The sequence below is a fragment of the Halichoerus grypus genome, chromosome 6, assembly GCF_964656455.1.
Source record: "Halichoerus grypus chromosome 6, mHalGry1.hap1.1, whole genome shotgun sequence".
Classification (NCBI taxonomy): Eukaryota; Metazoa; Chordata; class Mammalia; order Carnivora; family Phocidae; genus Halichoerus; species Halichoerus grypus.
The window spans coordinates 51,561,971-51,683,866 of record NC_135717.1 but is presented as its reverse complement, the minus strand read 5'-3'; the positions used below and the strand labels follow the sequence as shown (position 1 = coordinate 51,683,866).

The window sequence follows — 121,896 nt, the reverse complement described above, 5'->3', positions numbered from 1 at the left end:
TTTAAAAAGTTGACTTGGTTTCGCAATCGGAAGAAATGACAAGACTAGGCAACTTTTTAAACCAGTGATTACATTCAGTAATTCAGGGAGGTCATTCCATTTTAATTTTTTTTTAAATTTGTTTGCTACGACAGGGTACGAGAAAAACCTTTCTTTTCTTCACTCTGGGTTGTTTTTATGTCGAACAACTAAAAAAGTGCTTCTGGAAATTCCCCCACGGGACTTTCGTAGTCTTTCTAGGGCACTCTTTAAATCTAGACTCATTCCTAACCAACTTCTACTTTTCCCACCAGCCATATTCTTTAGCTTCTCCAGTTTTCAACTTCGTAAATCTTCAACCTCACCCCTCAAATTAGCCCAATCAAACTTTCCCTTCTTAGACCTCGCCCTTACGTTCGCTCCAGGAAACTCCCCTGATAATCACGTGACCAAACTTGTCCTTAACGGCGCTCCGTAATTCTCCTACTGTTCCACCGCCCTTCCTTACCTCCTGTTAGCTCCGCCCCACCCCATTCTAGCTCCCCCCTCCAATTCCCCCAAGTGCCTGCGCCTGCGCATCTCCAATTCAGGCGCTTTCCCTTTCCTGGCGACCAATCCACTTCCTGCCTTCGGTCCTTGGAACACTCCTCCCCTCTGCTGGGGACCTGACTTGAGGTACTGGTTGTGGCTGCCCCATTCATTGCCTGTCTGAAAAACTCGCTCTTCTCATCTGGTGGACAATTTGAGCCAGCCTGTATGTGTGTCGCACCTGTCTGCGCCTTTGCTCGCGATCCGTCACTCCATGGTTAAGCTAAGGGCATCGATATGCCGGGGGAAGGGAGACCCGGACAGTTTTCGATCAGGCATACGTCCGAACAGCTTTTTCCTTTCCTCCTCCCTCCGCCCCGCCCCCACGGGCAGCCCGGCCGCGCTGGTGAGTGGCGGGCGGGAGGGCCGGCGGGCGGAGGGAGGAGGGAGAGCTGAGGGAAGGCGGGCCCTCGGCTGCGAGATAGGTGGGGGGAGGGGAGGGGAGAGCCCGAGCGCTGGAGTTGGTGCTGGGAAACCCGGGGCTAATGTTGACAACAGGCTCGAGGTGAGTCCCGGGGAACCTCCTTCCCCTCCGCTCCAACGATCGGGAGGGAGCGGGGCTGGGGGGCACCGGCCTGGACTCCTACTCCCCGAGGGACCCAAGAGCCGACTCCGCACCCCAGCGCTCCGGGGGCGGCGAGCAGTAGACGGACCGCAGCTCCGGCGTCGTCCTCCTCAGACCCCTCTCCCGGAGGCTCCCATCAACGCGGGCGCCCCCGGCCCGAGGCACACCTGAGGGGCGGTCGAGCGGGTGTCTGCCCCACATGCCCGGGCTGGGCCTCGGGGCTGAAGGCGGGCAGCCTGCTGTGGCGGGGTGAAGGTGTTTGGGGGTGTGGAGTAGAGCGAGGGGAGGTTGGGGAAAGCTCTTCGGGAGCCGGGAGGAAAGCGAGGGCGAGGAAGTGGGGAGGGTGCGTGTGTGGGAGGATGTGGAGTAGGGAGACCAGCCGGAGAGTCTCGGTCTCGGGTGGTGAGGGAGTGTGGGGTGAGAAGTTAGGGTTGGGGCAAGGATGGTCCGCGAAGGTGACCGAGGGTACCCGTAGGAAGGGGAGTTGTGGCGGGGAAGCGTGTGGGGTATGGGAATGTGCAGCAGGAGCAGGGGTTTGTGGGAGATGTGTGTGGAGGGGAAGGGGTTTCGGTGTTTGGGAATGGTGGGCAGGGCTTATTTGGTTTACTTCTTTTTAGTCACACAGGCTGAGGGTTCTTCGCTCTGCCTTCATCCCAGGGCTCCTAGTATTTACTCTCGTTGGTACTTTTGAACTGAGGAGATCATCACAGGGTATTTGGTCGTCAGGTTGGCCCGGCAGAGCCAGCTTACGGGTTTGGGGGTACACACTGAACCGGACCATCAGCTCTCCTGCTTTTTTAGAACCTGTATGTAATGATGCATCAGACCAAAGTAAAACTATCACTCACCCTTATCATTTATCGTAGTTTTTAGGTGTTTATAAAAATTGTACGACTCATCAAGAAAACCAGTTTTGAACTCTGGTGAAATTTGTAAAAACTTTGCATGAGTCCTTGATATTAAGGACTTTTTATAAAGCCACAGACTGGGAGATAAAGCCCCTGTATGGTTCTGCCCTTAGGACATTTTGAATAACACAGAATTAAAAGGTAAAACAGCATTGTCTTCCTCTGGAGTATTTTCAGAGCATTCTGATTGTGATTTCATACATTGTCCATATGGTACTTTGCTAAAGGACTATCTTTAAAAGGGAAACACCCTTACTCTGCACTCTGTCCTCTGGTACACTCTATTGGTACCTGTTTTGCTAATAAAGTAGTTTAACTTTCTTTTGGACATTCAGAGTATATTTAGAAAACCAAATAAAATATACAGCCCAAGGGCCAGGGCACTACTTGGGAAGCTAGGAGGGTGGTTTTAAAACGGCTTCCTTTTAAGGATTGGCTGTAATTGTATTCAGTAATTTGTAAGAACTAATGATATTCCAATAAAAAGATCACTAATATTTATCTTGATTATTTTGAGATGAAATCTATTTAAAATTTTAGTTTTTACTTGAAAAAGTTTTTGAAATAGTTCAGATAAAATATTTGGCTGTTTATTAAAGCATGGACTATCAAAATATTTTAAAGAAATTTTAGCATTTCACTAAATACAGTTTAATTGACAGTACAAATGCATATGGATCCAAATTAGGTTGTTTGTATATTTTGTTTGGCTTTTAAAATCTTTTTTTTTTTTAAGATTTTATTTATTTATTTGAGAGAGAGAATGAGAGACAGAGAGCATGAGAGGGAGGAGGGTCAGAGGGAGAAGCAGACTCCCTGCGGAGCAGGGAGCCTGATGCGGGATTCAATCCCGGTACTCCAGGATCATGACCTGAGCCGAAGGCAGTCGCTTAACCAACTGAGCCACCCAGGCGCCCTGGCTTTTAAAAATCTTAAGTCAGGGTATATAGTGGAGAAGAGAAGTGGACAGTGAACCTTGACCCAGCCATTAAACTAGTGTAATTGGGCAGGTCACTCCTCTGCTGCCCTGTCATTGTAAAAATTGAGAATTGGAGTAAAGTCTAGTAGTCCTAATTCTAAAAAAACTCATCTTCCAATGAACTTTTCAGTGTTCTGTGTGAAAGAATAAACATTTATTGAATGCCTTCTTGATACTACCTTCTATGTTAGTAGATTAAGAATTCTGTAGGAGAGGTAGCAGTACCTCCATTTTATCAATGAATAGACTCAGAAGTTAAGTTGCCCAGTTCCCATAGCTAGCAGGTTGCAGAGTTGGGATGCCAACGACTTCAAAGCCTATATTGTTTTCACATGTTGCATTGCTGGTCTTTAAATGAGCCTTTACATATCTCATATTTTTTGTTCCCTGAAATTTAGATTGAAGTGTACTTTGGGTATGTTTTTAATACAAGGATGAAGTGATTCAAAGACTATATCAGTACCAAGATTTAAGGGTCTTATTGAGAATCTGTTTTTTTATGTTTTAGAGCAGGATCAATTCATGAGTGCCTACTACAGTTTGATATAGTAGGCACTTAAACATTTATTGAATAAATGAATGTAGAGTCACAAAAGTTTAGGAGACTCTGTTAAGCTGATCCTTTATGAATTTGTAAGATTCCAAGTGAATTTAATGTTTTAATAGAACTTAAAATTAGCTTCATAAATGAGACATTACTTGTAAGTTTTTAGGCCATTCTTCTTATTGTCTGTAGTTCCTTGTATCATTGAAGTGTCGCTTGTTGATAAACTTCACTTCAGAAAATACCAGCTCTCTATATAAAGAGTATTATTTTTTTGTGCATAATGACAAATATCCCTAAGTAAGATTGTATTGTTACGTTAGGAATTATCTTATCCCTGTATGTTTTAGCTAGTGTCTGCCAAAAGTTAAAAAAGTGATATAAAAACTGCTTAGCCATTATCAGGAACTCTTTCTATTCAGATACGGAATTCTATGATTTGTCAGTATCTATGATGAAGTCTTCCACCTCACAGTTTGGTACTCTCAAGGTTCTTAATAACTTTAGTTGAGAGTATGGGTTCAAATTCCAGCTCTGTCACCAGCTGTGGAGGCCTTGGTCAAGTTACTTGGTCAAGTCTCAGTTTACTCATTTATAAAATAGGGAAAATAATACCCATCTCATAAAGATTTTAGTATTAGATGAGATAATGTATGTAAGATGTTTACTGTGGGGCCAGTGAGTGGTAGCTATGAGGATTTTCTTTTAAAAGTTTGCTTGCTTTAGGGCATGGTTTTTTCACATTAAAGTTGGGTATTTGAAGCTGCTACGCTTCCCAGATAACATAAATGTTAACACTGCCTTGCCATGCAAATAAGTAGTTATGCCCTTTCATGTTTTAATGATTGATTAAACAGGATTAGCAGCTTTTTTTCTTGAGTTCCACCATTGAGGTTAACTGAAGCCTTTGGGTGTCATTGTTAAAATAAATGCGTAGATTGTAGGGGTGCCTGGGTGGCTCAGTCGGTTAAGTGGTTAAGTGTCTGCCTTCTTAAGTGTCCGCCTTCGGCTCAGGTCTTGATCCCAGGGTCCTGGGATAAAGCCCTGCAACGGGCTCCCTGCTCAGCGGGAAGCCTGCTTCTCCCTCTCCTCCCTGCTCATTCTCTCTCTCTCTCTCTCTCTCTCTCTCTCTCGCTATCTTTGTCTTTCTCTCTTAAATAAATAAATAAAATCTTAAAAAAAAATAAAATAAATGCATAGAATGTGAACCTGGAGGAGAATCAGAGTAAAAGAGAAAAGGAGAAAGGAAGAGGTGGTTGAGAAGATAGAGTGTTGCTTGTGCCTCCAAAAATTACTTAAAGTGCTTCTATTGGCCTAGGTTTTCTTTCTGTGATAACATTTTATTGGAGTGCTGACATAAATGCATTGTGTTTATAAAATATTTATTATTGCAAATGTTTTGTTTGCTACTCTAGTTTTTATTGCTGTAACTTAAAATCTATATTTGAAAATTATTAAGAATACTGTGTATATTTTTAGCTTTTAATAACAAAATTAGGAAGTTTAAATAATTTAATTCTGTATTTCTTAAATAGAAAGTATTTTGATTTTCTCATATACAACTTTCAGATGATTTAGGACTTAAAACATGAAGCACTGCCCATAAAAGAAATTCTATTAGAACACTAGTTCTAAGAGAGTTTTATTTTTAGGAAAGAAAAAATGCTGAATTTTGCTGGGAAATACAGTTTTTTGTTCCACAGTTTATTTCCAATTAACTGTATAGAGCCTGTACTATAGACCAGTGTTATCCAGTAGAACTTTCTGTGATAATTAAAATATTCTCTATCTGCACTGTCTGTTGTGGTAGCCACTAGTCTTTTGGAATTGAGCACTTGAAATATGGGTAGTGACTGAAGAACAAAATTTCAAACTCTTTTTAATTAATTTTCATTTAAGTAGCCTCATGTGGCTAGTGCAGTGTTTTTCAGCTGGTGGTAATTTTGTCCTCAAGCAGCATTTGGCAATGTCTGGAGTAGTTTTTGGTTGTCAAAACTGGGGAGATACTGCTGGCACCTCCTTAATAGAGAAGGCAGGGATGCTGTTAAACGTATAATGCACAAAATAGTGTTACTACCCCCCCCAAAACCCCCAAAGAATTATCTTGCCCGAAATAGTAATAGTGCAAGGCTGAGAAGTCCTGAGCTGGTTGCTACTGTATTGGCAAATATAGACAGAATATACAAATTTTGTAATCATCATTATGTTTATTTATAGATTAATTTTGACTAATACTAATGAAAAGATTAAAAATCTAGTATAGTTTGAGATAGTTGATGGTTTCTGTATTCGCAAGTTTGATAAGGTTAGAATGATAATGTGAAATCCATCTTCTGTTGTCTATTTTGTTAGTTCATTTATAGGAGGCAAGAGCTCGTTTATGTTCCAACTTAAAAACTTCTGTTCCATGTTGTGTGAAATATGTCACCAGCATCTCCTAACGGATGTGAAATGTTGGGATTAAAACCGATTGAAAATATTCTCAGATACATACTGAAGTATTTATGATTGAATGTTACATTTTGTAGTTGATAATGGTTGAATTTGGGCAGTGAGTATATGGAGGTGGTTATATTGTGCTCTCTACTTTTGTTTATGTTTCAGTTTTTCCTTAGTGAAAAGTAAAAAAGTACTTAGGTGAGGCATAACTAATAATGATAGAATGTGGAATGTGACCAAGAAATTATTTTATCACAGAAATAGTGTTTATTTTGCATGCATTTAATCTTCCACAACAATTGCATTAATATGTTCTGTTTAAAAAACAGTGTCACATTACTAAAAGTCACTGCATTTACAATACTGCAAAGAATACTGACATTCTTTTACTCTTACAGATTGTTCTGGGTAACATAATGCCAGCTGAGCGTAAAAAGCCAGCAAGTATGGAAGAAAAAGAAACTTTACTAAACAACAAGGAAAAAGACTGCGGTGAAAGGCGGCCAGTGAGCAGCAGGGAGAAACCAAAAGATGAGATCAAGCTTACTGCCAAGAAGGAGGTTATTAAGGTCCCTGAAGATAAAAAGAAGAAACTGGAAGAAGATAAGAGAAAAAAAGAAGACAAGGAACGAAAGAAAAAAGAAGAAGAAAAGGTGAAGGCAGAGGAAGAATTAAAGAAAAAAGAGGAAGAAGAAAAAAAGAAACATGAGGAGGAAGAGAAAAAGAAGCAAGAAGAGCAGGCAAAACGTCAGCAAGAAGAAGAAGCTGCCCAGTTGAAGTAAGAACATTTATTTTATTATTGATGTGAAGGAATGGGAAGATTGTAATGTTAGGAAAGCAATGATTATTTGGAATCAGACCTCTGGGGTGCACTTCAACGAGAGTATCTTCAGTTACTCGTTCTGTTACATTTTCAGTGACTAGAGGCATGCTTATGATGCTTTAATTACTCATTTTAAATAATTGTAATTAAATTCATAAATAAATAATAAAGTTATCTTTAATACGTATTTTTTTAGGTGTAGGGTAATCTGGATTGTTTTTGATTTTTTTAAAAAGCTTTTTTTTTTTCATGGTGTCGGTCTTAAGTTGAAAGTCTTTAGTTCTTAATGGCTGTTATTTGCTGAATTCTTATTATGTGCTAGGCAATACAAAACGTATCAGCACATATCCTAAAGGCAGTCCTAATAATCCTCATTTGACAGATTAATAAAATGAAGTTTGAAGAGGTTACAATAAACAGTGGAGTGGCTGGGTTTTTTGAACCTAGCCAACTTTAAAAATTTGTCCTTAAAAAGAATTCCATAATGCCTCCCATTCTTATTTTCATCTAAATCTATTTTTAGGGGTGCCTGGGTGGCTCAGTCGGTTAAGCGTCTGCATTTGGCTCAGGTCATGGTCCCAGGGTCCTGGGATCGAGCCCCATGTCTGGCTTCCTGCTCAGCAGGGTGTCTGCTTCTCCCTCTGTTCCTCCCCCTGTTCATGCTTGTGATCATGCACAGGCGTGTGCCCTCTCTCTTTCTGAAATAAAATCTTTAATTTTTTTTTTTTTTTTTTTAAGATTTTATTTATTTATTTGAGAGAGAGAATGAGAGACAGAGAGCACGAGAGGGAAGAGGGTCAGAGGGAGAAGCAGACCCCCCGCTGAGCAGGGAGCCCGATGTGGGACTCGATCCCGGGACTCCAGGATCATGACCTGAGCCGAAGGCAGTCGCTTAACCAACTGAGCCACCCAGGCGCCCTGAAATAAAATCTTTAAAAAAGAAAGAACATAAATATATTTTTAACCTTGTAAATCTATATAAGTAGTATAATGACTTGGCGAAAAACAAGGTAGTCCTCAGGAAATCTACTAGGATGTAGCACGAGTGACAACTGTTGAGTAGCATGGGCTCTTCTCTCCATATATGTGTGATTTAAAAAACTTTGCAAACATGAATTTTCATGGATCTCTAGAACAGCTCAAGCACCTACTCTCCTACCAAAGTTCTTTAGCCCTTCTATTTTTAGAGAGGTACCGGAGCCTTAGGTATGGAAGGCAATAGTAGAGGCCAGTTTGGGAATATTCAGAGCCATACTCTTGAGAGTTTCTTGCTTATATTTTACTTTCTAAAAAAATTCACAAGGAGCTGTGGACCACACAGAAGGAGGCAGGTACAAAGTGAGATTGCTGTTAAATGTGAATGTAAAAAGAACACTGGATTTTAAGACTTATGAAAAAAAGAACGTAATGTATTTCACTGATTATTTTATATTAATTACATGTTGAAATTAAACTTTTAAATTTATTGTGCTAAAAATGTATTCAAATTAATTTTAAAATATTCACAAGGATATTCAATTTCACTGTTACTTTTGTTCCTCCCTCTACCCTAGTACAGAAAGAACAAAAAAAAAAACCAAACCACAAACAAACAAACAAAAACCCAAACCATCAGACTCCCAACTTATTGGGAAAAATTCAAACATAATGCAAAAAACAGAAAAGAATAACGAACCAGTCCTTCCAAGCCCCCCACCGCCCTATCTACCCCACTTTTTTCCCCTGGAGTACTTTAAAGCCTCATTATTTCAATGGTAAATATTTCATTTATGTATCTTAAACTGTTTTTATTGCAGATGAAAATGGACTTATTTAATGCATATACATAATGAGTTATTCTTTCTTAAAGTGTGCTCTCACTGCTAATCCTTTATTTGTGTGTGGCTGGGAGACTTCCAAGGGATATTCACATGTCCGTGTTCCCTGTTAACTTATTATGGCTTTTAGTTGAAAAATCATAGAAGGGTAGCTCAGGGATGGTTATCTCTGAAAGATGAAAATCTGCTTTTTAGAAATTTATATTTTAAAGTTACGTATTTTGGTATCTCAGAAGCCTCAAAGTCAAGATTGTCCCTACCTTCCTGCTCCTGCTCAAGTTATTTTACTACTTTTGCAATTTAAACATGTTCCATCTTTTTTTTTTTAAAGTTCAGCCCCCCAGAATACATTTATTTATTTATTTATTTAGTTAGTTAGTTAGTTAGTTAGTTAGTTAACCCTTATTTTTGTACATATATAAGTTTTTCTTTCTTTAAAATTTTGGGAGGCACTTTCTTCATGTTTCATCTTTTAATTTTTTTTTTTTTTCAGGGTAAACTGTTAGCCTTTTATTAAAGGAGTTTTATCTTACAGTTATCTTCTAGTTCCTTTTCAGATTTTCTTAATTACACTTGAATTTTAAGACCCAAACTGAGAAAGGTACTTTATTAGAGGTTTGGTTAAACCTGAAGTATGGAAAAGTTGTACTTAAATAGCAAAACATTTTTAATGCATTCTTTTTATAAACATTGTTCTTTAAAGTATTCTTTGTGGACATTTTTTTTTTTTTCTATATTCTCAATGCTTTTATCTGTTTTAGGTCTTATATCCTTCCCAGGCATATTATTTTATATTTTTCATATTACGCATTATGTGTTTAATCCATTTACTTTTGCAGCTTTATTGAGGTAGAATTGACAAAAGTGTTTTATTCATTTAGTTTGCTAGTTGACAGAATGATTTTTGCTCTAGTTATTCAGAATCATCCACTCTGCCACATTTGGTATTTTCAGTATACCGGGTTTTCATTATCTTAAGTCATTAATAAAATGTCTTTAGAAGTTGGAAAAGGGGTGCCTGGCTGGCTCGGTCGGTATAGCGTGCAACTTTTCATCTCAGGGTTGTGAGTTCGAGTCCCATCTGGGTGCAGAGATCGCTTAAAAACAAAATCTTAAAGTAAGGGTACCTGGATGGCTCAGTCGGTTAAGTGTCTGACTCTTGATCAGGTCTTGATCACAGGTCATGAGTTGAAAAAAATATTTAAAAAAAAGTAGGAAAAGGTTTTTTGCTTGTTTCATTTCTTTGGGATGCTGATGCTTATATGATTATGTTTTCATTGTCTTTCTTATGAAATTTGACAGTGATTCTTCAAAATATACAAGGTATTTTATTTACTTGTTTGTTTTTTATATAGAGAGAAAGAGGAATCCCTTCAGCTTCATCAGGAAGCCTGGGAACGACATCAGTTAAGGAAGGAACTTCGTAGCAAAAACCAAAATGCTCCAGACAGCCGGCCAGAGGAAAATTTCTTTAGCCGCCTAGACTCAAGTTTGAAGAAAAATACTGCTTTTGTCAAGAAACTAAAAACTATTACAGAACAACAGAGAGACTCCTTGTCCCATGATTTTAATGGCCTAAATTTAAGCAAATACATTGCAGAAGCTGTAGCTTCTATTGTGGAAGCAAAGCTAAAAATATCTGATGTGAACTGTGCTGTGCACTTGTGCTCTCTCTTTCACCAGCGTTATGCGGACTTTGCTCCATCACTTCTTCAGGTTTGGAAAAAACATTTTGAAGCGAGGAAAGAAGAGAAAACCCCTAACATTACCAAGTTAAGAACTGATTTGCGTTTCATTGCAGAATTGACAATAGTTGGGATTTTCACTGACAAGGAAGGTCTTTCCTTAATCTATGAACAGCTAAAAAATATTATTAATGCTGATCGGGAATCCCATACTCATGTTTCCGTGGTGATTAGTTTTTGTCGACATTGCGGAGATGATATTGCTGGACTTGTGCCACGGAAAGTGAAGAGTGCTGCAGAGAAGTTTAATTTGAGTTTTCCTCCTAGTGAGATAATTAGTCCAGAGAAACAACAACCTTTCCAGAATCTTTTAAAAGAATACTTTACATCTTTGACCAAACACCTGAAAAGGGACCACAGGGAGCTTCAGAATACTGAGAGACAAAACAGGTGATTTTCAAATATTTCTCAGAATTGAGAATTTATTTTGGAGCTCATACTTAAAAATTTTTAAAGTCTTCATGCCACTGAAAGAACTTAAGGAAAAGGGCTCATTGCAGGTGATTTCTTAACATTTCCAGGAGAATTTCAAAGTACCAGTCTAAGTACTCATGTTTAAATGGGAGTCTATGATAGATTTTGTTTCTGAATTTAAAAGACAACTGGCAAGTATATGGTGATTTTTACTTTGTGGATGTGTTTTCTTCCTGTGATTTAAAAAACTCCGTAATGTTGAGGGATAAATTTTCTTTTTCTGTCACTTTAACTTACCTGCTATTATTTTTGTGTGTTTTGTTGTGCCCACTCTATAACAGGTTTGCTTTCATTGTTTTGTATCTTAATTTATTGATGTCACTGTTGATACTTGTTCTTCTTAGAAAATGAGTCATTATCAGTGGTGTTTTAGATCAGAAATGAGGAAAATAGTGCAACAAATTAGATGTGAAAAAAATTTCTTAAATGCTACTGTGTAAAGTGCATTAACAGGAGTCTTTCTCCTGGGACCATCCATTTAAAGTTTCAAGGAATAATGTGGAATAATGTATGTGCCTGTGGTAATTAGTGAAGGTATCTGATTGAGGGGCCACCTTTGATTGTTCCAAGATACTGCTGTGTAGCCTGTGTACCTAGGAGGCATCAACAAGTTAGAAGTTGATGTAGTTGGTGGGCAGTAGGTCAACTTTTATGGAGGGTGGATTTGGAGGAGGGCTGAGGGAGTACAGAAAGGAGGCAGCAGCAGTAGCGTTTGGCTGAGTACCTTGCACCTCTTTAAAATGCATGGTTAAGAGTCTGAAATTGCTGTTTTTCAAGAATTATGGGAGGGTATGGATTTCCATAAACCTGTTGGTTTAATCAGAAGGTGATTGACTTAACTAGAAGCGAAGACTGTAGCAGTGTGGTTAGCTTTATGTCAGGATAGGTCCACAGACTTTATGACTAAACCATGATGGTTGAGGGTCACTGAAGACGTGAGAGTTGAAGATGGCAGTGGTGTTCCTCAGGGTTTCTTTTTTTATTTTTGAAAACAAAGATCTTTGTGGTTTTGAATAGTGAGGACTGTTTTAAACTTTGAATAGGCAACTTCAGGGTGTATTTATATAGTCAATAATGAGTTTAAGCAGAAAACAGTGGCCCTCTATTAATAATTCTCACATATTTAAGGTTTCATAATTACGACTTACATAGTGTTTTGTCATTTTCCTAGTCTTTTTCTTTTTCCCATATGTTCTACTTAATACCTCACGGCTGATTTTGTAGTATGCTTTGATTACTTTTTATCAGTTACTTTAGGGGTTTTGTGTGTGTTTACTTCTGATTGGCCTCACAGAAGCTTAGAGGGTAGAGTCTACAATGACTTAATCCGATCCCCTTTCCAGTGCAGGAGTCCATTTTACAGATTATCTGACAGATAAAGTATTCTTTCTTTGAAAGTGCCCTTCCAATGTTGGCACACCTACTTACTAGGAATTCAAGCTGAAATTTAACTCCCCATAAAATGGTTCCCTTCGATTTACATTTTTCTGGTACCAATGGAATAAAGCTGCTTAAAGTGGGGGGTCCATGAACTGTTTACCTATTCATAATGAATTAAGTATAGGAACAGACTAAGCATTTAGACATCTTTTATAGCAATTTTCTATAGTCCTGGTATTGTTACTGTGTTTTATAAAAGTGTTTGCAGTGATTAGGAAAAAAAAATAATTCCTTTACCACAGATAGTTTGAGAAACACTGACATGGGACATGTCTCCTCTTTCATACCCATGATAATATCTCAAATATTTGCAAACTGCCAGGATGTTTCCTTTTCATCTTCTCAAGGCTAAACACCTCCTGTTCCTTCAGTTTGTTCCATGATTTCCACGTGACTATCCTTAGGACATTCGTTTTGGATGCATTTTTTCCTGCCTGTAACCTCAAATTCCATTACTTTTTATAGCTGCCTTGTCGTTCTTTTGACTGTGAGCTTATATATACCTAAAGATTAATTTCTCAAATGAACTGCTGCCAAACCAGTTCTTCACCTTGAACTAGTGGAAATCATCTCTTAAACCTGAATGCAGACTTACCTCTTTTAACTTTATTTAGATGTTTTTGGCATATTACTTTATCCTAATGATAATTTTGAACATTGATTATGTTATTATCTGCTGTATGTATCATTATGTACTTATCTGCTGGTCACATTCAGTTTTGATAAGCAGACCTGTTCTTTAATATTATTCAAGTCACCATGAAAATTTTGAATGGGATGTAGTGTTAAGAGCATGGTTTTGTGGCCTTTACCTAGAAACTTTTACTCATTTAAATACAGAGCTGTTGGGGCGCCTGGGTGGCTTCAGTCGTTAAGCGTCTGCCTTTGGCTCAGGTCATGGTCCCAGGGTCCTGGGATGAGCCCTACGTCAGGCTCCCTGCTCAGCGGGAAGCCTGCTTCCCCCTCTCCCACTCCCCCTGCTTGTGCTCCCTCTCTCGCTGTGTCTCTCTCTGTCAAATAAATAAATAAAATCTTAAAAAAAAAAAAAAATCCAGAACTGTTAACCTGTGGTTATTAGAGGAGGTTATTTACCTAGTATAAATTGATCTTAGCATTGTAGCAGTCATTTTATCATGGGATATTGTCTACACCGATGTAATAATTTGGGAGATGGGAAAATTTTTTTTTTTTTTAAGATTTTATTCATTTATTTGAGAGAGAGAGAGTGAGAGCACAAGTCAGGAGACGGAGAGGGAGAAGCAGGCTCTCTGCTGAGCAGGGAGCCTAATGCAGGGCTCGATCCCAGGACCCTGGGATCATGACCTGAGCCGAAGGCAGCCGCTTAACTGACTGAGCCACTCAGGCGCCCTGGGAGATGGGAAAATCTTAATCACAATATAGAAAATAATTGGCATATGGCTTAATAAATAACGCATACCTTAGGATAGCTTCAAATTGAGCAGCCTCTATAGTGTAGATTTGAATACCTGACTGACCAAGAAGACATGAGGATTAGTGCAGAGTCCCTTGGCCTGGTATTAGTACATTACAATGTACTGTTAAAATGACCAGTTGCCCAAAGTTTACCCCTCCCAGTCATTATCCAGTAGGTGTTTTGAGATTATTCTGCATCATGGGAATAATTGTGGACAATAGTTTTTCCCAGTAAGGTTTCTCTTAGGCAGGGAAATGCTGGAAATCTAAGTGCCAAGCTAGCAGATATTTAAGACTCATGTAGTTAAATTACTTTAAGCCTTTATACAATATCTTAATAATGACAGTTTAAAAAAAAAACCCAAATACATTATATTTTCAGTCTATGAATCCTAAATGCTTTGGGTCATTTTAATTAGCTTGGGAGATGGCACTATTCATAGAGGTTGTGAAGTCTTCGTCTATACTCATTAAAGTCTATACTTAAGATTTCTTTCAACCAATTTATAAAAATAGAATAATAAAATCTCTGGTATTTTCTAAAAGACACTAATGAATGAATGAAGACAGTGACTGCATAACACTTGTTGAGTCTTAGTTAGCTGTTCTTTTCTCATGTTACCTGGGCTGATACTACAGGTATTCTAATACTAGCTATCTATAACTAGTTCTGTTTCAAAGCCCCTGAGAGAGTTATAATTATAATGAATTCTTATAAATTTGACCTTATAAGCTTTTTGTACGTCAAAGAATTTTTAAAATATATTTTGGTTAAGTGATTGATCCTGGGGAGTTATAATTAATATTTAAACATTTGAAAATAACCAGTAACATCGTCCAGTTTAGAGTTAATAGCTTTACTTGGTAGGTTTTGCTTTTTATAATGTTCAGTGGTCTTACTTTATACTTAAAATGCTTTGTGCTGTGAGATATTTTTCTCAGTGAGGTAATATGACCTATTTTTTGGCATTTAATAAGAATTGAAGAAATGATTTAATTTTTATTAGATATAATTTAATTATATAACAGTTTGTTTCTTGCAGTAGTGAAATCATGAATTCATATATTAAGTCAATTCTTACTTGAATAATTTTGAAGTGTCTTCATTCCTTTCTTTCTCCCTAACTGGTGGGAATGGTGGTAAAAGTTTCTTTTTTCAGTACTGGTGAATTAGGACCTTATGATTGCATGTTTAGACAGCACTAAGTGATTTGATTGAAAGTATAGAAAAAAAATACAAGCAGAATGTAGGCTTTCCCTGTTTATAAAATCAGAGATTTCTTTCATTACTGCAAATTCATGAGATATTACTTTGCCATTGTTGAAATTTAAAAGCACATTAATGTAAAATTAAGTAGTGTTGCTTTTACCTTCCACTTCCCTTCCAGGTAAGTTGTACCTTGCCTTTACAGGTGGAATGTTTGATAAATTGTATAGTATTTAAGCACTATTAAGATGTTCTGTCACTGTACTTTAGACTCAACGAGGCTTTAACAATTTTGTAAGTACTCTAAAATTGTTCCATCTTTCCTGAAATTATCTCTCATTCAATGACTTTGACAGTTATTTAATAAATATTTGATTGAGTACAGTTATGGTTACTATGCTGTAGTGTGTTTTCACACAAGATTATAAGACATCCATAACCAAATTCTAAAATGAAACCAAAAGAAAATTTAATTCGCTTGAAAATTTGACAAATTGCTAAAAGAGATAAAAAGTAAAACCTAGTAGTTTTTCATGGGTCTGCTTCATGATTATTTTTTCAAGATTTTGGCCATGTGTTCTATGTTATTTTGCGTGACTGTATAAGGTCAAAGCTAAGATAGATTCTGTGTTCTTGCCAAAATTTTTTTTCTTTTTAATTTGGCTAATAGAAGATCAAATAATATTTGGCATTGAAGTTCTTGCCTTTTTTACAGTAGGCTGTGGCATGTTTTTTTCCTCATTAAAATAACTTGTACATTGATCAGGTGCATCAAATGTATGATCTTAATTGATCCTCATAGTACCCTTGAAAGAAATACCTCTGTTTTGAAGGTGATCAGATCTAGGGATTAAAGAGCTTGCCCATTGTGTCTTATATAGCAAGTGACAGATCCAGTTCTTTCATACCTCTTCATACTGTATTTTTCACAATGTCCGTATTACTCATCTTCCATCTGCATTTAGTATTTGTACTTGATTTTAAGGTGTGTAGTAAATACAGTAGCCACTTAGTGCTTACCAAGTCAGATGCAAACAGAAGGACCCGAAAGAATATAAAATAAACACCCCAGTGTGAGAAGGCTTGCCTTTGATATATGTATTTGAGAGACATTCTAATTTCAGTATAAGGTACCAAGTGGATAATTTTAATTTGGGAGGCAGTATAGTCCACTAGTTGTGAGCATAGACTCTGGAGCCAGGCTACTTGGGTTCAAATCTTAAATCTGTTATTTACTCAGTTCTGTGATTCTTGGCAAGTTATCTCATATCTCTGTGCTTCAGTTTTCTCTTCTGTAAAATGGAGTAACAGTAGCACTCTACCTCTGAGATAAATGTGAACGATGCAGTGAATTCACGTGTAAAAGCACTTTTAAAAACAGTATCTGGCTCATTGTAAGTAGTAAATGTGAGTTTATTATTTGTACTATATTTCCTGCTTAATCCTTCAGAAAGACTTGATGAGAATTTCTCCTGTGCCTTTTCATGGTTTTGAAAATGTGTATTTTTAAAATAATGCGAAATAACAGTAAATAATATACAAAATAAAAGAGCAAGAGTGTCAAGCAATAAGACAAATTGAAAAAAGGGAAAGAAAACAAAAATATGTCTTTTAATACTAGAATTTTTTGAGCATTTATGACTTTTCTTATGAGATAGAATGCTCGATTCAAGAATAGACTATTTGATATTTTCTGTCAGTTTTACAATATTGAATCAGTAATATAAAAAACACTAGAAATCAAAGATGGATATACCTTAGGATTGCTTCCAGACAGTGATAGCTCATCATCCGGTGAAGGAGGTCTACTATCTTGTATTTTTATTATAATGAATAAGATTTGGAATTAACTTTGTTTTCGTTGCTTTTTATATCTCTAAAATGCTGCCAGTAACTCCCTCTTTTACAGTGATGTCATGAGAGGGAATGTACTCATTTATAATACATTTAACAATGATACTGATTCAGTGAACTCTAATTATGACAGGGATTGGCAAACTATGGCCCACAGGCCAGATAGACCCACCACTATTTTTTATACAGCTGGTGAGCTAAGAATAAGAATGGTTTTAACTTTTTTGGATGGTTGGAAAAAAATCAGAAGAGTAATATTTTGTGAAATACTAAAATTATATGAGTTCAAATTTCAGTATCCATAAATAAAGTTTTATTGGAACATAGTCATGCTCATTTGTTTATGTATTATCTGTGGCTGCTTTTGTGCCATATCAGCAGAGTTGAGTAGTTGCAACAAAGAACGTATGGTCTGCAAAGCCTAAAATACTTACATATGGCCCCTTTGCAGAAATAATTTGCTAACCTCTAATTTATGACCGTCTCAAAAAGAATGGCTTCTATTCAATTTTCTGAATATATGGGCTTCTGAAGAGATTGTAATTAAAATGATACGTGATAAATCATATATTCAACTTGATTTTGCATAGTGATATATTCCCATGGAATTCTCATAAGAAATTTTGGTGAGATTTACACCGAATAGAATAGGTACTTGGGTCAAATGTGCTGCAATAATGTTTAGTTCCCTCATACAGGTCTTCTAAAAAAGTTAAACTGAAAATCTTTTCCAGTGGGCTTCATAAACCTAAAAAACTGCCATATATAGTACAGTCATTAAAAAATGTTTCATTTTAATTTGATGAGCACCTCTAAATGACTCTAGGGATTTTGAATGTTCGGGTGCCTATGATGCATTTATTTCTCTGCTTGAAATCTGTGTTCTTACTAGGTCCTGTGTGTTTAGTCTGATGTTTAGTAAATATATTAAATAAAGTCAAGGAAAATGTGTAGAACTGTATAAGTTTTGTGTATGACAGAACTCTTCCAGTGCCATTTCATTGGTATCTTGTGCTGCTTGCTAAGTTTTTAGTGTAAGATATGATTAGAAAATAAATCTACCAAAATCTAAGCTTTTGTCCTGAGGACTGTTCTCACTAGGTAGTAACCTAAGCACATGTAAGTTAAGCAGTCAAGTAAATTAGTACTGTTAAAAAATTTGATCATGGGATTGAGATTTGGGGGGAGTGTGAGGAGTTACTTCTGGAGCTTCAGAGTTTTAAATTTGTTCTAGGATGACTGGAAAGGAACTGGAATGCATACAAAGGGAACTGTCATAGAATTAAATCACTTTTAACTGATTGAATGCAAAGTCACAGGCCAATGTTTGAAAATGAGATTGATATTGGAAAAAAGAGTGTTCCTTTTTTGTTGTGATAAAATAGTCATCATTTTGTTACTGCTTATATATCATAAATTATTAATGTTGTATAACCTAAAAACTGCATATATGTTCTTCAGATTACTAGAATGTCAGAACTGTTAGAGAAAGTTCCAGGTTCTGTTATTCTGAGATATTTTCCTGTTTCTTTTCAAGTACTGAAATAATTTTGCATCTTAATTGTCAGATGTTTTGAAATCTCTTTGGACTGTTATTATCACTCTGAACATAATCTGCTATAGAACAAACTCCTAAGTCTTTATTGACTTAACATTTTTTCTAATAATAACTGCAGAACATTTTAGAATAGTCTACTTTTGAGTATTTATTTAAACTATTTAATTTTAGTGTTTTTTATCTTCAAAAATGATATAACTTCTTTTTTTTTTTTTTAAAGATTTTATTTATTTATGAGAGAGAGAGAGCACAAGCAGGGGGAGTGGCAGGCAGAGGGGGAAGCAGGTTCCCCGCTGAGCAGGGATCCCGATGCGGGGCTGGATCACAGGACCCTGGGATCATGACCTGAGCCGAAGGCAGACGCTTAACTGACTGAGCCACCCAGGCGTCCCAAAAATGATATAACTTCTAATTAAAAGTTCTAACAAGCTCACTTATTCAAAATAATAGTCATTGCTTTCGTGAGTTGAGTATTTTTGAATGTTTTGGGTTTAGAATTCATTCACAAAATTTACTGAAAGACTTTTTTCCTGTAAAATTAGTTTGAAATAAATGGTTAAAGAGAGAAACTATTCTTGTTCGTAGAATGATACTAATGTACTTTTATATTGTAAGAAAATGAGTGAAAAATTTTCATTTTAGATCCCTAATAGGCTGGATTTGAAAAAAGAAGATTGGATTTAGTGAATAGTATCCTATGCTTTGATCTACCTTGAGCTTATAATGGGAGCTGATATTCCTAACTTAGAAAATGTTGGCTGGAATGTTACAGCATTTAAACAAAAGTTTATGTGGGTAGGAATTGGGTAAGATAGGAAAGTTTGGAAATTGTTCCAGCTAAGCTGGGATGAATAAGTTTAGGCATGGTTTTTCACTTTATTTTCTGTAACTCTTAATAAGATAACATCACCAAAAAACACCTCATTTTCTTCCTTGTTCATAAGAAAACTCAAATGACAAGTAATAAAAAACTTTTAAATATTTTGAAAATGACTTAATTTTTAATTTACAGTTGGCTTTTTGAAACCTGTATTGTATTTGCATTAAGGTTTATAGATTTCACGTGTGCCACTACATACGTACTTAGTTATAAATAGATGCAGTTACAGACATCTCAACTATCTGTAGATATAGTAAGGTTTTTACTTCACTGTACATTTTGAAATTTTTCAGTAGTTCTGCATTTCTAATTATGGGTGGCTTATTGGTGACCTATTTGTAGAATAGAAGACTAGTTGTATTCTCTGCTCCTGAGATGGCCTGGACTTGCTTACGTGTGTTGCTCAATTAATATTTGTTAAATAGATAAATATCCAGTACTGGTACAGTAAACTGAGAATTGGCTGTTTGGAAGATGTGAGCTTTTTCAAAAAATCTTGATTAAAATCATTGTAAAAGTTTAAAAGTTTAAGGATACTGATTTTTATAACCTGTTGTTTTTGAATAGTAAGTTTTTTAGGTATGTTAAGTATTTTTGATTAACTGTCTGAAGGGAGTATTTTTAACAAAATACTTTAAAAATTTTTATTTAGTGGCATTGTTAAATTTTACATTTCTGCAGGCATAGTTAATCACAATATTCTTTGATGAATTAATGTTGAAATTTAATTGCTTAGGTGAATTTGATTATACCAGTTTTAATTTTCAGATACATCTTGAAAATGTTAATAAAAAATTGAAGAAAATCGTGCAAAAAGCTTATGTGATAAAATAAAATTTTATGGAACATTCCCAGTGTAACAGTACATGAACACATGTATTTTGATGAGATTATCAGATTATTTCATCATTTGTTTATAGGCGTATTCTCCATTCTAAAGGGGAGCTAAGTGAAGATAGACATAAACAGTATGAGGAATTTGCTATGTCATATCAGAAGCTGCTGGCAAATTCTCAGTCCTTAGCAGACCTCTTGGATGAAAATATGCCAGATCTTCCTCAAGACAAACCAACACCAGAAGGTAAGATAGCCCTAAAAACATAGAGATTTTTCAATAAGCACTATCACTTATCTTTACTTTGTCAGATATGTATTATTGAAAATTAAGTTTTAAACATGCCTTTAAGGGGTTTTAAATGAAGAAGTAGTATTAAGCACTATCACTTATCTTTACTTTGTCAGGTGTATATTATTGAAAATTTAAGTTTTAAACATGCCTTTAAAGTGTTTTAAATGAAGAAGTAGTATTAAGACCTAATAAGAACTTCGAAAAGCTAGTATTTGAAATACTCCTATGAATGGAAAAGGCTTTGCACTTAGAGAACAGTAATTAACTCATGTGATCTTAAGATGCAGTCCTTCAGGTTCTTTTATATTAGGTATCTTTGAATTATATCCAACAGGGGCCTTTTTTTTTTTTTTTTAAGATTTTATTTATTAGAGCAAGCACAATGGGGGGCGGGCAGGGAGGAACAGAGCAGGAGGGAGAGGGAGGAAAGAATCTAAGAATCTCAAGCAGACTCTGTGCTGAGCGTGGAGCCGGTCACTGAGCTAGATCCCATAACCCTGAGATCATGACCTGAGCCGAAACCAAGAGTCGGACACTTAACCAACCGAGCCACCCAAGTGCTTCCAAACAGGGGCCTGTCTTAAACCATACTTGGGGTTATAAAAAGATTCACTTTATTTCTCATAAGGTGGATTGGATCTTTGGGATTCTAATATTTTTATATGCTTATTTTTAATCTTTTTGTTTTGAATGATACGATATCCTAAATTGTTATTTAGAACTAAAACTTACCTTGCAGTTTTGTGAGATAAATTGTTTATCATTCTGTGAGATGAGTTGTTTTCCATACTATTTCAAAGATGTTTTAAAGTTCCGTTTTGATTGTCCTTAAGTTGGTAGGGCTCCTAATACATTAATCTGTCACACCAACTACTTTATATAATAATTTATGTTAGTAGATGTGTTAATGTGTTATTAATCTTCAAGCTATCTGGCAATCCTGTTTACTTAAAAATTTTAAGAGTAAAGTATTTGTAAGGTATCCTTTTATAATACAAGAAGATATTTTGTATTTTACATCTCAGTAAGAAACACGTATTGTATAGTGTAAGTGCGTTTATTTTATTTATATATAATCATGTATATAATTCCTCCTAATTTTTATATCCCTTCATCAGTGAACCTCAGACTTTTTGGTTTTTTAAAAGAAGTTCCACTGTAGAATTTGTGTTTGTTTTAATCTGGCAGGTTTCTTGAACATTTTCAGTATATTATATTTTAGAACTAAAATCTTTGATACTGTTTAGCATTGATTTGGTATTATTTCTACTGAAATTTAAGGTAGTCTTCTTTTAATGGTAAATGACTTGAAAAGTATTTGTAGGCATTTTCCAGAGATAATAGGTCAACATAAAATTCTGTCATTTTTAAAAGATATTTTCACCAGGTATAGAATTTTAGGGTGACATTTTTTTCTTTCAATACTTTTTTTTACATATGGTATATTTTTCCTCTGCTTGCTTTAAAATTTCTTAATTTTGATGTGGCTTGGTGTGGTTTTTCTTTGGTGTTTGGGTTCATTGGACTTCCTGAATCTTTGAGTTTATAATTTTTGTCAAATTTGGAAAATCTTGACTCTTGTTTCTTCAAATGTATTTTCTATTACTCTTCTACCTGCTATGGAGATTTAATTATAACTATGTTAGGTGGTATGAAGTTGTCCTTTTTATTCTTTAATACTTTTTTCTCTGTGTTTTGTATTGGATAGTTTCTACTGCCGTATCTTCAAATTCACTAGTCTTTCCTTTTACCAGTGTATAATATACTATTAATCTTTTTTTAAAGATTTATTTATTTTAGAGAGAGAAAGCACAAACAGGAGGGACAGGGAGGGAGAGGGGGAGAGAATCTCAAGCAGACTCTGCGCTGATCACAGAGCCTGACGTGGTGCTTGATCTCACAACCCTGAAATCATGACCCGAGCTGAAACCAAGAGTCCGATGATCAACTGACTGCACCACCCAGGCACCCCTATATTATTAATATTATATAGAAATGTAATTTTTATCTCTCAAAGCTGGTTTTATTTTCCATGGTCTCAAACATGCTTAGTCTATCTCCTAGTTTGTTGAGTATATGAAATATAGTTAGAATATCTGTTTTAATGTCCTTGTCTACTAATTTTATCATGTATGTCATTTCTGCATTTTTTTTTTTAAGATTTTATTTATTTGACAGAGAGAGACACAGTGAGAGAGGGAGCACAAGCAGAGGGAGTGGGAGAGGGAGAAGCAGGCCTCCCGCAGAGCAGGGAGCCTGATGCGAGGCTTGATCCCAGGACCCTGGGATCATGACCTGAGCCAGGCATCCCTTCTGCATTGGTTTTAATTGATTAAGTAATTGATCTCCTCTACAGCTCTTGTATTTTTTTCTACTTTTTGCATGTTTCATCATGTTTAAATTGGAAAACTGCTGGATAGTTTTGTATTCTTAGAAACATCATTGACCTTAATTCTGGGACACAGTTAAGCTACTTGGAAACAGTTTTATCCTTTTCAGGTTGGCTTTGTTAGGTGGGATCAGACCAGCCTTTAGTCTAGGGCTAATTTTCCCTATTACAGAAGCAATATCCTTCTGTACTCCCCTGATTTCCCATGAATTGGAAGATTCATGAGTAGTTATTTTCCCAGTCTCAACTAGTTCCCTTACACATAGGCGCTGATCAGTGTTCCGCTGAACATTCAGGGGGAGTTCTCTGCTGATCTTTAAGGTCTGTTTCTGTGCTTTTTCCTCTCTGGTACTCTGTCCTGCACTATCTAGCCACGTGGTCTAGAATCTTTCCCACACTCTCAGCTTCTGTCGTTCTCGTCTCACAGAGACTGCTTGGGTCTGCTTCACTTCCCCCTTAACTTGGCTGTAGCCTGGAAAATCTATCAGGCAATAAGCTAGAGCAGTTAATTGTAGGGCTCAGGTTTTTTGTTTCTTGTCTCTAGGGATCAGTTTCCTGTGCTATCTGATGTTGTGTTCAAAAACTCATATATATTGTTTGCCTGTTTTTTTTAGTTGTTTTAGGTCACTGGTACCTCATCTTGGCCTGAAGAGGCCGAAACTTTTAAATGATCAGAATATTTGTTCCTGCCGTGCTGAAATGAGATCATATTATATATACTATTCTGCAACTACTCTTTTTTTTACATTTTATTTTTATTTTTTATTTTTTAAGTTTTTATTTAAATTCCAGTCAGTTAACATACAGTGTAATATTAGTTTCAGGTGTACAGTATAGTGATTCAACACTTCCATAGGGTATATGCATTTTAAGTTTAAATATATAAAGTTAAATATGCTTCTAAAGAAATTTATATGCCACTAGCTATGTGAGAACGAGTGTTTTCTTAACGTTCTTACTGTATTGTAGTTCTTGATTTTTATCTTCTGAGGTTGAGCATCTTTTCTTTAAGTTTATTGGCTGTTTTATATATATATATGTGTATGTATACATACACATACATACATATATATGTTTCTCTGTGACATACTGGTTTGAATACCCCTGCCTCTTCTTTTTTTTTTTTTTTTTAAAGATTTTTATTTATTTATTTATTTGACACACAGAGAGAGAGAGAGCGCACAAGTAGGGGGAACGGCAGGCAGAGGGAGAAGCAGGCTTCCCTCTGAGCAGAGAGCCTGATGTGGGGCTCGATCCCAGGAGCCTGGGATCATGACCCGAGCCGAAGGCAGATGTTTAACCGACTGAGCCACCCTGCCTCTTCTTTTTAATCAAATATTTATGTTTTTAATTGAATTATAAAAGCATTTTGCATATTAAAGAAATTATTCTTTGTCATATGCATTGCAAATAGTTTCCCATGATTATCTACTGCTTTTTGACTTTGTAGCATTTTTTTTGCTTCTCAGAAGTTGATTTTTTCACAATTTATAATTACTGTGCAAATACATTTTTCATATATGTAAAATATTCATGCATATTACAGAGTAGAAAGTGAAAGTCTCCTATCTTATGCATTCCATTTTCCAAGCTATCCATGGTTAAGAGTTTGATATGAATCTGTCCAGACTTTTTAGTACAAAATATATATGTAAAATATATAATCAGATATTGATACATAGCTTTATTGTTAATTTATGTAATGTTATTTTGTATTAACTTTTCTCTTTCAATAACATATTTTTGAGAAATTACTGAGTTCAGATAGATATGCTTCATTCTTTTAGTATCTGATTAATATTATGGAGTGTATAAATGCAGTTTGTCAGCTCTTATTGGTAGATATTTAGATTCTGTTCAGTTTTGCTCTGTTACAAACAGTGCTACGGCAAATATCCTTGTAAATCTTACTTCACATGTTCTTTTATTTCTTTGGTATACATTCCTAAAAGGAATCTTGCAGGATCAAAGATTATACTTATTTTATTTTATTTTATTTTTTATTTTTTAAAAGATTTTATTTATTTATTTGAGAGAGAGAATGAGATAGAGTATGAGAGGGGGGAGGGTCAGAGGGAGAAGCAGACTCCCCGCTGAGCAGGGAGCCCAATGCGGGACTTGATCCCAGGACTCCAGGATCATGACCTGAGCTGAAGGCAGTCACTTAACCAACTGAGCCACCCAGGCGCCCGATTATACTTATTTTAAATATTGATAGATACTGGGACGCCTGGGTGGCTCAGACGGTTAAGCGCCTGCCTTCAGCTCCGGTCATGATCCCAGAGTCTGGGATCAAGCCCCATGTCGGGCTCTCTGCTCAGAGGGGAGCCTGCTTCTCCATCTCCTTCTGCCTGCCGCTCTCCTTGCTTGTGCTCTTTCTCTGTCAAATGAGTAAATAAAATGTTAAAAATAAAATAAAATAAATATTGATAGATACTGACAGATGACATCTCCTTAATGCTGTATTAATTTATATTCTAGATATGAGATTGCTTACTTCCCTATGGTCTTGTCAACATTTGCTGATATCCATCTTTTAAACATAATCTAGCATGTCGAAGTGATAAATGTTAAGTTTTGTTTAACATTATCCTTATTAGTATTGAGGTTAAGGTTCTTTTTTTTTTTTTTAAGATTTTATTTATTTATTTGACAGAGAGAGACACAGCGAGAGAGGGAACACAAGCAGGGGGAGTGGGAGAGGGAGAAGCAGGCTCTCCGCAGAGCAGGGGGCCTGATGCGGGGCTCGATCCCAGTTAAGGTTCTTTTTATATGATCTTTTACTTACTTCTTCAGAGGCTTTATCCATTTTTCTATTGGGATTTTGGTCTTTGGTTGTAGGGCTCTTTATATTATGAATACTAATTTCTTTGTATGAATATTGCCAGTATTGTCTTCTAGTTTGTCCTTGCTTTTGTTTATATTTTTCATTACACAAGTGTTACACTTTTTCAGTCTTTTCTTTTACAGTATATGGGTTTAGTGTCCTGTGTTTAAATGTATTTGCTGTAAGGCATATAAGGAGTGTGCTAGGGAGCCAGTGTTCTGTTGTTTTTGCTTTTGTTTTTGCTCTTGGTTTTGTTTTTCCTATGAAATGAATCATTTTCTTATGGTTATTTTTAATCTACGTGATCATTCTCCTACTTACAATTCTAGTTAGGAGAGAAGCACAGTGAGAATAGATAAATTCATGAGTGACCTCATGATCATGAAGTTGGATATTAATTTTACTCTTCTGAGTTTAAGAATTTATAGTTGTATGTAAAGGGTAGACTGTGTGTATGTGCATGCACATGTGCAAATATGTGCATGGTTTTCTGCCTTCTACTGAAATATCTTTATATTTCTTTGTCTTTCCTTTCGTTCTTTTCCATTTATTTATCACTTGACCATTTATAGCAACCCGCCTTATACCACGGATTATACCAAAAGGAGGGATGCTTCTTAATTAAAAGTTTATGGTTTACTTCTGGGGCACCTGACTGGTGCAGTTGGCAGACCATGTGATCTTTTTTTTTTTTGAGAGAGAGAGGGAAAGAAAATGCGTGCATGTGTGCACACATGAGGTGGGGGTGGGGATGTGGGGGGAGGGGCAGAGGCAGAGGGAGAAGCAGACTCCCTGCTGAGCAGGGAGCCCAACTTAGGCCTCGATCCCAGGACCCTGGGATCATGACCTGAGCCGAAGGCAGATCCTTAACCGACTGAGCCACCCAGGCACCCCAGAGAGCATGTGACTCTCGATCTCAGGGTTGTGAGTTCGAACCCCGTATTGGGTGCAGAGATTGCTTAAAAAAAAAAAATCTTAAAATTTTTTTGGTATACTTGTGAAGATAATTGTGATATAAGTGGTACAGAGGGTTGGGAGTCAAAAAAAATGCTTTATGGGAGATGTGGATGTTTTAGGAATGGCCAGGCTTATATATTTCTTATATAAGAGAAAAAACATCTTTCTCATATGCTGTCCTCTAGTCTGTCCTGATTTGATGTTCAAGATGATTGCATAAACAATCCAGAGAGTTTGTTGATTAAAGAAGCTTCTATTAATTGAAACACTCAAGATTCATCAGTTGTCAAATTGAAAGTATAAAATATCTTGTTATGTGGTTTTGCATACTACACCTGAAATGGTTTTAATTCCCTCTGGCTTGTTTTATTGTAGAGCATGGGCCTGGAATTGATATCTTTACACCTGGTAAGCCTGGAGAATATGACTTGGAAGGTGGTATATGGGAAGATGAAGATGCTCGGAATTTTTATGAGAACCTCATTGATTTGAAAGCTTTTGTTCCAGCCATCTTGTTTAAAGATAACGAGAAAAGTTGTCAGAATAAAGATTCCAACAAAGATGATTCCAAAGGTAAATTCTAGAGGATAAATTTTTACATTAAGTGCTATAAAAATTAGTTTCAAAATAGTATTTGTAAAAGTATTTTTTTAGTTACTAGTTTTGCAGTATGAACATTGAGTCATTAGATTAAATGGAATGGAGCATGAAAGAGTGATAAATGACATACTTTCAACAGTGCCATAATTTGAAAATGTTTGTTTATAATGTAATGAATTCATGTGAGATCTTGGTAAGATCTGAAATGCTCCCAGTTGGATTGTTAGGAAAAGTGTTAGTTCTGTAGTGCAGTGTAGATATCCCTAGCTCTTTGTGCGGGAGAGTTGATTTAGAGAAATCACAAGCTCTGAGATCATTGACGTAGTGGGAGGTCCTGAATGCCAGTCACACCATGTTCTATAAAGGGAATTCTGCCAAACCGTAGAGATGAGGGGAGCTGGGAGGGAACGGTGGCAGGGATTTGAACAGATAGCAGATAATTTTTTTTTTTAATGTATTTTTGTATTCTGATATATATATTAGGGAACTCATGTAAAAAAAAATAGTAATTTTTATTTAATAATCACTTCATGCCAAACATCGTTTTAGTACTTTATAAGTAAAAAATTTTTAATTCTCATAACCCTGTGAGGCACAGCTACTGTTGTTGTCCCTGTTTTCAGATGAGGAAACTGGCACAAAGGGGTTGCGTAACTATCCAGAGTTAAGTAACTTACACAGCTAGTAAGTGGTGGATCTGAAATTTCAGCCTCGTTAATGAATGACTTGGGCCCTAAATTTCTGTGTTACACTGCTTTTTGAGTTATGTTAAGATTAGTAATTTACATACCGTACAGTAAAACTAGAAAGTAATATTCTTTGCTTTTGATGTACAAATATTATAACACATACTTCTAAAACATTCCATCAGTCCTGTACCCATTAAGCGTTTCTCTCCATTCCTCCCTTCCTCTAGCCCCTGGCAAATACCAATTTGCATTTTGTGTCTATGGATTTATCTATTTTTAGTGTTTCATATAATTGGAGTCACACAACGTATCATCTTTTGTGTCTAACTTCTTTTATTTAGCATCATGTTTTGGAGGTACATCACATTGTGCATTTGTCAGTACTCCATTCCTATTTATGGTTGAATTATACTTCATTTTGTGTGTGTATCACAAATTGTTTTTCCATTTATCCATCAGTGGACTTTTGAGCTGTTTCCACATTTTGGCTACTGTCAATACTATAAATAGCGCTGCTATGAATATGTACTTACCTGAGTCTCGATTTCCAATTTGTTGAGTATACACCTAGGAATTGCAGGGTTATGTGGTAATTGTTTTATTTTTTTATTTTTTTAAGTTTTATTTTTTTAATTGAAGTATGGTTGACACTAGTTTCAGGTGTACACCATTGTGATTAGACAGTTCTGTATGTTGTATAGTGCTCACCACTGTAAGTATAGTTACCATCTGTCACCATACAAAGTTATTATAATAACTACTGAATGGGAGAAGATACTTGCAAATGATATATCTGATAAGGGGTTAATATACAAAATATATAAAGAACTCCTACAACTCAACACCAAAAAAACAAAGAATTTGATTAAAAAATGGGCAGAGGATCTGAATATATGTTTTTCTGAAGAAGACATACAGACCATGAACAGATAGCCAATAGACCATGAAAAGATGCTCAACACCACTACTCATCAAGGAAATGCAAATCAAAACCGCAGTGAGATATCACCTCCCACCAGTCTGAATCACTAGTATCAAAAAGACAAGAAATCACAGTTGTTGGTGAGGATATGGAGAAAAGGGAATCTTCATTATTGTTAGTGGGAATGTAAATTGGTACTACAAATAGAAAATAGTATGGAATTTTCTCAAAAAATTAAAAACAGAAATATCATACAATCCACTAATTCCACTGTTGGGTATTTACCCAAGGAAAACAACAGTAATTTGAAAGGATATATGCACCCCTCTGTTTATTGCAGCACTATTTACAGTAGCCAGAATGTGGAAGCAAACTAAGTGCCTGTTGATATATGTGAATGGATAAAGAGGATATGGCATATATATAAAATAAAGTGTTAGTCATAAGAAGGAATAAAATCTTGGGCACCTGGTGGCTCAGTCAGTTAAGTGTTTGCCTTCTGCTCAGGTCATGATCTCAGGGTCCTGGGATTGAGCCCCGCGTCAGGGTCCTGGGATCGAGCCCCGCGTGAGCAGGGAGCCCGCTTCTCCCTTTGCCCCTGCGTGCCCTGCCTCCCCTGGCCCCGCTTGTGTTCTTTCACTCACTGTCTCTCAAATAAAATAAAATAAAAAAGAATAAAATCTTGTTATTTGCAACAACTTGGATGTTGTTGGATGGACCTAGAGAACATTATGTTGAGTAAAATAAGTCTGACAAAGACAAGTACCGTATGACTTCACTTACATGTGGAATCTGAAAAACAAACAAATGAAAAGAAAAAACCAGAAGCAGATTTATTAATACACCCAAAAACTGGCGGTTGCCAGAGGGAAGGGGGTGCAGAGGGATGGATGAAATAGGTGAAGGGGATTAAGAGATACAAACTTCTATGTTTAACTTTTAGAACTCCCAAACTGTGTGTACAGTGGCTGAACTATTTTAACATTCCTACATTTCTCTATATCCTTACCAACACTTGTTATTATATGATTTTCTTTTTCCTACAGCTGTCCTAGTGGGTGTAAAGGTGGTATTGTGGTTTTGATTACATTTTCCTAATGACTAGTGATGTTGTATATCTTTTCATGTGGTTGTTGGCCATTTGCATATCTTTGCTGGGGAAAATGTCTTTTTAAGTCCTTTGTCTATTTTTTAATTAAGTCGTCTTTTTGTTGTAAGAATTTAAAATATTCTGGATATTAGACCCTTACCAGATTTGCAAATATTTTTCCCATTCTAAAGATTGTCTTTTTACTTTATTGATAATGTACTTTGACACACAGAAACTTTTTTTTTTAATACTACCTTCATTTTTTAGAGCTAAAGTTTTAGGTTCACAGCAAAATTAAGCTGAAAGAACACAGTTCTCATATTCCCAGTCCCTCCACACATGGACAGCATCCCTCACTGTCAACATTCCCACCACAGTGGTGCATGTGTTACAGGTAACATATGTAGTAACATATTATCACCCAAACACTAGAAGTTTTTAACTGAAAGTTTTTTTTTTTTTTAATATGTAATGTATTATTTGTTTCAGGGGTACAGGTCTGTGATTCATTAGTCTTATACAATTCACAGTGCTCACCATAGCACATACCCTCCCCAGTGTCCATCCACCCCATCCCTCCCACCCAGCAACCCTCAGTTTGTTTCCCGAGATTAAGAATCTCTTATGGTTTGTCTCTCTCTCTGATTTCGTCTTGTTTCATTTTTCCCTCCCTTCCCCTATGATCCTCTGTCTTGTTTCTCAAATTCCTCATATCAGTGAGATCATAGGATACTTGTCTTTCTCTGATTGACTTATAACTTAAAGTTTTTCTTTAAAGGATCAGTTTTGTTCTCTTTTTTCATATATAACATATATATTAAATGGGGGATAAGGTGGTGCTGAATACTAATTGAAAGAAGAATAATAAAACAATATCTTTTTATAACATTCTTCAGAATCTAAGTTAAAGTATACTGAACATGAAAATTAGGCTATTTTTTAAAATTTTATTTTTATTTAAGTTCAGTTAACATATAATGTATTATTGGTTTCAGAGGTAGAGGTCAGTGATCATCAGTCTTATGTAATACCCAGTGCTCATTACATTACGTGCCCTTCTTAATGCCCTCACCCAGTTACCCCATCCCCCCACCAGCAACCCTCTGTTTGTTTCCTATGCTTAAGAGTCTCTTATGGTTTGTCTCCCTCTCTGATTTCATCTTGTTTTGTTTTTTCCTCTCTTCCCCTATGATCCTCTGTTTTGTTTCTTAAATTCCACATATCGGTGAGATCATATGATACATGTCTTTCTCTGATTGACTTATTTTGCTTAGCATAACACCCTCTAGTTCCATCCATGTCGTTGCAAATGGCAAGATTTCTTTCTTTCTTTTTTTTTTGATGACTGAGTAGTATTCCAAAAATTAGGCTATTTTTGTGAAAATGATAGTTGAGGTCATCCTGTGGTGAGAACACCTTACAAGGACCCTTGTGGTACCATAAAGATAGAAAAACTTCTTGGTTAATCTCAAAGATGTCCTTACCTTAAGGTAAATTTTACTTTATATTTTATGGAGAGTAGTGTTGAAATATTTGAAATATTTCAGGAAATATAAGGAAAATATATATAAAATGCTCATTTTAGATACCTACTGCTCAGTTTTGTCAGTTAAAAGTTTTTCAGAAGGCATCTCCTCATAATTGAAGCCCTGAGGAGTAGTTTCTAAAACATTAGTTACCTCAATATTTCTTTCTGCCACGGTCTAGGTTTTTCATAGCATCATTCAAATTTGACTTACTTGAAGGGTTCTAATACTTGGTTTTCTTTGAGGTAGTACGTTTAGGGTCTCAACCTCTCGTGAGATTATGTACTGAGGGACATGGGCGAGACAAATATGAGCAAGTCTGTGGACTTACAGTCACATTAGTGGGGAGCAGCCAGGGCCTCAAAGAATTAGAATATGAAGGAGAGTAGGAGTGGGGCCATAGGAAAAGTACAAAGAAGTGTGGCAGTTAAGACAGTGGGGCCAGGGGCACCTAGGTGGCTCAGTCGGTTAAGCTTCTGACTCTTGATGTCAGGTCATGATCTCAGGGTTGTAAGATAGAGCCCTGCACATGGGACTCCGTGCTCAGAGGGGAGACAGCTTGGGATTCTCTCTGTTCCTCTCCCTTGCCCCCGCCCCCCAAACGTGCACATGTGTGCGTGCACTCTCTCAGATCTTTAAAAAAAAAAAAAAAAGACCATGGGGGCAGTAACCATGGTTGGAGATCAGATAAAACTCTGGAAGAAATGGACCTTTGTGACAGACTTTTTGAAGCTTGACTTGGATTTTGACAAGAGATACTGGGGTGAACCTTTCAAGTAGAGCAAATGGCATGAAAAAAAGACATAGAAGCTGGAAATTATCTAGTATGTTTGGAAAGGAAGTAAGGATCAAATAATTCATTTTGCCTTTTTAGAAGATGTAATAAATTAGGAGGGTAGTGAGAAATTGGTTTGGACTGTCTTGCTACCGACCGTGAATACCATTTATTTGAAGTTTAAATAACATAGATGCGTAGATGTGATTGATACACAGCTTTTTGTTACTCTGTTTTGTTACTTTCTGTTAAAGGTTACTCTGTCAGTGGTATATAGGATAAATTAGAAATATGGTGTGGACCAGCAGGTCTGTTTTAGTAATGTAAGAGATCAGTCATAGGAACAGTAATAAGAAAGAAGAGAAGGGGGGAGATATGGTCTTACATACAGAAATGTACCCAGGAATGAATAGATTAAATTTGGTGACTGACTAAGCAGTTGAACATATTAAAAGAAAGAAAATGCCATTTTATTTGGTAGAGGTATTCTGTGGATAAAAAATTACAGGACAGTTTTTACTAGTAACTGGCTTGAACTTAAGGCATCTCTCTTTGCCTTTCATTCTTACCAGTATGATGGAAATTAATCTTCCCAAACTGCACCACCCCTGAAATCACCTCAAACCACTAACTTAAATATCTCTGTCCTTTCACCGTACTTTCTCAGGTCCCCTCACTGCCCCTCTTCTGCCTCTTTTGAGACCTCTAGTCCCTTGCTTGGCTCCCTCAGTTTTTTTTTATTTTTAAATTTTTATTTATTTTTATTTTTTTTGGCCTTCCATTAGTCTCCACCTGCCTTCACTTACCTTCTTTTCTAGATTGCATGCTGGTATACATTTTTAATGTTTCTCTTACACATTCTTTCTCCTTTTGTCTTTCATTCATACATGCCTGTCAAGTTCAGCCCTGGATGAACTTAGTCATCTGCCATATTGGTTTCTGTATCCAAACTCTTGAGCTTTCCTAGAGATGATCAGTTAGATAGCTTGATAACTTGATAAATTCATGGTCACCAACCTCAACCAGGTTCTCAACACTGCATGGAAACTTGACAGCAGTTGACTCAATAACACATTTTCATTCTTTCTCTGGTTTTTGTTCTGCTTCCCTCTTTAGCAGAAGATGATGTGCGATATAGTACTTCGTAGAGAAGATGGAAGCCATTAGATAGAACTCCCTCCACAGTGTGCCCCTTCTGGTTTATAAGTCTACCTGTCTTAGGGCTTATAGAATTTTTCTTCCCTGGGTGATAAGGTGAAATTTTACACCTTCTATATAAGGCCAGTCCATCTTCTTGCTCTGATTCTTGTTTCCTTCTTTCTACAGAACCCTATTGCAATCCATTATCTCTTTTTGATCTCTTTGGTATTGAACTCTCTCTCTCCCTCCCTCTGTCTACTGGATCCTTAATCTCTATTCAAACATATTCTCATCTTTAAAAAACAAAACAGATCAAAACAAATTGTGAATACTCTGAAACCTCCTGGGCCTCCCATCCCTTGTCAGCTACTGTCCTAATCTCTTTTTTTATGTAGTCCTCTTGAAAGATGCTGATTGTTCACTTTCTTACTTCCTTATTAGTCTACTCCAATCTGGCTCCAGCCTCACCTCTACCCTGAAACTGTTTTTGCCAATATTACCCATCACCTTCATGTTGCTGTATCTCATGGGCAGTTTCCAGTCTCTGTCTCATTTGATCTCTCAAACCATTCAACACAGTTTAGTATTTCCCTTGTGGAGCATTTCCATTCCATGGCTTCTGTGACACTAAGCCTTCCTGTCTTCTCTGCTTATCTTCATCTTCCACTTTCATTTGGCCTTTTAAATGTCAGTGTTTTTCAGGGTCAGATAGAAGAGGAAGGAACAGTCACTGTAGTAATCAAGTCTAGTTAATTCAACCTTTTACATATATCTCAGATTGGTTTTGTCTTATTGCTACTATTCTAATCTAAGGTACTGTCGTCTCTTAACCTGGGCCACTGTGTATTACTTCCTCCCTGGCTGCCCTGGATTTGCTCTTGCTGCCTTCTATACATTCTAAAAAATTAATTTTACTCTCCTATCTTTTAATGGCTTTGCATTTATTTGGAATATAATGTAAACTTGTTAACATTGTCTCTTGGACCCTGCATAGTTTGGCTTAGGTCTTCCTCTCCAGTATCTGATACCACATTACCCTTACTTTTTTCTCCTTTTCAGTGTCTGCAACAGGCCAGTCCTCTTGCTTCATGGCCTTCCCTCATTGTGTTTTCTGCTTGGAATCCTCTCCTCACCATACCCCTCTGACTCCCTTGTGTATATTAATTTAATTTTTTTGGATAGATTGTACATTTCTTGAGAGCAGGAGCCACACTTTAAGCTTTTTGTGAATGTTCAGCAGCTTAGCATAGTTTTGAATACACAGTAGCCGATCAGTAAATGTTGATTTTTTGATAGTCAGACATCAGAGAATACTGGGGAGTGAGTGTATGCTCCATATGGGCAGGGGTTTTTGTCTGGTACAAAGTTGTATCCTTGTTGTTTAGAACAGTATTAGCATGTAGTAAGAATTTAAGTCTTAGTTGAATGGAAGGGTGAATGAATGAGAAAATTGTCTCCAATAGAGGCAGCAAAACCAGTCCATATGAGAGCTTTGATTCTTCCAAATATGGGATGGCGTCATGTATCAGTAAAACATTTCTGCTTTCAATGCAGAAATTATGAGGCTAGAGATTGTAAGAGATGAAGCTGAAAAATATAATTTCAGTTGACACCCTAAGTCTACCACTCTTTTAAGCATAAAGTCTTGAACTCAGGTTTTTTTGTTTTTTTATTTACGAAAATTTTCAAACACAAAAGTAAGGCTAATACAGTGAACTGGCAATTACCTGTCAGCAACAGTGATCAACATTATGACAATATTGTTGAAATTAGGTTTAGTTCCTCTTTTTTTTTATCCTTTCTGTTGAGCCTTATTACCAACTCCTGGCCATTTGTTTTGTTGCATTTTTTATTTATTTCCTGTAACCCCTGACATCTAAATTATAAGGATGTTTCCCTAATTGGTCTTTTTACATCTAGTCTTTTTTGATTTATCTTGTGTATTGTTGGTAAGTCAATTTTCACATCACCTCACATTTAAATGTTATCTCCTGCTCATGACCCAGCACAACTCATACTGTATAAAAGAGAAAGTCTGAACTTGTCGTCATGGAGTTTGAGACCCACCTTATTCTGAGTCCACTTTATCTGATCAGCTTTATTTTCCTCTCTTTACCACAGATCCTCATGCCATGTATGTCTCCATCCATCCATCCATCCCTCCATTCCTTCGGTTAATAGATGGCATATAGAATCGAAGAAGTTATGGTCTTTGTTCTCAATGAGTGTACTATTTTTATAAAATCTGAGTATATTAAATATATACTCAAGTTTATTGCCAGGTATATATGTAGATTCTAAGACAAATGATGCAGATTTTATGAATCCTTACCTATTTTTGTGGCAGGATTTCAGTATGACTTTTAATTCAGAGATACTGATTCTTTGTTTTCAAATAGAGACGAAAGAACCAAAGGATAATAAAGAGGTATCAAATCCTGAGGATTTAGAACTTGAGTTGGAGAACCTAGAAATTAATGATGATACCTTGGAGTTAGAGGGTGGAGATGAAGCAGAGGATCTCACAAAGAAACTTCTGGATGAGCAAGGTAAGTGTTATTTTGCTAATGATTTAATTTTTGATTAATTTTTATACACAGAGCTCTTGCTTTACTTTTTAATTCTCTATTTTCCTGTTGTTTCCAGGCCATCACTTTTTTGGAATTTGATTTAGAATAGAAACAGGATATGTCCCACGTAATGTGAATACATGTTTTAATGATCATCTAAATTCTCAATATCTTAATAGATATTTCTTCTGCTTCTTTACTTGCTAGTTTGTCATGAATTTAATTCATGGTATAATCTTTACAGTCTTAACATAAAAGTATTTGAAAGTTATTCTAAAATGGTTGAGAGATAAAAAGACAACTAGTAGATCAGTTTATTTGTTACAATTTTATTTGTCTTTATAATTGAGTAATGTTTTGTATTTAGTAATAAAAATGTTATATTGTTAATTATTCCCTACATACTTCCTATTAGGTTTCTTTATTAGTTAGGACTTTTTATTGAAGTACAATTAACATACAGTATGTTATATTAGCATCAGCTGTACAATATGATGATTCAGTGATTCTGTACATTACTCAGTGCTCATCATGATAAGTTTACTCTTAATCCCCTTTATCTATTTCATCTGCCTGCCCCACCTGCTTCCCCTCTGGCAACCACCAATTTGTTCTCTGTATTTCAGAGTCTTTTATGTTTGTCTCTTTCTTCTTTGTTCATTTGTTTGTTTCTTAAATTCCACATATGAGTGAAGTCCTTTGGTATTTGTTTTTCTCTGACTTACTTCACTTAACCTTATACTCTTTGTTGTTGCAAATGGCAAGATCTCATTCTTTTTATTGTCGAGTAATATTTCCATTTTATATATATCTGTATATACACCACATTTTCTTTATCCATTTATTAGCTGGGATTTTTTTATTAAAAGGATACCTTTTGTCAGTATTGCTTATTTCTCTGTTGTCTTCATTGTTTCCTACTGTCGGTTTTCTTTTCTCCATGTCATGAAGGGAGGGTGGGCATGGTTGAAGGCTGCCCTAGATCCTATCAGCTATTAACATCAAAGGAAAAGAGAGTCTGTCTCAGTGCTTGTACATAAGTATCATGGAAGGATTTGGCTAATCCTGTGTCATGGTTGCTTGTGGCTAAGAGGAAGGTGGTGTGCTGTGCTTTGGCTGTGCCCTTCCCTATCAGAATCCCATGGGTTGCCTTCAAAGGCAAGCAAGTGATGGGAGGGCTGTTACTACTTGAAGACATGGGGGAGGGATGCTCAGCAGATAAAAATAACAAATTTACTATAAAACTACATGCAATTTATGTTTAAGTTTTTGTGTCTAAGGCAAAAGTTTGCCTTTTCATATTCGATATCTGAAAGACTGTAGTGTCTTTGGGTTCTGATTCGAGATATACCCAAACTTTAGGGTAATAGCTCAAAAAAGGCTTCCATTTTTCCATAAGAAAAGCTGTAGATAATCTATTTGCCAAATAACTTATAATAGAATGTTTCTATTCTTGTCTCTGTGTATTGTCTCTATGTATTTTTTTTAACCTATTTAAAAATTAATTTTATATTAGAACAAGAGGATGAAGAAGCCAGCACTGGATCTCATCTCAAGCTCATAGTAGATGCTTTCCTCCAGCAGTTGCCCAACTGTGTCAACCGAGATCTGATAGACAAGGTATAATTGTCATGGTTTAACTTTATGCAAGCACATAGACCTTGTGGGATAGCTCTAATTAGGAATATTTGTGGGTTTTGGACTGTTTTAGCCATAGAATGAACTATTTCTTCAAGTGGAATCTTTTATGGGAATCCAAAATAAACATAGAAAATTGGAGCCAATTTGTAGATATTATCTTTGAGTGTGAAACTGTGTCTAGAATTGGCTTGACACTTCTCCCCTTCATATAGGGACCCCACTGTTTGGAACATACGGTTTTAGACCAGAAATTCTTAAAGTATGCTTTGTCAATTCCTGGGGTCTTCTGAGGCGTTTTCATGAGGTCTGTAAGGTTAAAATTCTTATCATACCAATATTAGGGTTCCCCCCCAAGCCACGCCTTTTCATTGTTTTTGACATTTGCAAAAGCAAGTGGCAATTTAGCATGAGTGGGTGCAAACTGTACTAGTAGCCTTTGTATTCTTCACTGCCATGCATTTGTAATTAAAAAGAGAGTGCTACTTTCATTTAAGAATCTCCTTGATGACTCTGTAAAAATTTGTGATTTTATTTCCTTTTAATCTTTGAATACACATCCTTTTAATCTGAAAAAATGGGGATTGCATATAAGGCACTTCCACTTTCTCAAGGTTGTCTTGCAAAAAACCACTTGTGTGATTGAGTTGCAAGCTGAACTAGTTGCTTTTTTCATAGAATACCATTTTTACTTGAACGAAGTGATGGGCAAACTGTGTTAACTCAGACTTGGGTATTTAGCAGATAGTTTTCCAACATGAACAAGGTGAGCCTGTCACTTCAAGGACAGCAATAAAGTATTTATTACCAATGAACGAATTGGGAGTTTTCAACAAAAGTTAGAATTTTGGAAAACTTGTATCTACCACCATAAGCTTGATTTGATACCTTCCCAATTCTTTTCTGAAGAGATTTTATCGATAGGACTTTTCTGATGAAATTTGCAATGATATTAAATAATGTAATTTTAAATACATAAAATTATGTGTGTGGAAGATCTGCATCGCTCAGTGAACCATTGTTCTAAGTGACTACGAGACAGTGTTCACAGAATCTTGCTTGGGTGTTAAAGATTCACTCAAAAATGCAAGTTAGACCAGTGGATTTTAATATAGCATGAAAAATTGATTTTGGTTCCACATTGCAGCTAACCATTAGGAAACTACCACTTGTCAAGTTTTGGGGTAGTATCAAAGAATATCTACAATTAGTGGAAAGTATATTAAAGTACATCTCCCTTTTCTAGCTATGTATATGTGAAGTTGGATTTTCTTCATTTACTTCATCCAAAAAACAAAACACATCATGACAGATTGAATGCTTGAGTAGATACGAAAATCTAGCTATTTTCTAAAAAAGTACCACTGTTGGCACTAAATTTTTTTTCTTGAAAAGTATGTAGTTATTTCCAAAAACAAATAACAACTAATAGATTTATTGGTATTTTTAAGTGAAATAATATTTTAAAAGTCTCTCAGTTTTAATTTCTAGTACAGTAAATGATGATAAATGTAACCCATGTAAACAAAGTTCTTTCAGGTCCTTAATTTTTGAGAGTATGAAGTAAAGGGCACTTGAGACCCAAAGTTTGGAAACTGTTGCTTTAAGCCATTTTTTTGTCAAAGTGTAATATAATCATATTTTTCCCCATAATGCTTTGACAGTCTCCTATAGAGAACTACAGTGGTTAGGTTATTTTTCAACTTTGAGCTCGTTTAGTTCTCCTTCAAATAATGTAGATGTATTTCAGTAACTATTCATGTAATCAAGTAGGCTCGAAACTGTTTCCAAATTGGCTTACTTCTTGGAGTGATTAGGTCAATGTACAGTTTTCAAAAACTTAGCAAGTTTGAAATATGATTGAATCTTTCCCCTGCCAGATTTTCATATATTCATTCATGAGACATAAACAGAGGATGACAGAGAGATACCTTGACACTTATGCTCCATCCCTGTACCCCATTTTGAGTACTAGCATGAAAATTGAAGGTGAGAAGGAACTTAGCCATTTTGTATATAGTAGCATTATTTTTCTGAGTCTGCATTGGAAGGTATCCTGTAGCGACCCGCTCAGTATTAAGAGCTCTTGCCAGTAATGACTGTATAGTAAATTCTGAGTTAGCCCTCTGAGGGTCACATGGGCCACTCTTCCCTGTTGGACTCCAGTGGGTTCCTCTGGGGAGTCAGCGTCCTTGTGAAAGGTATTTCTTCCATATACATTCACAAAGGTCCAAATGGCTTAAGAGGGAAAAGTAATTGGGAAACAGAAAAATCTAAGAATTCTTTGAATTCAATAATTATGTAACAATATAGAAACCAGAGTGAAAATTTTATTTAGGTAACTTCTGTGAGTAATGTCATTCATGGTAGTGTTTATTTGTTATTTTTTTAATGTTTATTTCTGCATACATTTGATGATCAGAAGAATTTATTTTTACTTAATAAAATAAGAAATGATTGTTGAACTGTCTTTCATTGACCTAAATTGTTTTGAAACAAGTTTTCATAATACTGCTTACTGAGTTGTCAATCAGCAATTGTTCCTCAGGCAAATAGATACCACCAGGGAGACTCCTTTTGCTTCCATTTCTCCCAAAAGGACAAGACTGGTTAAATCTAAGAATTAATATACATATGAAGCTTTTTTTCCTTTTAATTTTCTGAAATTTAGTAATTCTTACAGTTTTTCTACTCATCTTGTCTTTTATTTATTTATTCTATATACTTACTGAACCCCTACTGTGTGTTAGGCATTGACATGCTTTACGGACTCCTGATCCGTGGAGAGTTGTGAACATTGTAGGTTTTTTTTTCCACCTAAGTGGCTTTTGATTATTGTGAAGTGATTATTGCCTTCTCTGTCTTCATAAAATTTATTTAGGTAGAATATGCAAAGTACTTAGGTATTTCAAAGGATAGTGTTCTAAAGTAGTTACTGAAATACATTTTATTTTTTGTGTTTTCTAATTTACGGTGAGACATAAGCCATTATTGGCCATTTAAAATGTTTTTTAATATTTTCAAAAATGTTGGTTTGAGAGTTTGTGTGTGTGAACTTTTCTGGTATTACCTATTTTATTTTCTGAGTACATGACTTTGGGATTTCTATTTATTAGGTCCAGAATTTTTCAATGTTGCCTATGGGTGAATTGATCATAGGAAATTTATTGTATTTTCTCCTTTCTCATTGTTATTTTAATTAGCTATGATAAACTTTACCATTATAAAATGTAAGCTTTAATAACATTTATTATACTCTCTTTACAAGCAGAAGAAAATTTTAAATTGATTTTACTCTCTTGACTAATGTTGATGTAAAATTTTGATCTTGGTGAATACTTGCAATGTGAGTTAGTGTTCCAGGTTTGAATCTAATCAGTGTTAGCTGTGCCATTTCCTCAAAAGATTTAACGAAATGGGAGGTATTTCAGTACATTCTGTCTATAGCAAGAGTAGAAATCCTTAATAGATCTGGAAACTCTGGATCTTTTATGTGCATCTGATAATCAAGAGATTATCAGATTAAGGATTAGGATTAATGATAAAATAATCATTACATTACATGTGAACCTATGGAAGGATAATATTTGAAATCCTCAAAAGTATATTTAAAGGTAGTTTATTCCTTTTTAAAGTATAACTTACTTTTCTTAAACCAAATATACTGAAAATCTTTAACATTTTAAAGTATACATGCATATGTTTTAAAAATACCAGTTACTCATATTTTTGCTTTCCAGTGGCTTCCTAGAACACATACCTCTCAGCTTTTCTTTCACGCTTATATGTCAGACATAGTGATGAAATAAACACTTCTTTGTTACTACAGTATAGAATGGTAGGTTGCTACACTAGATAACAGTTGTGGGTATTTATTGCAGTCCTGTGATGTGGTTTCTTTAAGTTGTCAAATCTGATTGTTGACACTAAACTAAACCTTTTTAGTCAATGCTGAGGCACTTATTTTTACATGTTCCTGAGAATAATATATACCTTTCTCTCATTTCTAGTTTATCTTTGTTCTTTTTTGATTATCCTTATTAGCATTAATAATTTTCTTGGTTCCTGGCAAGAACTATTCTTGCTACTTTCTAATTCTGTCAGAATATTTTTCCAATATTAATGTTGGTTTACCTGACTTCATTGAGCTCAGAGGCATTAATTGCCATTTCATATAGTTATTTGCCAAACAATTCATGGCAGGTCTTCAGTCCACCCACTTGGCTTTCTGTTTCTAACTCTAGGTTGTAATTAAAAAGTTTATGAGACATGTATTTTGAGATCTAAAAGGAGAGAAGACTTTAAGCTTTCATGATCTTTTAGTTTGGCATATGCTTACAATACTAGTGTTCTAAAACCATTTTGAAGTGTTTAGGAACAAGTAGAAGTCCTTTGTAGCATGCATGGTTTCTGCTTTCATTAGCTAAATTTATATATATTTTTTTTTAAGGAAAAAAGTTTGCTTTTTTCTCCTTTAGGCAGCAATGGATTTTTGCATGAACATGAATACAAAAGCGAATAGGAAGAAGTTGGTACGGGCACTCTTTATAGTTCCCAGACAAAGGTAGGTACTAAAAAACAAAGTAATTTGTTAGTGTTTTTACTCTGTAGTGATGATTGTAAGATAAATGTTCTTGTTCAATTATCTCTTTAAAAATATCTCTCGTCAACAGACATTATTATTTGTAGCATATTTTCTAGAACTTGTTTCTCGATTTCTTTTCTTTTGTTCATTAGCTCTAGTGGAAATATTTCTTTTGATGCTTACCTAATTATTTGAAGAGAAAATGTTTGAGAATAATAGTAACTTAAGAATAGTAATAACTTAATCATTTCTAGAAGCAGTTGGTTTATACTTTTGCCCCTGAGGAGAAAAAAATAACAAAAGGTCTGTAAGTTTTTTGGAGAGTTTTTATTTTGTATAAAGATCAGACTAATTGAGTGTATCTAATTTTTACAGTTGTATTTAAATGAAAAGTTCCATGTTTTTGTGATTACGATAGTTTAGAATTGAAAGTTACATTAGTGATTATATTGCTAGTAATTCAAGAAGCATATTTAGTTGCATAATGCTTTTAGAGAATAATAATGTTGTAAATTACACTAAATTAATGGTCCTGAAATATGGAGGACCACTCAGACTATTGACCTTAGGAACCTGGAGGAGATGCCTTTCTGTTTATTCAACAATGAATAACTAAATAATTTTGTTAACTGTTACGATGATTATATACCACATAGCTAACGTAGATACTTTCCCCAGAAAGTAAGGGTTCTGAGGGATTTCACTAAAGGTTTCTTAAGCAAAGTTTTCATTTGGTCCATTCATTGGTAGAGGCCCATAATCTCTTGATGTAAGATTTTTCAGTGAAACCAAATCGCTACTTTTTTTTCTTTCATACTGGTTTTTGCCTCCTGCCAGCATCATTAATATGAGCATTTGATTTTTCATCTTAGTGGGGCAAGAGAGATGGAATGTATTAAGCATTATCTAGTTGAGAAAGTCATGTACATGAATATTTTTATAATACGCATTTCATCAAATCTAAGGTGCCGTCAGTTAGGTGCACCATTATTTTATGTAAAACTAAGAAAGAAAAAATATTGCCAGTTATTGTTAAGGCCTTAATTGTGAGACACAATCCACTTTCATGTATTTGTAAGTGGGAAAAAGTGTATGCCTCGAATTGATGAAAATTCAGATACTTTTCCCTCAGTATCTTGGACTGATTTTTTTCAGGTCATTCTTTTACACAATGGAATATTTATTTTCAGATTTCTTTTCAGCTTTTTATTTGAAGAAACAGGTATTAACAAGTATTTGAACTTAATATAACACAGAAAATCCAAAGTTAGCAAAAATAAAACACTTTGTTTACAATAGAAATCATGCAGTGATGTTTAAATAGTTTGCTTATAAAAGAGTATCATGTCTCCCTACATCCCTGTTCTGTTGTTCCACCACACCCTTCCCCTCCACCGCCCCCCCCTCAAAAACTACATATTATAATTTAGTCTTTGCTAGTTGTATCCTTTATAACTCAGTTTATCTGCTTAGCTCAGGAAATAGCTGCGAATTAGACGTACTTGGAATCTGCTAGAAATGTAGACTTAAGGGTAGTAGGAAGTGACAATTTATGGTTTGAGAGGAGAAGGAAAAAGTAAAGAGACAAGTACTTGAAGTGTATAGCATGCTAGAGCCATGAGGAAGAGACCTATATGTAGTCTTATATACCTGAAATGTATAAATTCAGTCATTTAGGGTTTTTTTATAATACACCTGAGTGATCAGGAAAGATTAAATTATGTTCTAAAATTTATTCATTTATTACTAGACTCTTGTATTCGCACAGCTTACAGTTTAGAAAGGAAGACAAAGACTTCTAACTGTAGTTACCAAGAAGAATCACAGCATGCTTTGAAGTATATAGCAAGTGGAATTGATTGATTTAGTCTGGAGAGTCCGAGAAGGCTGCCTGGAACAAGGGTCATTTAATGTGAGTCTTGAGAAAGGAATTAGGTAGGCTAGGGATGGCTGGGGAAAGGGAATGTAGAGAGAGCATTCTTCTGGAGGCAGCTGAGTGTGTGCAAAGAGCTAGAGACAGGAAAAGTGTTGAAAAACTGCGTTCTTGTTTCCCTGGACGTTGTCCTCTAGACTAAGCTGCAGGGAGGAGGCCATGTTTACTTCTTTATCTCATCGGACAGGTAGAAGGTGATAAAATTACGTAACATGGTATTTAATGCCTTTTCTTATCTAGCCCCCTTCCAGCTATAGTCAGAATTCTATCCACTCTTCCTCTTGCAAAATCCTGATTTCTTGAATACCCTTTGCGCTGTCTGCTTCCAAGCCTCTGTTTTCTAATCTGTCTGGGATATTCTTTATTTTTCCCCTGAAAATCCTGGCTCACCCTTTTAATCTTAGCCTAAGAGCTGTCTTCCCTGAACAGCCATCTTCATTTCCATTATGTACATATAGGTGCTCTTACAGCACTTTCAACATAACGTCTTCATACGAAGATTCAGGCACATATCCCAGTGTTCCTTTGCCACCTGTATCCCTACCACAAACTGTAAAAACTATAGGCTCTTTAAAAGGGAGTTCTTGGAGCACCTGGCTGGCTCAGTGAATAGAGCATGTGACTCTTGATCTTGGATTGTAAGTTCGAGCCCCACGTTAGGTGTAGAGATTACTTAAAAAATAAAAAAGAGAGTTCTGGATCTTTTCATTTTTTACATTTTCCACAGTAAGTATAGTTCTGGTAAGTGCTTGAAAATATTTGATGAATTAATGTTGGTCATATGCAAATCTAAAACATTTATAAGACTCAAAACCCAGAAGTATCAAACATTGTGTGCTGAAAAGTATCCTTTCCATCCTTTTCTCCTTATACCCAATTCCCACTTTTTCCATTTGGAAACCACTGTCTTGATTCTTGTATATCTTTCTAAGTTTCTTTTTGATGTACAAGAAAATGTATTTATAAATTTTTATATTTACTGTTTTTTATACAAGGGCAACTTACTGTACCTGTCATTCTGAACGTTACTGTTTTCATTAATAGTATATCTTGGAGAGCTTTCATATCAATATATAAAGATTTCCCTTGTTCTTTTAAAGCTGCAGTGTTTCTATTTATGGATGTACTATATTTAACCATTTTGGACATTCCAGTCTTTACCATTGCAGACAACGCTGTGTTTGTACTTCCCTTTTCTTTTTTTCTCCTCTTGAGCATGTCAGCTAGTAGTTTATCCGTTTTTGTTTTTCCTTTACCAAAAAACCAGCTTCCAAATTATAATTTATTCTACTGTTTTATAATTTTTTTACTCATCATTTTTCTCTTTTGATTTTTACCAATTTCTTCTATCTTGGTTTCTTTCATTCATTTAAAAAATTTTTTTATTTTTATGTTAATCACCATACATTACATCATTAGTTTTTGATGTAGTGTTCCATGATTCATTGTTTGTGCATAACACCCAGTGCTCCATGCAGAATGTGCCCTCTTAATACCCATCACCAGGCTAACCCATTCTCCCACCCCCCTCCCCTCTAGAACCCTCAGTTTGTTTTTCAGAGTCCATCGTCTCTCATGGTTCGTCTCCCCTTCTGATTTCCCCCCCTTCATTCTTCCCCTCCTGCTATCATCTTCTTCTTTTTTTTTTTTTTAACATATATTGTACTATTTGTTTCAGAGGTACAGATCTGTGATTCAAGAGTCTTGCACAATTCACAGCGCTCACCATACACATACCCTCTCCAATGTCTATCACCCAGCCACCCCATCCCTCCCACCCCCCCCCACTCCAGCAACCCTCAGTTTGTTTCCTGAGATTAAGAATTCCTCATATCAGTGAGGTCATATGATACATGTCTTTCTCTGATTGACTTATCTCGCTCAGCATAACACCCTCCAGTTCCATCCACGTCTTTGCAAATGGCAAGATCTCATTCCTTTTGATGGCTGCATAATATTCCATTGTATATATATACCACCTCTTCTTTATCCATTCATCTGTCAATGGACATCTTGGCTCTTTCCACAGTTTGGCTATTGTAGACATTGCTGCTATAAACTTTCTTTCATTCATTTTGTTACTTCTTTGGCATTTAACATATTTGTCTTCTGAGAATGGTCTTAGCTATATCTTGTAATTCCTACATGTAGTGATTTCTATTTTTATGTTTTTCAGAAAATCTCCAATTTTAGTTTATATTTCTGTTTTGTTCCCTAGGGAGGTATCTGAGAGAGGTTTGAAACTTCCAGGTAGTGAGACTTTTTTGTTTTGTTTTGTTGTCTGACTTGGTTAATAATTTGTATTTTTACTGCACTATGAATAGAAAATACAGTCTATTCTTTTTAGAATTTTTTGAAATTTTCCTTATGGCCTATTACATAGTCAGTTTTCGTGAACATTCCACAAGCATTTTTTTTAAAGATTTATTTATTGTAGAGAGAGAGCATGTGAGGGCGGGGCAGGGCAGAGGGGGAGAATCTTCAAGCAGACTCTTTGCTGAGCAGGGAGCCCGATGCGGGGCTCCGTCCCGTGACCCATGAGATCATGACCTGAGCCAAAACCAAGAGTCGGACACTTAACTGACTAAGCCACCCAGGCACCCCACACACAAGCATTTTTTTAAAAAAGGTTACATTCTTTGTTTTTATGGTAAGAGTTAAATGTATTGATCAGGGAAGTTTACAGTATTAAATAACTTTTATTAAGTTAGTCCATTTTTTTGACTTTTTTTTCTCTACCCAGGGGTTCTGGACTAAGAGAGGTGAATTAAAGACTACTGTTGATGTGTGTTATTTTCCTAATAACTACTATGATTTCAGCTTTTCGAATGTTATTGTTGTGTTATTTGGTATGAAGATAAAACTTACACCTCACTGTGGATTGAACCTATTATCACTATAAAGTGTCATTCTTTGTCTTAATGCTTTTTTGGCCTGATACTACTTTATCTGGTATTAAGATTACAATTTCTAATTTCTTTTTCTAGTATGCTTTTGACCTTCTATAGTCAGTCTTTCAGAATCAACTTTAGTTGAGTCTCTCGTATATTCTGGAATTGAATTTTACTTTGACATCTGTTCTGAAAATATGTTTCTTATCATTAAGTTAGGCTATTTACATTTTTTTTTTTTAATTTGAGAGAGAGCGTGAGCAGGGGTGGGGTAGGGGGAAGGGACAGAGGGTGAGGGAGAAGCAGACTCCCCACTGAGCAGGGAGCCCAATGTGGGACTCGATCCCAGGACCCTGGGATCATGGCCTGAGCCGAAGGCAGATGCTTAACTGACTGAGCTACCCAGGTGCCCTGTTTACATTTTTGATAAGACAGATATGATTGGTCCAAGTTCTGTTATATTACTTGTCTTTTTGGTTTAATTTTTAAAAAATCTTTTTTTTTTTTTAACAGTTTAAGATTTTATTTATTTATTTGACACAGAGAGAGAGAGTGAGAGCACAAGCAGGGGGAGTGGGAGAAGCAGTTTCCCTGCTGAGCAGGGAGCCCGATGTGAGGCTTGATCCCAGGACCCTGAGATCATGACCTGAGCCAAAGGCAGGCGCTTAACCCACTGAGCCACTCAGGTGCCCCTAAAAAGTCTTTCATTATGTAATCTGTATTGTTTTATTTGCCGTACATATGTGGGTATACGTATTTTCTGATTTGAGGAAGGTTTGTATTTTTATTTTAGTAGTTACCTTCATAATTGTAGGTTTACTTCATGGTCCTTTATTTAGACAATCTTTGTTGTTCCTACCACAGGTGATGATGAAATTAGCTTGTGTTCTCTTCCTTTCTTCTCCCTCTCCTTACCCACCTGGTATTGGTCTGTAATGTTATCTTCCTTAACATTTTCCTTTTTCAGTATTAAGTGTGCTTAGACTTGTGTCATTTGGTTTGTCAGCTTTCGGTGTTACTTCACTTGCAGTGCTACAGGCAGGCAGGCAGCAAACTTACCTGACTTCCCCTCTTCCTATCCATCCACCCTCCTCATGTTTTGTCTCCATGCTGGTAGCGCATCCTAATTTGTCACTCTAACCCCCTTGTTTGTTTTATGTTCTACAGTCTAAATACTCCATGCTCTCCACAGCCCTGTTTCTCTCGTTTCCTCACTTATCTCTTGGTTTGTTGAAGTTCATCTTCTTTTTTTTTTTTTTTTTTTTTTTAAAAGATTTTATTTATTTATTCATGAGAGACAGAGAGAGGGACAGAGGCAGAGGGAGAAGCAGGCTCCCCGCGGAGCAGGGAGCCCGATGCAGGACCCGATTCCAGGACCCTGGGATCACGACCCGAGCCGAAGGCAGACGCCTAACCGACTGAGCCACCCAGGCGTCCCTGAAGTTCATCTTCTAATAATTTTCTCAAGAAGAGTTCTTGGGAAAAAATATCCCTTGAGCTCTTGTACATTCAGAGTGATGTGTCTGTGGATTTGTTTCTTGAACGACAGCTTAGCTAGTTGTAGGATTCATGGCTCATACCTTTTCCCTTAAATACCTTATAGGTGTTACCCCAGCATCATCTGGCATTTGGTATTACTGTGGAGAAGCTGGAGGCTAGCCTACCTTTTTTCTTTTTCTCTTCTGTTAATTGACATGGTCATTCATATGGCTACCCAGGTAACTCTCCTAGTAAATCCAGTGGCTTTACTAGGATGGAGATGCCTTGGTGTTGTTGATCATTCTCCATGGGTCATTCCCCATGCCCTTTCAGTGTTCAAATTGAATACTTTAGGGAAGTTTTCTTGATTTTCATCTTTAAGTATATTTAGATAATTGTTCTGTTCTCTTGTTTTGGTTTTCTTTTTAAGGTACTTCAGTTATGCACATATTGAATCTCCTTTGCTTATTTCCAGCTACATCTTCTCACTAATCACTTTTTTCAGTGTCTTTTTTTATCCTCTGCCTCTTACTCAGCGTTCTCAAAGTGTGTTCTCTCCTGTGCTCCCTTCCTCATTTCTTTTAGGGTTCATTTAGTATTTTTTAAATCATGGCAAAATGTTTGGCCAGAATTTTCATATATTTCGTGGCAATATTTTTCTGGTAAAATTTGGTATGTTTTAAGGAATTTTTCCTTTTCTTCCTCTTCTTTCTTTCTCTATTTATTTTTATTTTTTTAAATGCCCAATGTGGGGCTTGAACTCATGACCCTGAGACCAAGAGTGATCTGAGCCACCCAGGCACAGCTCTCTATTTTTTAAATAAATTGTGGTTAATAATATTAATAAATAGATTTTGAAAATCTGCCCTGTTTGGATTCGCGCTCTGTTCACTTTTCACTTGTGGCTTCTGCTATAATTTACCTTGCATCGAATTTGGATTGATTTGGTAGCTCCATTCAAACCTTATGCAACATTCGAGTTTACTCTGAAAAATGAAGTTTACAAACTTCATCTTATATCATTGCCATAGATCCTGGCATGAGAGGACAGTGTGTGACCTCAGCTCGTTCCTAGGTACCTTGGACAAAAAGTGACACATCATTTTCACTCAGTCCAAAGCCTAAGAAGACAACAAGGATATTGGGAAAACGTAGAGAAGCACGTGGAGCACTCAGCTAGTCTTTGCTTTAGACACACTCATAGGGATTTGTTTGGGGTCATTAAATTTTTATTTCTCAGGGCGCCTGGGTGGCTCAGTTGTTAAGCGTCTGCCTTCCGCTCGGGTCATGATCCTGGGGTCTTGGGATTGAGCCCCACGTTGGGCTCCCTGCTCAGTGGGAAGCCTGCTTCTCCCTCTCCCTCTGCCTGCCGCTCCCCCTGCTTGTGCTCTCTGTATCTGTCAAATAAATAAATAGAATCTTTAAAAAAATTTTATTTCTCTAGTAAGTTATCTTACTGAAAACAATAAAAGATATTAAGTATGGTTTGGCTGATAGAGGGCAGTCTTTTCAGCAATGGAATTTACAAGTAGCATTGACTGTTAACTCTTTACTGCATTTCTGTATTTTATACGCATTTCAGATGAGCTGAATTATAGAAAAATATCTCATTTATATAGGAACAGATGTCTCATTTGTCTGCTTTTCTAGTGTAAATAGTACTCTCTAGTCTCTTCTAACGATTTCAGTGTTTAGCTAAAACTTTTTTTTTTATGTTCCTGAGTGACTTGGAAAGGCAAGGACTGTGTATTAGAGTCTCGGACTAGGTTGATGTTTCCTGGTTGACTGTATATTTTTATTGATTGGAAAAGCCTTTAATTTTGAAGGGCTTTTGTTGTTGTTGTTCTTAACCCCCAGGGCATCCTTCTACCTTACCTGCAATATTTGGCTTGTCCTAAGGATTATAGCTTGGTTCCTAGGGAGGCCGGAGTAAAAAGATAATAGTCAAGTGCCATTAAGTCTCCTCTCATTCTCTTTTTCATTCCCTTTCTTCCCTTTCTTCTCTCATGGACTCACAAACCCTTCTCCGATCTTTTATTCATTTTATTCATTCCATCTTGAATAAAAGAGATGAATGATCGCCTTCAAGGGGAGTGGGAGGAAGAGGGAACAAAGCAGGTTGGTTCTAGAGTGAGTATGCTAGAATATTCTTCTGGGTATGCAGTTATTAGAGCCCTCTGGACTTAGGGACAAGCTGGGACACTTTGGGAGAGAGGGGCAAGGAGATTCTTAACACCTTCTTGCTCTTGCTCTTATCTACCCTCAGTGTCTGCCCATGTAGACTATGTGGGACCCCTTTGGTAAGGTGCATCTTTCTTTTTGTGTGACATTTTCTCTTCCCCACCCTCCCCAAAGGACATGAATCCTTTTGAGCATCTGTATAGCCAGGATTCTTTACTATGGCCAGGATTCCCTCCTTCATCCAGCCCATCCTGCCTGCTGACCAAATAATGTGACCAAAATCAGAATGAATTATTTGTTGTTTGAGTGCCTGTGACTGTGAGGGCCCAAGGGTTTTATATATACAGTGGGCCCTTGAACAACATGGGGGCTAGGGACACCAACCTTCTGCACAAAAACTCAGGTGTAACTTTTGACTCCCGCAGAACTTAACTAAAAGCCTACTGTTGACCAGAAGGCTTACTGATAACATAAATAGTTTATTAACACATATTTTGTGTGTTACATGTGTTATATACTGTTTTCTTACAATAAAGTAAGGTAGAGAGAAGAAAATGTTATTAAAATCATAAGAAAGAGAAAAATAACATTTACAGTATTGTACTGTATTTATTGGGGGGGAAAATCCACATTTAAGTGGACCTGCACAGTTCAAACTTGTGTTCAGGGGTCAACAGTATACAGGTTTCTCCATCATCCAAAAGTACAGAGTATTCCTATGAAATCTTTTTAAAGCTGAAATGGTGTAAAGCAGTGATTACCATAAATTCCTATGGAAAAGTCTTTGAATGTGCCCAGACCCCCTTTCCCCCAAAGAAAAAACCTCTCTTAGGCTTTTCTGATACCTTGGGACACATCTTGGTAACAGAATCCAAAAATAAATCTAGGTAAGGCATGGATGCTCACAGACACAGTTGAAGGCTCTGGCGAGCTGATGCTGAGCTGTTGAGTGTAGTTTTTGGGGATGGAGCCACTCCGGCTGCTCCTGGTGTGCACCACTTCTGCAGCTGCCTTGCTGCAAAACCAGCGCTGAACACGAGATTTGCTTTTCACCTTTTTTATACAAGTGAAAAATCCTGTCTGGATTTCTTCCAGGTAGGAAAAACAGGTGCAACTGTAGGTCTTAAGCAAAAGCCAAGTGGTATAACATGAACTTTTAAAAGGCAAGGGATCCCTATATGTATATAACTCGTGTCTGGTAGAGAATTTGGCTGTCTTACCTAGTCTGTATATTTTGGTTCAGGAAGCACTAAACTAGATTAAGGTTCTTTATAGATCTTTTCTTAAAAAAAAAAAAGCTTTATTGAGATGTAATTCACATACTATACTATACAATTCACGCATTTGAAGTATACCATTCAGTGTTCTAAATATATGCAACCATCACTCTGATCAAATCCTTAAACATTTTTGCCCTGCCCAGAGACACCTTCTTTCTATTAGTAGTCAATTCCATACTTTCTCTGCCCACCTTTTCTCCTGCCCTAGGAAACCACTAACCTACTTTCAGTTGCTCTCGGTTTGCGTATTCTGAGTGTTTCGTATAAATAAAATCATACAATATGTGCTCTTTGTACCTAGCTTCTTTCACTTAATGTTTTCAAGATCCATTCATGTTGTAGCATGTATTAGAATTTCTTCCTTTTTAAGGCTGAATAATATTCCACACCCCATTTTGTTAACCATTTATCAGTTGATGGACAATAGAATTGTTTCCACTTTTTTAGCTACTAGAAGTAAAGCTTGAGTACAGGTTTTTGTGTGGGTGTGTTCTCTTCAGTATATGTCTGGGAGTGCAATTGCTGTGTCCTGTGGTAACTCTTTAACATTTTCAGTAATTGCCAAACTTTTTCACAGTGGCTGCACTATTTTATGTTCCCATCAGCAATATATGAGGGCTCCAATTTTGTCATATCCTGAAAACACTTGTTATTGTCCCTTTTTGCTTATAGCCATCTTAGTTGGAAGTGGTATCTTTCTGTGATTTTGATTTGCATTTTCCAAATGGCTGATGGTTTTAAGCATCTTTTTATGTGCTTATTGGTTGTTTGTATGTCTTCTTTGCAGAAATGTTTGTTTAAATCCTTTACCCCCTTTTTAATTATGTTATTTATTACTGAGTTGTAAGAGTTCTTTATATGTTCTTTGTATGTGTGTCTTATCAAATATAATTTGCAAACATCTCCCATTCTGTGAGTTGTCTTTTCACTTTCTTGGTATCATTTGTAGCATAAAAGTTTTAAAATTTGATGTCCATCTGTACAATTTTTTTTCATTTGTACATGTAGTTCTTAAAGGTTTGATCTGAAGGTGTTTTTACTTTTAGTGTGTTTTTCCTTCATTAAATAAATAGTTGGTTAAAAGAATGCTTAGAAGCCTGGCATTTTATCTCAGCCTATTGAAGGGCTCCACAGAAATAAAATCTACTAGAAATTCCCTTTGATATTTCATATCATTTTATAGTTAATTTGTAATATAACCATAACACTTATAATTGAAATTTCATATAAAGTGTTCTTATCTTAGATATACGTATGTATCCACCACTTAGATCAAGCTAGAGATTGGGCCTAGCATCTCAGAGGCCCCCTCCCCTAAACTAACTTTGAGTGTGAAGTACGTACCTAGAAATCTCTTAGTTCCTTGTTCTGGTACAGTCGAACCCAGTATTGGTTTTAATGACTTGGAAGCCATATGGATTGCTAAATTTTAACAGATGGATGATCAGAATTTCTTTAGATTTAGATTAATATAAACAAATTGTTCAGGGAATGAAGTGCTTCTGCTGATTCTTGAACAGCTTTTCCTTAGTCTTTGAAGCCTGTTAGCATGTTGTACCACTTGATGGCGTTGTTGCACTGGGAGTGGCAACATTGTGAAAAAGTCCCTAGGGCATTTGGTTGTCGATTTCAGAGTAACTGACTCCAGTCTTTTATTATGTTTCATATTTTTTGAATCATCATCTGCTTCTTTGTTTTAATGAAGAAAATCCTTTGTATTCTTTTAATTGAACAGTAGCAGTATTCTTTCACATTCCTTCTTTTTCTAGGCATTTTTGAACAAGATAAAATTAGTAACTTCCAACAATTAAATTCTTTAGATTTTAAAGAGAAAAAAAAGCTGGACGTTTCTTTTAGAAAGCTGATTGATTACGAGATAAAAACCTTTAAGAATTTCTTTTCTTCCCCCTCAGTAACAAAATGTGTGTTTCTGCATTCTTATTACTTGTGGTTTATGACTAGATGTTTACTAACTTGATGATCATTAACTGCTAGTAAGATACTTAAATGTGTAATTTAAGAGACCTTGAAAATGTAAGCAAGGTTTTATTGTTTAAGAAAAAATCATTCTTTTTTAAATGGTTCACTCATTAACTGTTAGTAAAAATAATCATCACTCTCGAGGACAAAAATTCAGTTTTCAAAGGGAGAGGATCTAAGTTTATTTTCTAGTTGACTTTCAGAAAAGTCTAAAAATACATATCTAGCTTAAATTTTAGTACAGAAATTTGCTCTTTAGTTTCATTAAAATGTTTTATTTTGTGGTTAATACCTTCAGTGTGATTCGCATAGCATTTAGTACTCCATTACCTTGTAGCCTTGCATTGTATAGAAGGGTAGAAAAGACAGAAAAGCATACTGAAGCAGGACTAACATTGAAGAAATATATAATTTATTACCTTATTTCCAACATATGGGGCTTTATTTTGCGAAGTAATGAATGAACAGTCACAGAGCTTGAAGATTTAAATAGGGCAGGGTGGCATTTACTATCAGCTGTCCTTTTAATTGTGAAAGGTATAATGGAAAAAGGGGAATTTTAGAAAAGTGTTAGTTTGAGAAGGATTTGGTGAGCTTTTTAGGAGTAGAGGATTCTGGGAAAACAGAATTTCTAATTTTACTTTCACATGGCCAATTCCCACAGAACAAAAACCAGGATTACTAACTATCTGGAAAGGCATAAAAGAGTTAAGATCTTCCAGGGAATCCTGAAACTATTTTTTAAAATCCCTTTGGAAGCTGAAAGCACTTACTGTTTGTTAGTTCACCGATAGCAGCCTGAATGGATAGCACAGACTGCTTTCCTTTAAAAAGGTTAGCTATTTCTACCTTTCTTTTGGGACTGGGGAAAAGCTTTGATATAGATTGAGCTGATTTTGTAGAAGAAGAAAAAAAATGAAATAAAGCATAAGTGACTTGTCCAAGAAAAGAAGAAAAAGGAAATGATACAGTTAGGTTAAAATTTTTGATGCTAAGTGGGTATAATCTCATTGTGTTGAAAAATACATTGAGAAAGACAACCAAAACTAAAATAATTTTAAAAACTCAAGAGCTGGTTCTTAAAATCCAATAGGGAAGCATTTAGAAAATATAAAGAAAAAGAACATTTAAAAGTTTAAGAAATGAATGGTGCCTGGGTGGCTCAGTTGGTTTGAGCGACTGCCTTCTGCTCAGGTCATGATCCTGGAGTCCCTGGATCGAGTCCCGCATTGGGCTCCCTGCTCGGCAGGGAGTCTGCTTCTCCCTCTGACCCTCCCTCTTCTCATGTGCTCTCTCTCTCAAAAAAAAAAAAAAAAAAAGTTTAAGAAATGAGCCAGATGATATGCTAGAAATATTTTTTAAAACACTTGAAAAATCTCAGTGAAACTCAATTTTCTGGGGAAAATTATACATTTCCAAATTATTTCAAGATAAAGTAGACCACTGAAGTTATCAGTTAATTTCATCTTAAATAGAGTAAGACTAGATAGCTTTATTGAGTTCTTTCAATCTTTTATGGAACAAGTGATTTTTCTGCTGTCTGGTTTGTTCCAGAGCATAGAAAAACAAACTTGCCATTTCATACTATGAATAGGCAGAGTCTAGTAAAGAAAGAGCAAGGAAGTTTGAAGGATTGACCAGTCTCACTTTTGAATGTCCATACAAAAATTCTAAGTAAAAAACTAACAAATCACATTTAATAGTATATTAAATGAAAATCCAGCAGGATCAGAGAATTGATCTTAGGATTAAAAAGATATTTTAAATAGGAAACATATATAAAATAAGAGATTATATTATTATCCTTTTAATTGCATAAAAATATTTGATAAGCTAGCTTTGATAAAATGTAAAACTTGAAGTTTAATATTATTTTTATAAAAATCAGATGGTACTTCCTTGGAGTGGTGAAGAATATTTTTGACTAAAAGCTAACAATAAACCTAGGGGCACCTGGGTGGCTCAGTTGGTTATAAGCATCCAACTCTTGGTCTCGGCTCAGGTCTCGATCTCAGAGTTGTGAGTTCGAGCCCCACATTGGTCTCTGCACTGGGCATGGAGCCTGCTTCAAAAAGGAAAATAATTAATAAATAAACCTAGTTATGGGATACCAGTAACATTTATTTATCTAACAAATGTTTACTGAGCACCTACTATGTTGTTGGCACTGTGTTGAGTACTAGTAAACTGTTTCCCATGGAGCTTACATTCTAGTGGGGAAGGGTGACAAGGTAATAAACAAAACAAGTAAGTAGATTATATAATATGTTAGAAGGTGATAAATGCTACTTTAAATATGCACGGTAGAGGATTAGGGGTGTGGGGCTGGGTGGATTTGTGGTTTCAGGGGAGTATTTGGAAGAAATCTAACTGAGGAGGTGTCAATTGGAAGTAAGACTTGGCCTTTGTGAGGGAGTAAGTGTAGATATTTGGGGAAAAGAAAAGCATCTTTCAGCTGAAAAAAAAGCCAGTGCAGAGACTCTGAGGTGAGCTTCCCAGCCATGGGAGGATTAGCCAGGGCAGCTGAGACTAGAGGTTACAGAAGTACTATTTGAGAGAGTTAGAACATGAGCCTCCTAACTCCTAACACATTCCTCTTTGTTGTCCTATGACCTCAGCTCTTGTATTCATTCAGTGTATTCTTCATTTTTCTGATCTGAAATTGTGGCAGTCGGGGGTGGTAGAACCTAGGCGTAGGTTTAAAGTAGTTTATTTGTATTTGGCAATTGGTTATGAACTGAAACAGGAAAAAGTATTTGTTGCTAAAGTGGGTTTGAAAAACAAACGAAAAACCTAATAATATATTCTAACTAAAATGTATTTCAATTGTAATATATTAAAATACAGTATTCAACCAAAGTTTAAAAATTTAGAAAGTAAATTTGCTATTAGTGTGAATCCATCTGTTATGCAAGAAAATTAAAGGTTTATTTGTCGTAGGCTTTTTTTTTTGACACTAATAGACATGAAGAAATTACAATGTATTTTTGAGAGTATCTCACAGAAACACTTCATTTTTGTAATATCAAGGAGTAATGTACCCCATATGTGCACATTTTCTGTATGACAGGAGCTTAACCTTCAGTTGATAAAACTTTAAATAATTTAAAGGAACATATAAAATAACATTTAACATTAAATGTCTTGATTTAGATCTTTACATAATTTGTTTGAGCTTTTTCATTGTTTCGGTAAAGAAAGATGTGATGCCTTTAATAAAACTTACTGAGTCACTACTACAAAGCCACTATTTTCCTGACTTCTCTCAGCATCTGTTCCATTATTTCTGAAATGGTGATTAAAATATCCACCTTATAGGATGGTAATTAGGATCAACAAGTTCAGTAAAGTATATTATTAGGTGCCTAGGACAGAGCCTGGCAAGTTAATAAGAACTAAATGATAATTTTTAAAAGAAATTATAATGGTCAAAGAGGAGTGCAAAGGTTTTCAGGCTCTTAGGTATGAATTTGAGTACTTCTCTCCACCTTCCAAATTTACCTCCATTCTTCCTTTCTTTGCTGTGTTTCTTCTTCCAGCTGAGCCTTAATCTGTCCATGCTGGGAGTTTCTAGATCTAATCCTAAACCTTGCATGGTGTGCATACTTTTTTTCTCTGATGGTGAAACCATTTTCATGTATTATTCTGTAGTGCTGTATTCAGGGATAACTATAGGGATATCCTGTAGGATTGTGTGTTTCTGTTCTCAGTGGCTGTAGACTGTGTAGTTTTTTGAGCTCTTGTGTTGAATTTTTATAGTTTTTAACTTCCTTTCTCACTGTTAGCTCCCTATAACTTGGTACTGTTATCGCAGCTGCTTTTGTTAATTCATCACTGCTGCTTACCTACAGCGTCTGCTGAGTGTTGCATCATTGAGTAATCGAATTTTATAAAATAATGGCTGTGGCAGGAATGGAAAGTAAATTTTAGCTTGTGTATTCATTCTGATTAGTAGTGGCTGCCTGGAGTGCTGGGTTAAGCAGGATTCTGGAGCTGCATTCAGGTTTGATGAGAAAGTGCTCTGATAATGAAAGGGGGTGGCGGCATGAATAACCACGTATTTGCCAGTTATTGTCTAGAGTAAGAGAGGATAGGCACTGTGGGCGAATCTGAGTAGGTTCTGTAATGAATAAGATGTAGAAGTGTGTGGGTTTGTGATAATATTTTGACTTCTTAGATGCCTTCTTGGTTATCAGTTACCCTTTCACTTTAGACATTAAAGTTCCCAAATAACTGATCCGTGGATAAATGAAGGAAATGGTTTAAAAGGATTCTGTTTTGCACTATTTAAGTTACCATTAAGTTTGTTTACTTAGTAATTATGTGATTAAAAATTCAGGCCATGTCAAAACTTAGTGCTTTCTGCGCTTGGTATTTCATATGTTATCAAAATTGTATACTCAGTGAAATTACAAATGTGCAGTAAATGCACTGAATAGAAAATACCAGATTATTAATAAGCTTTCACAAAGCAGGTTGAATTTCCATATGCTTCATTATGATGGCAATAAATAGGCACGTCTGTACGATTACTAGTTTTTATCATTTAATGTGTGAATATATCTGAGAAAGTTTAAATTTTAAGATGAATTGCTGCTGGTATGTCTTTCCTTTTACATATATCACATATAACTTTTGCAGGTTGGATTTGCTACCATTTTATGCAAGATTGGTTGCTACATTGCATCCCTGCATGTCTGATGTAGCAGAGGATCTTTGTTCCATGCTGAGGGGGGATTTCAGATTTCATGTATGTATTTAAGCATTTATTTTGTTATATATGTACACACACACATTTATATACTTACAAGTTGAGTGAGGATTCTTTAAGAATATGATTATTGTATTGATAAGCATATTTTTGAAATTTGATAGTGGTATAACAGTTCAGAATGTATGGACTTCTGAGTTGTTAAAATGTAAATTTTCTCAACAAAGCTTGAAATTGGTAAGTGATATATTCCAATTTGGAGATGAGCTGTTGCTGCTACCTTGTTTCCTACAGGTACTGCACTTTTTGCTTTTGTAAAGTAAAAACCATTCTCCAAGGTCAAGAGAGCCAGCAGGTCTCATTGGTGTTCTCAGAAGAAACATAGGATTGGCCATGCGAGTCAGGGCACAGTGCCTGGAAGATGCCTGTTGGGGTGTCGGGAGTCCAAATGTATGGGGCACACGAGGTTGCATAATTGATCTGATCAGTGAATGCTGTCATAGCCCATGTTTTTACTGATTCTTGCCTTAACAATCTTTACCTTGTATAGCGGTAAGTTCTTAAAGAGTACCCTGGTAAGTACCAGGGACCGGTTTCCAGACAGCTTCTCTCCCTTTCCAGTCCTAGGAGTCATAACAAATTGCCTGTTAGTGGTTCTTCACATCCATACTACCTACCCGTCACCTTGTGCAGGTGATATAAATACAGCCTTGAAAGGAGTAAAATGATTCCTTAAAAGTGACTGAAAGTGAATATTGGTGGACTGAAAAGACATGTTTTCTGTGTTTTAAAAGCAGTTTGGAAACACTGAGATCAAGAGAGTTAAATGGTTTTGTTTTTGTTCTCTTTTAAGAATTCCCAAAGCTTTAATAGGGTAATGTGCACTTTGAACCTGGGATGGGTCAAATATATAGTCACTCAAAGAACATACTTTGATAAATGCTGCCAGTTCAGGGGTTGATGCACCAAGAGTCATGATATTCTCATTGATTTATTTAATCCCATCATGCAAAACAAGAAACGTTTCCTGGCAGACAGTATGACTCTATTATATGAGTTATGCATATACCCCTCAACCAGATCCAAAAACAGCACACAGGTTGCTGGACCAAGCATCATTAGTGCTTTTTTTTGGTGAGAAATTTAAGATTAAGAGTATTCTATTCATGTATCTTTCGCCTCCCACATTTGATAACTGGGGTGGGAGTTGAGGGAATTGGCAGTTTTGTTCCTGATGTAATGCTTCATTACAACTCAAAGACTTAGCAGAATTCTAGGAGAATACTGTGGGAACCACTGCCTTCAGGGGAGAGAAGAAAGGATACTTGAAGTCATTGATCACTTCGGCCTCCTCCATGATCTATCTTTCCCCATCCCGACATCTGCAGACTTTGCCAGTGACTTGTTTTTTGTCTGTATATATGCTCAACACTTTCCCATCCTTAAGTGAAAATAAAATAATAGCAACAAGAAAATGTCTTTCAGCCTCACCCCCCATCCTCTTTCATTTGCTTCTTGTTCGAGTTTTTTTAGAGCATACTTGTCTCTTCTGCTTCTGACATTTACCCTTTGTTTTACCATCACAGCACCCTGGCAGAAACCACCAGTAGTATCCTCTTAATTGCTTTATGTTGGTTGATGTCCCTGCAGATTCTAAACTGCTGGACTCTTCTGCTTTTTTCTGTCATTCTGTCTCCTCCCACTTGCTAGCAGTGTTAACTCTGGTCGAGTTACTTAAGTGGGGATAATACTGGTATCTTTTCAAATGGGATTGTTCTTATGTATTAAACTAGATAATGGATATAAAGTTCATCACACAGTGCTCAGACATAGATATTATTATAATAATAATTATCCCTTCTCTCCCGCCACTCTCTCCTGGTTCTTACTTATGACTGCTATTCTCAATATCTTTTATCAATAGTAAAATATCTTTTACTTTTTTCCAACTGAGTCTGTATCTTTGCGTTCCCCATATTTTCTTCTTCACCCTCCTTTTTGACAGAACATACTTTACCTGGGCTTCAGTTGACTTTTCTCAGCAACCTCAATTACATGTCTCTTGCCAAAACCTCTCTCTTGGTGCTTAGAAAGTTCTCATGTAGTTCTAGCTAAATATGTCCAATAAAATAAACTCATGACTTCTCAAAAAACATCTTTGTCCTTCACTTCCTCATATCAACCTTTATTCTCTCTGTAAATTTGCAATATTTTTTCTCTAGTCCCTAAGAGAAATACTTCTGCTTTTGCTCTGCAGACATTCAGGAGCCAGCATTCACCAAATTCTGTTGGTACTGTCTTCTAAAACACTTCTTTAAATCTAGCATCTCCTCTTCATAGCTTGAATTATGAGAATAGCGTTTTACTCAGGCTTCCCTGTCTCTGTCTTCTAATTCCAACATATTGTTACAATCATACTTACCTTCTGCTAAGAACCTCACCTGAGAAATTAAACTGGTTAACAAAACTATATGAAATCTCATATAGTAGTCGCAGAAATTCTAGTTAAAACAACAGAGCTGCTAATTTGACCAACAGATTAGTAAAGATAATAGAAATGAGAAACCATCTGCACTTGAGGTCAGAATTTGGAGAAGGAGTTTGGTAATATGTTTCAAGATTCTTAGAGGCATTTATACGTTGGACAACTTTGAGAATCTGTCCTAAGTAAGTAATCCTATATACCCAAAAAAGCTTTATTCACATCCTAAATTGTGGGGAAAAAATGGAAAATAAGCTAAAAGCCCAACAGTGAATTAAGAAAATGGTCATATAGTCACAATGCTGAAATGATATAGAGCCATTGAAAGTAATATTTACCAAAAAATTTTCATAACATATAGAAAGTGCTTCTTTTGGTGGAAAAAAAAAAAGCAAGCTGTAAAATCTTACACACAATAAATTTACAGTTATGTTAAAATGCTTGGAATGTAAAGAACAGAAAAGAATTACATATTAATATGTTAGCAGTGGCTGTCTTTGAATAGTGGGGCAATAAGAAATATTTTTTCCTTTCTAATTTTCCATGCCCCAATTTTTCAACAGAGCCTACTTATTTAACAGTGAAGGGACAGCTTTTATTTAAATATATCAGACTGACTAACATTTTTAAAATTAGTGGTCTTTCAGCTTTTTAAATCAAATCTCTCTAGTGGTAAAATAAATTGACCACATATCCCAGTTTGGCATACTTATATGTAAATTGTATGTATTTGCAATTGTATGAAATATTTTCTGTAAATTTATAAAATAAAAGTAAATTGAAAAGTATGAGATCAAAAACATAAATAGAAGTTCTAAGACTTTTTTCCAACACTCTAGTAGATCAAGAGTCTTACCCACCCTACCCTGGAGATCAGTGGTCCGCAGCATAAAATAAACTTTGCAGGCAAATTTACTTGTTTATAGACTCAGTGCCTTCTTAGTGTCTAGCATAGAGTAGATTTTCCAAAAAATTAGAATGATTAAATGAATAAAGTTTATGTAGAACAAAATGAGCAAATTATAGAGGACGATGTATAATGTCTATTTGGGTGAAGTTATAGAAGGACCAGTTTGGGGAGGAGGGTCTTCCTAGATAGGCCTCAGAAATCCTTACTTTTTATATGTTGATGTATCTGAAGAGTTTTTATTAATGCTTATGAATTTAGCTATTTAGTTGATCTCAATTTTAGCTGTCATTAATAAATGAGTTGTAAGCAACATTTTTGCTAACGAAGATTGATTATGTAAGTAAAATTCTATAATAGACATTGAACTAGAAATATATAGAAAATTTTACATTAATTCATTTGCTTCTGCAGAAGTGTTTTGACATACCTTTTGATCATAAGGAGTCAACAAATGAGACTGGAAAATGATAAAGGGTCAGAATAAGTCAGTCTTTTTTTTAAGTTACAGCCTTTTAAAAAGCCTTCATTTTTTTCATCTGAAAATGAGGGAGTAAGATAATTGATTTTTCATAATTCATTAAAAAATTCTGTAATTTTGTCATGTTAATTAGATTGTACCTCATTACCTTCAATAATATATAAGAATAATTGTAGATGATACACTACGTTACATGTTTTGGAAGTTATAATGCTCAGTAATACCTAAAATTGTATAATGTTCCACAGCAGTTACTAAGAGCTTGTACATGCAGAATCACCCAAAGAGATTTTTAAAGACATGTTTGTACACTTCTCAGCCCTATTCCCTCTAAAGACTCAGGTTCATTATATTATTTTTTAATTACTTCCTTATACACTTTTTTGCTTCCATGTTTCTTCAGCTGTAGAAGAAACACATGCTCAGTGTGGGTTATTAAGAAAATATAAAATACATAATTTAGAAAGAAGAGGGGATGCCCCATAATTTCATCACTTTAAAGCAAACCTATTAATCTTTTAGTATATTTTCTTTACCTTTTTTCCCCTCTGTAGCTTTTTTTGGGGGGGGATGAATTTATAGTATATGTATAATTTTCCATTCTTTATTTCTCACTGAGAAGCATTCTGCCGTCATTTAAAACACCTCTTAAACATCTTTTTAAAGGGGATATAATCTTTTGTTCTGTACACTAGTTGCTTAGAAATCAAGTGAAGTGTAGCTGTTGTTACTACCACCACCTCCATCATCATCACCATCCTTATTTTTATCTTTATTTTACCAAGTGAACCAACAGTTCAGAGAATTTATATGAATTATCCAAGATAATATACCCCCAAAATGGCGCAGAATGACTGCAAGGGCTCAGATTTTTAACTATAGATCATTTGCTCTTTTTTGTCCCTGCGATACATCTATAAACATTAAGTGTTTTCATTTCTTTGTTCACTCCATAAGCATTATTTAGTGTCCACGTATTAGTGATACAAATATACAAAGATGGATAAAATTAATAATAGCTAATATTTATTGAACTCTTCCTGGTGCCAGGCACTACTGTGTGTACTTTACATGTATCAGTTGACTTAAGACAACAACTTTATGAGGTAGGTTACTTTTATTAGTACCATTTTAAAGATGAGGAGATTGAGGCACGGAGTTTAAGTAACAGCTAGTAAGTGATAGAGCTGGGATTTAAACCCAGCAAGTCTGGTCTAGAGTCCATACTCTTAATGTATCCTAGGAGTTCATAAAAAAGATAAATCAGTATGAGGAGCTTTTCATATGCATTACTTAACAAACATTTATTTTGAAAGGATCTGTATGAAAGCTGTGCTCTTTTCTGAATTGCTGAAACAGTCAAGGTTAAAGTCTATGAGTTGAATTTTATGATTTTATTTTTAATTGATGCAGTTTTATTGATGCTTTAATAAATGCTAATAGTGAGCTTCTAGTTTGCTCTGATGCTTTAAATGAGTAAACATAGTTTTGTTTAAAAATTATCCCTGAAGAGCTAAAAAATCTTAACACCTATCTCTGTATACTGTAGAAAGTAGGTCCTTAAAAATGAAGATGATAAATTCAATCTAAGTGTTAGCTCCTTGAGTACGTAGAAGTTTAGTATTTATATAAATGACTCATTAATTGTCTAGCTGCTGGTGAGTTTAGGCCTTGTTTTAAAACCCAGCGTAGGGCGCCTGGGTGGCTCAGTTGGTTAAGCAACTGCCTTTGGCTCAGGTCATGATCCTGGAGTCCCGGGATCGAGTCCCACATCAGGCTTCCTGCTCAGCAGGGAGTCTGCTTCTCCCTCTGATCCTCCTCCCTCTCATGCTCTCTGTCTCTCATTCTCTCTCTCGCAAATAAATAAAATCTTAAAATAAAAAAAATAAATAAATAAAATAAAACCCAGCGTATACTAAGGTAGTGGAATTCTCAAGTAATAGTTAAGAGACTGGGATTTTAGTACTGATCTTTCATCAAGTCATTTAAGAGCTTTGTGTTGTTTTATTGTTTAAATTATTAAATCAGATTATAACAGCTATTGTTTCTTTCTCAGAATGTTGTTATGTGGAACAAATAAGATAGGATAGTAATCTGGAAAAGTAGAAAACACTAAACTGGTTCAAGGCACCACCATATTGAACAACTGAATAAAAGAGAGTATTCTGAAAAAGTACATTAAACTAGTTCAAGGCACCACCATGTTATTGTCACTGTTGTTCACATAAAAGGTTTCTAGACTGTTGGTTTTTTTGTCATGAAAATGTAATCCATTTACATTTATCTTGACATATGTTTGCATTGTACTATTGGAATAGGATTTTGTTGTACTGAATATTTCTTGAAATGTATGCCTAAGTTAGAGGGCTTGTATTTACAATAAAAAAGAATAGTGATTATATCAGAAATTCCACTGTAATGAGTTTATGATAGAAAATGCATACTGTAGTTCATAAGTGTAGTATACTAAGCCTTGATAATATTTTTGCTTAAGTGAGCTCTTGGTACTTATTATTTTTAAAGCAGCATTTCCTAAAATGTGTTCCTTAAAATATTAATTTACTGGGATATTAACTAGTGGTTGCTAGCATCTCAAAAGGAGGTTTATGTTGCTAAATAAATTTGAGATAAATTGAATTAAATTAGGTTAAACAGGCTTCTTTATTTGAGAACCAATTTAAGCCCAATAAAGTGCATCGTTTCCCCAAATTATTTGACCATGGAACTATTGGCAAATCATATCCCGGCACTCGTGTTCCACAGAGCTTATTTTGCCTTAACTTAAAGTAATTTGAATAGCAAGAAATTTACCCAAATGCAATCTTACTAAAATTACATTTCTTATCACATAGATTTCAAAATGTTAATTCTCTAGCTAATGTCTCTTTTCTCTGATTTTGTAGGTACGAAAAAAGGACCAGATCAATATTGAAACAAAGAACAAAACTGTTCGTTTTATTGGAGAATTAACTAAATTTAAGATGTTCACAAAAAATGATACATTACATTGTTTAAAGGTTAGTGCTGCATTATTTTGAGTTGTTTTTAATAGACAAAGTTTTAGTTATAAATGCTGGAAAAATTGAAATAAGGAATATTTGTTTAATCCGAAGGACAAGAAAGGAGTAAAACAGAACATTAAACAGATAAGCAGAGTTGAAAACAAATAATAGTATGGTAGATAGAAATGCAGCTATCACAGTAATTACATGTAAAAGGACAAAATACATGAAGTAAAAGCCTGAAGAATATAAGACTTGATTAAAACAACACTGTAGGCTGCCTACAAGAAAGATAAATATGAAGACCAGAAAGGCCAATATAAAAAGATGGGGGGAATATACCATGGAAGCACTGACTAAAAGTTACCTGGTTTCGGGCATCTGTGTGGTGCAGTCGGTTGAGCGTCCAGCTCTTCCGTCCAGCTCTTGGTTTCACCTCAGGTGGTGATCTCGGGGTCATGGGATCGAGCCCTGCGTCGGGCTCCGTGCTTAGTAGAGAGTCTGTTAGACATTCTTTCTCCCTCTCCCTCTGCCCCTCCTACTCATGCTCATCTGTCTCTCTCTGAAATAAATAAATCTTTAAAAAAAAAAAAATTCACCTATTTTCATTATCATCAAACAAGGTACAAAGCATTTATTATAAATAAAGAAGGACAATTCATAATGATGAAGAGCTAATTTTAGCAGGAAACTATTACCCATTACCTTTCTGAATTGGTATGAATCCAGTTAAGGGACCTTCAAAATATATAAAACAAGAATCAACAAGGAAAGAAATCCACAGTCATAGTGAGGGACTTTGAAACACCTTTCACTAACTGAAAGAAGAGGCAGACGAAATTAGTATATATATACAGAATTGAACAATACAGTTAACAACCTGGATCTGATTGACACTATACCCAATAGCATCAGAACTTAAAATCTCTTCAGATGCACATGGATCATTTACCATAATTAACAACAACAAAAAAATCACAGCAAATTAGAAAAGACTGAAATTATTCAGAGTGTTTTTTGTCCACGATGGAATTAAGCTAGAAATTAGTAAGTAATTATATGTGGGAAAGCTGATGCAGCAGAGATGGAATAATTCTACATTTGGAATTGATCATGACTAACAATGACAAATTTTATATCAAATTGATTTCCTTAGTATATTAGGTATATTACACAAAGTGGGTCTCATGGATTCAAGTACATTTGGAAAACCCCGAGTTAAACAAATTTATCAAGTTTCTTTACTGCTTGATTTCTTAAGAGTGTTTAAAATATTAATAGTCATTATTGATATTCAAGGGGTTAAGTTTCCTAAACCTACTTGGAGCATCTCAGAAGACAACAGAATACATTTAGGGAAACTCTAGACAGCATTTTAAGAGTGATTATGTAAGATTTCTCAATGCTGTATTTGAAGAGAATCATACCATGGAACAATTTAAATGTTAGTATATTTTTTTTATAGTAATTATTACAAACACACAGGAAGGATATACATTTCTTTGACCTAGAAATTCCATTTCTGTGTGTGTGTTTTAAGGAAATAAATTTGCACAAATTTATCTACAAGGATGTTTGTCCCACAGTTGTTTTAAGTAGCAAGAAATGTAAAAAATTTTAATATCCAATAAATAAGAATCACTTAAGTTTTAGTGTAGTTCATATTATACAGTAATATGCCCCTTTTAAATCATGCCATAGAAGGATAAATAAGGACACAGCAAAATAGTCATATTAGCTGAAAAAATACCAAGTTATTAAATAATGTGATATGTTTGAATCTGTTTTGGTTTAGAAAATGTGCATAGAGAAAAATTGGGAGGATAAATACTGAAATGCTATGGCAGTATGTTATGTTTGTTCATACAGTGAGCCTGTTGTGGTCAGAATTTTACAAGTAAATGTCATAAAACCAAAACAAAAAAAAAAGATTTAGAAAATGTTAGCTGTGTATTTCATAGATGTTTAAATACATAGCATCTAATAGTCATTATATAGAAAGGGCTGTAATACTAGTTTTCATGTATTTATCTTAAAGAAAAGGCATTAAGTATATTGACGATTTTATATAAAATTTTTGTGGCTGAACACAAGATACTCAGCAATGAAGCTTGTTAAGCCAAAGTAGACTAACTTTTGTTTTTCACACATAACATTTTTAAAGTTGTTACACACATTAGATCTGTATTTTCTTTCTTTAATAGGATTGAAGTGTTGTCTTTGTGTTTTCTCATCATCATTATTATTGCAGATGCTTCTGTCAGACTTTTCCCATCACCATATTGAAATGGCATGTACTCTACTAGAAACATGTGGAAGGTTTCTTTTCAGATCACCAGAATCACACCTGAGGACCAGTGTACTTTTGGTAAGGGCTTGAGGATCCTAGCAAGAGCTTGAGGTTCTTGATTTACTTCAGGGGTTAGAAATATTGACCAGTGCCTATGATCTTGCTCTGCTATATAAATAGAAGCATTTCTGCCTAAAGTAGAACCTCCCATATTTATGTGCTGTGGCCATTCCAGGAGAGTTGTAGGAATTTTTCTCACTTGGCTTCCAGTGAGTTCACTGTATTGTAAAGGAGGATTAAGTTCAACCCCAAATACCTTTTGATAAATGATGCAAATGAGCAAGTACTGTTAATACTGTTATGTTAGAGCCGTTTTTTACGGATGTTCTTGAATGTTCAAAGAAGCCATTGTTAAAGTGTCTTAAGCATATAAAATACAAGCTTAAAAATATAAAATTTAATTTAAAAATTAAAAACTGTAAACTTGAAAAATTAACTTGGGGTAGAAGCTCTTTCTTAAGCTACTTAGGATGCTGAAATGGCCATCAAGTTTATTAAGCAATTAAGTTATTATGCTTATTGATAATATCCATGCATTCCCTTGCAGCCTTGGGAGGGTGGGAAGTGTGGTGGCAGAGTGAATATTGGTGTTAGTGTTAAAGAGAGCTCAGATTTAGGAATCCCTGGGCATATACTGTCATTACATCAGTGTTACTGTTACAGAAGTCTTGATTGTATCATTTTCTTTAGATAACTTATTTTTTTTTAGAATCCAGTTGTGAGCCTGAATATTCTCTGCCAATAATACTTAATATGAAGAAACATGAGAATTTATTTCTAATAAACAAAAGCATTAATGTGGAGGCTGTCAAATGGAATTGATTTCCAAATTCTCTCTAGGCTTATATCACACTAACAAAAGTCATTCCAAGTTCAAATTTTTATCGTAACAAGGAAAAAGCTCTTCTTGCTCTTTGGCTCAGGCTCTTAAGGTTAAATGAGACCATGTGTATAAAAATGTAATAGAGCTAGCTTTTAATGTCTTGTATTTATTTACAGTATTTGGATCCTCTCTTTTTGCTAGGGAAAACATTTACTAGTCATGGTGGTATGGATGAATATTGGATTGGCTCAGTAGATCTTTTCCCCTCTTATAGCAAAAGCAGCTAGCTTTTATCACTGGTTGACTAGATCCGTTTTGAATCACTGCCTCTTGAGTTGATGCTCAGGGGCTGTGGACAAGTTATAAACCTTGGCTGCTTTTAGTTTTCTTGCTTGTAGAGCTGTGTCAGAGCCTAAGGTCTAACACCAAGCAGTCATGGACTGATTTGTTCTAAAAACATGGTTTTGGTATAATAGTGTGCTAGTATATTCTTAGGAATACCTAATGATTGGGTTTTTTTTTTCTTCCTCCTTTTCTAGTTCTTTATCCTGAAATTCTGTCACTGAGAATAGAAATTTGGTTAGGGATAAACATTAGAATAAAAGTATTTTGACTTAGACGTTTTTATTTTAGGAGCAAATGATGAGAAAGAAACAAGCAATGCACCTCGATGCAAGATATGTTACAATGGTGGAGAATGCATATTACTACTGCAACCCACCTCCAGCTGAAAAAACAGTGAAAAAGAAACGTCCTCCTCTCCAGGAATATGTCCGGAAACTTTTGTACAAGGATCTCTCCAAGGTTACCACTGAGAAGGTAAATCTCATTGAAGTCATAAAGTAATAGTCAATTCAAGATTTGTAGTAGTGCTAAGATGATATAATATTCAACCAAACTAATTCTTTTTCATCCTAATGATTATAGTATTAAGAGCAGTGCGGGGCGCCTGGGTGGCTCAGTCGTTAAGCGTCTGCCTTCAGCTCAGGTCATGATCCCGGGGTCCTGGGATCGAGCCCCGCATCGGGCTCCCTGCTCTGCAGGAAGCCTGCTTCTCCCTCTCCCACTCCTCCTGCTTGTGTTTCCTCTCTCGCTGTGTCTCTTTCTGTCAAATAAATAAAATCTTTAAAAAAAAAAAAAAAAGCAGTGCACTTGGCTTCTAGCCTGTGCACTAAATTGTTTCGGTCAAGAACATATTTCAGTTTCTCCAGATCAGTTTGTTTATAGATTGCTTCAGTGTTTGACAAAGTATGGATAAGAAATTTAAGCAGCTTGCATTATAGGAGAAATTGAAGCAGAGCTGTTAAAGTTTCAGCAGTGAAGTTTAGGAGAGTTAAGATTAGATTACAAGTTGAATTGTGATTGCTTCTATACAAGTCATCCTAAAATGGAAGTCATATGATGATACATAATATATAGGACTTATGTTTTCCTTTTATGATTCTTACTCTGAAGTGGTAACTCTTGTAATTTTAATTTTGGTGCTGTTTATATTTGAAATTACTACTTTGTCTCTGATGTTCTATAATGAATTTGACTTTAAATATTCTGCTTCAGTATTGGGGATCCTAACCTTGAGTGGGCTTTAGGAGGTCCGTGGCCCTCTGAAATTTCATAATTTTGGTCAGTTTCCAGAAAAGGTTAAGAAGTGCTGACCTGTTTTCTTAGTTATTGCAGTTACCTTGTTAGAAACTTCACTTTTTAAGTAGGAAATGTTGAACAGAACATTTCATCGTTAACTCTGCAAGTTGAAACAACACAGTGTAGAACTTTTTTCTTTTTAGGAAAAAAAATGTAAAACAAATTACCTGCTGGATAGAGAAAACCTGTGGGGAGGAGAAAAGGTGTGCAGTAATACGTGCATTATACATGGGTGATAAAGAATGATCATGGGACTTTGGAAATTGGACTCAGCTTTCAGAGAGTCAGAGATAATAGTTGTTTCCAACAAGCAGTTTGAAAGCAGTTTTAGAATTAGCTAAAAGTTTAAAAAATATAGGTTGCTGTGTGGTTAAGACATTAACATTTCCACTGAAGCTTATTTGAGAACATAGTAAGTGCTTGAAAGATGGGTGGTGGCTAGGGTGCTGGGTGGCTCAGTCGTTAAGCGTCTGCCTTTGGCTCAGGTCATGATCCCAGGGTCCTGGGACCGAGTGCCACATTATGGTCCCCGCTCAGCGGGGAGTCTGCTTCTCCTTCTCCCTCCGCCCCTCCCTGCTGCGCCTTCTCTCTTTTTCTCTCTCTCAAATAAATAAAATCTTAAAAAAAAAAAAAAAAAGATGGATGGTGGCTATAGAGATGAAAAGAGTGCTTTGAGATCTGCCAATAGTATCCTTTTTTTTCTTTTCTTTTTTTTCTTCCAGAATAAAAATGGAAGGAACATGCTTATAGGTAGGACTCTGCTCACCATCTCAGTACCAGTAGAGTTTTTGAAACAGTCACTGGCTAACTTTTATGTGGTACTTACAGTGAACCAGTCAGTTTCCTGTGTACCTCACATATTTTAACTTGTCTAATCCTTAACAGCAAACTGTGGAGTAAGTGCTGTTACTATCCCCCCTTACACATGAGGAAGCAGGATGCTGTGTAATACTAGTCTTGATGTCCATCTTAAGTTATCTTTTGACCCACTGATCTTGGGTTTACTTATTTACTAGAAATTTTTGATTTATAAAAAGTATCTGAGATTATTTACATTAGTGATATGCAAAAGAAAATATTTTTGGTAAACCTTGGGTATATGTTTTTAGTGATTGGATTTTTTTTATCAGTTGCAAAAATAGTTTTTATTTTTATTTTTATTTTTTTTACTTTTTATTGTTATGTTAATCACCGTACATTACATCATTAGTTTTTGATGTAGTGTTCCATGATTCATTGTTTGTGCATAACACCCAGTGCTCCATGCAGAACGTGCCCTCTTTAATACCCATCACCAGGCTAACCCATCCCCCCACCCCCCTCCCCTCTAGAACCCTCAGCTTGTTTTTCAGAGTCCATCGTCTCTCATGGTTCATCTCCCCCTCCGATTTCCCCTCCTTCATTCTTCCCCTCCTACTATCTTCTTTTTTATTTTTTTTTATTTTTTAAAGATTTTATTTATTTATTTGAGAGAGAGAGAACGAGAGAGAGAGCATGAGAGGGGGGTGGGTCAGAGGGAGAAGCAGACTCCCTGCCGAGCAGGGAGCCCGATGTGGGACTTGATCCCGGGTCTCCAGGATCATGACCTGAGCCGAAGGCAGTTGCTCAACCAACTGAGCCACCCAGGCGCCCATTCTTTTTTTTTTTTCTTAACATGTATTGCATTATTTGTTTCAGAGGTACAGATCTGTGATTCAACAGTCTTGTACAATTCACAGCGCTCACCATAGCACATACCCTCCCTAATGTCTATCACCCAGCCACCCAATCCCTCCCACCCCACCCCCCACTCCAGCAACCCTCAGTTTGTTTCCTGAGATTAAGAATTCCTCATATCAGTGAGGTCATATGATACATGTCTTTCTCTGATTGACTTATTTCGCTCAGCATAACACCCTCCAGTTCCATCCACGTCATTGCAAATGGCAAGATCTCATTCCTTTTGATGGCTGCATAATATTCCATTGTATATATATACACCACATCTTCTTTATAGTGATTGGATTTTGTGAGTATATACTATTAGCCTGATTGAAGATCTGGAAACTCTAGGAAATTTAGGGGCATCATGAAGAGATGTAGGGCAAATGTGACTAAATTTTGCCAACAGTTAGAAATATCTCACTTTTCCTGTCTCTAAAGTGAAGAAGCTGGGAGAGGATCTCTGAAGTATTTTTCTTTTTTTTTTAAGATTTTATCTATTTTGACAGACAGAGTGTACAAGCAGGGGAAGCAGCAGGCAGAGTGAGAGGGAGAAGCAGGCTCCCTGTTCAGCAGGGAGCCCGATGTGGGGCTTGATCCCAGGATCCTGGGATCATAACCTGAGCCAAAGGCATCCGCTTAACCGTCTGAGCCACCCAGGTGCCCCTAAAATATTTTTCATTTCAAAAGTTCTGTGACTGCAAAATCAAAATATCTATATTATTGGGTATATTGGAGTATTATATACTTATCTTAGTAATTGAAACAAAATTCTCTCTGTGTAGGTTTTGAGACAGATGCGAAAGTTGCCCTGGCAGGACCAAGAAGTGAAAGACTATGTTATTTGTTGTATGATAAACATCTGGAATGTGAAATATAATAGTATTCATTGTGTAGCCAACCTTTTAGCAGGACTGGTCCTCTACCAAGAAGATGTTGGAATCCATGTTGTGGATGGAGTTTTAGAAGATATTCGATTAGGAATGGAGGTAATAAGCACTTTCCTTAAAGTTATCAAATTGGAGTTTGTGGAGAATTTAAACAGCTTTTAAACCGATTATTGAAAAATAATAATTTGGAAACCTTCCTTTTCCCTTCTGATGTCAGTTTACTGTTTCTTCAGAGTTACTGTTTTCTTAAAGAACCCTGTTGTCTCAGATTTCCTAGTCGTCTTTCAGGCTGTTGCTGGAGAAGTTTTTTTGCTTCTTTTTCTCAAGTTCAGTTAGGCTTATTTTGGAAGAGTATAGTAGATTTAATTATTTCTGGGGCACTAGAACTCAGGTTATAGGAATCTGTATATCTTTTAATTAGGTGAATTGGTAATCTTTTGATAAGAATTTCTGTAAACCGTTTCCTCTTTCTGTTGTCTTATCGTTTCCTTAATCATGGATTACAGAAAAATAAGTTATGGGGGGCTGATAGGGAGAATTACATCTTAACTGTGTCATCAACTCAGTTAATGATAGCTTAATACTAAATTTAATATTTAACTTGTTCTTTTTATTAAAACATTTTAAAGATAGCCATTTCTTAGAGAAAAAGGATACCCAGAAGTGATCACTTTATTAGAAAAGAAGGAAAGAACCCATTTTTTTTTTCTCTGTTTAGTGTTCTTTCAGTAATGGGTATTATCAAATGACAGGGGAGAATTTTACCTCTTTTCAACACATTACTACTCTTTAATGGAAATCTGTTTTTTTTTTTTTCTTTAGGTTAATCAACCTAAATTTAATCAGAGACGTATCAGCAGTGCCAAGTTCTTAGGGGAACTTTATAATTATCGAATGGTGGAATCAGCTGTTATTTTTAGAACTCTTTATTCTTTTACTTCATTTGGTGTTAACCCAGATGGCTCTCCAAGTTCACTAGATCCTCCTGAGCACCTTTTCAGAATTAGACTAGTGTGCACTATTTTGGATACCTGTGGCCAGTACTTTGACAGAGGTTCCAGTAAACGAAAACTTGATTGTTTCCTTGTATACTTTCAGGTATGTAAACTCAAATATGCAGTTTGGCATCATTTAATGCATTGCTTGTGTTACAGAAGTATTAGAGAAGAAACACAGTAGCATTCATATATCACATCATCATTAGATTAGATTTTTTTCTTCCTGCAAGGGTATGCTACAGATTAAAAATATATGATGAATTCTATATAAACATTCTACTTGCATTGTCACTTTTATGATTAACAATGATCGTTAATTTTGGGAATTATTTTGGTATGGTTTATAAATTTGATATAGTAATTTATGGATTATGGTGTTTGGTATGGTAATTTATGAATTAAATTACCTGTGATTTTTGTACATCTGATAACATTTTTAACTCATCTGTGTTCTGATTTTACATCTAAAATTCTTGTTTCTAAACGATTTCACTTTTTTTTTTTTTTTTTTTTAGAAAAAAGCTATAGTTTTTGGGAAAATATGTTATTTTCAACACAGGAAAAAATATTTGTTCACTCATGGTAAACTCTTGGGTTGTACTTCCCTATTTTAATTTCAGTTAATTATGTAAACTTACGATTTAGAATAAATTAAATTCAGAACCAAATATGGAGAAGGTTCTACAACTTTTATAAGGTTGGTGTTGCAAAAGTTAACTTAGGTTTAGGTTGAACTGCTCACTATTGAATTCTCCAGGTTTACTGAAATAAAGTACCGAAAGTACCATTCAATTCTATATGATCATTCTATTCTATATAATCTCTTGTTAGTGTTTTCTTCATTTATTTATTGGTGAAGAAAATAAATTTAAAACTATAACTTTTGAAGTATCAAAAATATATCCACATAGTGGCTGGTGTTAAGTGGGGGCAGATACTCTGGGGGAAGATCAGTTGTTAACTTTGTTCTATCACTGTACCTGTGCAATGGAGGACAACTTGTTACTCCCTTGTTCTCTGAATTGATAAGAAAATGGGGAGGGGAGTTTTGCAGATTTGAGAGTCAGATTCCCTGTTGTATGTAAGGACTATCTTAAGTTGGAGACTGTATCGAAAACCAAAGTTTTGCTGCAAAATGTCAGCTGTAACTATCAGCATCAAAAGTAAATTCTCTTTCAGAAGAGTATCCTTATTTGCATTCACTCTGAAATCCCAGACTGAGAGAAAAAAGCCACTCAGAAATATCCAGGAGCAGAAAGAGACAAAAGTATATTTTGATTAACAAGCAGAAAGGTGTAGCAGGGTATACCTAGGGAATTGGGAGTAAGGAGTGAGTGAAGTCTGGGGGATGAGGGCAGTGTGTTCTAGGTCAGAGAATGTACAGTTAATATGGCAAGGTCAGATAGAAAGGACCACCTGCAGCAGTGCTTCTAAACTTTAATATACATATGCACCACCTGGAGATATTGTTAAAATGCAGATTGTGATTCATTTAGTCTAGAGTGGGGGCCCCAGAGTCCGCATTTCTAACAAGCTCCTAGTTGAGGTCCACACTTTCAGTAGCAAAGACCTACAAACTGGAGAGGAGAAAACACCCAGAAGAATACCCTTTTACATATAAGCAAATTCTTGGGTTGTGCTTTTTAGTTAAACTTACGAATTACAAAGTAGAAAATAGAATGAAGGAACCAGGCTAGGAGAAGAGAGGGAAGATCTCTAAACAGTGCCATATACACAGTAGCTGTTCAATAAATGCTTGTGGATTAATGATTTTTATGTATTTCAAAAATTGTATTTTCAGATACTTTAATTGACCTGTTTAAAAAACAGAGCAGGTAGCATAGAGAAAATAATAAAAACGTATCAAAATTACGGCTTTGAATCTGGTTGCTTTTGTTGTTTTGTAAAATAAATACTTAAACCCTGTTTGGGGTTTGGGAGTAGGGTTTCTGCCTTGTTTCAGTACCTGGAAATTTATTTGGTATTTTATTTATGATTTTTCCTTGCCTTTAAAAGGGATTTTTGACAGTTGTAATAAAAAAATTAAAATCACCAAATGGCTTAGAAACTGGATTAGGATTATTACTGTTGACCATTAATAAAAATGGTAGGTGTTTTATACAACTAAGTTTTAGCTTAGTTATTATAACTAGGTAACATCACAATGTAGATTATTATTTTAAATATTTTTGTTATTAATTTCTTATAGCTAAATTTATTTTTCATTTGTTATCAGCGTTATGTTTGGTGGAAGAAAAGTTTGGAGGTTTGGACAAAAGACCATCCATTTCCTATTGACATAGATTACATGATCAGTGATACACTAGAACTGCTAAGACCAAAGATCAAACTCTGTAATTCTCTGGAAGAATCCCTCAGGCAGGTACACGACTTGGAACGAGAATTCTTAATAAAACTAGGTAAGCAATTAATTACAGAGAGAAAATGAAGATGATATTTGCCAGATTGTTTCTAGAATTTGCTTTATGTTGTTATCAGAGTTTGCTTTTGTATATTTTCTGTTTTCAATGTTGAGTGTTACATAATAGTGTTAGGTAAGACCTGGGTGGCATACTTCTTGATTTCATTAAATAATCCCGACTTAGAGGAAAACAGTCATGTAAGACTTGAAGGAAAGGATAGTGATGGAAAAACACCTCCTGGGGCGCCTGGGTGGCTCAGTTGTTAGGCATCTGCCTTCCCGCTCGTGTCATGATCCCAGGGTCCTGGGATCGAGCCCCTCATCGGGCTCCCTGCTTGGCGGGGGGCCTTCTTCTCCCTCTCCCACTCCCCCTGCTTGTGTTCCCTCTTTTGCTGTCTCTCCCTCTGTCAAATAAATAAATAAAATCTTTAAATACAAACAAACAAAACACACTGTCCTGTCAGCCTCTCTTAATTAGTAGAATTTTTGGTTGCTAAAACAAAACAGTTTTGATGAAAGCATCTCTTATATATACAGTATATATTTCCAACAAGCATTATTTCCTAAGATACTGCAGGCTAGACACTGTAGGGAGAGTATCTATTAGAAGTTTTGGAACTACCCTGTGTTATTTCAGACCTTATTCCCTGGGAAAGTTGTCTCTATTTCTAAGGACCAGAGAAAATGTGAGAACTACGTGCTATAGGACAGTTGGTCTGTTTAGTTTCTCAACATCCTTCTGAGACTGTTCTGGAAGAAGAGTTCGCTCTTGAACAGCTGCCAGGGAGTAGGAGCTGACTAACTTTGTCAGTGGAAATAACTGGAATGAGGTACAGCCTTACCAATCTGGTTTGCTTGCTAATTAATTCTTAGCATGTTAGCATGTTTTATTGTAGTCATTTCAAAGTAACATATTTTTAGGCTGTTAAGCTAGTGTTTTATCTCCTGCCAGCACTTGGTATCCATATGTCTGTCATTAGGAGATCCTTAAGCTTCACCATTTATGCTAACTGCATAAATTTACTATGTCGCATATCTAAAGAACTACTTTTCATGGCAAAGGTATTTGTGACTTTTTTTCCTCTAAAACTATTTTTTTACATACTATATCCAGCATTTTAATAGGATTTCTTTCTCCAAAGGTCCATCCTCCTTTGGAGAATATGATTGCTGTTATCTATTTGAGCAGTATTTCTAAAGGTGCTACTGACTGTGAAACTATTCCCTTTTCTACCACTCCACCCAGAGGGGCATATGTGATCCCTGTGTTCTTTGAACTTTTGTCCCAAGTTATCTGGTTTTTTTTTTCCTTTTCAGATTTCCAATTGTATAAAATGATCATTTCAGGCAGAGTACTCATTTATCTTAATTATTTCATTTACTTCAAATGCTTTTTAAAATTTTTTTTATTTTAAAGATTTTATTAGAGAGAGCACGAGAAAGTGGGGGAGGACAGAGGAGAGGGAGAAGCAGACTCCCCGCTGAGCAGGGAGCCCCATGTGGGGCTCAATCCCAGGACCCTGAGATCATGACCTGAGCCGAAGGCAGAGGCTTAATCGACAGCCACGCAGGTGCTCCTACTTCAAGTGCTTTGATATAGTTAAGTCTTAGCTTTGTTTCCCAAAAACTTTTACAAATGGTACTCTCTGTGTAGTGGGCACGGGTAACACTAGTTTGACACCTAGTTTGGTAGCAGTACAGAGTGTGGTGTGCTTTATCCTTTATAGAGCAAAGGGTTAAGTTAAAGGACCTCAGGCTTCTTTTGAGGGGGGTCTGTTCTTGTTTAGAATATGGGAAGGGAAAAACAGGCCACCATTTGTGAATCAAACTCTAAAGATGATGACAACTAGAATCAATATGCTCCCAAGTTGTCCCACTTTCCTCCTGTTTTAGAGTCTAAATATCAGGAAGAAGATATACGTAAGTGAATCTATATTAAATCTATTTCCTATTGATAAACCATAAGATAATACAGGATCTTGCCTTTGGTAGTTTTTTTTTTTCAAGCACTTTGTAAATTCATATTATTTTAACTTTATAACAGCCCAATGCTAACATAATAGTTAATGAGAACGCACTACAAAGTTCCTTTGTATTTTGAAAGTCATTTTAATATTATTAAAAGTAGTACTTGTTTGGAGCGCCTGGTGGCTCCGTTTTTTAAACGGCCGACTTGATCTCGGCTCAGGTCATGATCTCAGGGTTGTGGGATCGAGCCGCATGTCAGGCTCTGCGCTCAGCATGGAGTCTGCTTGAGGATTCTCTCTCTCCCTCTGCCCCTCCCCTCACTCTCTCTCTCTGTAAAATAAATATATCTTAAAAAAAAAAAAAGTAATACTTGTTTATGGCAGAAATTGTGAAAAATACCAAGAAAACAAAAGTCCCATTCCATACATAAGAATAATCATGTGTTAACATTTTTTGGTATATGTTCTGTTCTTTTAAAATTTTTTCACATGTTTGCAGTTTTATAACTGGATTTTTTTCTACCTAATATATTATGAAATTTCTTCCTGACATGAAATATTTTTCTAATTCTTAATTGGCTGTATTCCTTTGTATGAATGTGCCATAATTTTTTTAATCCTATTGTTTGACACTTAGGTTATTTCCAGTTTTACGTTACTATAAGTAACATTTTTGTGTGATATTTGTGTGTATCTTGGTTTTCTCAGTACAGACATAGAATTACTGGCTAAGACATTCTCTTTAAATTTAAGAACAAAACCAAAATGGTTATAGGCAATATAATCTGGTTTGGAACTTCTAGATTGTATTGTAGTATAAGGAACAGAAATGAGGGAAACAGAAGTGAAAAAGAAAAGAAACCACATGAATAAATTATAAAGCCAACGGTATACTTCACGAATTAGAAATAAAATCAGTAGAACAGAATAAAAGGCCTAGAAGCACCCCCAATTAAATACAAAATAATTTATCTATAATGAACTAGGAATCTTAAAAATAGGATAAGGGCAATAGGTCAGCATTTTGGAGGAAAATTGATATAGAGCCACATCTTCTCAAACTCCAGATGGATTCAGGAGTTAAGTATTTATTTTTAGGGATGCCTGGGTGGATCAGTTAAGCGTTTGCCTTTGACTCAGGTCATGATCCCAGGGTCCTGGGATCGAGTTCCGCATCAGGCTCCTTGCTCGGCGGGGAGCCTGCTTCTCCCTCTCCCTCTCCCTCTGCCGCTCCCCCTGCTTGTGTGCGCGCTCTCTCCTCTTTCGCTCTCTGACAAATAAAATCTAAAAAAAAATTTATTTTTAAAAATAGATCTGATTTTCAAATATTTGGAGAGGTGTTAATTTTCCCAAATTCTAAAACAGTAGAAGAAATCATATACATGGCAACAGATTTGGGCTTGTAAAGCTTTTATATGATAGAAAAATAAAATTAAAGTGAAAATAGCTTCCATGCCAGGTTAGTTTCACTTACATAAAGAGCACAGGCAAATTGGTAATAAAATAGAATACCCTAATAGATAAATGAACATGACATAATCACATAAGGGAGGGCGGGGGGAGAATTGGTGTTTTTATTGAGTACTGTCTGATGCCAGAATGACACAGGAAGGTAATGTTAGTCCTATTTGGCAAATGAAAACACTGGGCTAACCTGTCAAGCCAGAATTCAAAGACTGTGCTCTCTCTGACATATTAAGTATGAGAGGAAATGCTTAACATGTCGAGTAAGCAGAAAAATATAATTTAAAGCAGTCTGAAAGGAAGTATTACAATTATTACTATTTCTGTTATGAGTAGGAGAACTGGGGCACCAAGCAGCATTTTGTTGTTTGTATTTTGTTAACCCTATGTCCTGTGGGTGTACATTTTTATCTCCGTTGTTTATTTTAGATTGAAAGTGTCCTAGGGATCAACAGCTGGATAGTTATTGTACTGTTTAGCAAATGCAAAATATATTTATAAATTGCTTTTGAAAGTAACCTGCAATGCAAATGAAAGTGTGCTAGAAATAGTATTTTCCTTACAAATTAGAAGTATGACTATCAAAACAAAGCAACTTATACATTATAGTTCTTCCCACTATGCATGTTTAAGTGGATAGAACAAAGGTGTAAGGATAGTTCATGCTGTGTGAGTTTATCAGCACTGTGATATTTTTACTCAGAATGTAAGATTTAGACAGTTGTGACTATATTTTTTTGCCCTTGATAACTTAAATAATAGTCCAATATTCTGCTTCTTAAAGTCCCTATAAATAAATAAGTAAGTAAATAAAATGTATATGTATAAAATCTATATTTGCATCTGAAAACTAATAAGTGAGAAATTTTAAGTTAATGGATTCTCATTCTGAAACACCAACTTCTTTTCTCAGCATTAATTTTGCTTTCTCTGAGCATTTTCTAACTTTTCTTAATTTTTTTTTATTTTCAAACTTCAGTGTACCTACTTTAATCACTCTGTACTTTCATATTTTTGTCAGTTCTTGGTTAATTTCTTAAACTTAAGACACTGGAATAATTTTTTACTCTTATTGGTTAAATTATTCAAATTCTCTGGGCTTCAGTATTCCTCATAAAACGAAAGAGTTAAATTATTACATGCTTGCTAAAGTTTCTTTCTGCTCTAATCATCTAAGAGTCTGAATAAACAAGTATTTACTAAACACCTACTGTGTATTTATCAATGTATGGCCTCTGATAAGTTATGAATATATAAAACAAGTTCTTTGTCTTCAAGGGCCTTATAATTTGATGTAACGTTTATGAAACCATTAGGAAAAAAACATTACATGGTGTATCCTTAAATGTAAAGTGCTATGAGAAATTCTCCAACTGCTTTAGGAGCAAGTAGGAAGAGTAATAGATTCAGATATTCATTGTGTTTATGCAGGAAGTAAAATTTAGACTGAACTCAGAGAATTTATAGGAAGGATTTGAAAGTGTACATTGAAGGATATTCTCTGTTGAGAAGAGTATCAGATGAGCAGGATTCCAAGATAGTATGCTTTGTGACAGAGAAGAGGCCCAAGCTATAGGAGAAGGCTCAGGAGAGAGCAGGGGAAAGTCAAGTCAGACGAGGCATCTTTAAAAGTAGAGCGAGTGGTTTGGAATTCAAATGTTAATTAAGAGGAATTGACTAGGTAGGGAGGTGTAGATGAACATGGGAGGTGAAAGCAAATTCAAGCCAGGGAGTTCCCTGAGGAGGATGATACTGAAGAAAAAAATTAAGCCCTTTGGTGACACAACTTTGCCTCCTTCCTTTAGTCTTAATGTACAGACACTCAGATTGATAGCCAAATGTGATTTCTCCATGAAGGCGACATAATTTTATATCTTTGATGTTGGAGAAATTCTAAAATGTCATTTGATAAAAAGTGTGACCGAGGCTGCATCTTACATGGTTGAGGCTGCATTTTATATGCTGGTACGTTTTGTTCGTGTTCATCTGAGATGGAGATAAACAGAAGGTGAAAGAAAAAAAAAATACATATGTTTATATATACACACATATACATACATATATATATATATAATGTGTCATTGCTTTTTTGTTGAAATGAAGGTCTCTTTAGTTTGTGAAATGTTTCTCAAATAATTTTAAATTGTATTCTTATTCTATTCTGAGAAAATGGCTGTTGAATTTTCTCACTTAATACATACTTCTAGGGGCGCCTGGGTGGCTCCGTCGTTAAGCGTCTGCCTTCGGCTCGGGTCATGATCCCAGGGTCCTGGGATCGAGCCCCACATCGGGCTCCCTGCTCAGCAGGAAACCTGCTTCTCCCTCTCCCACTCCCCCTGCTTGTGTTCCCTCTGTCGCTGTGTCTCTGTCAAATAAATAAAATCTTAAAAAAAAAAATACATACTTCTAAATTAAGTGGTATAATATTGAAAATTTACTCCTTTTTATGTTTTTTTCCACTTTCTCCTCATTTCAAGGCCTAGTAAATGACAAAGACTCAAAAGATTCTATGACAGAAGGAGAAAACCTTGAAGAGGATGAAGAAGAAGAAGAAGGAGGAGCTGAAACAGAAGAACAATCTGGAAATGAAAGTGAAGTAAATGAACCAGAAGAAGAGGTGATGACTTTTGTTTATAGCCAATAGGTACATTTGTACAAGAATATCTTGATTATTTGAGCCAAGATTTTCTTTAATGTATAAAATAAGATCTCCTCCTTAGTTTTATTATAGGAACTGTAACTAGCAGTATATGTCTGTTGGAAAACCCATGGAATTAAGGTGTTTTTTTTGTTTTTTTGTTTTTTTTTAAGTAAGAAAATCATAGTATTGACCAGAAGATCATAGGACATTTTTTTATTAGGACCATTTTTTTAGAGTAGATTTTGCTGCTGCACTAATTAGATAAACAGAATCTAATAATTTAAACATCCTTAGTAAATGTGTCATTGAAAAGTGACTCATTTTTCTGTATTTCTCATCTGAAGAGTTAGGATGTATTTCCTCTTTTTCAAAAGTGAACTTCTATAACTTTAAAGTTGTATCATTTTTAACCATTGCTTACTTTTCCAATCGTAGTTGTGAATATCATACATGATATGCATGTGTTTGCTAAGTAGAAAAACACAATGTTCATTTGTCCAGGAGGAGAAGTGAAAGATGTGGTTTAATAAATGAAGTTGGAGGAGTTTGCTTCTCCTCCCTCTCAAGACCACCCTTTCCCATGGCTGCTCTCCAAGCATAGGGAGAACATTTTAAAGAGAGAAGATAGTTGATTAATAAGAGCAGTGTGAGATATTCTACAACTTCAGCTGAGAAAGAAAAGGGCTAGAGTTAGTTCACTCTTCAGAAAATTGTGCTCTTTGTTTTCGTCTTGGTCCTCAACTTGGTCCTTGATTCCATATGGCCTTTCAAAGTTATTCCTAGCACCTAACAACCATGATATTTCCTCCTGGATATCAGCTATGTAAATTAAAGATAACTTTAAAGATTAAGTAAGTGTTCTGCTAAAATTCTAATTTTCTGTAGTGTAGCATTTATATATTTTAACAGTAAGTACAAGATTTATCATTATAGTAGTAATAATATTTACATAACCATTTCTCATAGGTGAGAAAATAAGGCACAAGTAGTTTAATTTGCCCAAGATCTCATAGTAGTAAGTGCTGAGCCAGTATTTGAACTCAGACAGTGTGACCTGTGTATTGCTGCCCCTCCTGCTTTCCTTAGCCAGTTTTTGTGGTCCGTTCACTTCCAGATCCCACAGATTATTATGTATAATAGGGATTAGGATAGTGGAATTCTTGTTCAGCATTTCAATTTCAAAAGTTAATCCATTTTATTTTGCCTGAGTAATATGAAAATAAAGGGTAAAGAGAAAAAGTTAATGCAATTTAACTTAGTTTAGCTTAATTTTTGAATAGGAAGTTGTTTTTTTTTTTTAATTTTATTTTATTATGTTATGTTAGTCACCATACATTACATCATTAGTTTTTGATGTAGTGTTCCATGATTCATTGTTTGCATATAACACCCAGTGCTCCATTCGGTATGTTCCCTCTTTAATACCCATCACCATGCTAACCCATCCCCCACCCCCCTCCCCTCTAAAACCCTCAGTTTGTTTCTCAGAGTCCATAGTCTCTCATGGTTCGTCTCCCCCTCTGATTCCCCCCCTTCATTTTTCCCTTCTTTTTTTTTAAACATGTAATGTATTATGTGTTTCAGAGGTACAGGTCTGTGATTCATCAGACTTACACAATCACAGTGCTCACAATAGCACATACCCTCCCCAATGTCTGTCACCCAGCCACCCCATCCCTCCCACCCCCCCCACTCCAGCAACCCTCAGTTTGTTTCCTGAGATTAAGAATTCCTCATATCAGTGAGGTCATATGATACTTGTCTTTCTCTGATTGACTTATCTCGCTCAGCATAACACTCCAGTTCCATCCACGTCGTTGCAAATGGCAAGATTTCGTGTTTTTTGATGGCTGCATAATATTCCATTGTATGTATATGGGTGTGTGTGTGTATATATATATATATATATATACACACACACACACCACATCTTCTCTATCCATTCATCTGTTGATGGACATCTTGACTCTTTCCATAGTTTGGCTATTGTGGACATTGCTGCTGTAAACATCGGGGTGCATGTACCCGTTCAGATCCCTACATTTGTATCTTTGGGGTAAATACCCAGTAGTGCAATTGCTGGATCGTAGGGTAGCTCTATTTTCAACTTTTTGAGGAACCTCCATACTGTTTTCCAGAGTGGCTTCATCAGCTTGCATTCCCACCAACAGTGTAGGAGGGTTCCCCTTTCTCCACATCCCCGCCAACATCTGTCATTTCCTGACTTGTTAATTTTAGCCATTCTGACTGGTGTGAATTGGTATCTCATTGAGGTTTTGATTTGGATTTCCCTGATGCCGAGTGATGTTGAGCATTTTTTTCATGTGTCTGTTGGCTATTTGGATGTCTTCTTTGGAAAAATGTCTGTTCGTGTCTTCTGCTCATTTCTTGATTGGATTATTTGTTCTTTGGGTGTTGAGTTTGATAAGTTCTTTATAGATTTTGGATACTAGCCCTTTATCTGGTATGTCATTTGCGAATATCTTCTCCCATTCTGTCGGTTGTCTTTTGGTTTTGTTGACTGTTTCCTTTGCTGTGCAAAAGCTTTTTATCTTGATGAAGTCCCAATAGTTCATTTTTGGCCTTGCTCGAATAGGAAGTATTTTTTAAGTGGTAAGAAATGATTAATTTTTTCAAGCAAATTTAAGAGCATCTCTTGCAAATTTGATTTTGAATTATAGACTTATGTTTATAAAAAAGCTAATACATCTCGGGGCGCCTGGGTGGCTCAGTTGGTTAAACATCTGCCTTTGGCTGAGGTCATGATCCCGGGTCCTGGGATCGAGCTTCACGTCAGGCTCCCTGCTCAGCAGAGAGCCTGCTTCTCCCTCTTTCTCGGGCCCTCCCTTCCTCTCAGCTCGTGTTCTCTCTCTCTCTCTCACTTTCTCTCAAATAAAAAAAAAAAAAAAGATAATACATTTGAAAAAAGTAAATGCATTTCTTACATCCCAGAATATTTCCACTTTAGAAATGCTAAAAATCTCTCTCTGTATAGTAAATTATAATACACTATTTGGATTTTTGGAATTAATTGTTATGTATACTAAAAAAGTTGTAACAAATTTAAATAATTCATTTTCTCTTAGGAATTATTTCTCATTCACATTATTTCTCTTAGCACAGTGAGAAGCTGGATTTAGTGTAGTCTTTTTTTAAACCTACAGATCTAAGTAAGAATGAATTGTGTTGTTGGAAATGGAAGAATACACAGATGGGGTACAACTGTGTCTTTTTTGTGTGTGTACCCTTTTGAAAAAATCACCTTGAAAAAAAATTTCCAGTCTTCTGTTTGAAAATCTGGCTGTTAGAAGAGGAGGTGGGAGGGCACCTGGGTGGCTCAGATGGTTAAGTGTCTGCCTTCGGCTCAGGTCATGATCCCGGGGTCCTGGGATCGAGTCCTGCATCGGGCTCCCTGTTAGGCGGGGAGCCTGCTTCTCCCTCTGCCTCTGCTTCTCTCTCTCTCTCTGACTCTCATGAATAAATAAAAAAAAAAAAAAGAAGAGGAGGTGGGGACATTGACAGGAGAGGATGGGGAGAAGTGCAGGGGTCAGAATGTCTAGCTCCTCTGCTTAATAAGCGGTGTGTCCTTGAGCAAGTCACTTAACTTACTCAAGCCTTGTTTTTTTCATGTATAAAAATGGGGACATGAAAGCTTATCCTGCCTTCTTCAGAATTCAGTAGAGAAAACAAAATGAAGTATGTGAGTGCACCTTCCAAGCTGAGGTGCTTTATACAACGTAGTGCTTTATAAATTTAGTGTTCTTGCTTTCAACTGCTAACCATGTTAAATTTGAACTATTTATTGACTTTCAGAGTTAGATGGGTATTAAAGAACTACTATGAAAAATTCAGGCTCAGAATAGGAGAAATCTGCAAAAGGTTCAGGAAGCTCATTCCTTGTGCAATTCAAGGAAGAATTTCTACAAAGGATCTTTGTATTATTAGATCAGCGGAAGATAGTGAGATGGGTTTTTGGCTACTGGTGTGCATTAGTTTTTAACTAATGCTGCCTGCTGACTTTGCTCTGAGTCGTAGGCAGACTGCGTAAAAGGCTGGAACTTGAGAATAATGAACAATTATATAGAAGTTTTTAAATCTTAAGGCATATAAAATAGAGATCCTTTTCAAAATGTTTTAATCTTCTAATGTTAAATAATTTCAGGAGGGTTCTGATAATGATGATGATGAAGGTGAGGAGGAAGAGGAAGAGAATACTGATTACCTTACAGACTCCAATAAAGAGAACGAAACCGATGAAGAAAATACTGTATGTATGGCTGAAAATTGGCTTTTGAAATCATTCCACATTCTCATTATTATTTCAGTTATAGCCACTGAAGTTGTGTTTCTTGTGATTATTTGAAAAATATTCCTTTGGAAATTCATTTTGTTTGTTTTCCTATGTAAGTACTTTACTGTATTAACACTTTCTTTTTAACATGTAATAATGTTATATACTTTACTCACTCATTCCTTGAGTTACATTGAACCAAGTTATCAGTACAAAAGACTCTGCCGTCCAAAACATGATAGTTAAAATTTCTGGTCTGGTTTCTTGTTTTGTTTTAATAAGGAGGTAATGATTAAGGGAGGTGGACTTAAGCACGTACCTTGTGTGGAAGATGAGGACTTCATTCAAGCTCTGGATAAAATGATGCTGGAAAATCTTCAGGTATGAACGGTTCCTCCAGAGTGTCTTCTCACTACAGAATACTGCAGCACATTCCATTCTGGTTGACACCAGGGTCTCCACATCTAAACATTTGCCTCTGCAGCAGCTTTTTCCTGTGTGTACAGCTTGCAGTTGCCAGTACTTCTTGCATCCCAGATCCTGATTTGAACATTTCTTTGAGATACGCTGGGAAAAAATGTAGTAAATATAAGACTTAGAACAGGGTAATTTCATTGTACCGGTCTCTGCCTTTTGTCTCTGAAGTCCTATCTCTGTTTCTAAGACCTTTTTACTTATAGTTTGTTTAGGATTCAAACTTTGCCAACGATAAATATTTGGGGAAATTTAATATACCAAATTCTTAAGTTTGATTTAAAATTTGAATGACTGGGACGCCTGGGTGGCTCAGTCGGTTGGGCGTCTGCCTTTGGCTCAGGTCATGATCCCAGGGGCCTGGGATCAAGTCCCGCATCGGGCTCCCTGCTCAGCGGAAAGCCTGCTTCTCCCTCTCTGCCTGTTGCTCCCCCTGCCTGTGCTCTCTGTCTATCTCTCTCTCTCTCTGACAAATAAATAAAATCTTTAAAAAAGTAAAAATAAAAAAATAAAATTTGAATAACTTGTTTGTAAATATTTAGAGGAATATTGGTCATTTGATGTTTAAAGAAATGTTTAATATATTCTTGACATTAATACACTGGATTTTATAAAAAGCTCAGTCTTCCCAATTTAGATTAATTATGTTTTTCTGTAATCAGAGGTCACATCCTGTGGACTCTTTACTTCTACCCTCTCTATGGTTGTTGTTAAACTTGTTAGTAACTTGAGGAGAGTGCTTCTTTTGAGATAGGGTATGAGGGCCCCATGCTGTAGGCTCATTGGAAAATGGGAAGGGAGGAAGTGAAAATACTAGATAGAGAGACAAGTGACTCTTGAGTTTTACTAGAAAGGGGGGAGAAATGGAGAGGTGACTAGAGGTAAAAGAGGAGGGTTATTTTTATTTTTATTTTTTTTAAGATTTTATTTATTTTTTGACAGAGACACAGCAAGAGAGGGAACGCAAGCAGGGGCAGAGGGAGAGGGAGAAGCAGGCTTTCCGCTGAGCAGGGAGCCCGATGTAGGACTTGATCCCAAGACCCTGGGATCATGACCCGAGCCGAAGGCAGACGCTTAACAAATGAGCCACCCAGGCCCCCCGAAGAGGATTATTTTTAAGATGTAAGGTTATTGTAGTCTTTCTGTGCTGGTGGAGTAATCCTTTAGGGAAGAAATACTGGATTTTACTTTCATGGATGTCACCAAGGCCAAAAACTATGATAAAGTACAAATTAGTGTCATAGGTATGTTAGGCCAATTTGCATCTTCCCACGTATATTAAAGTTTCTTCATATATCTAGAAATATTATGAAGTCTTAAATTCATGTCATTTAGGAGCATAAGTCATCAAATAAGATAATCATACTGCCTTTAAAGAAACAGATAATAAACAGTTTATTTCTTTAAAAAAAAAAGATTTTTATTTATTCATTTTGAGAGACAGAGAGAGAGAGCACGAGCAGGGGGAGAGGCAGAGGGAGAAGCAGACACTTAACTGACTGAGCCATCCAAGCACCCCCTCTCTCCAAACTTTATACGTGGATGGCTCATTTATTGCTACATCTTTACGTATGCTCTAACAACCACTCCACTTAAGAAAACTTAATCCTATATCCAGGCACTAATTTTCAAACACCGTCAGATACCCAAAGCAAACAGCCATAAGGAGTTTCTTTCTTTTGATAAAGTTGTCACAGGAAGACCCAGTAGCATAAAAGATATTGATTCTCCATAAATCAGGTCCTTAGATTTTGTGTAGTCATAATTCTGTCCCACCGGAAGATTGGCAGGGGACAGGAATGAGGGATTGGGGGTGGGGGTAGTTGGAGAAGAACAGGGAGATGGATGCAGAAAGGTTTTTTTTAAGATTTTATTTATTTGAGAGAGAGAAAGGGCTTGTTTTTTTTTAAGATTTAACAAAATTATTCTTAAAAGTATCTGTAAGAATAAACAAAATAGGAAACTTTTGGAAAGTGGGGGATGAGATACTCTATAAGAAAATAAAACATTTTAGGGGCGCCTGGGCGTCTCAGATGGTTAAGCGTCTGCCTTCGGCTCAGGTCATGATCTCAGGGTCCTGGGATCGAGTCCCGCATCAGGTTCCCTGCTCAGTGCAGAGCCTGCTTCTCCCTCTCCCTCTGCCACTCCCTCTGCTTGTGCTCTTCTGTCTATCTCTCTGTCAAATAAATAAATAAAATCTTTAAAAAAAAAAAAAAAGAAAAGAAAACATTTTAAACACGCAGTAATAGATTGACACAGCAGTAAATAGATTAATGAAGTAAGAGAGTCCCAAATAGACCTAAAACCTGGCAATTTAGTAACACTGTAAAGATAATATTGTAAATCAGTTGAGGGAAAATGGATTATTCAATGAATGGTCAGTAAAAAATAAAGCTGAATTTCTGTTTTATTTCCACACCAGAATTAATTGCAAATTTATCAGAAATCTTAAAAATTGTTCAGACTGTTGAGTACTGCATTAAGACTCCATGTTTATTCTTCATACCTTGCCGTCAGATACTGTTAGTGCCGTGTTTCAGTTAAAGCCACGGTTAAGGCCGTAAGCCTAGTAAGTGGTACAGTCTGTTCTCAGCCACCTTGCTGTTCTGCTTTCCATCACAGAGTGCCATAAGAAATGACAAACCGGGGGGAGGGGAGGGCATATATATGTATATATGTAATATAAAATTAAAATATATATATATATATATATGGTCTATACAATGCAGGGTTAATAGTTGTACTATAACAACAGATCCTGCAAGCCAATGAGAAAAAAATAAATGACCCGGGGTTTTTTTGTTGGTTGAAAAAACAAGTGAAATCATGCTAAAGCTCACTGATAATCAAAAGATAGCCTGGGTGGCTCAGTTGGTTAAGTGTCTGCCTTTGGCTCAGGTCATGACCCCAGGGTTCTGGTATCAAGCCTTGTATCAGTAGGTTGGGCTCCCTGCTCAGCTGGGAGTCTGCTTCTCCCTCTCCCTCTGCCTCTCGCCCAGCTTGTGCGCACGATCTCTCTCTCTCTCTCTCTCAAATAAATAAAATCTTTAAAAAAAAAAAAGTCTAGACTATCAATAGAGGACCAATTATATAAATAAGGGCATAGCCATATAATTAGCTCTGTATATACTCAGAAAGATGCCCATGGCATGGAATCAAAAAGAAGAAAAACGTGTATAGTATAGAACAATATGCAAAGTTACACCTTTTATTTATATGTTTATATTAGTATTTTCAAGAAAAATCTGGAAGAACATGCCCCATTGATACTGGGTTTTGCATCTTGGAGTGGGTGGAGGGGGGTAGAGGAAGGGGTTGGTATGGACACATTGTCTGATATATTTTTGTATTTAAATAATTTACAAAGAGAATATGTTAATTTTATAATTAGAAAATAGTTAATTTATAAATCAAGAGTGATCTAACCTGATCCTTTCAAATTTTAAGTAAAAAGTCTTTGTAAATCTTACAAACCTGGGAGAACTTAAAGCAAATTCTAACAAATTGGAACTTAGAAATAATAAAACTTTACACCTTTAGTACCATTTTATTTGATTTGAAATCTCTTGCAAATAGGGAGCCTATATCAAAAAATCATTTAAATTGTAGTAAAGCAATTTCAAAACCTCATGGCCTTTCAGCATTACCTGCTTATCTTTGAAGAATCAAGTTCAGCTCTTTCCTCATTTGTGCTCCATTCAGCAAATACAGAAAATTGTGTGCAGTTCCCTAAATTCACCATACTGTTTCATGTCTTTGCTTTTGCACCTGTTTTTCCCCTTCCTAAATTCTCTCCATATCCCCCAGACTGCTCTGCTACCATTTGCTTGTAAGAAATCATATGAAACCTTAAAGACATTTTCAAGTATCCCATTTTTATTCAATCTTTTATGAAATCTCAGCATCCACCTATTCCCAACCAGGCCTATATACAGTCACTCCACCCGCAACACAGGTTATATATAACTTGGATGAATTGTAATTAATTGATTTCTCTCTCTTAAGTTGTGAGCTCTCTGAGGGTAGAGACTGTGTTTTTAGGATTAGTACCTCAAAGCCTAATGCACAGTAAGTCTTCAGTGAAGGTTTGTTTAAATAATTGGTTGATAAATGCAGTGTCAATGTTAAAAACTTGGGTATTAACAAACATAAAGCTAATCTGAACATTAATAGATTTCATTCATTCTTAAACATTAACTGAGCACCTGTGGGCTGTACAACACTGCTAGAGGACACCAGGGAAAGGGTGTCCAGTGCTGAACCCCACTAGTCTGGTGGAGGATTCTCACAGAGAAGCAGGCACTTGTGACACATGGTAATTGTGAAGGAAGATGTGTTGTGTGGGTATGCATTTCCGGAGCAGGTGAAGTTAGGAGAACCTACAGCATTGTGTGTTTGGGCTCAGGCGAGGCTGCAGTGATAAACAGGAGCCAGTCACAGAGGTCTGCCGAGCCATATATGTAAGAGCTGGGGGCAGGGGAGGGGCCAACTCTATTTCAGTGACCTGTCAGAGAGATTACTTTGGCTCCAGTGATTGGTGTGTTTTAGGAACTTTGGCACGGAATGAATTGTTCGAAATTTTTATTTACATATATCCATATGTACCTTGGAGTACTTATATTTTTTCATTTCTGTCTTTAAGCAACGAAGTGGTGAATCTGTCAAAGTGCACCAGCTTGATGTTGCTATTCCCTTGCATCTCAAAAGCCAGCTGAGGAAAGGGCCTCCACTTGGTGGTGGGGAGGGAGAAGCGGAGTCTGCAGACACAATGCCGTTTGTCATGTTAACAAGAAAAGGCAATAAACAGCAGGTAAGAAACTGTCCTCTGTGTATTCACAATTGATTGTTAGTTATAACTGTTTTGTAGGTTCTAAGTTATCTTTTGCCTATGAGGGAAAAGAGTTGGAAACATTGAAAGTATTCAGCGGTAGAAATAATTTTATTTATTATATGTATGGTATCAGTGATAGAAATAATTTTATTTATTATATGTATGGAAGACACATCTGACTTCTATTGAATGGATATTTTTTAAAGGAAAGGACATTTAAATTATAAATTCATAAATATTTGTAGAATATATAAATACCTTGACTTTCAGGAGGAAGGTTTCATAAGTAAGCTCAGGGTGGGAAAAGAAAGGAGGATGTTGACAGATAACAGCTCTAGAAAATTTTCAGTTAAGATTTCTCTTGAAAAATCATTGTTTTCTGACCTCTAATCCTTCTCCATTCTCCTTATACTGCTTCCCCCTTCTTTCCCTTATCTTATAGATGGCCCTCAAAATCATTTCCCTTACTGCTAAGCTGTTACTTCAGGGATTCATAAACTGATTCATACATTCATGCATCAAATATTTATTGATTATTGAGCATCTACTATGTGCCAAATACCAAGTACTGAGGCTATGGTGTTATATAAGATAAAAGTCCCTGCCCTCGTGAGGTCACATCCTGCCAAGGTTAATAAACGAATGTATGTGCAGAGAGTGCAATGTGCTATGAAGAAAAAAAAAACCCAGCTCTCAGACACAACTCTAGGATATATCACCCATTACCAATTCTATAAAAGTTCTCCCAAATTTTAACATTTCTGAAATCAAGCTGCCTCTTAGCATTGATGGGCTCTTGTGATAATTGGCAGCATTATTTTCTGTTTTAGTGGTGTGTATAGTAATGGAGCTTCTTAAAATTAAGGGAACGTTAGATTCTGTGAAATATGGTAGCTACCACCACTTACTATAGACAAGTCTAATACCTGGCTTCTGTATTCATTCAGATAGTCATGTCCCAGGTAATTTGTTGTTCACTCTCTATGCACTAGGCACTGTCCCAGGTGCAAAATATACAGCAGTCACCAGAGTCCCTCCGCTGGGCAGAGAGGGTGGGAGGGGGGAGAGTTTTCATTCCAGTGCTGGGAGGCAGACAGTGAGGAAATACATAAGGTTGGGTTGGGGGAAATGCAGCAAGATAGAGGCTCGAGAGAGACAGGTGGGGAGAGAGGTAGGGAGCCTGCTGGGCTGAAGGGCATGGTGTGCAGGACGTCTAATGGGATGTCACCTGTGATGGAGGGGATAGAGTGCTCCCTTCCCACCAAGACAGCTGCCAAGAGATGACCCCCAAATACTCGGAGGCTCAGGGTTGTCCAGGATACCATTATTTTGCTGTATTGCAAGGAAATCTCCAGATCCAGAAACCATGCACCAATTAGAATCCTGGGAAGGGGGGCCGGGGAAGACGTCACATCATGTTGTATGTCTTTGGCTTTGGCTCAGGCTCAGGGCACTGCTGTGTCTTTGAAATACTGCCTTCATCATTCCTTTCCAGTCCCAGCCTTCCCTCCATCCCGGCCTCTGGGGTTATTGTGCATTTAGGGGAGCTCTGCCTTCGCCCACCCTCAGGCCAGGTTTGAGCTCTAGCAATCCCCCCGCTCCCCTGTCCTCCACTCAGTCCCTAGAAAAATAAGAGGTTTTTTAAATCAAGACCCTAAACTTGGTGTTGAATCAAGATCTTTGCAGAACTGCTCTCGTCAGAGCACCTGAAACTGCTAGTTCATCCTGATTCCCAGGATTCTCAAAGCCCAGAGTTTTTGCTTTTCTTTCCTAGGGACTACTTCGTTGTCTGAGTCTCACTGTTCTATTTCAGTCATTACATATTAGGTCTGCTTCATTCTCTGTTTTCTTTAAAAGCTCTTAGCTCCTCCCCCACCCCATACCAGATTTTCTGGGCACAAGAGAGAGTTTTTTGTTTTTTTTGTTTTTTGTTTTTATTGTGAGGGGCAGTACTTGGCAACTTCAGTTAGATATGCACTGGTTCCCATCCAGTGCAGCTACTGAACATTTGTATTACTGGCATACTTTTTTCTTATCTTTTTTTTTTTTAAGATTTCATTTATTTATTTGAGAGAAAGTATGAGTGGAGTGGGGGGATGGACAGAGGGACAAGCAGACTCCCCACTGAGTGGGGAGCCCCACCACATGGGGCTCAATCTCAGGACCCTGAGATCATGACCTGAGTTGACGTCAGATGCTTAACCGACTGAGCCACCCAGGTGCCCCAAACCATTTTTCTTATCTAAAAGGGGCTTAGGAATATCTTTCTGTGAAGATCAAATTGCACAAAATTTAAATAATCCATTTTCTTCATTTGTCCCTCTCTTTTGTGAGGCACATGTGAAAATTCATTTTAACTTTGTCAATTCATATACCCCATTTGACCTTTTTAAAAAAGGACATGCAGTCATAAATTAAACCATAGCCTACCCTAAGAAACTTCTGAACTTTGAAAAATAAATTCATTTCAGTAGTCCTAAATTCTAAATTGTATCGACCAAAGTAAAACTTAAGTGTTTATTTTTTAGAAGGAATATTTTGGGTTTAAAGTAGACAGATTATATACTATATAACTTTACACAAAATGAGGATTGGAAATCCTTATTTCTTAAAATGTGAAATTTTAATTTTTAAGGAAACATTTTTATTGAACTTTACTAAAAATATATTAGCAAGTATGAAACGAGAGCTCAGAGTACTTGGTTATTAAGTAAATTTTCAACTCATACACTTTATTTGGAATTTTGGAGAATGTTCAATTTTAAGAACATTATTTGAAGAAACATCACTGGTACTTTGTGGTCTGAAAAAGAAAGTTATTTTGTTCTGATTTTTATTTCTTTATTTAACTTTTGGGTGTTGGCCCTTCTGGTGCAACGGTTTTTTTAGAAATATTAAATGTTTTGCCTTATAGGAATCTTTAGTTCTTAAGTGAATGATCTCTTTGTGCACCAGATTTGTGCTCAGAAATAACTTTCTTCTGTAGTCATTAGGAAAATAAAAGTTTGTACCAATGAAATGAGTAGTTGAAAAGAGCATAATGCTAGTCATAATTTATTTTTCTAGATTTAAACATTTATGAATTAGAATAATGAATTGAAATAAAATGTTTTGATCATTAAAACAAGTTTCAATAGAACCATTATATAATGTTCTAAAGAGCTTTTTTGATTGCTCTAAACAAATGTGTAGTATATTTATTATAGCTTAATACTTGTAAACAACCCATTTTTTTGCAGTTAATATTTATAAGGAGTCATCATTTGTTTTATATATCTTTTGACTGGAGCAATTGATACTTGGGATTGTGTGTGTGTGTGTGTGTGTATTTCAATTTCAACTACAATTATGAAATAGCTTTAAAATACAACCTAAATCACCTTTATTGCAATTATTGTATTCCAGAAAATCTAGTTTGAGTGACTTCAATCTTTTTGTCATCTAATTTGCTATAAAGTAGTAACTCTTTTTTAAAAATGTTTTGGCAGCTTTACATAAAGGCACTTGGTGAGGGTGGCATCAGGAAATTGGTCTCTTGTGCTCTCTGTATTTATTACTATCTCTTTTATATCCTTTTTTTTTAAAAAAGATTTTATTTATTTGAGATAGAGTGAGAGAGAGAGAGCATGAGCCGGGGGGCAGAGGGAGAGGGAGTAGCAGGCTCCCCGCTGAGCAGGGAGCTCGATGCTGGACTCGATCCCAGGACCCTGGGATCACGACCCAAGCCAGAGGCAGACGCTTAACTGACTGAGCCACTCAGGTGCCCTCTTTCATATCCCTTTTAAGCACTTGAGAACATTTTCTTTTGTAGAACTTGTCTCAAGTCAGTCTTATAAATGAATAGAAACCTACATTTTTCACATTTTTGATCAAATCATTATGAAATAATGTTTTATACTGTTTCATTAGTGTGGTAAGTACCATCATTATTAGTCTCTTCAGTACTAAATTATGAAGGACAGTTCAGATGTTTTTATCAGAAACCCAGTAAGGGGAAAAAAACGGCCACCCTGTTTTCTCTGTGTGTGTTAATGTGGTGACAGAGAAGCATCTTAGAATTGCAGCTTGTGATTTTATGGGGATCAAGAAATTGTCTGCCTTTCTTATTGGGCTGCTTTGCCTTGAGTATTTTGTGAAACAGTAGGTCACTCTTTATGCGTTTGCATATATTTATACATGTTTAAAAACAGTTTGTAAAGCTATTGAGGAAAAGCAGCTAGCTGAATAAGTAAGAGCGTTGTAATATTGGAGTCTGTAATTTACCTTGAGAAACTCAGATTTTTACCTCTCTTTATCCTTATCATCTCAAATAAGGCATCTTATTTGATACTAGGAACAGAGAGTGACTTAAAATTTAGCTGTGATTCTTGAAACCTAGTATTTTGTATTTCACTGAAGACAGTACTCAACATTGCCCAGATTTCTTACTAATAATACAAATAAGAAAGTAATTGTGGTAATAACAGTAACAGCTAAAACATATTGAATTCCTACTGTATTTCAGACATTGTTCTTTTTTGTGTAATTATATCTTTAAAACTAATGTATTAATTTATATAGCTCTGTCTTTATTGATTTATACTGGCAGATTAAATTTTATTTAGAGTATTTGTAGCTCTGATATGTCTGCTAACCAGATTTCACAATTATACTGTTAAGGGAAGATTGGAAAATTGCTTCAAGTCATCATTCTGGAAATTGTTCTCATTGTTGTGGTCTTTCTAGAATTTGACATCTCTGTCTCTGTTGTCATAATAATTTGGCCCACCTCTGTTTGCAATGTCTGGGTTCTTGTTTTTGGGGTTTTTTTGTTTTTGTTTTTTTTTTACTTTATTTTTTAAGGTTTTATTTATTTGAGAGAGAGAGAGCAAGTGAGAGAGAGAACACAAGCAGAGGGAGAGAGACAAGCAGACTACTCGCTGAGCAGGGAGCCCGATGTGGGACTCGATCCCAGGACCCTGGGATCTTGACCTGAGCCAAAGGCAGACGGTTAACCAACTGAGCCACCCAGGCGCCCCTTCAGTGTCCGTTTTAATTCAGCTTTTCTCTACCAATAGTTTATAGCACCTGGATTTAGAGATGTAGGTGCACAGAATTTGTAATTGTGGATGAAGGAGAAATGGACCGTCTTCAGACCATATATAGTAAAATTTAGAAATAAACAGTCTATAACTAGCAGTTTTTAAAGGAGATGTAATGAGGATGTGGAAATGCTTTTTCTTTTAATTGAAGTACAGTTGACAAAAGGAAGTACTTTTTAAAAGGCTATGTTCAGGGTCATAAGAACAAGGAAGGGTAATCCCACTGCTTGTGGAGAGATTTTTGGAAAACAAAACAAAACAAAAACCAGCTATTCACTTTCGCTTTTATCAACAAGGAAGATTTCAACCTGGAAGGTTAAGTTGAAGATTGGGTAAAATTAGATAGTGTCAAAAGGGATAATTTATCTACTTTAAATGAGTCCCAGTCTTTAGTTAAAAACAAATTATATCTTCAAAGACTGAAATAACTTCTATATGTAATTATAAAGCAGTTGTCATTAAACTTAGAAAAAGTCTTTCAGAATGAGGCAGTAGTCAAAAGATTCATAATGGGCAAATAATTTCCTTGTTCAAAGAGCAAGGGAAAAGTACATTCTGAAAACTGTACAATCCGGTAAACTTATATCAACTTCTAGCATAATTCTAGATTGAATTTTAAAACAGATGATTTTAGTGATGAGGAAAATGAAAATTAAAGCCAAAGTGAAAATACCATTATATACTCACTAGAATGGCTAAAATTAAAAAGACTGGCCATCCCAAGTGTTGGCAAGGGTGTGGAGGAACCAGAACTCTTGTACACTGCTAGTGGAATGTAAAATGGTGCAAATACTTTGGAAAATATTTTTGTAGTTTCTTGAAAATTAAAACACACCACAGGGTGCCTGGCTGGCTCACTTGGTAAAGCATGTTACTCTTGATTTCGGGGTCATGAGTTCAAGCCCCACTTTGGGTATAGAGCTTACTTTAAAAAAATAAAATCATTAAAAAAATTAAAAAGAATAAAAAATAAAATACACCAGCTATTCCCAGCTTTTCATTACTAGCATTTTGCATTTAAGAGAAATGGAGACCTATGTTCACACAAACGTTTGTAAATGTATTTGTAATAACCTAAAATAGAAACCCCAAGGGCTATCAACAAGTGAGCAGATAAGCAAATTACAGTACCTTCATACAAAGAAATACTGCTCTACGATAAAAAGGTACAAACTATTCATGCATACAGTAACATGGATGCATCTCAGAATCATTGTGGGAATTAAAGGAAGCTGGGCAAAATAAAATATGTATTGTATGATTCAACTTACATAAAATTTTAGAAAGTTCAAACTGATCAGTAGTGACAGAAATCAAGTTAGCAGTTGCCTGGGGGTGGGGTAGAGGAAAAGATGGGTTACAGGGGGACAGAGGAGCCTTTGGAGGTAATGGACATACTCATTATCTTGATTGCAGTGAGGTTTTCTTGATTGTATGTGTATGTGTTTTTTTCTTTAAAAGATGGTTTTGAACTCATAAAATAGAAAGGGATAGTTGCAAGGAGTCTGTCCTTGACCACTAAGAGCACATTAAATCAAACTAACCTCACTGGGGAGAACGGGTGAGGTTGGTGAAGTCTTCTGGCTTGTAGCCAAATGGACTACCTTAAACATATTTTTATTTTGATATAGGAGATACTTGGTTATCTACTGTGATAAAAATGTAGTTAGTTGGGTTTGTAGATGTTTCTTTTTTTTTTTTTTTTTAAAGATTTTATTTATTTGAGAGAGGATGAGAGGAGAGAGAGAGAGCCCATGAGAGGGGGGAGGGTCAGAGGGAGAAGCAGACTCCCTGCTGAGCAGGGAGCCCGATGCGGGACTCGATCCCGGGACTCCAGGATCATGACCTGAGCCGAAGGCAGTCGCTTAACCAACTGAGCCACCCAGGCGCCCGGTTTGTAGATGTTTCTACACTACACTACCCACACTTAGTATTTTTCACCTTAGTGTATCTGAGCTGGTGCATTTAGTGTTCTGGGTATTACATTTTAAGAGGAATATTGACTGACTAAAGTGCATCATATAAAAGCGAATACCAAAAGAGAGGACATCTGAGATAATATGAAGAATGAGATTGTCAAATCAGATTCAGATGAATTAGAGACTTACACAGTGTTAAGCTTTACTAATAATTTCAAGGATGCAAGCATTCAAAATTGCATAGATCAACCAGAGAAGTCTGGGATCCTGAGCACAGGTCTCTGTGTCCTTTCTTTCCTCATCAGGCATGCCCTTGACCCAGAGTATTAGAGGAGGTCTCTTAACTGAGGTGTGCACATTATACACAGCAGAGAGAATTTCCATTTTGTGTTCACGTAGTTATGTAGGTTACTCAACGATTTCCAGGGAGCCCTTAAACTCATAGATTCTATCTAGGTTTGTGTACCTTGCACAATCCTAACCAGGGACATCCTGCTAAAAACAAAACTTTTCGTAGATAAGGACTCTCTCCCATAACAGAGAAATAGATCTTGTAGGGCAGTTGCTTAACTCTTCCTCTGTTCCAACCTTGCATTCTCTCTTTAGAAGTAAGAAGGTGTGTCGGTACTAAAGATGGAGTAGATTTGATCTGTATCGTCCAGGAGGCCAGAACTGGCTCCAGAGGATAGAAATGAAAAGGATGAAGGTTACAGCTTGCTATATAAAAGTCTTTTTGACAATTATAAAGTCTTTATGATGGAAATTGATACCCTTTTGCTAGATGAGTGCTTCCAAACAGAGTGCAGGAAAGAGGAGCTTCTACTTTTCTTGAGGTTGAACTTGATGGTCTTCCACTTCCTATCCAACCCAGTGGGTTTGTCTCTAGAAGATTAAGACTATTATCTGTTTATGTTCTTAGATGATACTGTGTTTATTGACTTAGAGGAAAGACATTATTTTTCTAAATTTGTTTAATTCTACTTAGCATTTTATTTGAAATCTTTTTTCTTCAATTTTCTCAAGCCATTTGTTATTTCTTTCTTATTTTTTCTCAGTTTAAGATCCTTAATGTACCCATGTCTTCCCAACTTGCTGCAAATCACTGGAACCAGCAACAGGCAGAACAAGAAGAGAGGATGAGAATGAAAAAGCTCACATTAGATATCAATGAACGGCAAGAGCAAGAAGATTATCAAGGTAAACAATCCTTTATAGGACAGAAGTAGAAAAGTTTTATGCTCTTTGGGATTTTTAAATACAGAATATCAAGAGTTTTTACCCTCACCTCCCTTTCATGTCATCTTTGTAAATATTTAGCTTAAGAAATTGTTTTTATAGGGCGCCTGGGTGGCTCAGTTGGTTAAGCGACTGCCTTCGGCTCAGGTCATGATCCTGGAGTCCCGGGATCGAGTCCCACGTCGGGCTCCCTGCTCAGCGGGGGGTCTGCTTCTCCCTCTGACCCTCTTCCCTCTCTTGCTCTCTGTCTCTCATTCTCTCTCTCTCAAATAAATAAATAAAATCTTTAAAAAAAAAAAAAAAGAAATTGTTTTTATATTCCATTCTATCTTAACTTGCAAAATAACAGTAATGTAATTTTCATCGTATTTTGCTAACTCCGTAATTCAGTTGAAGTCTGTACTATTTAGAGCTATGTTTGCAACTGAGATGATAATCAGTTTTTAATTGCCTCATGTTGCCAGTCATCTGTGAGCAATTAATGCAACACATATTTATTATCTCATTTGTCTGTTTGGGAGTCCTGTCTCAAGGACCCCATGCTTCTTCAGATTTGAGGGTGTACCCAAATTAAGATTCTGGTTTCGTGCAGATGTACCCAGCACTTTTCAACTAAGTGGAACCTTATGTATAGAGTCCACGAACTTCATAAGCCAGCCTCTTGGTGTTTCTGTGGCCCCCAGATTTTAGAGCCATAACATGGCTGTTTATATAGCACTGTACTGACAGACTGCTTTCTGTGCAAGAGAGATTGTTAAGTAAATAAATACTTGGTTTTTGACCTTCAAATCTCTCTTCTAGAATCTCTTCTGGTAGATACCCAACATTTTTAACAATCAGTAATAATAGCTAACACTCAGCGTAAGTGCTTACTATGGGCTGGACACTGACTTACGTACTTTTACAAAGCACTTAACCCTCACCACAATTCCAGGAGATAAGTGCTTATTATTATCCCCATTTGACATTTAGGGAAATGAACTGCAGTCCCATGGCTAGTAAGTGGCAGAGCTGGGATTTGAACCAGTATTGTCTGGCTCCAGATGCTGTGTTTGTAGCTATTGAACTAGACTGCTTCTCATACTGTTTTACCGCTTCACACTTATGTAGTGGCCAGATTGACAGTACGGGGGATATTGGATATTAAATGCTTTTTTTTTTGGATATTAAATGCTTAAAGAGCATGTCTCCTCTCTTGATGTGCTCTTTCAGAACTTCTTAATCATTGCAGTCTGTGTAATTGTTATTTTTCTTTAATCACCTACTTGACTGAACTAATAAACTTGATCTCCCTAGGGTTTTATTTGCTTCATAGAGGGGAGTGCATTTACCACAGTTAACCACCTTTTCTGTTTTGCTCCTGCTTACAGAAATGCTGCAATCTCTTGCCCAGCGCCCAGCTCCAGCAAACACCAATCGGGAGCGGCGGCCTCGTTACCAACATCCAAAGGGAGCACCTAATGCGGATCTAATCTTTAAGACTGGTGGGAGGTAAGATGGTCTCTTTTTTTCCTCCTTTAGCTACTTGTTTTTCATGATGTCTGTATGAATAAATTAGATAGTTCTGGATTATACTTAATGATAAAGGCCTAATTTTTAGCAAAATAGAGAAGTCTTCGAGTTGTAGGCATTTGAGAAAAGAAAATGTATTTATAAAATAATTACAGTTTTTTGTTTTTTAATTTCAGCCACATTGATCTTGGCTTTCACTCTCTGAGTGGACTTCTTTGGATTCTTTAATTTTCTCTTTTGCATTCACAGAGATGACTAGTTATAGATGAGTTTGAGAGAAATCACACACTTTTGTGTTAGAATTTTTTAGGTCAGTGTTGAGTAATGCTTACAAAAACTCAAAACCTATTTCCTAGACTTTCAAGCCTGCAGGCTGAGTTTGTTTTGAGGTATTTTGTTTGTTTTTAATTATAGAATGTCCTGCTGGGATCCATGCCAGTTCTACTTAAACTTGAGTTGCTTAAAGTGAAATAGTTACAATTCCATAAGGAATTTCACATAGAAGATTCCTAAAAAGACCTTATTCATCTTCTTTTAAGGGAGAAAATTATTTAAAGTTTTCTGGGATCTGATCTAAAGACCCATACCATCAACTCAATTTTCTGTCTTGTGGTTGGGTTATAATCAAAGATGACTTTGGCCTTGCTGCTCTTACTTATTGATCTCCTTCAGGGTATTGGTGTTTTAGGCTAAGGACATACAGCAGTCCCAAGATGTCACCTTGATGTCGGGGCAGGCAAGTTGGGTGTGGGAGGAAGTGTGCTAGGGATGGGGAGCAGAATAGTTCATTACTGTAGACAGCAGTGCTGGGAAAGTGCAGATCTCTGTCTTGTACTCAATCTATGTTTGTGTGTTCCTGATAACATTTTTCTTTGACCTATACGCTCAGACAACTCTGGTCAGATTACAGGTTAGCACATTGGTTTGTCATGACAGTTTAGGGGTCTGTTTTTTAACATCTAGTGAGTGTAGTGTTTTTAGAAATCCAAGCTAGAACTGATGTACAAATCCATCTAATGAGGCATAAGATACTAGGTTATTTTTAATTATCCAAGCTTCATTAAGGCCCTTTAATAAAACCTTTTATTGCCACTAAAACATAGAACATAGGTAGTTTTAACAAGCCATAAAAATTTTAGTTTTCTGCTCTTTACATTTTCTTACAGAGCTTTAAATATATATCAGTGTCTTGATAATACCCGTTTCTCTTGTCTCGTGGTTGGCAAACAGAACTATTAGAATATTTTTATCTTGATGTTTTCCACCAACTTCACCTTTCTGTATTACAGCTTCACATCTCTGAACGGCATTATTTCTATTAATACCTAATCCCTTCTTTAGTCACATAATGCAAGTATAGTGTATTTTCCTAATTTTTCCCCATTTTTAAATGTTTGGGTGGATTTAAGAATCAGTAAGTTTGACATTTGATACATAATTGGTACTTGCCATACGATATGCCCCCCTCAGCTTTCACTCATTCCACACCTGCCATGGGTTCAGTCCTGCACTGTGGCAAATTAAAAGTACAAAAAGAACAAGTCTTTATGCTCAAGCTTACAGTCTAGTGGGAAAACTAAGCATAGGTATTTGAAAGAGCTAATTCTGTCCAAGTCATATATTTTTTAAAAAATTCATTGAAAGTTTATTAAGTACCAGGCATTTCTTTTTTTTTTTTTTTTTTTTTTTAAAGATTTTATTTATTTATTTGAGAGAGAGAATGAGAGAGAGCACATGAGAGCGGGGAGGGTCAGAGGGAGAAGCAGACTCCCTGCCGAGCAGGGAGCCCGATGCGGGACTCGATCCAGGGACTCCAGGATCATGACCTGAGCCGAAGGCAGTCGCTTAACCAACTGAGCCACCCAGGCGCCCAAGTACCAGGCATTTCTTAAGCAATAGGAAAAAAAATAGGGGAAAACAGATGTGTAAACTTACATATGCTAATAGATGTGTAACAGATGAACATAAAGGTACGCTTTTCTTAGTTTGGTACCAGTTACTCAGTTGTGTTTTAGAATTCTTTTCGTTAACTTCTTGTTTTCCTTCCCTCCTTCCAGCCCCTAGTAAACCAAACTTGAAAGGATTGACCATATTTGCTGTTTCTTCCTCACCTCTCACTGGTGTGGCTGACTGCAGTCTGCTGCCCTCCTTCCCTCCCCTCCGCCTCCAGCTGTGCCTCCCAGTGTTTCATTCAGCATGTGGACCCTCTTTTTCTTGACATACTCTCTTCCCTGGACTTACATAGCTGTCCTGTCTTCAGGTCTTTCTCTTCCCTCCTTGACTCCTCCTCCTGTCTCCTGACTTCGTTATGAGCTTGCTTCTGCCTGGAGACGCTCATGTCCCTCAGGGTCAGTCCTAGGCCCTCCTCTCTTACCCTTGTATACTCTCCATGGGAGGTGTCCTTCCCTCCTGTGGCAAACTTACCATCCATTGCTCCAGCTCAGGTCGCATGTTTTAGTTTCCGACTGTATATTCATTCACTGGTCTTCTAAACAACCACCTAGAAGGTGTGTCCCTGCCCCCAGGCCTCTCTCCTCCTCTGTTCTCTGGCTCAGCTGAGTGGAGGCACTGCTGGGCCAGTTGTCCACACTAGAAAAGGAGGTTTAAGTTTGGACTGTTCTCTCCCTCAGTTTCCGTGTCTAGTTAATTAACAAATCCTTTGATTGTACTACTGAATGCCTCTCACACTTGCCTATTTTATTCTACCTCCGCTGCTGAGACCCCCAGATCAAGCTACTATCACCTCTTATTGGATTGTTGCCAGCAGCCCCCTGATCTGCTTCTCAGTCTCCAATATCAACCCCTTCCAGTTCATTCTCTTTGCTGTACTTGCAGTGTTCTTTCTAATATGCACATCTGCTGTCTGAGTAAGTGAACTCTTCTGCTTAAAACCCATCAGTGGCTCCTCATGGCTTGTAGGATAAAGTCCAAACTCCTAAACTTGGTTACCGTGGCCCTACATGATGGGGGGAGGGGGGCGGTTGTTTACCTTATTGGCTTTATCTCTTTCTCTTCCTCTACTCCCAACCACGCTGGTCTTTTAGTCCTTCTAGTTGTGTTCTCTGTTTGGAATTTTCTTCTGGATATCTCCTGCTCTTCCTTCAGATCTTACCTTGATATTCTCAAGTCTGACGTAGGTTGGTGCATATATGCTGCCCTTGCTCGCTGTATTTCTACAGACCTTGTCCTGTGTAATCATCTACTACCTTGTCTTTATCCCCCATGAGACTGAAGATTGAGGGCAGAAATGAAGCCTTGCCTTGTTTTCTATTATAACTCCTCTGTGGCTCTTGTGCGTAGCACATAGTAGATGCTCAGTTAATATTTGTTGAACGGACAGAGAAACTTGTAAAAATCTGTATTTAGTCATTTAAAAACTTTTTTCCCTAAGCTCTGCTCCCTAACTCTTCTTTCCTCATTTCCTGATTTTGTGAAAGTCCAATTTTTGAGCTACAATCTCTTCCTGTTTTAAATCTATTCTTAAAATCATAACTCAATAAAAAATGCTGACTTGTCCATCATTCTTTTTTTTTTTAAAGATTTTATTTATTTATTTGACAGAGAGAGAGACAGTGAGAGAGGGAACACAAGAAGGGGGAGTGGGAGAGGGAGAAGCAGGCTTCCCGCCGAGCAGGGAGCCCGATGCAGGGGCTCGATCCCAGGACCCTGGGATCATGACCTGAGCCGAAGGCAGACGCTCAACGACTGAGCCACCCAGGCGCCCCTTGTCCATCATTCTTAAAAGTGGCTCTCTGTAAAGTATTATGGTATTTTCAAAGCCAGTGCTCTTGTAATACAGTCGTGAGTGAACATGGAGAGGAACAAGCAATCATGTAAACAAAAGTTTTTGACCCATTCGAGCATCAAATGTTCTTTGCCATTTTTTTTAAACATAAGTTTTAATTGAAGAAATGCAGTCGTTTGAAGGAACATAACTGGTGGGGTGGAATCTCCTGGTGGTTTGGCACCTCTTTATTTATTTTCTATTTTTAACACTGGGCCAGACAGTAGAAAGATGTGTATCTAGAGCAGTGGTTCTTCAGATCCCTTAGGGAGAACGTGCTGCGAGGTGAATTCCTAAACAGAGGAGGGAGAAGAAAACTTGAGTCAGGTCTGAGAAACTGTTTTCAACTTGACTCTTTAACTTGGCTACTGTTTATTTTAAAAAATTAGTTATTAATATTGTCCATGTTATATGGCAGATAAGGGGAAATTCATTTGGATACTGGTTATTAAGACAGATTTTGATAGGTTCCCAGGCATTAATTATAATGATTTAAAAATTTTTCTAATCACAAGGGATCCTTAAAATAGGCTGTAAATTAAAATTGCAGCCCTTCTCACTGGGCAGTGATACCCTAACAAAGCATAGGCATTTGCTTAGAATGCGTTAAAATGGCAATAGTGTTCTAGTAAAACAGTTAATCAGTGCAGAAAAGGTTGTTTTCCACTCTGCCAGTGTTGAAAATACTGTGAAACTTCAAATCTTTGGCAGGTGTTAGTGCTGATATGGTTTCTGTGCTAAAATCCGTATGAATTAAACCAGTGCTCCTTCAACTTTAAAACACACACACACACACACACATTTTTTTTTTTTTTTTAGAGCATGCACACGAACAGGGATGGGGGGTGGGAGGGCAGAGAGAGAGGGAGAGAGTATCCTCAGCAGGCTCCACATCCAGCATGGAGCCCGATGCAGGGCTCAGTCTCATGGTCCTGAGATCCTAACCTGAGCTGAAATCAAGAGTCAGTTGCTCAACCAATTGAGCTGCCCAGGTGCCCCTAAAATACATAATTTAATCTTAGTGACTCTTATTAAAAACTGCTAGTTCTCGCTCATTTCTAACATCTCCCAGGTGATGTCAGAGCTTCTAGAATGCAGATCACACTCTGAGTAGGGTGTTATACTACTGGACTTTTTTAACCCATCTTAAGGAGTTGTGCCTTTTTTTTTTTTTTTTTTTAAAGATTTTTACTTATTTATTTGACAGAGACACAGTGAGAGAGGGAACACAAGCAGGGGGAGTGGGAGAGGGAGAAGCAGGCTTCCCGCTGAGCAGGGAGCCTGATGCGGGCTCGATCCCAGGACCCTGGGATCATGACCTGAGCCGAAGGCAGACGCTTAACGACTGAGCCACCCAGGCGCCCCAGGAGATATGCATTTTTTTTAAGATTTTATTTATTTGAGAGAGAGAGAGAGAGTGCGCGCACAAGCACAAGCAGGGGGAGGGGCAGAGGGAGAAGCAGACTCCCCACTGAGCAGGGAGCCTGACGCAGGATTCGATCCCAGGACCCTGAGATCATGACCTGTGCCGAAGGCAGACGCTTAACCGACTGAGCCAACCAGGCACCCCAAGATGTGCATTTTTTATTAGGTATTTTCTTTATGTCCTTACTGTAAAGTTAAATAAATGATACTTTTGTTGTAAAATAGAGTCCCTTGTAGAATAGCATTTCATCCAAAGTGTATACTGTATTTTTTGAGCTCTTAAATTTTCAAATCTCTCAAATGATTGTTTGCCTATAAAGTAGTCAAATGACATTCTATACTATATTCAGGGATGTATTTATCTTTTTTTTTTTTTTTTTTTTTCAAAGATTTTATTTATTTATTTGAGAGAGAGAGAATGAGAGAGAGCACATGAGAGGAGGGAGGGTCAGAGGGAGAAGCAGACTCCCTGCCGAGCAGGGAGCCCGATGCGGGACTCGATCCAGGGACTCCAGGATCATGACCTGAGCCGAAGGCAGTCGCTTAACCAACTGAGCCACCCAGGCGCCCAGGGATGTATTTATCTTATCAAAGACTGGACATTTTGTTTTATCATTTATTGTATTTATTTAAAATACTCTATTTTAGGGGCGCCTGGGTGGCTCAGTTAGTTAGGCCACTGCCTTCAGCTCAGGTCATGATCCTGGAGTCCCGGGATCGAGTCCCGCATCGGGCTCCCTGCTCGGCAGGGAGTCTGCTTCTCCCTCTGACCCTCCTCCTTCTCATGCTCTGTCTCTCATTTTCTCTCTCACAAATAAATAAAATCTTTAAAAAAAAAAAACAAAACTCTATTTTAAACCATTTCTCTTGACTTCAGGAGAGCGACTTTCTCTCAGGGAATACTTGTGTTATTTACCTTGTTCCCTTCAGTTCAGTCCTGTTACAGATATATCCAGCCAAAGATACACTTTTCTTTCTTTCTTTTCTTTTTTTTTTTAAAGATTTTATTTATTTGACAGAGAGCACAAGTAGGCAGAGCGGCAGGCAGAGGGAGAGGGAGAAGCAGGCTCTCCTCTGAGCAGGGAGCCTGATGCGGGGCTCGATCCCAGGACCCTGGGATCATGACCTGAGCCGAAGGCAGACACTTAACGACTGAGCAACCCAGGCACCGCATACACTTTTCCATATTCACATCTTATTCTTAGAAATCAGTTTCTTCCTCATGTAAGCTTTTCTTGTGAGCAACGAACTATTAGCTAGCGCTGCCAGAGGAAGCAGCACACGCTGGGTGACGGTGGCCACAGAACTGCTTGCCTCGGTGGCAGGTGTCTGCAGGGTTGCCTCCTCCTGACGGCTGTGGGGGGGTCTGTTCGGGGCCCTCCCTTGGCTTCCGCAGCACTGCCAATCCCTGCACCTGCATCTTCACCTGGCATTCTCCCTCTGAGTGCATCCTCCTTTGAAGGACAGACTGGATTAGGGGCCTGTCCTACTCCAGTGTGGCCTCCTCTTAACCAGTTACATCTGCACTGACCCTTTCCAAATAAGGTCACATCCTGAGGTCCTGGCGTTAGACTTCAACATGGGTATTGGGGTGGGGAGGGACACCGTTCAACCGTTACACAAACCCTAAACACTCAGCACGTTAGAAAGTAGTTATGGGCAAGATTCCAGGACCACCCGTCTGATCACCATCAGAATTGCTCTTTTTAGTGCCACTCTGCTCCTGTTGTTTCTTAGTCCAGTAGGAGTTTGTGTGCTCTTTAAGAAGCACTGATTTGCCTGGGAGACGTCAGGAAACAGCAGTTGGTGGTTGTTGAGGGGGCCTTTTCTTGCCAGAGGTTTGCCCTCAGTACTAGTTCTTTTTAACGTTGCCCTGTTTGTGCCTCCAGGAGACGTTGATCCAGCAGCACGTGTCATTTCATTAGGTCCTGTATCTGATGTTGTGGATAGTGGAGTCCTCCAGCAATTGAATGAGAGCAGTGGACACATCTCAGCATGTCGGTCTAGAGCGTTGCGAATCTAAACCTGGGACAGGCTGGGGCCATGAGGCAGGAACAGCAGCCTCTGCCAACACCGGAACAAGCCGACGCTTCCAGATAAGGCGGAAAGGCCTTTTGTAATGGAAATCACGTGAGGGTTAATCTTCTCTTGAGAATGGCAGTCAAGAAATGAGATGGTTAACTTGACTACTGAGCAGTTACACCAAGAAGAGTGTCAATGAGATGACTGAGCCAGAGAAGAAACGGTTGTGATGGTAATGGTATGGGGGAAATGAACTTGAGTTTAAAATTTGATTTGAGTTACAGTGTCTCTGAATTGAACATCCCATGTTGGAAGAAGATAAAATTGGGGGCTCCAGGACTGCAGTAGAAAAGTATAGAGCAAGCAGTAAAATCTTCTAGTAAAAACTTACATGCAGGACAACAAAATGATGAAAGATAACCAAATACCAGATAATCCACCAGGAAGGCTTTTGTTTAGGAATTTGTTTCAAGAGAAACAAGGGATGAGGGAGAAAAAAAAATCCATTTTATCCATCAGAGTCAGTAATACAAAATTGCCTATTAGGGTAAAAGAGAAATGTGAAGACTTCTACTATACAAAGAGAATGAGTTCAGATGGCTTAGGGGGGTCTGACACCAGCCCAGGAACAGGGAGAGTTGAGCCCATTGTAAGTATCATTGAAAACAAACAGCGTGCCAGTCAGCATGTCACAGCAAATGGACGAAGGACAACAAGAACGGGATCAGAAGATTTTGTTGACCTTCATGGGTTTACAGCCTATGTCTCTAAACAAAGTATGGAAACAGTAGAGCTTTTATTTTGCGTTTGTTTTTGTTTTGTTTTGTTTTGTTTTTCCCCCCACTAAATAGAAATGAGGGTTCTTAGTCTGTTTCTGGCAGTCTGTTAATTTATTAGATAGTTGTCTTTCGTTTGCTTTCCGATAGGCGTAGTAAGTTTAGTTAAAGAGCACATCTGTATGCTACAACTTGATTACATCTTTTTTTTCTAGCTATTTTGCATTTTTTCTTTTACCATGTTTCAGTTTCTGCATGTAGAATTAAATAAGAACAAAACTTGTAAAGTTGTAACATTTCACATGGAAATGCTGCCCGATCTTCACCAGCTTCAGAAATCTGACCTTTGCCGATGCTGCAATAAAGTGTTGTAATTTAGATTGGGCATGGTTGTGTTTTATTTGGTTTGGGTTTTGGAAATTTATTAAATGTGTAGATCTGTGTCTTCAAAGGTCATCCTCGTCCTTTCTGAAGCAGCCTCAGAGACGGTTTCTTGGGCATATTAGTGGTAGTGCTGCTCTCCCTGCGGCATTCTGGGTTTGCGTGGTTTTCCTGGGTGCCTGGGTCAGCTCACCTGGGGGTCTACTCCAGGGTAGCCCATGGAGTCCAGTAGAATAAGCATTTTTAGAATAGGCTTAAAGCTGGTTAGGATGGAAAAGGTTGACATGGCCTGGCCCAGCGTGAGGCAGTGTTTATGGTTTTACCCATGTGTGTGCAGCAGGATTAACAAAAGCCCTTATGCAACTCAGAAAGGAATCACAACAACCATTGTTTCCAGTTTCTTTCCAGGTGTTCATTTCAAGGTGGCCTTACACAATCCCGAAGAAATGATTGTGACCACTATTGCTAAAATTTCTAAAATTCATCTAAGAGCCGTTAGAATTTGAAAAGAAGTAAACTTTTAATTAAAAGAAGTTTCCAAACTCCACTTAATTCTGTTTCCCCATTTTCCCACCCTCATTGCCATCTTTATCATTGTTTGATATGCCATTACTTGTGATTCTACATTGGGGAGAATGGTTTACAGTTGTTGTTATTTTTACGTTCTAAGTTTTAAATTGTTAGAGGGAGCCAGAGATCATTCTAATGTATATCATGCACAAGGCAGAGAATATCTGAAAATCAGCTGTGATAATAATTCACCTTCAGTCTTTCATCTAGAAAGAATCAGTAGCAGGTGTCCTATGTTTTGGGAACCATAAAGAAAGTGGACCAAATAAGATGGTGTGCAACATTGGTACTTTATTCAGCTAGATTACTGGAACAAAGATAGATTACTGGTGACGAAAAGATTAGTGCTATGTAAGATAGGTTATGTGTAAACCATCAGCAAGCTTGCTTCTATTAAAAATAAATAAGGGGGAGAGCCTCCTGACTTTTGGGAAACATTCCGATTCTCATAACTTTGTCATTCTTTGGGGCCTCTTTTTCCCTTTTATGGTCCGTTAAAGGTAAGCAGATGTTAACAAATCCAATACCAGACTTTGAGCCTTTGATTCCTTTTGGGAACTAATGAGCCAAAAAGGCCTCTGGGCAGCCTAAAGGTCCCTCCTCAGGTGAGTCCCTGCACTTCACTGTGGGAGTCGCCCATACCTCGAATGCTGTCACTGTCCAGAGTCGTCACCAACATGCCCATGTAAACCTCGCGGCCAGACGGAAGGAAGGAAGGACAATGGTAGCACGCAGTAACTGGAAGAGTTGAGAAGGAGCAAGACCAGAAAACTAACAACCACGTGAGCAAGACACAGACACACACAAGATAAGAGAGCATGGTGCAGAGCCAGGCCCTCTGGGGTGGTGGTAGTCCCAGAGTGTGTGGGATGTTAGTACTGGAAGAAACAGTCTGCAGATGGTGAATCATCCTGGAAAGTGTGGTGAAGTCACACCACTTAATGTGGTGAGGTCAGTCATTGGTGGTATCAGAATTTTTGTAATCAGAAATAACTTTTTTATAGGAAGGAAATGGGCCCAGAGTGGTGAGGCCAATAGCAAAGGGAGGTAGACCTCAGAGTTCCTAATAACGCCCACTGTAGTATATATATCTTCATAACACTCATAATGGAAAACTTGACATTTGTTTTAAAAAAAAATCTCTTATGAAAGGCAGAGGTGAAACATTTTTCCTTCTAAAATGGTTTTAAGGTTTTTCACATTTATGGATGACCTTCCAGCTATCCAGAAGCCCAGTATGCTATGTAGTCACAAAGGAAAGATAACCAATTTGAATTTGTTTAAACCCACGGGAGACTGTAAGGATTCTAACGTTTGAAACCAACATGAGAGTATATTGGGCTTTAGAAGTAACTGAATGCAGTCCAAATTGACATGTGTGCTTTCTGCTCCTCCGCTTTGTTCTTCCTCACCGTCTTAAGTCTCCTCAGGCTGCCATCACAGAGTACCACAGACTGGGCAGCTTAAACAGCATTTACTTCTCAGAGTTGTGGAGGGGGGAAGCCCAGGGTCGAGGTGCCAGCACGGCCAGGTTCTGGGGAGGCCTCTCTCCCTAGCTTGCCGCTGGCGGCGGCCTTCTCACAGTGACCTCCCTCCTCGTCCCTCTGCGTCCTCCGCGTCTTCCTCTTGTAAGAACACCACTCCTGTCACATTAGGGCCCCACCCTATGACCTCATTTCACCTTAGTTACTTCCTATAGAGGCCCCCTCCAAGTAACAGTCACACTGGGGGTTGGGGTTAGGGGACAAGATTCAGTTCACAGCATTGACTGTAAGCTTGGCTGCCGACATCTACCAAGTCTTGTAGCTGTAGCTACAGACGACCTGATGGTCTGCAGCCACATCTGCATGCACGGTGCTGCTGGCCCCGGCTGGCGCAGTCTCTGACCTTGGGCCAGTGAGCTGCGGTCAAGGGGCGGGCCCATTGCAGGGGCCTCACCAAGTATGGGGGGGGACAATTCCTGTACTCAGTTTTCCAAAATTGGGGTTCTCTCCGATTTTAAATGCGAGGTTTCCCACACAGCTCTAAGTTTATTTCTCAAGTTGGTTCGTAAAGAACCCCAAGTGTTTTATCTACACAACCTCTCATTAAAGCATCCCTTTCACTTTTTGTGGCTGCATGAGGTGTAACTGTCTAGCTCTCCATCTGATGCTTGTCCTTAGACTTGTTTTGAATGAAAATAAAATGGAGGTGGGATCCGTTTAAAACAAATTTTAAAATACCTAGCATCCTATAGTAAAATCACATTTTTTACATTCTCATTTATTGAAAAAAAATTTTTTTTCTTTAACCTTTGGAAATCCAAAGGACATTCAGCTACCTGTTTTCTCAATAGATATGCTTTCTGGAGGAATACCTTTGAAAATTGTTGGATTATTCAAATGTTTGTTTCCTTGGAAGTTGTTCTAATTTTCATAGAGTGTGTATGTGTGTGTACAAGTACTCATGTTTTTATGTCATTCTGGTTCTTTGAACTGTTTGCTTTGTAATCTAAGAGGCAAACTTTTTATAATCTAAGAGATGGGTTTAATGTGTCTCCCCATCAAGAGCTGTGTGCACCTGTATACACTTGCCATTAGGGGGTGCTCAGGTCTGGAACATATTTTCAGTAGCAGCCCAAAGGCAAGAAATGCCTGCTATGTTCAGAGGGGCAGTGAAGGCGCCAGGCTGACCCCTGATCATTCACTCATTAGTTGTATATTGAGCACCATCTCTTGACACTTCCTTCCTATATGACCTTAGGTAGTTATTAACCTCTAGACCTCAGTTTTCTCATCTGTAAAATGGGGTAACTTATTAGGGTTGTATGAGGAAATAATGGGATAATGGACATGACGGTCTTAACACAGTGGCTGTTTTGTAGTCAGTGCTCGGTAAAGGTTAACTAGTAGTAGTGGTGGCAGTAAGTAGTAATCGTACCACGGTTTCTGTGTGCCAGATGCACTGTTGGTTACAAAGCTGACCGGCACACTCTGCCCTTGAAGAACTCATAAGCCCTTCAAGTGTACAGAGAGTGAGTATCAAGTTCAGGCCTGGGTGGCTAAAATCATATGCATGACCTCCAACAAACTGTATACGTTATTATTCACAAAAAGATGTGCCCCAAAAGAGTGGGAATGCCACCCTTCAAGTGACTCTGGCCTGGACTAAGTCCTGTTTCCTTGCCAAGTAGAAAAATAACGTCCCCATCTCCCCAGGGAGTAATAGCCACTTAAATTCAGTCATGAACCTTTTACTTTCCCATTAATTTTTTTCCTGTCTCTAACTTCCTCAACAGCAGAGGGTTGGTGGTTGACTTGACTATTAAGGAGAACTGCGTGGTGGTCCTAGTTCATATGACTCCAAAAGTAGGGTACCTTCTGAGTCCTCCTAACATTCCTGAACAAGAAAGAATGGGCTGTTGGGTCAGGCCACGCCCAGTGTTTTCCCAAAGCGTATCATGGATGGGGGTCAGACGGATGAAATTCCCAGGTGCTCTTTGGAAGAGATGGGGATCCTTGAAACCACAGGCTGGCGACTATTTCCAGCAGACAGGGTGGGCCAGGAAAATGCTTCAGAGTCATGTTGAGACGAAGGTGGGGTTTTTGCTGGGCTTCTTTGAGAGGGCATTGACAAAGAATGGGAAGTAAAGGGGGCGAAACAGGAAGCACTTTTGAAATGAGAAAGTGGAGTTACTTGGTTTAACCAGTTTGACTTCCCGCTTGTGTGTATAGCACCAGGCCATGCAGGGCTTGGCCCTTCGAATAAGTGAGCCCACGTTTACTATGACTTCTGTGTGCACAGGGGCCATTGATGAAGCCTTGAGAATATGAGGAATTTTAAGGAATGGCCCAAATGCTTCAGAAATGTATAACCTTGATCAAAGCTGCACTCAGAATGTGTACCCTTCCACGTCAACGCAGGACCAACTACCGCACGGCCCCCTTCCATGACCCCAGTGTGGCGGAGGGATGCTGGACGCGCCGGCTGGAATTCAGTCCTGCCCCTTGTTGGGTAAGTGCCATAACCTAAGCCTCATTTAACTCATTTGGACAATGAGAAATGATGAATTTTCCAGGTTGGTTTTGAAAATTGATTATATAGCGTTCAGTCAACACCTGGTATGTGCTAGGCTGAGGTGACAGGGATACACAAGGCAAAATCCCACTTCTACAGAGCTTACATTCTAGGAGGGAGAGACGTAATAAAAAAAAAAAAAATTAAGAGAAAGGTCAGAGAAGCCGCGACGGATGGATGTAACCCAGGTGCTGTGTGGCTGAGGCACTGTGGTCAGTCGGCTCCTTGAGATGGCGCCTGTAGAGAAGGGGTGCTCCCTGCAAGGAGAGTGGGCTCAGCCAAGACATGAAAGACAAGGACCAGCCCTTGGAGGTGGGGGACACACATTCCACAGGAGATTGGAGAAAAGGGAAAGAACGTGGCCCATTGAGGAACTCAGGGAAAAACCAGCAGGAGGCAGGGCCCATATTGGAGAGGATTCGTAAGCCAGAGTGAGAAATTTGGACTTCCTTCTAGGTGTGACAGCGTTGATTTGATCTGATTTTAATGGGTCACTCACTGCTGAGTGGAAGATGATGGGGGAACTGGAGAGACCTGAAAGGCAGGAGCCCAGAGGAGAGGATGAGATGATGGGGGTGATGGGGTGGGGTTGGGGGTGGGGAGAAGGATCAGATTTCAGACCTATTTCCTGAGGACCAGCTGGTGGGTTCCATGGAGGAGGGTGGGGGAAAGAACCATTGGGTCCCTGGCCTGAGTAGTTGGGTGGTGGGGTGCTGAGAGGGAGCAAGCAGTCAGTGTCCAGGGGGTGTTATTCATGGGGGAAAGGGAGCTACACGGAGGCTCCTCCTTTCTCTGCTCGACTAGTTTTCAGAGCAGGGCCCCACGCCTCATGATTTTGCAGGCTGCCAGTGAAAATGGGCATTGCCAAATGGACCTGGCTCCTGGAGACTTCCTAGTCTGCGGGTGGGTAGGCAAAGGTCTTGGCCAGACAGCTGAGATCCCATTGCCCTGGAAAAGGAAAAGGAGGCCCCAGGGGCCATTTCTCCAGAACTGCCTCACATGAAACTTAGAGCTCAGACTTTGCCTGTCCTCTGGGACCTGTGGGCTTGATGAGTGAGGGAATGCTCCCTGAAGGGCTGTGCAGACCCGTGAGAACAGGGCTGACTGCAAACTGATCTCTCTCTCTCTCTGTTCTGTGTGACCTGGATTTTCCTTTCCTTTTAATTTCACTTTTGTTTGTTTGCTTTGCATTGTCTCTGAGCAACTCAGGAGACATAACAGGAGGCCGGGCTCTCGGTGTCATTGCACACCTGGATCAGGCTGGAGGTCCCCCAGCTACAGCCTGTGGGTGTCCCTCTCTGAGGCCAGCGCCTCAGCAGTAAAGCCCTGGGCTTCCTGAAGGTTCAGCACCAGGCAAACCTCACCCACCCAGGGCCTTTGTCCCCTCCCTCCCCCTCCCCTGCCCACTGCAGTAGGAACCAGGAGAAGGTGCCATCGGATCGGACAGCCCCCATGGGAGAAAGGCTTCTGCTTACTCAGAGCCTGTCGGGAGAGAGGCAGAAGGTGAGAGAGAAAACCTGTGGCTGGCAGAAGTATTTGGGTTTATAGTGCCATCTCTGTGTGACTCTGCCCCTTCCCTAGTCAAACAGCGTTTCTGCACGGGCTCCCAGCGCTCTCAGTTCCTGCTGGCTCCAGTCTGAGAACAAATATGGAGATTAAATGCATGGAAGGCGGGCAACCCCCTTGTGTGACTGGGGAGGAAACCTAAAATATGCACAAAATCCCTAATTCCATTTTGACTTTTTAATCTTTTTAGCTGGAAATAATTATAAACTTGAGAGGTTGCAAAAAACAGGACAGGGTCCTGGAAACCCTTCATCCAGTGGTGGCATCTTAGATGGCGATAGTACAGTATCAAAACCAGGAACCTGACCTTAGTTCAATGCTGACAGACTACAGACTGTCCAGTTTCCACTAGTTTTTACATACACATTCATGTGGGTGGTTCTGTACAATGCAATTCCATGTATAGATTCATGTAACCCCTCTGCAATCAAGACACAGAACTCTCCCATCGCCACAGAGGAACTCATGAGCTATCCCTTGTTGTCGGGTAGATTAGAGTTCTCCGGAGAAACAGAACCAGTGGGATATTTATAGACATGTATGGAGACATTTAGTATAGGAATTGGTTTTTGGGGTTCTGGAGGCCGGGCAGTCCCACAGTCTGCCTTCTGCAAGCCAGAGAAGCAAGACAACAAGTGATATAATTCAGTCTGAGTCTAAAGGCCTAAGATCTACCAGCCCTTGTGTCTGAGGGCAAGAGAAGACAGATGTCCCAGGTCGAGCAAGGAGAGCACATTTGCCATTCCTCCACCTGTTGTTCTATTCAGGCTCTCAAAGAATTGGATGATGCCCACTGACATTGGGGAGGGCGATACTCTTTACTCAGTCAACTGATTCAAATACTAATCTCTTCCAGAAACACTCTTATACACAGACCCAGAAATAATGTTTGCCAGTGATCTGGGCATCTCTTAGCCCAGTCAAGTTGATGCATAAAATTAACCATCATGCCTAGAAACTACTAATCTGGCTTCATCTCTATAGTTTTGCCATTTTGAAAATGTTATATAAATGGAATCATACACTGTGGACCTATGATTCCCTAGAAATCCATTCAAGCTGGTGTGCGTGTCAATAGTTTATTCCCTTTTGTTTTGCTGAGCAGTGTCCTGTTGTGTGGATGTACCAGAGTTTGTCTAACCATTTAACCAAGGAAGGACATTTCGGCTCTTCCCAGTTGGGGGCTATTCTAAATAAAACTGCTATGAATATTTGTGTACAGGTTCTTTTTTTGTTGTGGCAAAATATGCATAAAATTTACCATTTTAACCATTTTTCAGTGTACAGTTTAGTGTATGTAGAGGTTTTTGTGTGAATGTAAGTTTTTATTTCTTTGGGACAGATGTCCAAGAGTGCACTTGCTGGATCCTATGGTAAATGCATGTTTGGTTTCATAAGAAATGAGTGACAGTACCAGCAACGTATGAGAGATGGAGTTTCTCCATGTTGCTAGCATCTGGTCTTAACCACTGTTTTTTATTTTAACTACTATTGTAGGTGTGGGATGGTATCACCTTGTAGTTCTAATTTGCACTTCCCCAGTGGCTAATGATATTAAATATCTTTCAATGTGTCCATTTGCTAATCATATCTCCTCTTTGGTGAAATATCTGTTCATGTCTTTGGCCTTTCTAATTTGATTATAAGCAGGCTTGCATTGGTGTTTTTGCTGCATTTGTGTTTTTGAGTTTTGAGAATTCTTTGTATAGATTCTGGATACCAAGTCTGATACATAGTTTTCAAATATTTTTTCCCAGTCTGTAGCTTGTCTTTCATCTTCCTAATGGGGTTTTTTTGTCAGCAAAAGTTTTAAATTTTGATGAAGTTCAACTTACCTTTTTTTCCCCCATAAATTATTTCATGCCCAAGAACTCCACTCTTTGCCCAGCCCCAGTTCTCAAAGATTTTCTGCCATCCTTCCTTTCTAAAATAGCTTTATGGTTTTTACATTTTACATATAAGTCTGTGATCCATTTTGAGTTTATTTTAGTGTAAGGTGTGAGATTTAGGGCAAGGATTTTTTTTTTTTAAAGATTTTATTTATTCATAAGAGACAGAGAGAGAGAGAGGCAGAGGGAGAAGCAGGCTCCCCGCTGAGCAGGGAGCCCGAAGCGGGACTCGATCCCAGGACCCCGGGGTCACGACCTGAGCCGAAGGCAGACGCTTAACCATCTGAGCCACCCAGGCGCCCAGGGCAAGGATTTTTTTGCCTAAGGATGTTCTGTTACATGCCATTTGTTGAAGAGGCTATCATTCTTCCATTGGATCACTTTTGCATCTTTGTCAGAAAAAAACAAAAACCAACCACAGAACATACTGTGTGGGTCTATTTTTGGTTTATTTTGTTCCTTTGATCTCTGTGTCTCTCCCTCTGCGAAATACCACACTTTCTTGATTACAGTAGCTCTGTAGTAAGCCTCCATATCAGGTAGAGTGGTAACTCCCATTTGATTTTTCTTTGTCAAGATTGTTTTAGCTCATCTAGTTCCTCTGCCTTTCCATACAAATGTTAGAAAAAGCTTGTCTGTGTCTACAAAATATTTTGCCGAGATTTTGATGATAAGAATTGCATAATTATTTTTTAGCTATTGTGAATGGAATTATTTTAACTTCATTTTCAGGTTGTTCATTGCTCATATCTAGAAATGCAGTCGATTTTTTTTACTTTGGTCTTGTATCTTGTGACATTGTCTGACCCTTTAATTAGCTCTAGTGGTTGTTTTGTGGATTCCTTAGGATTTTCATCATACAAGATTATGTCATTCCGCAAATACACTTTTACTTGTTGCTTTCCAATCTGGATGTCTTTTATTTCCCTCTCTTACCTGATTGCGCTGGCTAGAATCTCCAGTATATAGTCAGTAGAAATGTTGGGAGTGGACATCCTTGCCTTGCTCCTGATCTTAGAAGGAAGCATTCTATTTTTCACCATGCAGTCTAATGTAGAGAAAACCATATACTGACCAAGAACTAATCTCTTGACAAAGGGGGTGGGTGGGTTGGGCGAGGGCATCTGGAAAGGCTTCCCGAGGAGATGATTTGGGAGGATGAGCTCGCCGAGGTCAGGAAGTCTGTGGGTTTGTCCTGACTTTCCAGTACTGAAGCTGGTAGCTGAAGAGGTTGGACTCAGGCCCGCTGATGCTGTGGCAGGCATCGCTGTCCTTCCCCAACAAGATAGATCTCTCCCTCCCACCATAATCCTGGATGAGACAGCCAGACAGCCTCCAGAGGGGCCTGTGCCACCACAGGGGATGTCTCATTTCCCATCACTCCAGGGTATGGAGCAGCCTTGGGGCTGGGCGGGCAAACTGAGATGCTCCCCACTATTCCAGGGAAGAAAGCCGGAAGCCAGCACATGGAACCCTTGTCCTGGGGATGCTGCCAACAATGGGGACCCATGAGTCTTCTTCCTGTAGTAGGAAACTGACCTTCATTTGTTCCTTCCTCCAATAATCCCTGCCCTTACTGAATGCGTTTGTCCAGCACCGGCTAGATGCAAGGCATCTTTGAGACATGGCATGGGGTGAAAAAGACTAACAAGGTCCTTCTTCATCAAACATTTGTCATTTACAACAGAGACATTAGTCTCAAATACTTACACCCCAGGAACAGTGTGAGCTCTGAGACAAGAGAGGCATAAACCAACTGTTGTGGTCATTCTGAGAAAGGAAACAGCATGTCTGTGTGTTGTGTGGTGTGTGTGTGTGTGTGTGTGTGTGTGTGTGTGTGTGTGTAGGGGGGTGGGTTAGGGTAAGTGGGAGCAGGGGAGTTCCATGTGGGAAGGCACAGGAGAGGCCTTAAAAGATGCACAGGATTTTGACAGATAACTGTCAGGAGCTTTGGGGATAGCTTAGAGTAGATCATCAAGCGCTCACGTGGGCATGACCCACTTGAGATCTTGTTAAAATGCAGATTCTAATTTGGTAGGTCTTGGAGAGGGCTTGAGAGTTCCGACAAGCTCCCAGGTGAAGCTGATGCTACAGGTCAGAGGGTGGCTCTGAGTACCCAGGGTGCAGAGAACATCTGCTCTGATTTGGCTGGGAGAGTAGTGGGAGAGAAGGACAGAAGAATTGGACAAATAGGTAGGGCCAGATTCTAGCCTGAGGAGTTTACACTGTATTTGGCAGGCAGTGCACAACCTCTGAAGGTATTTGGGTCATGAAGAGAGCCAATCCAGACGTTAGGAAGACAGAGCCGGGCAACTAGAGGCAGAGTGATTTTCCTATTCATCCATCCCCCAACCCACCCACCCATTCAGCCACCCATTTACCCATCCATCCACCCACCCACCTAATCAGCTACCCATTCACCCACCCACCCACCCACCCATCCATCCATCATCTGTCTGCCATCTACTAACATTTGTTAGATGCCTATTACACTCTAGACCCTGGGGGAGGATGAAGAAGACCCAGGCTTTCCACCCACAGATCCCAGAGCCAGTGGGATTGATGAACCCATATTATGTGTGGAGTTTCCATGTGAGCACAGAAGAGGGTGGGCAAGGGGCTTCCTGAAGGAGGGGACCCTTGAGAGCTTTCAAAGAGTAGTGGCAGATACTTGGATAAAGAAGAATTCAATTAGAGGGCACTGCCTGGGCAAAAGTCAGCCACAGCAGTGCGATGCACGTGGGTAGCTGCTGGATGTTTGGGTTGACAAGGGCTCAAGAGGTGTAGTTGGGTCCCTGGTCACAAACAGTAGGGACACACGCATGGTTTCTTCTCTCTCCTCCTCTTTCTGGTCCCCTGTGCCTTCAGGTCCTCACGGGCTCCGGGTCAGTGGCCCTTTGCCAGTGAAGAGATTGGAGTGGTGTGTGGGGGGCCAGTGAAGGATGATCTATATCTGAAAGAACTCTGCAGAAGCAGACATTCCCTGCCAGAGAGTACATCAGAAACAGATCCCCTGCTAAGAATATTTGGAGAGCCTGGGGGTCGCTGGTTTTCCCACTGGGGTTCAGGCCATCTTAATGTCTCTCAAAGATGAGAGTGGCAGCAGACCTGGCCTAGGTCTCATTCCAACCAAACTCTGTAGCACAGAAGAGCAGATCCACTTAGAGACCCAGGATGACAGAGGGAGAAGAGCCTGTCTGCCTGGGCTGCCATGACCAAGTCATTTAGTTCTCATGGCTCTGGAGGCTGGAAGTCCAGATCAAGGTATCATCAGGGCTGGGCCCTGGGGAGGCTTCTCTCCTTGGCTTGCAGATGGCTACCTTCTTGCTGTGTCCTGACATGGCCTTTCCTCTGTCATTTACAGGAGAAGGAGGGGGAGGGGAGAGAGAGCACACATGGTCTCTCGTGTCTCTCTTCTTATAAGGAAGGACTCCACCCCTATTGGATTAGAGCCCCATCCTTACAGCCTTATTTAACCTTAATTAGAAGCCCTTAGAGCCCCTATCTCCATTTTTTAAAATTTAAATTCAATTAATTAACATAGAGTGCATTATTAGTTTCAGAGGTGGAGTTTAGTGATTTGTCAGTTGTATGTAACACCCAGTGCTCATTACATCATGTGCCCTCTTAATGCCTATCACCCAGTTACCCCATCCCCCCACCCGCCTCCCCTCCAGCAACCCTCAGTTTATTTCCTATGATTAAGAGTCTCTTATGGCTTGTCTCCCTCTCTGATTTCATCTTGTTTTATTTTTTCCTCTCTTCCCCTATGATCCTCTGTTTTGTTT

The 121,896-nt window shown here is 37.5% G+C and overlaps 1 protein-coding gene across 5 annotated transcripts; it reads left to right on the top strand.

Moving 5' to 3' along the window:
• The first annotated feature begins 954 nt into the window (after positions 1-954).
• Positions 955-110,024, top strand: UPF2 (UPF2 regulator of nonsense mediated mRNA decay). Of its 5 annotated transcripts, none has more exons than XM_078075140.1 (22): positions 955-1,072; positions 6,401-6,780; positions 9,998-10,777; positions 20,155-20,315; positions 26,912-27,109; positions 35,678-35,827; positions 37,365-37,468; positions 41,965-42,050; positions 58,457-58,565; positions 65,300-65,413; positions 67,650-67,766; positions 69,205-69,390; positions 72,699-72,902; positions 73,626-73,901; positions 76,038-76,221; positions 82,132-82,271; positions 86,458-86,562; positions 86,869-86,967; positions 91,703-91,870; positions 99,947-100,088; positions 101,498-101,618; positions 108,738-110,024. In XM_078075140.1, the coding sequence occupies exons 2-22, from the start codon at positions 6,419-6,421 to the stop codon at positions 108,745-108,747; spliced, it is 3,816 nt and encodes a 1,271-aa protein (XP_077931266.1). In that variant the 5' UTR covers positions 955-1,072; positions 6,401-6,418; the 3' UTR covers positions 108,748-110,024. The 5 variants fall into 5 exon arrangements, with proteins under 5 accessions (XP_077931266.1, XP_077931269.1, XP_077931268.1 ...); XM_078075141.1 differs by lacking the exon at positions 955-1,072 and adding an exon at positions 1,235-1,387; XM_078075143.1 differs by lacking the exon at positions 86,869-86,967.
• Positions 110,025-121,896: the final 11,872 nt, after the last annotated feature.

What these genes read in the sequence shown, in the direction of transcription:
- UPF2 (XM_078075140.1), top strand. Translation starts at nt 6,419, where the DNA reads ATGCCAGCTGAGCGTAAAAAGCCAGCAAGTATGGAAGAAAAAGAAACT. An exon ending in GAAGAAGCTGCCCAGTTGAA is followed by an intron (nt 6,781 to 9,997) that starts GTAAGAACATTT and finishes TTTTTTATATAG; the next exon opens with AGAGAAAGAGGAATCCCTTC. An exon ending in AGAATTCTTAATAAAACTAG is followed by an intron (nt 76,222 to 82,131) that starts GTAAGCAATTAA and finishes CCTCATTTCAAG; the next exon opens with GCCTAGTAAATGACAAAGAC.